Genomic DNA, 127,798 nt, shown 5'->3' with positions numbered 1-127,798 from the left:
ACGGAGAAGTGAAAGTACGACAAAGAATATACCCTTAATATTGGATGATGCACGTCAGCAATAAGAAAAACCCAACGAAATATTTGCGGAAAAACCAAATTGAGTGAGAGTTCTTTGACCGTACGTAGCAATGCCAGATCTATTTCTTGCCTGAATGTTTGAGGTGCTCCGAACTTTTCGATGAAGAGCGTCGTATGTGACTTGGTTCCCTGTCGAAGGGGTGCAGCATTATTCATGAAATCGGTGACATCGTCTTGTAGTTTTTGAAAATGAAAAAGATGTGAATTCTTCGCAGATAGTTGATGATCACCGGTGAGATGTGTGGCCTCCGGTACCATGATAGAGCGGTGTCCAGAATCTTATCAGCGAGTTCGGCGAGGTCTTAGAAAAAAACGGGTTTGGAGGTTACCAGTACCCTCCGAACCTCAGATGGTAGACGATGTAAAAAAGGCTATTGTATGAGGGAAGTGACAAAGGAGGCGTGACTTCCCAAGAGCTGCTTCATGCTACGAGGAAGGTGTGATGGCTTTCGGTCTCCAAGCCCTTCAGATGTGAGTAGTTGTAGCCGATGTTGTCACGATGCTGTAGTTCTTCGTATTACTTCTTGCTTGAGACGCTCATATGGATTTCGATACGGCAGAGAAATTACGACGTCTCTTTCTTCCATTGCCTATACCGATGATAACGATGTGACGACCTCGCAAAGCATCGTCAGCTGTGCAGTGATGTTTATGCGGGCAAGCTCTACTTGCGCGAACAAGAATTCTGGGTCAGCAGGCAAGAATGTGGGCAGTTGTCCGCTGACAGCGGCGAGTTTCCAAGCCAGCTACTCGGTGACCGGTTCTTCATTTCCGGCGTTAGCTTGAGTCACGGCGTAAGTCTTTGTAAGGCCTCAAATACGGGAAATGCAAATGAACGCAACTCACTGGCCGCCGTGTAGCTGCGTCGGTTGTAAAGTTCAGTTTCTTGAGGTCTTGTCCGGGTGACCAAACGAAAAAATATTACGAACCCTTTATTTATTTGCATAATTTAAGACGAACTTATTTGAGAATTCTTGATGAAGCTCTGTCGTGCGCTCCTCCTCTGTTAGTCTCGTCTTCTTCTCCTCCTGGCCCGATCATACACATCTGTAATATCATTGACATCATTGTAACTTTTTAAATTTTTAATTCCCTTTCTTAATGCACTTCCGAAACAGAGAAGCCTGAACAGATTTTGCTTTTAGGTTATGAGCTCTTCATTCTCGGCCCGAAATAAGAGCGCCCTCTGTCACAAAAAGAAGGAAACGCTCTCATTTCTCTTTCCACCCTTCTACCGCAGCCGGAACGCCACAAAGACTACTACAAAAAAAAGCAGCCGAAGCTGAAATATGTTGCAATCGACATTTCTTGTTGCCCTTTTAACTCCAGCTGTGTGTACATGAAAGCAAGCACTCGTGACGTCAAATCTAAAAACAGATAGAATATCGCCACGGCGTCAACAAAAAGGAAAAGAAGCGCTTTCGCTAGCTAGTCGAAATACTTCGACTTCGTTGTACTTTTCCAAATGAGCCAAGTGTATTCAATGCTTGCTTCCCTGCTGCTTGTGCTGACAGCAATGGTGACACAATGTCACTGCGACGACTGCGACCCCACCGAAATCGAAAAGTATTTCGAGGAGCCTCCCGATGCGTGGAAGGTATTTGGTTTTATATTTGTATCATTATCCCTGACGTAAACATCAGCGTAGACCTTTTAAAGTAGCTTCCCCATGGAGAAATTTGCTCGATCCCTGAACTGTCCAGACACAAGCAGCTTTACAATTCTACACAAAAGAGAGCTAATTAGCCTGCCCCAAACGTGACCCGCAGCTCTGCAGGTAAAAAAGGTGGCATATATAATCAAATTTAATTATAATCAGTTCGATATTTTGTTTATGCCTTTTAGAACTGTGCGCATTTGCGAAGGAGCAGTACAGTAAAAATTATCTTGTAATTTTACAGTATATCTAAATATATCCGTTTAATATATATCACTATAGTTTCATTATCTGAAGTTCCTCTTAAAGTGTGTGTTAGGAACTTTCTGTTCTACTGGATCTCTGCGCATATTGACCACCCAGTTGGGCAACAAATATGTGCCAACTAGAAGTATATTTAATACTATATTTTGACGACTCTTACTAAAGTAAAATACGCTTTATTATTTTAGAAAGGTTTCATAAAATATCAGTTCATGGCATATTTTAGTGTCATGGTTTATGCCAAGGGCATTGTCGCAGCCATGAAAAGTATTGCGTTTTTTTATTTTATTTTTATTGACGCTTCGCTCGCTTTAGCAGCTCCAAGAAAGTGAGGGAGGCGCCTCAGTCGGCTGCTAGTCAGCGCGGATGGAGAGCGAAAATGGCAACTTTTCGAAGACCAAACCACCGAACAATTTGGCAAGAGCGCTATTTTAAACCTCGGCAGATCACTCAGAGGTTTGAGCCCAAGATCGTATATAATGCGTACACCCATTGGGCCTCTCAGATTGCCGAACATACCGCATAAGGTGGTGCTACTTGTCAAACTAAACTTAATTGTGCAGTCGGCTTTGCCATAATAGAGCTATTCTTTACTTGGTGCTCACCAAATTATGTCCGCCACAAAAGTAAGTTTCTGAGGATTTGTCATCGTTCACTTTTAATGTCTTGACATGCCGTTTAGACGTTGATATTGTTTTAATGTCTTATAACCGCCTTTATAATTAAAAATATGTTATTTTGGCAACTCAGATGAATTTTTATATTGATCGGGATAATGTATTTGCAGCTACGCACTATGTGCAGATCACACACAGTACTAAGGGTTTCTGAAACGCCTCACCTCATCCTATAACCTTTACTTTCCCACGTTTACAAGCATGGCAAAGACGAGGAGATTGCCGGTGGTTTGGCCATTTGCACAAAAGTGGTGACAATTTGTGGAGTCCGGCCTATGGGCGCTGCCATCTTGTTGCTCATCGGTGTATGGATTGAATGAAAGTGAACCATGCAATGGTTTCCAGACTGGTTTCGTTGTGTGCTTTGCGGCCGACTTTAGCGGGACTACTTTTCCAAGTAGCGCTGCTTCTGGCCGTGAAGAGTGTTTCTTGGATCAGTGCTAGGGATGTCGCGAACCACCCTAGGTTCGATTTCGAAAGGTTTCAATATTTGCGAAGCGAACTGAGGTTCGATTTCGAAAAATTTCGATATTTTCGTACCGACCGAGGTTCGATTTCGAAAAATTCGCAACTTTTGACCACAGCGGAGTTTCGAATTCGAAAATTTCGAAGCTTTCACGGTTTCCAAAATTTCGAATTCGAATATTTCGAATATTTTTTTACTTCAGGTTCGATAAATTCGAAGATCTCGAAATTCTTTGTAAAAAAAATTCGAAAACTTCGAACGCTTCGAATTTTTATAGACATGAAGTTCGAACAATTCGAAGATTTCGAATTTCTTTTTGCATAAAGTTCGAAAAGTTCGAAGGTTTCGATTCTCTTTTAACGCTAAATTAAAAAAAAAAAAAAAAAAAAACTTCGAAGATTTTGAATTTCTTTTTAATCCAAGTTTTCAAAGTTCGAAGTCCGATTTTTAAGTTTTTCCACAGTTTCAGTTTCAAATAACGTTTTCACGACTCACTGGTTTTCACGAAATCAAGTTTAGAAAAGTTAGGGTGTGATATCTAGATTCTGCGAAGTTGGTCAGGCAATTAAATGAGACGACCAGTGTCCCGGACGTGCTAGAATATTTGCCAGTGCAGAATTGTGATTGCCAGCCCCCGGGGGGGGGGGGGGGGTCTTTAACCTGCATCACGCAGTAGTGATTGCACGAACACTCTGTTTTACGAGACTCATCCAGTTCGAAACGGCCAGGGGCGAGCAGGAGGTTGAGGCTCAGAAAAACCTTGAAGCGACCTGGCAAACTACCTCGCCACCCCTTGCACGCTGATAGTAATCCGATCCGGTGAAGTTTATAATTGTCCTGGAGGTTTATTTTCTGGAACGGAGGAATCGCCTCGCAAAAAGCACAAAAGCCGACACAACTCGAGGTCGAGGAGCGTTCTACCATACAAGTGGCGTCGGAAGAGGAAAAACGGGGGGAAAGAGGGTAGCGGGGGGGGGGGGGGGGGGGGGAGGCTTCAGCCTTTTTCTCCCCCTTGCAGGTGTTTCGAACTGTTAAAGAAAACAATACGGGGAAAGAGGGCGTGGTCGAGCTTATTTTAATCTGAAATTATTTATGCATATCTATAGCTACTGTCGCTCTTCACTGCATAAAAGGTTGCGTAGATGGTCATTGTTAGAAACTCGTTGTCAGAAGGCACTGCTCGTCACATGCTTAGTGGTTCGGAAGTTCAAAGCTGTCTTTTCGACCTAAACACCTGTGCCGATAGTAAAAAAAAAACAAAAAAAAACAAGAATAAATGCGGGAATAAAAAGCAGGGAAAAAAAAAAAAAAACTATCAAGAATTCGTCGGAAGTGTTCTATTCTTGCATATTCAGAGGTTCAGAACTTCGAAACAAGTTTCTTTTACCAAAATGTGTACAGGCTAAAAGAAACACGTCCCAGAAACGTGAAGCGAAAAAAAAAAAAAAAGTTTTCTTTTAATGACGTGTTGAACTTGAACACTATTAGAAATCTTCTCCCATGAGTTAATTTTTCCTTAACGTGAAAAAACTATAAATATATTATTTCGTATTCTGCAGATGGCAATGATATGTACTGTCTGTGGTGTTAATTTAAATGCGATACCTCAAACAACTTAGACGAAAATAAATATCAAGTTTAGGTTATAATTGCATGCAGATACATGTTTGGACATTTCTTCGAAACTCACGTTGAATAACAATAATCACATCTTAAGACGGCACTTACCTAGGCTATACATAGATCATTCTTAAAAAAAGTATAACATATCTACCATAAATAGCTCCGGTTGCAGCGTGCTTCAAATCTGGCACAAACGATAATCGTCAAAAGCCCGTCGTCCTTCCTCGCCCCTTCGGGGATTTATTTCTTTAAACCTAAGCATGCCAGAACATTGAAATAAACGACATTGTCTTTCGTAAGGAACGCAGCACCGCGTGTAAAAGTTCGAGAAAAAAAAATTACGAATGTACCCCACTACTTGAAATCAAATGAAACCGTCCGCCGGTCTTTCGAAGTTCGACGAACATCGAACTTTTACTCTAAAAGTTCGAAGTTCGTCGAACTTCTGACTTTTCAGAATCCGAAAGTTCGAAACTTTTCGAATTCTCTTGATAAATAAGTTCGAAAGTTCGAAATTCATCGAATTTTTTGGTCAGTCAAGTTCGAAAGTTCGACAAGCATCGAACCTTGCAGCGCAATAAGTTCGAAAGTTCGAAAAAGATCGAATTTTTTAGCGTAATAAGTTCGACGGTTCGAAAAGCGTCGAACTTCTTAGCTTAACAAGTTCGAAAATTTGACCTCCGTCGAATTTTACGATATAGACAATTCGAAAAATCGAAATCTTTCGAACCTTTCGAACCGCTTGATTCGATCATCGAAACTTCGATTCGAAAAACGTTCGCGGCATCCCTAATCAGTACGCTCTCTGATGCCAACCCCAAATACGCGATTGTCTTTGGTGCCTCAAATTATTTCCCCTTTTTTGTACCAAGTAACAAATTAATTTGCTCGAAACAATATCGTTCGCTTGGGTGATAATACATGTTTCAGTTGCCACCATTTCCGTCATAAATAATAAATATTGACATGGTTAAATTTCTATACTCAAACTACTTAGGTTTTATTGCAATTCATGTCAAAAGTCACTGAAAAAAGAAATAAAGGGACACTGACACCCCTCAAAACATTTTTTGTATCTTTTGCCAGGCGATTCAATATAGTGTCAAAAGACTACCCAATCAATATTTTAGTACAGCGTCACGTATATATTTTTAATAAAATCGAGAAAAAACGAAACTGCTTGAGACCGTAACCTAAACTGAACTGGGGTAGAAGAAGGATTGTAGAGGACGTGGAAGTTGGTCGAGAGTCACGTAAGCCCACCCAACCGCTTTTTTTTTTCTTTCTTTTCTTTTTTAGAAATTTCTCACCTCGCACTTCGCACAAAAAGAACGAAAAAGACAAGCAGTACGTCTTCACGTTTGCTCTTTTTTGAAGCTCTTACCGGTTCGGGTTCGTAAGACGAGCCCCGTCTTCGGCCAGGCGAAGAAGCGAAGACTCGCCGACGTCTTCGTCCGAATCAGCTTGGTGGTCGGGCGTGTCGTACGGAATAAATCCTAATGGTTTTGACCCGTAAACGATTCCTCTTTCGGAGCTAGACGGATTCGCCCGTACAGCGAACAACAATTCTGAAGTAGAGGTCTCACGCCCGTCGACCGCCGCCATCGCTCAGCTCGCTTCGTTCAGCCGTCCAACCGGTACTCCCGCGATCTCCGCGGTACAACGGCATGTTGAAAATTAAGCAGAGAATGGACAGAGTGTTTCCGTTTCTCGGTGCAAGTTTCTTGTTTTTTTTTTTCAATCAATGAATTTGCAGTTTCTAGAGCCCAGCTCTTAGGCACCCGTTTCCGGCTTGAGCGTCGTCGCCGTCGCCATCGGCGTAACTGCGCGTTCCATTATGGGACGTTTCCCATAATGACGTTATATGTGTCGTTACCTGTGACGTCACGGGGGTCGCGAGTGACGTCACGAGGGTCACGATGACGACATGAAAGTCACTCGTGAAGGTCACGACCATGGTCACGACCTTTACGAGGCCTTCACGAGTGACGTCACGAGGGTCACTAGGGTAACGAGTAACGTCACAAGTGACGTCACGATGGGGGAGGAAGGAAGGGAGGGGAGGAGGACGAGAATGAGAGGAGGAGGAAGGAGGAGGAAGATGGAGGAGGGGAGGAGAAGGAGGAGGGGGAGGAGGAGGAGGAGAGGAGGACGGAGGCGGAGGAGGGGCATACCTTCCCCTCCGTACCTTCCCATCCTCCTCCTCAAGAGCTGCGCTCTAATTCGGCATTACAGGGAATTTTAAACGTCTTTCAATTTTTAAAAGTCACAAAAATAAGTATCATACCCCTTTTTTTTAATATTGAGTGTGTGCTTTAGATGACCCACGACTTTGATTATATTTGGTGTGTGTTTCTAAACCACAAAAAAACAGCACGTGACCGCGGAGAAGAGAGTGAGCGCGACTCAAACCGGTCAGTTCTGGGTCGGCGGTTTTCAGGCAGAAAAAAAAAAAAAGTCCCCCAGCTACAATTTTTGGCCTGGGTAGCTGGGCTTTTCATGTGTCACATATAAATAAAAACATTGACGAGTATAAATACCCTGTCAGTATCCCTTTAACCGCATGAAAGACATAATTTGTCATGTTGTGTTTACTCATGTTATTATAATATATTTCGCCCCATTGTCCACACCGGCTGCCTAGTTCACGGTTTAATGTGTGAAGGGTTCACGTGTTATGAAGTGCAAACAGTTAGGAGTCTACACCTTATTTTGTTCAATACTATTTACACCCTTCCCTTACAATTACAGCTGGTGAAAGAGTCCCACGATATATTTTATCTCGTGTATCACTCAAAAAATTATGAATTCGATAGAGATCATTTTTGTTTGTGGGCACTTAGAAATGCGATATACTCGCATGAGAAAAAGGCACAGTACACATTTCATTACTGGAATGATTTAGAAAGGTAAGTTCTTGTGTTCATTAGCAACTTTTTACACAATTTACAGAAAATTTCTCAAAAGCAGTGCGACCGTTTTTAATCCGTTTTTGGCTATATGCGCAGATGAAACCTTCTCCTGCCATAATTTTTTGCTGCATCTTTCTACTTTTTATTATCAAATCTGCGATTAGAATATATACCAAAAAGATCTTCTGGGCTAATTGGGTACCATATCAAGAGCGTAATAGCGCGAAAAACGCGTCATTACTGTCCACTATTTGAGCTGATAAACTGTTAAGATTATGCAGTAATGCATCAAATCAATAAGCGAAATGCATCTGTGGGGTCATTTATAAAATCCCGCTCCCGCGTGGAAAGGTGTGTTGGGCCAGTCTGAAAGACAATATGACCGGTGTGTGAACATCCGACTAAGAGAACACTGCCTCTTGCCCAAGTCATTCAAGGCAGGATATCTTGCTATACAATTCTGTCGACTCTAAACGCGCACCAGTATTCCCCAAATTCTTGCACTGAAAGGGCGTCATATCCAACGTCCGGGAGGACTCTTCTCAAACCTTCATGACCAAAGGGGGACACATACTTATGTATCAGTACGACTTCAGTAGCATCATTGGCTAAGAATATGCGCTATATGAACCGTAGTTCCTAATGCTGAGTAAATATAAAATTTATTTTTCTGTTTTAATATTTTTATTTGGTTTTAGGCTTTCAATTTGTCCACGTTTTTGAAACTCCATATTTACATCCGTTTTGTTTCCTCTCATTTGTGCTTTCCCAAAACGCTTTATTTTTGTAATCTTCATTTTGACGACAGTGATCACGGAACCATCAACCTTTCCTTAACATTGAAACGTCAGTGGCGTGATATCACCTCCCTTTTCACTTCCCTTATTCCTCTTTTCCGTCGTGTTGTTTTCGCTTTTGATAAAATATATATATTCGCACTCTTCCAGAGTAACAGGATCGGTGACTGTGTATGCTCGAAAGAGCGACAAAGCATATGAAAAGGAAAATTATTTTCTTGTGAGCGATCCCGAGGGTAAGAAGGTACCTAATCAGTAGAATAGTGCAAGCAAACTTCAATGCTGAAGCTAGTACTTTGCTCGCTCATAAACCGTAAATACTGATAACCAATCACAATTGCAACACCAACGACAGCCCAATATCTTCAAACAGGACGCTTTAGGAAATACGAAAAGTGGAACCCAGAAGGGAATAAAGAGATCTTTACTTGCCTATACTATAGTGAAACGAAAAAAAACAAAATACATTTCGCTTCGTTTAACTCGCACATGATTTGCTGTATTTTTACTTCTGTTAAGAAAACAGGGGTGATTGTGCAAGAAGTCTTCACTACCACAGTATTACAATATTGCAAACGTATTGTAACTATTTTATAATCATTTTAACTCGGTTATATATTCACAACACATAAAGTATAAGAAATATTATATAAGATTTGTCATGATTGTTGTGAAGTATTGTTGGGGCGCGATGTGGCGAGGATTTGACTTAGTATAGTCGATATTTTTGCGAATCGTTGAGATCTATGCATGGTATACGCACTTGGCTCTCGCACGTGCTAAATACTTAGTTATTAGCAAGCTTTCTGTCACTGACGGAATTTTTTACAAATATATTAATTAATCAAAAGGAATACACTTTTGAGCGTTTTTGTGTCCAGGTACAGTCTGAAATATAAAAAAAAATTATATTATAGCGACTGTTTGTCGCGAGAGACAGTATGGTACAGCAACAAAAGCTTGCCACATTGCAGGAGATGATGCATGAAGGAATATATCAAGCTCTTCGCACCAACATGAAGCCTTGGCATTTTCTTAAAATCTCAAAGCGCTAGTTATTACGAAAAGAGTTCCGATGTATACTGCGCTGGGGGCAAAGTTACACTTGACACATAAAGACGTAAACTACGAGATGATATGAAAGACAGTTTACAACATGACGTACTTGTGAATGCGCAGTTCGCCCTCGTGAGGAACGCTTAGACACGTATATGTTACCTTCTTTCACTCGTCCCACTTTAAGTTGCGAAAGTCGTTGTTACAAGATGATCTCATACTTTTACTTTCCGCGCAAAAGAAAAAAAAATTTAAAAATCCCCATGTTTAAAGCTCGGAGCTTGGCAAGACAAATATATTTTATTTTTTCAATCTGAAATTATATTGAAAATTATTTGAGGACGTGACAATAAATAAGCATTTTAATCAACTCGAGCAAATTCACATCAGTCGTAGAATACCCAGAGTATATTCCCAAATGACTGGGAGTGTATTTCGCGGACAGTCGAAAAAAAAACACAAATATTATTTATGTCAGTATCACTGAACCCCGCCCATGTCCCTTAGAAGGGCATTTTAAATAGATTTAGGACTGTAAATATTCAAGGAGTACTGTAATGACCATTCGTAGATTAATGCCTATGAAAATGCCGTATCGTATGTCTTTTACGATGTAGAAAGAAAAGAATTGAAGATTTTAGTGAGACTGATTTCATATTATATATGGTGGAATGTAATGGAACGTGAACGAGTCCTAAATATTTTAATTGCAGTAGGGTCAACGCCTGCCGCAAAAAAAGAAACACGTCCTGCCAAACAATCAAGTAAGCGCTGTCTTCGAAAGAATAAATTACAGTTTTACATTATGTTTCATTGGATACTTAGGCGGTACAATCTTTTGGGATCAAATCCGTTTCTTTATTGTTTTTAGCGAGGTTATGGCTCTAGCCTAAAAACGCCAAGGTATAGCCAAATGTTACCTTCTTTGGCCAGAGTATGAGTATATTGACCCTAATCCGCCAAACAAGTGCGAAATTTAGGATTCAATGCTGGTAGTTTGGCTGTCATCTGGCATCTTTGGGCCTAATTCACCAAATAAGTGCCAGAGTGAGGCTTCACTTCTGGTAGTTTGGTTTTTGTGTTGAAACTTTGGGCAAAAATTGTCAAACAAGTGCCAAATCTAGGCTGCACTGCTGGTTATTCGGTTTACACGTTCACCTTTGGCTCAATTCTGGCACTTTGTGAATCATGCGGCGAGTCAGACAAAAGCCAAAGAAACGCCAAAGAAAAGTACTCTGGCACTCACGCCTTGGATCAAAACCGTATCTGATTCAATTTAGGACAATAGGATTGCCATACTTGGACTACGTCAGGCGTTTCACTGGTGTGCAACCTGGGTAAAACCTAGGGATTCATTATTTTATGTAGAAAGAACTTTATCAAAATATTCACTAGTTTAAATTTCGCATTTACAACAAAGCTATAGGCGTTAAATATTTCAAGAAAAACACAATAAAAAGAGTAATGTTTATAAATTAATTCTACAGTCCTTGTTTTTTTATAAAACGGTGCTAAAAATAAGCTAAGAATATCTGATATTTTTTGTATAATAAAAAGCTACAAGATTCGTTTAAAAAGGAGCCCTTGCAGGTCCAAGGTATGAACCATGAGCAATCAAATATTCCTCTACAAAATGCTATAGAGATAAATAATTAAAAACCAATGGAAATGAAAACAATCTAATTATTTCATTCAGTAAACACTACTAGCCAAGGCGTGGTAGCGAGGTCATGAATGCGGCGTGAGTGTAACAATTCATCTTTGAAATATTTGTATGTTTGGTGCAATACGGTCAGAGTATTCTATCTGTCGTACTAACATGACATAATAATTGTTAGAGTTACAAAATATTCTGATTCCGCTATTCAGTGACAAATTTACGCTATACCAGGCTGAAACAGTGGAGCCGAGATAGCTCCAGATATTTCGCCTCGAATTGACATCATCATTATCGGCTCAGTTATCGAACGGTTGAGCAATTGCGAGTCGATCCGGCGACCGAGACATATACCTGGAAAAGGTGGTCGCAGCAAAACTATGTATTACTCTAAGGTTTCTTATAATTAGAAACTTTCGGCGCTTTGTTTCCACTTAGTGCCAGTATAAAGATCTCCGAGCAGCCTAAGTTTGCCATTGAATATTGTGGAGCAGAATTTTGGATTCTACTATTTAACACCAGCAGCGATGGGCAACCAATATCTGATGGAAATGTACAAGCTAATACGAAAACATAGGGGCGAATTAGTGAACGTAGGGCGATTCGTTTTCTTATTATGACGTCACATTTTTGCGCTCACGTCTCATAATGGATAGCATTATCAGAAGGAAACGACGCTTTTTATGAAAATCTTTAAAATTATTTTCAGCTGGACAAACGCACGCTATTTAGGAAACATATTCTATGACCCTTGTTAGTTGCTAGTCTGATACACATTATTGCCATTTTTTCAATCAGTTAAAAACTAATTGAATTGCGTTTTTACCTTTATTCACACAGGTGGAAAAAGGGACGGAAAGACTTACCAGTTGCTTTTCACCGACTACAAGTCATGTGCTGTTCTTAAATCTTCATACTTGGGTATTTCATACCACAACACTTGGGACACTAAACAAAATATCATTTAACAAGATTACACAAGTTAATTTAAAGTACATAGACTATGTCGATACACAAAGCTGAGGCTAAATTCTTACAAACTTATGAGTGGTATTTTAATAAGCGTGTACGGTTTAAGAACGACTGTACTTCAGTGCATGAAAAACTTGCATCCTTTTGCACCTTTCTTTTGTGCGTACATATCCGGGTGTATCAAAATTGAATAATCTGAACTACTTATAAGGTGGTCCAAGTAACCAGGCTCGATCTAAAAGGGACGGTAAAAATCGACGCCTGCACGTAGCAATCTAAACTTTTCGTTAAAGGTGTATTTCACAGGTCGTTTTTTTTTTTCATGTAAAATTACAAAGCGTAGTTATCTTTCTGTAGAAAATAAGGCCAAGGAACTTGCCAGGGCCTACGGCGGGCAGCGACGCAGACGACAGGGGTTCAGTGGCGGGTGACTTGTACCACCCTATACATCAACTTGTATTATAATTAGGTTATATTTATGATATTTAAGAGAACTAACCTATGTTTCCCAGGCAATGTACCCAAGGCAGAGCGAACTTCGTTAAGACATTGAATAATCAAGGTCAAAACAAATTTAAAACATCAATCTTGTGTCGATTTTTTTTTAAATAAAGATTTAGCGTGTTTGAAAAACACGCGTCGCGATTAGAAACATCGTTTTGATATCCAATGTAACTGGCACGCAAAACAACTTTGCATGGGGGTTTTAAGAGAGCGCGCGCGGGTTAATGAAGTATTCAAACAAACTAAGCACAGTTCAAAATTTAATCACAGCATGTGTACGTCTCGTACCATGTTATTTTCCAGGTAAAAAAAGACGCACAACAGATAATCAAACATAAAATCGCAGATAATTTTAGATTATTTCAACCATGCCGGATATTTTAAATAATCTCAAAACGTTGGAATAACCTACCACAGCCAGTTTACTTACAAAAGCGTTTTCTTTTCGGCTATGTTCCAGGGGTTCAAGTATGGGTAACGGATACCTACTTGAAAACACACAATGATGTGCCATATGGATGTTCCTTGGCTTATGATTTGATGGCTGACCAAAACAAAACCATCGCGTATGACTGGAGAAAATGTGGTGTTTTTAAGCATACTGAGCTATAGAAAATAAAACGTAAGGTCTTCCTACATGTGTGCGATTGAGTCTTCACTACGTAAAGATTTTTCAATTTAGATTATCTTCAAACAGACACTCTGTTTTAGGGGTGTTTGAGTTCTTATGGGTGTGAACATAAGAAACGCTTTTAATATACTAAACCTTCTTCATTCTTAGCGTACAGACAATTCGCCCCTTTCACGTACTATCGTGTCAAAGGCAGTTTTAACACAGAATATATTGTGTATTTCTTCGCGGTAAACTTGTACAGATGAACGCGCTATGTAATTTAGGCCTCAACAGCGTGAGCATTGTCCCGCGTAGCGTCTGTAAAAGACAGTCATGCGAAAGCTAGTGCATCAGCGGGACAGGAAAGCAAAGTTCACGTCCCTTTGCGATTGCGAACCCGTTTCAGCCCTGCAACTCGCATTTCGCTACTCTGCTTTTCCGAATCACCCACTTATTTTCTTCTTCCTGTCCACCAGCTAACCCTTTCACTATATGTGCAAGCATGCTCGCTAAACACCTTCTAGATAGAGGCCTCACAGAGCACCGTTTCATTGCGCTTGAAAGATAGCTCCTAGAAGTCAGGACCTACGTATGTCCCTCCCACACGTCATCACAAGTGGACCCGCGCAGCACCTCTGCAGCTTGCGCCAGCGTTGCCTTCAGCGCGTCTTGCAGCGTCTCATAACAAGTGCGACGCCAGCACACTGCGTCGCTGAGACGGACGCATCTGCCGCTTTGTGCCGGCTCTCATCGAGCTTCAATGTGCTTGATGCAAGGGGAAACTCGGGGTTCCATTAGCGTTGACGTCATGCGCTGGCCTTGTCTTCAAAGTGGCATTAGTCTAACTACCTACGTCGAGTGAAGACCACGAGTCCGCAGGACATCCATACTTCACACGATGCTTGGCAACCATTCAAGGAGTGTAGATGCTTTACATCCAAGTAGATGACGCATATCACCTCCAACAGGATGGCCGATCGACCCACACACGATGCGACTCCTGCGAAACTCCGCAGATCAAATCATGCACATGATGAGCCGGCTCACCAGTCGCAAACATGGACATAAAGAGGTCGACCTCATACGGATGACACAGGCCCTCACCCTCAACCGCATCACGTACCTCAAGCTGACGAAGAAGGACAAGGGGCAACTAAATATCATCATCAGGAAAGCCAACTAGTTGAAGCTGGGGCTTCCCATATACATGTCGACCAGGCACGAAGCCAGGATTTCGTTTCGGGCCGGGGGGGGGGGGGGGGGGGGGGGGGCGCTCATGTCAAAATGCTGTATGAGGGGGAAGGGAGAAAGGAGGTCCCAGCAAAATGGAAGATTTCGGGGGGGGGGGGGGCGACCTCATGCCCCCCCCCCCCCGGCTACGTGCCTGAAGTTGACTAAGAAACTGCTTAGTCTAGGGGTCCAAAAGACGACATGGAAAATGCAGAACCGCAAACCAAAAAACAGAGGATACGACTCTTGACCACCTCAACAGGCAAACACATGCTGAGAACCCTCGGCTTCGCTATCCCGAGAGAGATGTAGGAAACGACGCAGATTTCGGAGGAAATCCGCGAGAACATCCAGGTTAACCCTATCTCACGGCACATGAGCCCGACACTACATGCCAATAGGAGGGCGGCGAGAGCCAAATTCCTGGCAGAAGAATACAGCGGGAAGAATAACGTCCGATACACAGAGGTACCAACGTACCCCACCGAAACCATAGCGGCGGCATGCGTCGGCGGACCGAGCGGCGGACCCCTGGTCATTGCCTTGCTACGTACGAATCTCCCGGTCGTGGCGGAGGACCTGGACATCGCACTAGCTCTCACAGCCGCCACCCCAGAATCACCGTCGCTCACTATCCTGACGGACTCTCAGGCAGCCCTACGACGCTAACTCGCCGGAAGAACCTCACCTCAAGAGCTCCACGTACTCGGAACTGTTGTACCCAACCACCGAAGGGCTACCCTCGACTAGACGCCCGGTCACGGCAACGTGGAGGAAACTCGGCGTGTGCACGCTGCGGCTCGAGCTGGTATCCTCCGAGCCACCCCTCCTTCCACGGCCAGCGGCCGCCGCTCAACGAGTCGAGTCCTTGTCCCACAAGAAGAAGAGGAGGCACAGCTCCTTGCCACGCCCGTACACCCCACGGACCTTTTAGGCTTTAGCATTCTGCGGGGAATACAGAAGAGGGTACCCACCGCCGCACAAGACGCTGACCCGACAGGAGACCACAGCTTGGCGACAACTCCAGACAAACACATACACACACTTAGCTTTATTGCACAAACTCCTTCCTCAACAATACCCAGCCGAATGTCCCTTTGGTGGAGTTCACCCACTCCTCTACCGCGTTACGTGAGTCTGTTCCTTGAACCCCTCCATGTCCCCTTCCACCCCTCCCTCCGAACCCGAGGCCTGGGAAGTTTCGCAGCGCAGCTCCTCCCCCAACGACCAGCTCGCCCTGATCCGGCGGGCAAGAGCTACACCAGAAAGCACTGGAGCCCAGGGGGGCTATGTTGCACGTTTTGGACTCCCAGGAGACTAGGAAGAAGGATGTGACGTCAAGTATACAGCAAACGCAGATTGGATGTTGACAGAAGAAAACAAAATCAACATCCAATCTGCACCGTCGTCTTTTGGCTGAACGCGCGCGCTCGAGGTATCTGTCGCTCGAGACGCCAAAGCACTGTCGAGGCTAGGAAGCTCGCGCTGGCGGCAGGCCGGCTGCAGCTTCTCTTTTCTGTTTTCTTTTTGTTAGTGACTACAGTGTTCAATACCAGCGTCCAGAGCCGTATATGTGGAGGGTTTGGTCAATGGGAGGCGCGGGCAGAGCCAGGGCGTGCACCAGACTCGGAAAGAGGGCTTGGCATGCTCTCTTGACCAAACAGAAGCCGAAAAGAATCCCCTAGCGGTGGTAGCGAGAAACAGTCTGATCAAAGGTCTATGTTCGTAAATGGTTTTATTAAGCGCGTAAGAGTGGAAGTGTAGTAACTCTTCGTGGTTGAAAATAGGCTGCACGTGTTGTCTTGATAATGATCATGCAGAAAGATGTAAGAAACGAATGCGCCGCTCAACTATGTTTTGCTCGGACAGAGTGTGACTGCTCGGACGGCAGATTCCCGGTCCTCGGCGCTTGGCGTAAGGATTATGTCGATCGTTCCGCTAGTCACACTCCTCCATCATCATTTTGGATGAGCGTGATTGAAACATCACCTGTACCATATTTTCAGTCATCGAGAGTTACTCTAATGCAGTTATCAGGTTTGTTTCTCGCGACCACCACCAGGGTATTATTTCCGGCTTCTGGTCGGTCACATTCAAATTTATGAAGACGTCCTGGAACACACCCAGCCCGCTTTCAGCCAATGGCGCCTCCTCATTTGTCTCCTATACTTCCCAACGAATGGCCAAACTCTCTACATATACGGCTCTGCCAGCGTCGATTGGCGACGTGAGCGATCGAAAGCGGCGCTGTGGTCGGCCCACTGCAATTGGCCGAGTGCTGACTATGACGTCAACAAAGGATTTCTCATCGACGCCAAGAAGAGGAATGTAAGAACTTCAATTTTGCCGGTGTCGGCGGTGTTGCTTTGAAAGCGCTATGATTCGAGGCTTTCACCATGCTCATTACAAACACCATCGAACTTGTTGTTCACAAGGTAATGACGTCACGAAAGGTAACCAAACGTGGGCGCCACCGAAACATCTCGCCGCTAATAGAACCCCAAGGAACCTCGATATTTCATAAGTGTGTCGTGAAAAAGTGTCGTGAAAATTTCCCTGATGATGGCTCCTGCAGAAGGCGGGGCAGGCACGACGACATGAGGCGCGAGGGTTCGATGCGCATGCGCGGTCGTGCGCCTCCCGGGCCTCTCGGAAGCGTCGGCACACTGCATCGTCGTTTGTCATGACATAGCCTCCTATATACTGACAAAGCCTGGCAGATCGCCACGAGAAGTGGCAGCCGAAATGGAAAATGTGGAGCGGCAGACAACGGATGAGATTAGAGCCACGTGACTGGCGCCCCGCTGAGGCAAGACGCCCAAACACGCTTCTCCCGAGCGAACAAGTGTGTTTCGGGTCCTCGCCGCTGCAAAAGCTGTGCGCTGCCGTGCAGGGTCCCGGAGAAATGGCTCTTTGATGCTGTGTGCTACCAGATCCTCGCGCTCCGAATCTGCGACCGGGCACTCTATGGCTCCGTCGTCGAACTGCCAGGCTTTGTCAGTAGAGAGGAGGTTATGGTCATGTCGTCTGGTGTTGGTCGGCCGCTTTAAAGAAGTGCTAGCATTATAATAAGAACACAATTATGCATGCTCAAGTGGCACACATAGTATCCGAAGGTTCGAGAAGCTTTCTGCTGGTCAGACTTCAGTGTAAGATCTACATTTCGCGAGCGATACGAAAAATATGTTCCTCCCAAATCCAACGCTCCGCAAGAGACGATTTAAGGCAACCTCTGCAGTCAAATTTGGCGCATGTGGCTCCTTCACCACCGATAAAGAGTTGGCGGCAAAAGTGAAAGGGAGGCGATACTCGGGATATGTCATTTAATTACCCTATCGCAATCAGCCACCAGGAGGGGCTTCATAGCGTGCAAAGACTATGGATTGTGCGCCCAAGGCGAAGAGCAAGTCGTCTGCTTCTTGCAAAGAGGTTAGGGTAACGTCAGAACGATGCCCAATTCTGATTGGCTTTCATTGGAAGGATAATGGGTAGAGCTAAGTGATAGATGCCTTAAATTCTACCCACTTTTTTCAATCAGCCAGTAAAAAAGCATGGCGTTCTCACATCATCGCAACCCCTATCCAAGAAGTAGGCGAACTTGCGTTCCCATTGCCCAGCAATTTCGCAAGTGTTTCGGAAGCACCTGCTCCCTGGCACTTCAGGCAAGCGGGAGAACACACCCTCCTCATTAACTACACTCATGGGTCATTGCAGCGGCTAGCGTTTTCGCGGTTTCTCGGCTCTTATTTCTCGGCCCAAAATAAGAGCGCCCTCTGTCACAAAAAGAAGGAAACGCTCTCATTTCTCTATTCACCCTTCTACCGCAGCGGGAACGCCGCAAAGACTACAAAAAAAAAAAAGCAACCGAAGCTCAATTAAGTTGAAATTGACATTTCTTGTTGCCGTTAAAATTAACTCCAGCTGTGTGTACTTCAAAGCAAGCACTCGTGACGTCAAATCTACAAACAAATATAATATCGCCGCGGGGTCAACAAAAAGGAAAAGAAGCGCTTTCGCTAGCTCGTCGAAATACTTCTACTTCGTTGTACTTTTCCAAATGAGCCAAGTGTTTTCAATGCTTTCTTCCCTGCTGCTTGCGCTGACAGCAATGGTGACAAAATGTCACTGCGACGACTGCGACCCCACCGAGATCGAAAAGTATTTCGAGGAGCCTCCCGATGCGTGGAAGGTATTTTGCTTTATATTATTATCCTTATCACTGACCTAAACATTAGCGTAGACCTTTTAAGGTCGCTTCCTTATGGAGGTATTTGCTCGGTCCCTGGACTGTCCAGACACAAGGAGCTTCAAAATTCTACACAAAAAAGAGCTAATTAGCCTGTTGAAAACATGACCCGCAGCTCTCCAGGTAAATAAGGTGGCACATATAATCAAATTTAATTATAATCAGTTCGATATTTTGTTTATGCCTTTGGGAACTGTGCGCATTAGCGAGAAAGCAGTACAGTAAAAAATTATCTTGTAATTTTACACTAGATCTAAATATATATGTTTAACATATATCACTATAGTTTCATCATGTGAAGTTCCTCTTAAACTGTATGTTATGCACTTCCCGTTCTACTGGATCTCCGAACATATTCACCCTCCAGTCGGGAAACGAAAATGTGGCAACTAAAAGTAAATTTAACACTATATTTTGACGACTGTCACTAAAGTAAAATATGCTTTACTTATTATTTTAGAAAAGTTTCATAAAATATCAGTTCGCGGCATATGGTCATGGTTTATGCCAAAGGCATTGTCGCAGCCATGACAAGTATTGCGTTTTTATTTTATTTTTATTTTCACTTCGCTCAGTTTAGTAGCTCTGTAGTCATTACAAATGATATATACATTATTATTTACATATTTACATTGAAAGTTAAACACGGGTCAGCCTGAGGGAACGAAGATCCATTGCTGGTTGCTGCAGTTCGACCGGCGTTCTTTCGCGACTGCGATGGTGTCGGGCTGCTCGAGTCTCTAGCCTTGCTCCTGCTTGGCTTGATGCCAGATGCGCGCGCTTGTGCGCGGTACTCTGGCTTGTTCAATATTGGTCGCTATAGGGTGCCTCAATGTCCTTCTGTTTAGGGTGATGCCACCCTTTGTAGTACCCTATGCCGACAGCACGCGCTCACGGGGAAAATACAAAGAAATCAACGATAACAAAATGTCGCCATAATACAGTCAACGCCACAAACGCGTGCAGGGCCACGCTCTTTCACGCGCTTCTCAACAAAAAATAAAAATAAACGTGTGAGACAAAATGGCGAGATGCCACCACCCTAAGCAAAGCGCACATGAAGGCACCCTAGGTCGCTACAGCTCCCAGAGAGTGAACGGGAGGCGCCTCGGTCGGGTACTAGTCAGCGCGGATGGGGAGCGAAAATGGCAACTTTACGAAGACCAAACCACCAAACAATTTGGCACGAGCGCCGTTTTAAAGTTCGGCAGAGCACTCAGAGGTTTGAGCTCAAGATTGTATCTGATGAGTACAACCCCTGGGCGTCTCAGATTGCCGAAAATGCCGCATAAGGTGGTGCTACTCGTCAAACCAAACTAAATTGTGCATGGAGCTCGCTTGCCCCTTTGCATTTAATTGCACTATAATTATAAATTGTGCAGTCGGCTTTGCCATAATAGAGCTATTCTTTACTTAGTGCTCACCAAAATATGTTCGCCACAAAGGTAAGTTTCTGAGGATTTGTCATCGTTCACTTGAAATGTCTTGACATGCCGTTTAGACGTTGATATTGTTTTAATGTCTTGTAACCACCTTGATAATTAAAAATATGTTATTTTGGCAACAAATGAATTTTTATATTGATCGGGATAATGTATTTCTAGCTACGCACTATCTATAGATCACACACAGTACTACGGGTTTCTGAAACGCCTCACCTCATCATATAACCTTTACTTTCCCACGTTTACAAGCATGGCAAAGACGATCAGATCTCCGGTGATTTGGCCATTTGCACAGAAGTGGTGACAATTTGTGGAGTACGGCCTATGGGCGCTGCCATCTTGTTGCTCATCGGTGTATGGATCGAATGAAAGTGAACCATTCATTGGTTTCCAGACTGGTTTCGATGTGTGCTTTGCCGCCGACTTTAGCGGAACTACTTTTCCAAGTAGCGCTGCTTCTGGTCGTGAAGACTGTCTCTTGGACTGGTATGCTCTCTGATGCCAACCCGAAATAAGCAATTGTCTTTGGTGCTTCAAATCATTCCCCTGTTTTTTTGTTTATTTTACTTCTGTGCAAGGGAACGATGATGTTTATGTAACATCATCGTTCCCTCGAGTGATATTATCCATTTTAGTTGCGACCACTTGCTTCATACTTAATAAATAATAAAATTATCAAATTCCTTTACTCAAACTACTTACTTTTTATTGCAATTCATGTTAAAGGTCATCTAAAAAGAAATAAAGGGACACTGACACCCCTCAAAACATTTTTTGTATATTTTGCCAGGCGATACAATATGGTGTCAGAAGTCTACGCAATCAATATTTTAGTACATATTTTATATTTTTAATGAATTAAAGAAAAAACGAAACTGCTTGAAACCGTAACCGAAACTGAACTGGGGTAGAAGGATTGTAGAGAAGGTGGGATTTGGTCGAGAGTCACGTAAGCCCACCCAACCGCATTTTTTTTTCCTTCTTTTTTTTCTCTTTTTTTTTTTTTTTTAGTGTGAAGCAGGCAAAAATTGCTCGCCTCGCACTTCGCAGAAAAAGAACGAAAACGACAAGCAGTGCGTCTTGACGTTTCCTAGTTTCTCAAGCTCTTACCCATTCGGGTTCGTAAGATCGACGAGCCCCGTCTTCGGCCAGGCGAAGGGGCGAAGGCTCGGCGACGTCTTCGTGCGAATCAGCTTGGTGGTCGGGCGTGCCGTACGGATCCTAATAGTTTCGATCTGTAAACGATCTCCCTTCCAATCCTAGGTAGATTCGCCGGTACAACGAACAATTCTGAAGTAGAGGTCTCACGGCCGTCGACCGCCGCCATCGCTCAGCTCGCTTCGTTCAGCCGTCCAACCGCAACTCCCGCGACCACAGCGATACAACGCCATGTTGCAAATTACGCAGAGAATGCACAGTGTGCTTCCGTTTCTCGGTGCAAGTTTCTTTCTTTTTTTTTTTTGTTCAATCAATGAATATGCAGTTTTTAGAGCGCAGCTCTTAGGCGCCCGTTTCCGGCTTGAGCGGCGTCGCCGTCGCCATCGGCGTAACCGCGCGTTCCATTATGGGACCTTTCCCATAATGACGTCACACGTGTCGTTGCGTGTGACGTCACGGGGGTCACACGTGTCGCTACCCGTGACGTAACGGGTGTCACGAGCGACGTCCCGAGGGTCACGAGTGACGTCATGAAGGTCACAAGGATGGTCACGACCTTCACGAGTGACGGCACGAGGGTTTCTAGGGTCACAAGTAACGTCACGACTGGCGTCGCGAGGGTCACAAGTGACGTCATGAAGGTCACTCGTGAAGGTCACATTGATGGTCACAACCTTCACAAGGCCTTCAAGAGTGACGTCACGAGGGTCACTACGAGGTTCACGAGGGTCACGAGTAACGTCACGAGCGACTTCGCGAGGGTCACGAGTGACGTCATGAAGGTCACTCGTGAAGGTCACGACGATGGTCACGACCTTCACGAGGCCTTCACGAGTGACGTCACGACGGTCACGAGTAACGTCACGTGTGACGTTCCGAGGGTCACGAGTGACGTCACGAGGGGGGAGGGAGGCAGAGAGGAGGGGAGGAGAATAAGAGGAGGAAGGAGGAGGGGAGGGGAAGGAGGAGCGGGAGGAGGAGAAGGAGAGGAGAAGGAAAGAGGAGGAGGGGCACACACTCCTCTTCGTATCCTCCCCTCCTCCTCCTCAAGAGCTGCGCTCTAATTCGGCATTACTGGGAATTTTATACGTCTTTCAATTTTTAAGTCACAAAAATAAGCATCATATCTTTTTTTTAATATTGAGTGTGTGCTTTAGATGACCCACGACTTTGATTATATTTTGTGTGTGTTTTAAACCATAGAAAACAGCACGTGACAACGGAGAAGAGAGTGAGCGCGACTCAAACCGGCCAGTTCTCGATCGGCGGTTTTCGGGCAGAAAGAAAACGAGTTTCCAGCTGCAAATTTTGTTCTGGGTAGTTTGGCTTTGCATGTGTCATGTACAAATAAAAACCTTAACGAGCATAAATTCCCTGTCAGTGTCACTTTAAACGCATGAAAGACATAATTTGTCATGTTGTGTTAACTTACGTCATTATAATATATATCGCCCCATTGTCCACACCGGCTGCCTATTTCACGGTTTAATGTGTGAAAGGTTCACGTGTTATGAAGTGCTAACAGTTAGGAGTCTACGTGTTATTTTGTTCAATAATATTTTCACCCTTCTTTTACAATTACAGCTGGAGATAGACGCTCCATGATATATTTTATCTCGTGTATCACTCAAACAAAATTGAATTCGATAAAGATCATTTTTGTTTGGGTGCACTCAGAAATACAATTAACTCTCAAGAGAAAAAAGCACAGTACATATTTTATTACTGGAATGATTCACAAAGGTAAGTGCTTCTGTTTATTAGCAACGTTTTACACAATTTACAGAAAATTTCTCAAGAGCAATGCGAAAGTTTTAATCCGTTTTTAGCTATATGCGCAGATGAACCCTTCTCCTGCTATAATTATTTTGCTGCATCTTTCTAGTTTTTATTATGAAATCTGCGATTAAAATTTGTATCAAAAATATCTGCTGGGCTAATTGGGTACCATATCAAGAGCGTAATAGCGCGACAAACGCGCAATTACTCTCTATTATTTGAGCCGATAAACTGTTAAGATTATGCAGTAATGCATCAAATCAATAAGCGAAATGCATCTGTGCGGTCATTTATAAAATCCCGCTCCCGCGTGGAAAAGTGTGTTGGGCCAGTCTGAAAGACAACATGACCGGTGTGTGAAGATCAGACTAAGAGAACACTGCCTCTTGCCCAAGTCATTCAAGGCAGGATATCTTGCTATACAATTCGGTCGACTTTAAACGCACACCAGTAATCCCTAAATTTTAGTACCGAAAGGGCGTCATATCCAAAGTCAGGGAGAGGTCGTCTGAAACCGTCATGGCCAAAGAGGGACACATAGTTAAGTATCAGTGCGCCCTCGGTAGCATCATTGACTAAGAAAATGTACTATATGAACTGTAGTTTCTAATGCTGAGTAAATATAAAACTTATTTTTCTAGATAACAGAAAGTGTAAAACAGAGAGAGGACGAAACACAGACGAGTGAATTTCTGTTTTAATTTTTTTAGTGTTTTATGCTTGAAACTTTTGTTAAATCGAGTCCAAGTTTTTGAAACTCCAAATTTACATCGTTTCTGTTTCCTCTCCTTTATATTTATTCTCACCGTACTTTTCAAAAGCGCTTTATTTTTGTAATCTTTATTTTGATTCAGTGATCACGAAATTATAGACCCTGCCTTAGCATTGAAATGTCACTGGCGTGATAGCACTTGCCCTGTTCACATCCTTTACTCCTCCTTGTCCGTCGCGTTGTTTGCCTTTTTGATATCATATATATATTCGCACTCTTCCAGAGTAACAGGATTTGTAAATGTGGAAGCTCGAAAGAGCGACAAAGCATATGAAAAGGAAAATTATTTTCTTGTGGGTAAGAATATACATAATTAGTAAACTAATGCAAGCAACCTTCAGTTAGGAAACTAGTGCTTTGCTCACACGTAAACCATAAATATTTATTACCAATCCCAATTCCAACATCGACGACGTCCAGATATCTTCACACAGGACGCTTTAGGGAGTATCAAATGTGGAACTCAGAAAGTAACAAAGAGATCTTTGCTTGCCTATACTATGTTGAAAAAAAAAAACTTTTCACATCGTTCAATTTGCACATGTTTTGCCGCATTTTTACTTCTGTTCAGAAAGCAGGGGTGACAAGGAGTCTTACTCACCACAGTATTACAATATTGCAAGCATATTGGAACTTTTTCATAGGCATTGTAATACGGTTATATATTCACAGCACATAAATTATAAGAAATATATATTACGTGTCATAATTGCTGCGAAGTGTTGTTGGGGGCGCGATGTGCGAGCACTTGACTTATTATAGTCGATATTTTCACAAATCGTGGAGAAATATGCGTGGTATACGCACTTGGCTTCCTCGCTCTAAATACTGAATTATTCCCAAACTTTCTGTGACTGGTGAATTTTTTTACAAACATATATATTAATCGATATAAATAATTTTTTTATCGTTTTTGCATCAGGTGCAGTCTGAAATATATTTTAAAAAAATATTGTATTCTAGAGACTGTTGATCGTGAGAGACAGTATGGTACAGCAACAAGAGCTTGTCACATGACCGGAGACGATGCATGCGGGAATATATCAAGCTGTTCTTACCCAGAAGAAGCCTTGGCATTTTCTTAAAATCGCAATGCGCTACTTATTGCGAAAAGTGTTGGCCCTCATGAGGAATGTTTAGACACGTATTTGTTACCTTCTTTCACCTGTCCCATTTTAAGTTACGAAAGTTGTTGTTACAGGATGAGCTCATACTTTTACTTTCCGCGCAAGAAAAAGTTTAATTTAAAAATCCTTACGTTTAAACTCGGAGCTTGGCAGGACAAATATATTTTTTATCAATCTGAAATGTTATTAAAAATTATTGAAGGACTTGGCAATAAGCATTTTAATTAACTCGAGCAAATTCACATCATTCGAAGAATATCACGAGTATATTCCCAAATGACTGTAAGTGTGTTTCGCGGCCAGTAAAAAAAAAACACAATAATTATTTATGTCAGTATCACTGAACCTTGCCCATGTCCCTTAAAAGGGCATTTCAAATCGATTTAGGAGTGTAAATATTCAATTAGTACTGTAATACTCATTCGTAGATTAATACATATTAAAATGCCATATTTTTATGCATATTACGATGTAGAAACTTGCAACGAATTGAATATTTTTTAAGACATTGATATCATATAATGTATTTATGGAATGTAAACGAGTCCTACACATTTTCATTGCAGATGATTCAACGGAAGCACGTCCTGCTAAACAATCAAGTAAGCCCTGTCTTTGAAAGAATAATTTATAGTGTCATGTTATGCGACATTGGATACCCAGCGGCACAATAGTTTGGGCTCAAATCTCTTCGTTTGAGTTTTGCGAACTTGTGGCTCTAGCCCGAAAACGCTAAGGTAGGTCAAAATTTCACCTCCTGTGGCCAGAGTATGAGTATCTTGACCCTAATGCGCCAAAGCATTGTGCCAAAGTTATGCTTCACTGCTGGTTGTTTGGCTGTCATCTGGCATCTTTGGGCCTAAATCACCAAAAAAGTGCCATGTTGAGGCTTCACTTCGGGTTGATTTGGTTTTTGTGCCGCAACTTTGGGCCAAAATTGTCAAACAAGTGCCAAATCTAGGTTTCACTGTTGGTTATTCAGTTTATACTTGGCATCTTTCGCTGAATTCTGGCACTTTGTGAATTATGCGGCGGGCCAGAGAAAAGCCAAAGGAACGCCAAAGAAAAGTACGCTGGCACTAACACCTTGGAGCAAAACCGTATCTGATCCAAGTCAGGACACTAGGATTGTCAAGCTTGGACCAAGTCAGGCGTTTCACTGGTGTGCAACCTGTGTAAAACGTAGAGATTCATTATTTTATGTAGAAAGAACTCTCTCAAAATATTCAGTAGTTCAAATTTAGCATTTACAACAAAGCTATAGGCATTACATAGTTCATAAAAAACACAATAATAAAGAGTAATGTTTATATTTTCATTCTACAACCTTGTTCACATTCCTCTTTCTTACAAATCGGTACTCAAAATAAGCCAAAAAATCTGATATTTTTTCTATAATAAAAAGCTATAAGATTCGTTTAAAAAGTAGCCCTTGCAGGTCCAAGGTAGGAACCATGAGCAATCAAATATTCCTCTACAAAATGCTATAGAGATAAAATATTTGAAAACAAATGGAAATGAAAACTATCTAATGATTTCATTCATTTAACCTTATTAGCCAAGGTGTGGTAGCGAGGTCATGAATGCGGCGTGAGTGCAATAATTCATCTTTGAAATATTTGTATGTTTGGTGTAATATGGTATTCTATCTGTCGTACTAACATGGCATAATAATTGTTGGATTTACAAAATATTCTGATTCAGCTATTCAGTGGCAAATTTACGCTATACCAGGCTGAATTAGTAGAGCCGAGATAGCTCCAGATATTTCGCCTCGAATTGACAACATCACTATCGGTTCAGTTATTGAACGGTTGAGCAATTGCGAGTCGATCCGGCGACCGAGACATATACCTAGAAAAGGTGGTCGCAGTAAAAGTATGTAGTACTCTAAGGTTTCTTATAATTAGAAACTTTCGGCGCTTTGTTTCCACTTAGTGCCAGTATAAAGATCTCCGGGCAGCCTAAGTTCGCCATTGAATATTGTGGTGCAGAATTTTGGATTCCAGTATTTAACACCACCAGCAATGGGCAACCAATATGAAATGTACCAGCTAATTCGAAAACATAGGGGCAAAGTAGCGAAGGTAGGGTGATTCGTTTTCTGATTATGACGTCACATTTTTGCCTTCACGTCTCATAATGATTAGCATTATCAGAAGGAAACGACGCTTTTTATGAACACTTATTTTAATTATTTTCAGCTATATAAACGCACGCTATTTAGGAAACATATTCTATGACCCTTGTCAGTTGCTCGTCTGATACATATTATTGCCATTTTTTTCAATCAGTTAAAAGCTAATTGAATTGCGTTTTTACCTTTATTCACACAGGTGGAAAAAGGGAAGAAAAGATTTACCAGTTGCTTTTCACCGACTACAAATCATGTGCTGTTCTGAAATCTGCATACTTGGGTATTTCATAATACAACATTTAGAACACTAAACAAAATATCCTTTAACAAGAGTACAAAAGTTTACTTAAAGGACATAGACTCTGTTGATACACCTAGAGGCTAAATTCTTACAAACTTATCAGTGGTATTTTAATAAGCATGTACGGTTTAAGAACTACTGTACTTCAGTGCATAAAAAACTTGCATCATTTTCATCTTCCTTTTGTACGTACGTACATATCAGCGTGTATGAAATATGAATAATCTGAACTACTAATAGGGTGGTCCAAGTCACCAGGCTCCATCTAAAAGGGACCGTAAAAATCGACGCCTGCACGTAGCAATCTAAACTTTTCGTCAAAGGTGTATTTCACAGGTCGGTTTTTTCTTGTAAAATTACAAAGCGCAGTTCGTTTTCTATAAAAAATAAGGCCAAGAAACTTGCGAAGGTCTACGGCGGGCAGCGACGCAGACGACAGGGGTTCAGTGGCGGGGTGTGTTTGGCGTTCGTACTGATAGATGGCGTCAGGAAAAGCGTCCGAAGGTGCAACTACAGTGGCTTAAAGGGGGTAGTGTGGTTATCGCGTAGCCTCCACCATGCATCGGCAACGGCCGCTCCTTAGAAGACGGTATAGGTGGCGCTTCGATCCGCAGCTCCGTTGGGTGCCTCAATCGGCCGGCAGATAGAGGCACCCTAACACGCTTCACAACTAATATAAATATTTCAAAAACAATTATTTGTTTCCAGTGAACTTACAACGACATGATTTGTGTTTGAAGGAGAATAAAACTGTGAAACTAGCAGACGACAGTGTAGTCGACAGCTGCGAATCGGCCGGAGCTGGCCGGAGCCAAGCTGACCAAGCGGCCAAGCCGGAGCCATAGCCGGAACGACGGTGCTGCAAGCGCCAGCGCCCACCCGCGGCCGTCTTCCAATGCTGTGCCGCTTCTCCGGTTTCGTTCGTTACACTACCCCCTTTAAGCCACTGTAGTGCAGCCGACCAGCGAAAGATAGCAGACGACACGCAGACAAAATCCGTTGGCAGCAAAAGCGCCGCCCTTATGCAGACGCGTTTTTTTTTACTTGACGTTTTGCTTCGATTGTCTGCATTTATTTTTTAACCGAAGGTACTATCGGGGAAAAATGAAATGCGAACGGAGGAGCGCGTGGCTCGCGGTACAGGCTGCGCCGCCTGGAAGTGAACCTAGGGGCGAGGGTGCGTGACCTACTTCGATGTGTTCACGCCCCTCGATTGGCGCTCCCCCAGCTTCGGCAGTGCGCCTCTCAGTGCGCTGAAAGCTGTCACCGCTATCTTTGCCTGCTCGGCCGGTGCGGTGAGCTTCTTTGCGCCGCACGCGCTGAGCCAGCAAAGATAGCGGTGATAGCTCTCAGCGCACCAAGAGGCGCACTGCTGAAGCTTGGGGAGCGCAGAGGGAGGGGCGTGAACACGTCGGAGTAGGCCACGCACCCTCGCTCCTAGGCTCACTTCCAGGCGGCGCTGCCTGTACCGCGATCCAAGCGCTCCTCTGTTCGCATTTCATTTTTCCCCGATAGTACATTTCAAAAAGATTATGTTCATTTTAATAAACCACGGTGGTGGCGAGCCGTCGCTATACGGAGGTAGCGCCATCTATCAATACGAACGCCAAACACACCCCGCTACTGGACCCCTGTCGTATGCGTCGCTGCACGCCGTAGACCCTGGCAAGTTTCTTGGCCTTATTTTCTTACAGAAAGAAAACTACACTTCGAAATTTTACAAAAAGAAAAGACCTGTGAAATACACCTTTGACGAAAAGTTTAGATTGCTACGTGCAGGCGTCGATTTTTACGGTCCATTTTACATCGAGCCTGGTGACTTGTACCACCCTATACATCAACTTGTATTATAATTAGGTTATATTTATGATATTTAAGAGAACTAGCCTATGTCTCCCGAGCAATGCACCCAAGGCAGAGCGAACTTCGAAAAGACATTGAATAATCAAGGTCAAAACAAATTTAAAACATCAATGTTGTGTCGATTTTTCTAAATACAAATTTAGCGTGTTTGAAAAACACGCGTCGCGACTAGAAAGGTCGTTTTGATATCCAATGTAACTGGCACGCAAAGCAACTTTGCATGGGGGTTTTAAGATATGCTCGGAGTTGCAAGAAAGTTACGGTTGTCTATACTAAGCTAAGAGCAATTGAGTGCGCGCTCAAAACATAACAAATTATCGGTATCAGTCGTATACGGTCAGTGTTAATATTTCCTAACAAAGTGTATTCCAAAGGATTAAGCCTAGATTTTTCTTTATTCCAAAAACTGTTTTATTGTATCCCAAGTTGTTGAATGTTATACTGAGGCTTCACATTTTCCAAATGTACTCTGCCATTCTAGCGTAGCACTCTGCCATTGTCAAAGGTTCCATGAACGCAGTTCTATAAAAATGAAGGCTTACGTGGTCTATCTTAGGCGGTGACGGAGGTTAGCGAGCTTAAAGTGTACCGAAGCATTGCAAGTCGTAATAAAAGCTAGAGTGACTTCATGTGAACTCCGCTTGTGATGGAAAAAATATTTTGTTACAACATTGTCTCAGCCCTGGTTACTTTCGCCAATTTCGCCGGCCACGACCAATCACCACGATAATTCCTATCAGGGCTAGAAAGTACCGGATGTACTGTAACTTCCGTTGAACAACTACAAGTCGCTGATCAGACAAAGCTGTAGCCGACATAATATTCTCAACACAAAAGCTGGTTAAGTGTGCGATATATTTAGAAGGAATACGCTTGCTTTGGTAAGGGCAGCTTGCAATAAAGAAAGCTAAAACAAAATCGAAGCTTAGGCGTCAGAAATTACAATTTTGACTTGTCAATAATACTCGCGTTTTATTAGAAGCAACTATTCTTCTGGCTTGCCCCAACACAATCCAAAACGGTGGAGTAAACAAAGCGCAAAGTACAACAACAGCCACACCCACAGCCGGCGAACCGCCCCGCGTAAGATGGCCCTATGAAAACGGAAGTGGCCGCACAATTTTGCCGGAGTCTGTAGACTGACACTGACTCTATTTTTTTTCCATTTTTGGGGATATGCTTAGGAAACAAGTATGTAATGGGAAGGATATGGGGCAGGGAAACAGACAGTTGGCACCACCCTAAGCGGAGTTTACATAAAAGTGTCCTAATAAACACATTTCATCGATTGAACTAGGAGAAGATGAAATCATGGTAGGAAACAAGTTGAAAAAAAAATCAGAACACTCTGCTACCGCTAATTTTAATTTCACAAACACGCAGCAGTAGAAGACGAGAGCGCGCGCGGGTTAATGAAGTATTCAAACAAACTAAGCCCAGTTGAAAATTTAATCACAGCATGTGTACGTCTCATACCATGTTATTTTCCTGGTAAAAAAAGGCGCACAACAAATAATCAAGAAAAACATTGCAGATAATTTTAGATTATTTCAACCATGCCGAGTGTTTCAAATAATCTCAAAAAGTTGGAATAACCTACCAATGCCAGTTTACTTACAATAGCGCTTTCCTTTCGGCTATGTTCCAGGAGTTCAAGTATGGGTAACGCATACCTACTTGAAAACTCACAATGATGTGCCATATGGATGTTCCTTGGCTTATGATTTGATAGCCGACCAAAACAAAACCATCGCGTATGACTGGAAAAAATGTGGTGTTTTTAAGCATACCGAGCTATAGAAAATAAAACGTATGGTCTTCCTACATGCGTGCGATTGAGTCTTCACTACGTAGAGATTTTTCAGTTATAGATTATCTTCAAACAGACACCCTATTTTAGGGGTGTTTGAGTTATTACGGGTGTGAACATAAGAAACGCTTTTAATATACTAAGCCTTCTTCATTCTTAGCATACAGACAATTCGCCCCTTTCACGTACTATCGTGTCAAAAGCAGTTTTAACACAGACTATACTGTGTATTTCTTCGCGGTAATCTTGTACAGATGAACGTGCTATGTAATTTAAGCCTCAACTGCGTGAACATTGCCCCGCGTAGCGTCTATCAAAGACACTCATACGAAAGCTAGTGCTTCAGCGAAACAGGAAAGCAAAGTTCACGTCCCTTTGCGATTGCGAACCCCAGTTTCAGCCCTGCAACTCGTATTTCGCTACTCTGCTTTTCCCGAAACACCCGCTTATTTTCTTCTTTTCATATCCTCCAGCTAACCCTTTCACTATTTTTGCAAGCATGCTCGCTAACCACCTTATAGGTATAGGCCTCACAGAGGACCGTTTTATTGCGTTTGAAAGGAAGTCAAGACTTACGTCTGTCCCTCCCACACGTCATCACAAGTGGGCCCACGCGGCACCTCTGCAGCTTGCGTCAGCGATGCCTCCAGCGCGTCTTGCAGCGTCTCACAACAAGTGAGACGCCAGCACACTGCGTCGCCGAGACAGACGCATCTGCCGCTTTGCGGCGACTCTCATCGAGATTCAATATGCTTGACGCATGGGGAAACTCGGGGTTCCACTAACGTTGACGTCATGCGCTGGCCTTGTTTTCGAAGTGGCATTGGTCTGGCTACCTACGTCGAGCGAAGACCGCGAGTCCTCAGGACATCCGTGCTTCACACGATGCTTGGCAACCATTCAAGGAGTGTAGATGCTTTTACATCCAAGTAGATGTAAAAGCATCAAGGAGGTCGACCTCATACGGATGACACATGCCCTCACCCTCAGCCGCATCACGTACCTCAAGCTCACAAAGAAGGACAAGGCGCAAATAAATATTATCATCAGGGAAGCCAACTAGTTGAAGCTGGGGCTTCTCATATACATGTCGACCAGGCACGAAGCCAGGATTTCGTTTCAAGAGGGGGGGGGGGGGGGGTGGGCGCTCATGTCAAAATGCTGTATGAGGGGGAGGGGAGAGAGGAGGTCCCAGCAAAATGGAAGATTTCGGGGGGGGGGCGGCCTCATGCCCCCCACCCCCCTGGCTACGTGCCTGAAGTCGACTAAGAGACTGCTTAGTCTAGGGGTCCAAAAGACGACATGGAAAATGCAGAAGCGCACACCAAAAAACACCGTATACGACTCTTGACCACCTCAACAGGCAAACACATGCTGAGAACCCTCGGCTTCGCTATCCCGAGAGAGATGTAGGAAACGACGCAGATTCCGGAGGAAATCCGCGAGAAGATCCAGGTTAACCCTATCTCTGGCAACATGAACCCGACACTACATGCAGGTAGGCTGGCGGCGAGAGCCCAATTCCTCGCAAAAGAATACCGCGGGAAGAAGTACGCCAGATACAGAGAGGCAGCAACGCACCCCACCGGAACCATAGCGGCGGCATGCGTCGTCAGACCGTGCGGCGGACCTCTGGTCATTGCCTTGCTATGTACGAATCTCCCGGTCGTGGCGGAGGAGCTGGACATCGCACTAGCTCTCACCGCCGCCACCCCAGAATCACCGCCGCTCCTGACAGACTCTCAGGCATGCCTACGACGCTACCTCGCCGGAAGAATCTCACCTCAAGCGCTCCACGTACTCGGAACTGTTGTACTCAACCTCCCAAGGGCTACCCTCGACTAGACGCCCGGTCACGGCAACGTGGAGGAAACTCGGCGTGTGCACGCTGCGGCTCGAGCTGGTATCCTCCGAGCCACCCCTCCTCCACGGCCAACGGCGGCCTTTCAACGAGTCGAGTCCTTGTCTCACAAGAAGAAGAGGAGGCACAGCTCCTTGCCACGCCCGTACACCCCACGGACCTTCTAGGCTTTAGCATTCTACGGGGAATACAGAAGAGAGTACCCACCGCCGCACAAGACGCTGACCCGACAGGAGACCACAGCTTGGCGACAACTTTAGACAAACACATACACACACTTAGCTTTATTGCACAAGCTCCTTCCTCAACAATACCCAGCCGAATGTCCCTTTGGTGGAGTTCACCCATCCCTCTACCGCGTTACGTGAGTCTGTTCCTTGAACCCCTTCCTTTCCCCCTCCACACCTCCCTCCGAACCCGAGGCCTGGGAAGTTTCGCTGCGCAGCTCCTCCCCCAACGACCAGCTCGCCCTGATCCGGAGGGCAAGAGCTGCAACAGAAAGCACTGGAGCCCTGGACTGAGGGCTTCACCACGACCTTTGCACTTTCCTAAAGTAGCTTAATAAAGTTTGTACCACCACCACCGTCGTCTTTCGGCTGAACGCGCGCGCTCGAGGCATCTGTCGCTCGAGACGCCGAAGAGTTGTCGAGGCTAGGAAGCTCGCGCTGGCGGCAGGGCGGCTGCAGCTTGTCTTTTCTGTTTTCTCCTTGTTAGTGACTACAGTTTTCAATAACAACGTCAATTGGCGACTTGAGCGATCGAAAGCGTCGCTGTGGTCGGCCCACTGCAATTGGCCGAGTGCTGACTATGACGTCAGCAAAGGATTTCTCATCGACGCAAATAAGAGGAATGTAGGAACTTCAATTTTGACGGTGTAGGCAGTGTTGCTTTGAGAGCGCTATGATTTGAGGTTTTCACCATGCTCATTACAAACAGCATCGAACTTGTTGTTCACAAAGTAATGACGTCACGAAAGGTAACCAAACGTGGGCGCCACCGAAACATCTCGCCGCTAATAGCACCCCAAGGAACATCGATATTTTATAAGTGTGTCGTGAAAATTTCCCTGATGATGACTCTTGCAGAAGGCAGGACAGGCACGACGACATGAGGCGCGGGGGTTCGATGCGCATGCACGGTCGTGCGTCCCCCGGGCCTCTCGGAAGCGTCGGCGCACGCGCGCGCACACTGCATCGTCGTTTGTCATGACATAGCCTTCTATATACTGGCAAAGCCTGGCAGATCGCCACGAGAAGTGGCAGCCGAAATGGAAAATGTGGAGCGGCAGACAACAGATGAGAGTAGAGCCACATGACTGGCGCCCCGCTGAGGCAAGACGCCCAAACACACTTCTCCCGAGCGAACAAGTGTGTTTTGGGTCCTCGCTGCTGCAAAAGCTGTGCGCTGCCGTCCAGGTTCCCCGAGAAATGGCTCTTTGATACTCTGTGCTACCAGATCCTCGCGCTCCGAATCTGCGACCGGGCACTCTATGGCTCCGTCGTCGAACTGCCAAGCTTTGTCAGCATAGAGGAGGCTATGGTCATGTCGCCTGATGTTGGTCGGCCGCTTTAAAGCAGTGCTGGAGTTATAATAAGAACAGAGTTATGCATGCTCAAGTAGCACACATAATATCGGAGGGTTCGAGAAGCTTTCTGCTGGTCAGATTTCAGTGTATGATCTACATTTTGCGAACGATACGAAAAATATGTTCCTCCCAAATCAAACACTCCGCAAGAGACGATTTTAGGCAACTTGTGCAGTCAAATTTGGCGCATTTGGCTCCTTCACCACCGATAAAGAGTTGGCAGCATAAGTGAAAGGGAGGCAAAACTCGGGATATGTAATTTAATTACTCTACCGCAATCAGCCACCAGGACGGGCTTCAGGGCGTGAGAAGACTATGGAGTGTGTGCCCAATGCGAAGAGCAAGTCGTCTGCTTCTTGCACAGGGGTTACGGTGACGTCAGAACGATGCCGAATTCTGATTGGCTTTCATTGGAAGGATAATGAATGGGTAGAGCTAAATGATCGATGCCTTAAATTCTACCCACTTTTTTTTTCAATCAGCCAGTAAAAGCAAGGCGTTCTGACATCATCGCAACCCCTATGCAAGAAGCAGGGGAACTTGCGTTCGCATTGCCCAGCAATTTTACAAGTGTTTCGGAAGCACCTGCCCTCTGGCACCTTAGGCCAGTGGGAGAACAAACTCTCCACATTAACTACACTCATGGGTCGTTGCAGCGGCTAGCTCTTCAGCGGTTAGATTTGGTACATAACTGTGAAAGAATTATGCTTTGTTTGTTTCGCAAAAAGAGTTTTATAAGCCGATATACATTATGCTAAAAAAAAACGATACAGACTTGACTTATACCCCTCTCAGATGGGCTAGTTTAGTGTCACTATTAGAGAGTGCACTTCAACCCGTAGAAACACACTCCATGTGTGTTGGTGCTACACGGAAAAACTTAGTGTCACTCCAAAATGATGGCAATAACGATGGGTAAGTCATGGGCACGCAACATATTACAGTGCATACGCATTTTTTTATAAATATCTTCGTAGTCTTATCAGAAACACGTTACCACACATTGTTGCGCTAAGTCGCGAGCTTTAATTCAAATTCAAATCCAATTAGATCATTACGATCAGCCATTACAAGCCAGTGAGACACAAAAGAAATTTGAATTCATCTCACGAGAAGTTTGATTAGAAGCAAATAGTTGCTTGGGTGTGTATATATACGTTTGTTTTTCCGAATAAAAATTCAGATGAAAGTAGCGCATCGTTTCGTCTATTCCTTCTGTTGTCCTTGTTTTCTGGCGCTTTTCGAATCTAAGATGTAGCAACTTGCCCAACTCCAGATTCTTCTACAATTTATAGCCCGTCTGACAGGGGTATTAACGATATCAACAATTTACTAAGACGTTTCATCTCCCATGCAGGAGACATCATCAGTCCGTGCTCAAGGTCATCTAAAGTACCTTTATAAAAAATTAATTCTAAAATTGGCAGCGACCTTTGTCATAAAATTCCTAATTTGAACACCCTGGGAGAAACATCCCCTACGGTTCTGTAGAAGGTGTTGCTAGGAGGGGGAAAAGAAGGGGAGAAAAAACGAGTGAAGGGAGGAGAGGGATTGGCAGAGAAAATAAGGGAGAGGGGAAGAGAGGGATGGAGTGATGGAACTGATGTGTCACCTGGCGTATATTTTCCCGCTATATTTAGCGGGCAAACTGAATGGCTGTATAGGTCACGTGTCTTCAATTTCCAAAAGGTGTAAGGTAACGTGACGTCACCGGACGTGGCTTTCCCCGCTAAATTTAGCGGAAAATGCACGGACGGGCGTACGGGCGGACGGATGGATGGTAGGAACAACATTTTGGGATTGGAGATAGCGTTAAAAGGCATTTCGTGTTTTAAAGTCTGCGAATATACCCAATTTTAGATCACGTGCGCCCTGATCACTTTCAGAATAATATATATTACCATAAAAATGCAAATTCAATTTCACACATAATTCAGGAGGAAACTAACGTGACGTGAGTCACGTGACGTAACGGCTTCGCGTGATGGCATGATATCGCGTGATGTTAATTTTCCGAGAAGTATAGCGAAATTTAGACAGAAGACACCGCTGAATTTAACGGCGTAATGCACAGACGGTCAGATGAGTGGACGCGTTCCTGGAAGTAGGAGGTTTTGTTATAAAGCATTCAGTGCTTTAAAAGCAGACGCACCACTAACAGGAAATAAAATTTGTGAACAAAAAGCTAGGGAACAAATTTAACGCAGCAATTAGAAACGCTTATTTATATTCTTTTGGCACGTGCTATCAGCGAGGCAGCGATTTTTTCTTCAGCAGACACAAACGGCAACTAAAGGGCACAGCTCTCAAGGAAAGACTGCGCGATTCTCGAACCCGCAACAACAGACTGAACTCGCTCAATCTAAAAAAAAAAAAAAGCGAGTATTGAACTCAAGCTTAGCGTCATCACTCTAACGAAATCAAAATAAAGCTCTACAAAACGGAAAAAAAGAAGATAAAAAAACTCACGACGTTCAGTTAAAGTCACTTGCTTGTAAAACACAATGTTAGTCTTGATCTCCGATTCTTTGCCTCTAAGAAAAAGCAGGGATGGAGATTTACGTTGTTGTGCGTACCTTTGTACTTGTGTTTTTTCTGGTGGTAGAAGTAGCAGGACAATGTCGGAAAGAACTATTTTCTCAACGTTTAGGGAGATATCCAGACGCCTGGAAGGTGAGTACGATTGATAATCAAATATTTTTGTCGTCTTTATGGTATTTAATAATGTAATAATTTTTCACATCAAGTTTAGTCAAAGCGGAACTGATAAGTGCCTACGAGTTTCCAGAGTTATCTTATTTTATCTGTTGCTTAGAACCAGGAGCAAGTTTCTTATTTATCCGAAAATGCGGTTTAACAAGCCAATGCAATACGCCTCTTGAGGAACAGACGGAACTAATATAAAATTGTCATAAAGATAACTATGATTTGGCAACTAATTGTATTACAAAGAAAACTTTTTTTACGGAATTACATACATTGGAATCCTATGCCAGATATTCAAAAGAGCCTTCGAAGTGAAAGTTCAGGGGCTTCAATTGTGACTACACAGCATGTACACTAACGATTTGAAATTATTTCAGATGGTTCAAGATATCGCGCTGCCATTTGCAAAGGATGTGCTGCTAGGTGGCGAATGCTTGGAGTAAAAATGTCAACCAATGAACTTGCCTCGTTCAAAATAGAAGAAAAAAACTTTTTCGGGCAGCGGTGGCATTCGCAGATGCTGTCATGACCGTGCCAGCCTAGTTTTATGTGCTGCCGACAAACATCAAAGAGTGGAGAGTGCGCTGGACGCCGCCGCCGAGCTTAGCGTACGATCTTTCGAAAGTCCTCACTATGCCGGCGCACGTCTCTCCAATGTACAAATCCGAAAGTGCGATAATTTATTAACGCTTACAAACAAACCGAATAGGAAGACGGGAATGAACGGTCGAGGCGCCGCGTACTTTATAATATTCACGTGCGTCACGCTGCGCCATCTTTCGGCAGCACATACAACTATACTCCGTTTCACGATAACTTGGCGAACTGTCTGGGCTGCTGCCCGCGCGACCCAAAAGAGCGCAAAAGCAAGGCACGTAATAACTCTTCATGGTCGAGCCCACTGGGTTTTTGTTACCGAAACAGGAGCAGAGCCGTCCGTGACAAAGGTAGTTCTGAGCTTCTTTTTATTTTAACGGCAATTTAACTGGGGCGATTCCACATATAACGAAAAGATATGAAGAATAAAGAATAAATAATGGCAAATTTATAGTTTCAATTATATTTGAACCACAAAAGTGACGCCACATCTGTATCCGCTCGATTTGTTTCGCCTTGTAGCGCCGTGGCCGTTGGCAATCGCCGGCGATCGCAGCCATGTAATTGACCGTTTCCGCTCAAAACATCGCAATGCGTTCTAGCATAAGCACCAGTCACAGATTCGCGCCGAAATTGAGCGAATGGTTGTGTCTGAACTATTCCCGAAGTGCTGGCTATTCTGGCGGACGGAAATGCTGCTGCGATGGACGTTCCTCCGAAGGTGCTTGGTTTCGGAGCAGACGACGCTTGGCTCGCAGACGACAGCCGGTTCCTCCGGGCCTCGCGCCTTGCATTTGGCGTGGCGACACAAATGCTGGGTCACGTGCCTCGCTCCGACGCTCTTATTGGGTCGCGGGGCCTTAGCCTCCACAGTTCGCCAAGTTATCGTGAAACGGAGCATGTGCAAACAAGGTCGTGACATCGTCTGCGAATGCCACCGCAAAACAGCAAAAACAATCCAAAACATTTTTTTTTTTTTTTTTTACATAGCAATTTTTTTTAATCTTTTTACTTCAATCTTTTATTTCCGAGCCGAGCCTCTAGCGAATCGCAGTGTGATACATTCAGAAACCGAATTTTTAACACTCTCTAAAATGGGTTCGCAGCGCTCTACTACAGGCTGTAGTGAATAAAGTACGATTTAAAATTTGTGCATCCTGAGGGTAATGTGGAACGTTTCTTGGACATCCTACACTTAAATGCAGTGTTGGCAAACACGAAAAACAAATAACAGAAAAAAAATTTTTAAGTACAATGGTGAAGTCATTATCCCAGTTTATTTCAGATTAACGTATTTTTTCACGTGGACTCATCTAAATGGAAGTGTACAGAGCGGAAAGATATACTCTATTTTTATAATACCTGCATTAAGCCAATAAATAAAAACGTGACGAGCAAGAGGTTAATGTATTTACGACGGTCATTAAACGTGTGCTCTTCTTACAGATTCTCGGAAACTTGACACAGCAATTCTTTTTGGCATATTATTCGCACAGTTCAGAAATAGGATCCCAACTAAGGTGCTTGCGTACTATCAGCCGTACAGTGGACGAGTCGCTGCCGTGGACGACCACTTTAGTTTATGGCTACACTTCAGACAATAGTACCCTGTAAGTAAACATGATACAAATTGTCAAATATGTATTACAGTAAATAGAACTCGAGACCCCTCCTATGCACCCTAGGACGCTAATATTTTTTATAATTGTAGCATCTGAGGTTTTTCTTTGTCGAAATGGCCCAATTTAAAACTATATTTTAAAAAAGCCGTAGTATTGTAGCAAACATTGTATTCAATCATGGCCAAGTTGTTAGGGCCTCCTGGGCACAGATTTTTTGTTTTAGCTTATACTCTTCAGAGTGCCCGGCGAGTTAATTTTTCCAAACACAATGCGGTCAGTTAATCAAGGAAATCTGGTAAACGAGTACAGTAAATGACAAGGTGGTAAATAACCCGATTTGCTCGAAAACGCAACCGCACAAGCAAACTGAGCATCCAAAGCTTAATGCTTCTTATCACTGTGCAGATGGCGTTTATTCAGCCATCCTGTTTTCCGACCTCGTCATTGGTTAGAATTTCTTCGCCGACCACGGTGATAGGCCCGACACCTGTTTTGTTGGGAATTATACAGAGTGGAATTTCTACAGTGGCCACTAATATGGCGTTTAAGGGCTTTCTCAAGAATTGAAATTAGGGAGGCGTCTAAATTTTTAGGGGGGGGGGGGGGTTATTGAGAACAGAGGAGTTGTTGGGAATTAAGGGGGTGCCTTCAGAAAAACAAAGGAATGCACCCCCCCCCCCCCCCCCCCCCCAGGAAGTGTGTAGGGAAATCACGGATGGCGTTGCATACCTCGCCGCAAATAAGCTTGAACTTATTTCCATATTGAATGGATGTAACAAAAAGTGAATGTCTCTAAATACATATTTGGGATGCTATACAGTAAGGGAAACGATGCATGAGAGTGGGTCGTGTAGTGCATAGAAAGCTTGCCTTTTTTGACAAATCTCGTTTATTTTTATTTTCAGACTGAGTGGCATAGTAAAAGTTGACATAAAGAAGACGAATGACTCGCTTGTTTTCGACGATGCTTTTAATACGAGATACCCAGAGAAAGGTAAATAGAGCAATGGGAACCTTTTTCTCTCCACAACTAAAACATAAATAATGAGCGGCAAATGCAAGATAATTTGTGGTTACATTGGGACAAGAAGGGCGGAGAGAGGCTTTTCACCTCTTCCACTACCAGCGTGAGCTTACCTTTGATAACGTTTTGGCATCTCGGGAGTTCCTATCACGACGAAGGACAACGAGAAGGTGCTTTATGTTAGGCATGGAAAGAGACATCAAGTCCTTGCCGTCCCGTCAGCGGTCATACAGGGTGAAACAAGGAGACGCCAGGCTCTTTATATCGACCGGAAAATTCGGTTTCTTAACCTATCGCGCTACGACTTTGTGCAGCGTTGCCCACAGATGGTGCATTTTTTTTTTTGTAAAATTGGCAAAGAGCGAACTTACCTGAGGAAAAAGTAAAGAAAAAAAAAGGCTTAGCTCCTATGGAAACGCAGCGACGCCACCGGTCTGCAAACAACACGGCGCCGTTTCGCACGGGAGACAAGAGATGGCGCAACATACGCCGCCAACGAACGAGCATACGGCGCCGAGAGCAGGCCTTTTAGTAGACGATCTTTTCGACTCAAAAGCGGCGCGTGTTCCGCAGGCGGCGATAGTCGCAGAAACAAAAAAGACAGGCGCGTTAACAGCAAGGAACTACAGTTCCATGTCTGCTAAAGGGCCGGCTCTCGGCGTCGTCTGCTCGTTCGTTGGCGGCAGTTGGCGTCGCGACCGCTTGCGCCATCTCTTGTCTCGCGTGCGAAACGGCGCCGTGTTGTTTGCAGACCGGTGGCGTCGTTGCGTTTCCGTAGGAGCTAAGCCTTTTTCTTTCTTTACTTTTTCCTCAGGTAAGTTCGCTGTTTGCAAATTTTACCAAAAAAGATGCACCATCTGTGGGCAACGCTGCACAAAGTCGTAGCGCGATAGGTTAAGAAACCGAATTTTCCGGTCGATTTAAAGAGCCTGCCGTCTCCTTGTTTCACCCTGTAGTGAAGCCGGGGTGGGGTATAAAAGTAGATACTTGTATGCCCAGAAGCTACGTCTTCGCAGACCATGGAAAAACCGATGCAACTATCAAAAAAACATCACACATCAAAAGCAACATTGCGGGACGTTTTGATTTTTTCTTCAAAGGCAATTTGAGGAATCCATAAAACTGCAATTTATATGCGTGCACCGTCTCAAACGCTATTATAAACATCGAGAATATTACGTCCCTTTATAATGGTAGGGAGGAATTCAAGACATTGCAAAGGTGGTCCATAAACTTCAATGCAAAAAAGTATGTCGGGACTAAGAAAAAAAAACATATACATCACCAAGGCTCCAGTTAAAACTAATTAAAATGGTATTATTGAACTCTGAAGACGCAAAGAGTGTGGCCATTTCTTCCGTTGCTCAACTGAAATATATATATTTATATACATTTTTTTTTTCGGTTAGCTGAGGACAGTTTCGGGAGAATGCAAAGGGAGAATACAGCAGAAAGTTCGGCGTGTATGGTCTAGGGCTCCCCAAGGCACAAGAGAAACCTATCAGTTTCAAAAGAAACATGTATTTTCTTTCAAAATGCAACGTTCCAAAGGCAAACCAGTCAACGTCTGGAGGTGAAATTCAATGATGCATAAAACAACTATTCTCAGGCAGATGAATTACGAATTAACAGTGCTACAAGATTTGAATAAAATATATTACAAATGCGCTACACGCACCACAGGTTACAACAAAGTGAGAGTATTTATTTAGAATTCAGAGACTTCAAAAATTTTATACGTATTTATTTGCCGGAATGTTGATGCATGCCAAACGTGAGTGCGTTCCTTTGGTTGTAAATACCAAAGAAAAAAATGAGACCTAAAAATACATTATAGCCGCCCGTCTGTGCGTTTATGGGGTGAAATCATTACCGCAAAAAGAAGATATTTACAACTGGGGGCCCTTGATATTCAAAGAGGTGGGCGTATTATTTTGCAAAAAAAAACGGCCATCAGAAAAAATTACAGGATATAGCCCGTGGTGAATCAGTGGCGATGGTAGACACTCGAACTAGAGAACTGTCTGGAACTAATTTAAAAATATAGAGGAAAAAAGAAGAGTCTGAAATCAAAGCCCCAGCCTAAGACACATGTTATTATTTTAAAGGGAAGCTACCGAGGTGTTCGAAAAAAATTAGGTAGAAGTGAATTCTAGTGTATTTTTATCCCGTGAACCATTGGCTGCGCAAGTATCGTTAAACACGAGAAAACGCGAAGGACAGTGGTTGTACAGTCACTGTACGTGACGTCTACAACGGATATTCTGACTGCCCAAGGCTAGGGAGGCGGGGCTTCAGCCCTATTTTGAAATTGCTCTTAATGCTCTGCGGCACGCCGCATTGAAACATAATTGGGATATATGTTATTTTAAAGGCCAAATGAGCGCAATACAATTGTTTTTTCTCAAATGCAGAACTGCTCCATCTTCCTTTAAGGCACACTGTGCATAAGGTTAACATAAATATATATTGGGTTAAGTACAGTTATATTATGCTGACACAGAGTAAACAAGCTTGCACCATTTTTGTTTAATAGGTTTTAACTGTGTCAAGTCCTACTTCCAACATGAACGGAGCCCTATCAAAGTTTGGCACACAAAAGAGATTCATTAGTAGTAGACTATCTTCTCAAGCGCCATAAATTTAACCTAGCGCTAGCATGCATATAACTGCATGGATGTACCGGCATTTGTTTATAAATAAATTCAGGTGTTCTTGTTTTATTTGTTTTGCAGTAAAAGAGGGGCATTACATATTTAAACACGACATAAGCGAAATAATTTATACAAATTTTGAAACATGCATAGTTCTCTATTCACAATTACTTGGTAAGTAGAAAACATCTTATTAATATAACGTGGCCTTGAAACTTTGTTCAAATAAGCGCTCTAACAAAATTATTAATTACCTTTGTATTACTGGTGCTTGTTGCAAAAGACCATTCAGCGAATACGCTGTTTATTTTGTATTCGACCTACTGCTGGCAATCCTCCACATATCGAACGGTCTTTTGTCCGTGCGACATGTAACGAACACGGTAGCATTGTAAAACGATAAGAAACAGCGAGAAAAGCGACACGGCCAGAGAAGGTGCACACACACAGAGAGGGCTGACTTTTAACTGTTACTTTCAACTGAAAACAGTTTAAAGTCAGGTCTCTGTTTGTGTGTACACCTCCTCTGTCCGTGTCGTTTTCCGCGCTGTTTTTTACCCTTTTAACAATGCAACACCAACTAGCCCAACTTACCATTGTGAACACGGTAGAGGCTTGCTCCGGTGTCTCTCACCTCAGGAAGTGTTCATGTTAGGTCGAAGTACAGAGATGACGACAGCCACTTCAATGGTTTCTTAAAGGGCCGTAAAATCACATAAATCGACTTTTGAAGTCACAACCAAACAAAAAGTACGATAGCCCATGGCAATTTTTCCTATTAAAAACGTAACCAAACATCCGGTATACGCCCGCTTCTTGCATGATATTGCTATGTGGTCGCGTGTTTAATAAAAAATTCCCCTAATTATATTAGCTTCGGGTTTTTATGATGCTTAGGGCGTACAGATCTGTGTCATAACTGAACAATCTAAAAAAAGAAAAAAACTCCAGAGTTTCTTTAAGAGACAGTTCTAGTCACTATTTCTGTTTTTGTTTTAAATAAGGCGTACAAAAAAAAACACTTTATCTTTGTTGCTACTCTTCCCGAGTAACTGTTCAAAAAGTCTATTCAAAACTTGATTGTTCTGACAATTACCTCATTTTTTGTTCTACTATCTCCAATATCTCTGGGTACCCCCTTTCTTCCAGCATGTTGTTAAAGTGTCGGTTTTTATTATGTTCAGGTTGGAATTGTGAATCTCCTCCTCAATGAGAATAACATCACTTTTATGCAAGTAATCTGTGTAAAGAAAATGTATGTTTCGTGATGTTGCTTCGTTATTTTACATACCGAAAGATAAATTATTGTTTGTCAAAACAATGTTGCACGATGAACAAGAACTTCGAAATATATAAAGTGAACCTATTCTGATATTTCCAAATATTTTGCGAAATAGAACAGTATGCAAGTTATCAAACCTGTACTTTTTATAGGATACCAAGTTTGGGTTGCAGGAAAGAACCCCATCGGGACAAGTGGCCTCCCGTACCTTTGCACGTTCCTCTATGAAACCTGCGCTGGACGAAAAAAACACTGGGCTTACGATTGGACTATATGCCCTCGAATTAAATCTAAGGATCCTAAAACAGTGCCTAATAGAGGGGACAGCACTAAAGCATAAAAAATAAAATAAATGTGGAGCCCTCTTTTGAAGTTTTTTTCACCTCTATGTAACGCTGACTTGAATTTTATAACTAGTACCTTTACAACCAGGGACTCAATCCGGAACCAGAACCGGAACCAAATAAACCAAATGTCCTCGGTAACCTTGACAGTAAAAAAAACCTGTCAATAACCCGATACGTAACCGAAACCGGAAACAATTAATCAGTATCTGATGTATTATTATCGATTCGTGACAAAAAAAGAAATAATTGAGAAATATTTTGAGTAAAGCATCCCATGGCGTAAACTTGGCCATTTCGTTAAAACACCTGAAACTGAATAAAAAAAAAAAAAACTTGAAAAAAAAAGTAGAAGAAATAGGGAAAGAAGTCGGCCAGGCGACGTCTCAAACTCAGCTAATACGTTTATCCAGTAAACCTCTGTGGACACTTTAATAACAAGGTCGTCACCATACAACACAACAAAGACAAAAATCGTTTTTTTTTTCTTTTTCTCTTTGTAGAAACTTTGCAGCCACAAATATACACACTTATGACACGTGTTTACAACCATATTAAAAATAAAACATTTTGGTTCTTCCATTTGGCCTAGAGGCTTCTGTAATATTTCAGAGGTAACTCCAAAGTTAATGGATATCCAAGAAAAAAAAATCCAACGAGTTTTAAGTGACTTTCGAGTCCTAAAAATAAAATCATTACTTTGCTTCTTTTTTTTTTTTTTTAGTCTTACGCAGCCCCAAAAGCAACATAGCACTGCTAGCGCCACTTTCAGCGCCGCCTCTTCTTTGCCCTGAGTAAGATGGCCGCCAACCGGAAAATCTGGTTTCCCCTGATCGCATGAGGAAATGTGGGAAACCGCCACTCCAGAAGTTTTATTTAACCTCCTTGCTATCCCACCAAAACAGCAAATAAACAAAAGGCTAACAATATTCGATCACTGGAAAAAAATTATAAAACACAGTCGACCGAAAGACGTTTAGTTTTGGGCTATGCATGACCTGCAGTACGTCACTCCTAGAATGTTGATATTGATGTTAAAGCCGGTCACGCTACTTTTGCTTCTCTTGGGCAATATGCGAACATCAAGGCTCAAGCAACTAAGCCAAGGAAAATATGTTCCATACTCATAGTCTTTTCCTGCCTCAGCAACAATCCTTGCTTGCTGCTGATGTTTTTTTTTTAACTATCTCTAAGATATTTAATTGTGTCCATACTAAACAGTTATAACTAAAGGGACACTGACAGGGCATCTATGCTCACCGAGGTTGTTTTTAATGGGTTAGCATTAGTACTCGCATGGCGGAAAAGGTGACGGCGTCCGTCTGTGGACAAAACAGTGGAAAGGGAAACGCGCCGCATAGAGAGGAGGAGAGTAGCGAAGGGCAAAGGCGAGAGGGAGACGACGTCACGGGGCGGAAGCCAATCCGCGCGTTATGCTGGAGCGAGTTCAAACTAGCAGATGTGTAAAATGCGTATGCCTTGGTTTGTATTAGAGGGCGGAGTGTGAACCAAGTACTAGCGCTGGTCCAAGTAGGCGGAAAAAGAAGACGGGCTGTGAACGAACGGCTGTGTACGGGCTGCCGAAACCGGTGAACTGCGAAAGCAGCGTCAGCCAGAATCTTTTGTTTCATCAAAAAAAGATACACAACACATAATGTGTCATCAAAAAAACTTCAAGCTTTTTAAAGCACCTTTTTAAAATAGATTTCCATACGAAACCCCCAAAGCCAGAACAAATATTAAAGGAAGATCCATTGGTGGATACTTGGGGAATGCAATAGCATGACCCTTGGCAAACGCCACACACGTTCCCCTATCGGGAAGCACTAACGTTGACCCCGTAATGAACCCAAAAAGAGACAGCAAAAAATACAGGAGGCAGAAGAGGTTGCCAAAAGAGAAAGCAAAAACAGAAAAGTGAAGGGGTCCGCGTGAGCGTTTCCCGAATGGGGGACGTGTGTGACGTTTCCCAGGGATCATACCAACGCATTCCCTAAAAATACACCAATGGTTAATCCTTTATTTGATCATGACTTATAAGAGCCCAAGAAACCATAAAAACAATTTCCGATTCGAAATTTTTCGCCCGAAAATAGCCAGTGAAGAATCGACCGGTACAGACCCGCTCACTCTCTTTTCTATTGTCACGTGGCGTTCAAAACTAAAGCGTACCATTTATGTTCAAAGTCGTGAGTCATCTAAGGAACATATTCAATATTAAAAACGAAAAAAATAGGAACTTTATGTTCGTTGTTTCTAAAAAACTGAAAAAGTAAGTTGATGAAAAAGGCTCGAGGTACACCTAAGCACTTCTTATGAGTTGTGAATGCGAAAGCATGCACGCCGCTCTTCCACTCCCTCTTTCGTCTGCGCGGCGTACTTGCGTCGACGGTCGAGCGCGCGCGCTGTCCTCGACGCGCTGACCTTAGGCGTGGAGCGATGTGAGCCGCTGCCTCGCGGACACGTAGCGCCATGGGGTGGCGGTCGTTGAAACTGACGCGCAGCGGCCAATGGGAGCCTCGTCGACGCACGCCCGCCAATGGGACCGAAGCCGAAATCCATCAGCTTTACTCCGCTCCTTTGGGATCGGGGAAACTAGGTGTCGTTTCGCTAGGCTTTTCGCGTGGTTTCACAGCTGGGCGCTGGCTCCACTTGGAGAAAGGATTTAAGGTGCCGTATGGCGCGACTTCAAAGCTGATGACGTCGGCTCGCTCCGTAAGACAATTAATGCTTTCGCATTAAAAAAAATACAAAATCCTGCACAGATCAAAGGAAGCACATGTTCACGTCATTCCCAATATGGCGACTTACCGCGGGCTGGACGACGCGATGGCGGCGCACGACGTACCAACGTTGCGACGGACGTGGGACTGCTACGTCGGAACTGTCGTTCGTGGTACCGGCCAACCGATCTTCAAGCGTAGAACACCGAGCGGAAGAGATTTACGTGCGAAACAATTGCACGACAAACGGTGCAAGCAACTTCGTCGTCGTCTTCGCTTCACACGCCAAAGAAGTGGAAACGCGGTCGGGTGTAACCATGTGACTTTCGACAACTTTTACCTCCTCCCCATTTCTTCCTCCTCCTCGGTATACATCGCCCACATGTAGCGGAAATGAGCATCCGTGCTCACATTTCGGTTTCGGTTTCGAGCAGTTGGGTTCTTTGGCTTTATTAAAAATATTCGTAACTCTGTAGCAAAATATAGATTGGAACCATATCAAATCTCCTGACTCTATATTAAAGCGCCCCTGAAAAGAAAAAAAAAAGTTTTTTAAAAACAGTCTGGTTGAGACACGCGTGTCGAAAAATGAATTTTACGCGAAAAAAAAAATTTTTTTAGAGCAATATTGATTGCGCCAGACGCAATTTAGTCGGCAGTCACCTCCTTTCCACTTTTCTCTCTCTCGGCATCTCGGGCGCGTGGAGGGGAGGTAGTCCCCGCCTCTTCGTAGTGGATCGGCTTGGCTGCTTTCCTGGCTTGGCTGCGCCCCGCACGAGAGCCATTGCTACTTCCTGGCCGTGTTCCAAAATCGACTCGATCTTACCCCAGGGTGAGGGTTTTGTACTCTTGGCGTTCTAAAACCTACCCGCGTACAGCGTTTTTCAATCTGTGCTGTCACGTGATACGATCCGCCGGAGAAACTCGGATCCATTTGGAGATTTGGAACACAGCCCCTGGCTGGCTGTCTGACGACGACGACATACCGCGTCGTATCATGCACGTACCGTGGTCACCGTGGTCGTACACACAGTACATAGTCGTCGCGGTGGACCCCGACCTGAAGCGTCGGTTGCTTTAACGCTGCCAGCAGCTGGGCCTTCGCCCGTACGAGGACACGCCTCGCCAGCCGGAAGGCGTCCGCTCCGATCGCCGCGAGACAACCGCTCGCGAGGCACCCGCTTCGCCGCGGCGAAGCGGGTGCCTCGACGAGTTCGTTCGAGCCGCACGATCCTTCAAGCCGCCGCGAGGACACGCAGTGGTAACTGATTTTTTTTTTTATTAAACGTTGAGTGCGGTGCCGCGTGCCTCACTAAACTCTTTACGGGAACCACGGGAACCGACATCTAAACAAAAATTGGCACTGGCGCGCGCCAGAAAACAAACAAAAGATGAGGTAAACGGGACACACGAACCGCGCAAAGAAGAGCAGAAAAACAGAAACCTGTCACCCCGCGCCACTTCCTAAGTACTTACTATGACTGACTAACTAACACAAGCAGCAAGCCCTCTTCAGAACGCGAAACGCGAAGACGGCGACCACGACAGAAAACAAAATGGCGAAGCTTTTGTTTGTTGTTTTGTTGAAGTATCCGAACGGAAGTTACGATTTTGTAGAACGTTTGTAAAAAATTGCGACATTCATTCGATGGATTGTTTCTTAAACCTAAAAATATGTAATTCAAAAGGCGATTTCAAGAGATCACGAAGATTTTATAACCAACATCTAAGCTGTCACTCATTCTATTGGCCAATGAGAAGCCGATTTGAATGACCATGGTTACCAATGAGAAGCCGAGCTGAATGACCAGGAATTTGCGCGCAAATTTTCAAATAAATCTCTCGCCGTCAATATTGCTCTAAAAAAAATTTGTTTTCGCGTAAAATTAATTTTTTGACACGCGTGTCCCAACCAGACTGTTTTAAAAAAACTTTTTTTTTTCTTTTCAGGGGCCCTTTAAACCTTCTGGAAAATATTAAAAAAATAAATAGGTGGTGTTAGCGTCATCTTATTTAAACCTTTTTTTATTAGGCCGAATCAAGTTAAGATCATTTTTGAACACATGGTAAAAATTTGTAGGATCAGAAAATGTAACTCCGATTTCTTCCTAGAGCGACAAAAAACTAGACCGGGGAAAAAAATCCTTGTTTATAGTTATTGATCAAATCAGGTTCGATAAACAACATTCACTGAGGTCGGGTGGTAATTGTTTGCTTGCTGCTGGTCTTTCCCGCCGAACACTGGGTGAACCCATCACTGCAATTAAAAGAGAAAGCTCTGCGAATGACAAAGCAGAAAAGTCGTTTCGTACTAGCGATGCCGTTTACTTTGTGTCTCTGAGACTTGATCATCATGTTTTCGTCATGTTTTCGAAAAAACATGACGAAAAGGTTAACGTGTGGAAGATCTTATTTTGTAACAGTCGATTCGGATCCCAAAACTCGCAAAGGTTGTTTCCATGCCATCTGCCATTATTTGTGTTTTTTTCTCTTAACATTGTCCTTGTGCAAAGCAGCTTTACACAAAACGTTATAAACAATTTTTTTTTTTTTTTTTTTACGTACAATTAGATGACGTATATTCCAACTGCTTGGGCGGATCTGCACATTGTCTTCTAATGCCAGAGGGTGAACGACAGAAGAAGTTCGCGAGAAGTGTTTTTTTTTTGTGAGTGTGTGCGTGTGTGTGCGTGTGTGTGTTTTAAGCTTGCCTTTTCAGGATCGTCTTTTGGGCAGCGAAATATATTTCGTTCAACATCAGAAGCTTCTCCACTTCTAAATGCTATAGAGGCAATATTTTGCAAAAAGAAAAAAAAAAAAAGTATATACCATGTTCCTTTTTCTGTGTACCACATTCGTGGTTTTCGGATGCTCATTCAGTAAAACGGAAGACCAAAAATGTTTCCCGAAAGGCGTAGAGCAGCACCTGCGGCATCCACCAAACGCTTGGAAGGTAATGAAATTTTCGTACACGCTTTCGTCAAAAACATTGAGACGAACTAATTGACTCCTTTCTCCTTTGAGGCTTGGTACTTGGTATCTCAGAGTAGAAACGCAAAAATACAAAACATCTGGATTGCACGTATGAAACATTCCGGTCATATCTGGATGTTTCCCTCCACGTACTGAGTCATGTCATTCCTGTATCGGATCAGGCAAGCGAATCTGAATACCCTCAATTTGTATCAGTTTCAAAATGCTGTCGTAAATATATTTATTTCGGCTCACATAAATATTTAGTCTATGCAGTCTTGCTAAGTCAAACGCATATTGTCACCGATGGATCGGCGAGACGGGGACTGGCAAAGAAACTAAACGTTTTATAAGGCGAACTTGTGCCAAAACAAAAGAGTAATAACAGACGTCGAAGGCGAGCGTCGATGACGGCGAGGTGGCAGGATCGAACGCTGGCAGAAGCCTACAGCCGCGCGGAGCACGTTTTATCGAGAGTAGAAATGTCGCGAACATCCGAACTAGAATATTCGGCCCTAGAACATTCTGACCCGGAACTAACGAGAACAACCGAGAAGCTTCTCAAAGAAACTAAAAACACGTTCTAACAAGTTATCAGAATTGATGAGCGGCTCCCAGGCATCGAACTTGAGACACTTCGGTAGCGTTCAAGAGCGTTAACCACTCGGCCATGCTCGCTTTTATTTTACTATTTATTGACTCGGCCACGCTCGCGGCAGTGTAATGTCTCGTGCATGAAGCATACTATCCAATTCAATGCCACAACCGTTTATTGTACTGCAAATTTATGAAGGGTATCATGACCATTCAAAGTTATACATGGTTATACATGGTAAACAATGTCATATTGCCGCGCGCAAGGCTGAGAAAGAAACGCTCGGTCACGGTCCTCCAGAAAGTTCCCGTTTATTCATGTACCGCACGTAACTTCTATCATTTATCCCTGCTTTTGTTTTCTAGAAAGTACGTGTTCATTCTCGCCCCGATCACGCGACGCTCGAACCGCTTTCGCCGAATCTTCGAGATAGCGGCGCACTCTAGATAAGAGGCCGCCCGCGACCTTGTCGGGTCAGTCTCGCCCTAGCGCTCGATTCTGCTGACACGCCGACTTCGACGCCCGCGACGCTCTGCTTTCTTCTGTCTCCTTCTTTATTTTTGGCACAAGTTCGCCACATTAAACGTTTATTTATTCCTGTTTATTTCTTGTTTATTAGTCACCACCCGTGACAATATTACATAAAATACCTTGCGCCGGGGACTCATAAAAACAAACCAGCATGCAAGCACTCCCCAATGCATTGTAATTCCACGTCATGCTCAAGCTTCGTTGGAGGTAGAAAGCAGAAACTCTTCAAATATCGCAACATTCACTTCAATATGCACTTTCCATATTTAAAGAAAATACAATTAGCGCCATAATAAAGCACCATAATAGACATTGACCTTTACTATTAGCTTATGCGCGCGGTTACGAAAAAGAAAACGGGGGGGGGGGGGGGGGGGAGAGGGGTTGAATGAGCAAACATCTACAAACGTGAGTACAAGTTAATTCCTCAGTTCCGGAATTTTCGGGAGACCGGGTATCTAATGTACTGTATACAGTTAGTGGGAAACGCTTATACCCGTAATTCACGAAAATGTGTTTGCTACGAGCGGCCGTAATACAAAACTCGGGAAAAATTAGGAAAGGTACATCTGAGAAATATCGATGCAATGAACTAACCTGGTTCGAAGAAGACATGCACTTGGAAGTCATCATAAGATCATTGCCCTTAGGTCGTTCGGGTCCTAACCATCTAAGGACAAAATTTGTTTCATCTTAGAGATGTACATATTGTCTTCAACAGGATTGCTGATATGCCACAGAAATCAGCAGTAGCTACACAAGTACTAAACGTTGATTTTGTCGTCTTTCTAATGAACCTTGCCCCCTATGTTTGATCACATCTATATAAAATATAATGGAAGTACAGAAGCAAGAACCAACAAAAATAGTTTCATCCATGAATATTTCTATTCGACTATTGCGAATACAATAGATTGGCACGCTAATTATTCTTGTACTGTAAACAATAGCTGAGCGCGTTGCTGCAAAAAACATGCCGACGGCGAGCTTCCTCACAGTAATTTTAACGTGCTTTCCGCAGCATCAAGGTTGCTGCCGATCTTTGTAACCTATGAAGGTGAGCTCGTTCTGAACATGTCCGTGAACAATGCACTCAAATATGGGGGCCAATGAATAAACCCCATATTCGCTGGCAACTTAGAAGACAACTCCGGTCAATATTTTCGAATTTTGAACGACGACTGTTTTCAGCTCAGTCGGTTACCCCGAATTTCAAAGGTACACTTTTCTTTATCGATATTGTGTGTACCTTTCTAAATGTCACAGCTCAAAGTTTGGTTTCGGACCCCTACGGCAAAACCGAAACCATCTGCTAGAGAGGGATGGCAACATTGATTATCAGCTGTACGGCTGCGACGTGACGTCACGGGGGTGCTCCGGTACGCGGCTCCTGTGCGCGGAATGAACCTCAGCACAACCGCGACGTAGCTTCAAGGGGGTGGTGCGGTTCGCGTCGCCCAGTGTTGCTTGACTAGAAGCTAACCCGCTTGCCAACTACTAAAGAGCAGCTGGTCGAATCTTTAAAATCCGTTTTAGTGGAGTACGCGGCGTTCCGCTGCCGTAATATTTCGGCTGTGATCGTATTTTGTACAACAAAAGGTATACCGGTCATTTATGTTGGTTTCGTTTTCGACCGGAGTTGCACTTTAAGAAACCTAAGATGTGGCTTATTTTGTTCGCATTCCGCCTTCTGATCCGTTCCTCAGCATGTTTATCAGCTTATGCCACAATTTCATTGCCTCCGGAGCGATAATATGATGGTTGAACGTCTCCTCGACCTGGTTTCTTTAAGTTGTAAATGACTATACAGGATGTCCCAGGTGAATGGCACCGAACGTTTAAAAAATAACTGGCATCTCCGCGGGTGTGAAACCAGGTATATTTTATTAGCAATCCTCTTAGAAAAGTACACATTTTTTTAGCGCGCCTAGTTACGTTAATAAGTAAGGCTGATCAGCTAACTTTTCAATTATTCGTTTCATTGCCGAGGTGTGAATTGGAAAGCTGTAGAGCGCATTCGGAAACACCGGATTAGGATGAAGACTACATGATACGCTTTGCGCGCTTTTTTTATTGCACTAAAAAGAAAGTCCACGAAGTATTTTTAAAAAAAAAAGGCCATGTGATAACGCGTTCAGGCATCGCGCTTGCAGCGCTCTCAGACGTGCTCTGAAGGAACGAGCGTAATGTAGTTCTAACTGGCCCACAGTCCGAGACCAGGATTCGCGTTGGTGAAGGCCCCAAAGATAAGCGAGCACCATGCTGCCTCAAAGCCCTATCTCGGACAGCGCTCAAGTGATAAGGTGGCCTTCGTTCATTGAGAGCACGTCTGAGAGCGCAGTAAACGCGACGCGCGCGGGTCTTGTCACGTGATCTTCTTCTATATATCACGGGACTAATTAGACTCTCAGACTAATTAAAAGAAGCGCGCAAAGCGTATCATGTAGCAAGTCTGAATTTGCATTCCTCAATGCCCTCCACAAATTTTTAATTCATACCTCGGCTCTTAACGAATAATTAAAAAGTGAGATAATTAATTTGAATTATTAAAATAAACAGATGCACTAAAAATGTGTGCACTTTCATAAGACGCTTTCTAACAACATACACTTGATATCACCCCGCGTACAAAGCTCCGTTATTTTTAAGTTTTGTGCAAGTTATTTGGGACACCCTATACCAGTTACGACTGCCCTGAGCAACTGTTGTGCCTGTTTTCGCTGAAACAGCTGGACGTTTTTAATCCCGCTTTCCAACTTCACCATTCACAGTGCCTATACGCTTTGTATCTTGAGAGAAGTTACATATCTAAGTTCAAATATTCACTCTTGTAAACTTAATAAAATTTATGTTTAATTCAAATTTACATATCGTACTTTTCAGCTCATGAAAAAGTTCAACGGCATATTTTATCTTGTTTATTGTTCTAAAGACACAGATATTAAAAATACGTTGCCTTGCCTCAATGTTCACAAGTCAAGTTTGGATGAAACTAGAAAGATCGGTCGATATGTCTATAAACATGCGAACGCGACGACGACGTGAGTATGTTTTTCAAGAACAAAATTAAGTGTTTAATATTTTTGTGTCTACCCAGCAAGGCAATTTGTGGGTGCGATTCTCGCCTCCAGAATTAAGCTAGTTTTGCGCGTAGTCCTTACTCTGCGACAAGCGATTTTTTCAACATTTCGTTACAAAATAATACATGTCGCAACCACTTCCGCTCTATATTTGTGCTATTAATGAAATTACTAACTACAGTCACTCACAACCATACCTCGGGAAATCTCATTTATGAGTAGGATTTCTCGAAGTATGGTAAACCATATTTTTAAAAAAATATTTTTGTTTTCGTGTTAATGTTTTTTTAAAGAAATACTGAACCGAAATATGAATTATGCAAAAGAAGGCCGCAGAAGAGTTGAACGGGACACTACAAACTCCAAGAATTCACTCATACATCGATATCTCAAGCGGATGGCCGTATTTTTGGAAAAGAAGGGCGCGATCAAGCGAGGACTCTGACGTCATGATTCTCCTGGAACAGTTGAGGATGAGGGGAAACGTTCTCGCTTCGGTTCACCTGCTCGAGGGGACGAAGCGAAAACGAAAGGGAATGAGAATCGCGACGTCACATATGTCGCGTCAGCCTCGTGGGCCGTGGTCAATCGCGCATTTGTTTTCCAAATATACGGCCAGCTGTTAGAGATATCGCTGTACGAGTGGTGTTTTGGGGGTTTTCCTGCAGCGTCTCGCCTATCGCTCCAATTCTGTTTTGTGAGCTCCAAATTTCGCTCGGTGTTCGCTGGAGGGCCTAACCGACAAATTCGCAAAAAGAGTACCCATATGAAATAGGCTTTATCAGGAAAATTTTTACACCACTTTCAAAAATAAATCGCCAATATATCCAATAGCGGCCTTTTTTTTTCTTTCTTCTTGACGGTACAATTTAAGGTACTCAACCACCAAGTACCACTCCTTCCGTACTAAATATAATAAAAAAAAAAACTTGCGTAAAGGTTATATATATTTGTTACCTCGCTTCGTGCTGGAAACAAAATCCTGTTATTGGCTGCGTGTTCCATTTTGTGTTGCTACTTCCCGCAGTACGATGTATAAGCAGGGTGGATAAATTAGAATAAAAAAAATCGCATAATGAGATTTATTTCTATTTAAATCAGATTTATTTCATTTTAATTAAATTATTTTCATTTTAATCACTGTAGTTAGAATATAGTCATCATTTAACACTACCACAAGATATATCTCGCATATCAGATTGATTCATGAATTGGTCGGACCACTGATAACAATGCAAAAGAATTACTGTAACTATAAAGTACAGTTTAATTTACAACTTATTATTGCTGTAATCGCCGCCATACTAGAACAAGACAACTTCATTTTATCAGTTAGGTAAAACGCTTTATTTTATTTTTCTTTCGCGCCCTGACTTGTCGAAATATGGCATTAACTTTCTAGTTGTTTTTTTCTTTCGCGTTATCAGTTTTTTCAAGCAGGATGTTACGTAGCTGACGAACAAAGGGAAGAAAGATTTCAAACTTAAATATCAAATTTTCTCAGACGAGCACTTTTTTCGATTGCGTTCAGCCTTAGATAAGCCTTTCTTGCTTGATGATTCTTTGATTTGAAATACAAAACAAACACAGATAGAAAACATCAATGTGACAGACAAACGGTGAATAAAAATATTTTAAGATTATTCTTGCTGCAAAGCTTTGATTCAAATCGCGATATTAAAACTGGTCGAATTTAAATCACGATTTAAATAATATTTTTTTTATTCTCTAGCCTGAGTATAAAAGATAGCATAAAGCACCTCAATGCTATTTTTAGGTTTGTTGTATCACAGTTATGTCAAATCTATTGTATATCTCGGTAAACATAACCTATATCACATTTTCCAGTACTTATGCGGAGCGCCAGATCGTCTGCTCCCTTTGCAGGGGTTGTGGTGACGTCAGAACGCCGAGCTCTGATTGGTTGTGATTGAAGCATAGTGCCTTGACATCAAAGCAAGTTGCCTTGAGGTCTACCCGCTATCCTTCAATGGGAGCCAATCAGGGCTTGGCGCCTTTATGACATCACCACAACCCCTGCAAAAGAAGCAGACGAATTTGCACACTGCATAGTCACTGGCATGTTAAGATGCACAAGGTGTGACCTATTGTGCTTATGCTTCTCGTTTTGTTATTCGTGCTTCCGCATTCTTATTGGTTAATGCCACAATCTTATTGGCTCGTAACTCACCACACCCTGTATTTCTTGAGCTTTCAGTGACCATAATAAGTGGTGATCAAAGGTCGCTATAAATAAGTCTGCGATTCGTTGTGCCTTGCCTAATTTTGCTGTTAGCTCATGGCGATCACATGTATCTAAGAAGAAAAAAAGACTTCCTCAGAACGTCCTTTTTCTGCGTCGCAAAGGATTTTTACATCCTAACCATTGTGTCCCCAATGGTATCATTATATAATTTGGTAGTATTTCACCAGTTCTTCCTCGCCCTCTATTTTAGACAAATTCATGTATCTCTATAAGGTCCCTGAATAAGCAGGTAAAAATGTTTATTCGTTAAACCCTCCTGCTAATAAATTATTTCAAATGCTTATACAAGTAATTGTAGTTGGTCAAACTTCGCAAGGAGCCGAACGTTTTCTAGTTTGTTTTTAGTACGGCTCTCTAAGTGAAAACGAATAATTTGAAAACACATTTCTCCGCATTAATCTCTGGGTGTTTTTACGCACTTCTAGTAAATAGAAAATGTTAGACCTTCAGAAGTAGAACATTTAACCGCAAATTGAACTTCACTGTTAGTATCAACAATAATAATTCAGTTTTAAGTGTATATATGTAAACATAACCAGTTGAGCAGGCCTGGTTCTGTACGAGGATGCAAAACAATAACTAATATATTACTCGTTCGTGCGCTGCAATCAATAAAAACACAAATATGCGAGAAAAAAAACGTTTTTATGTTGCTTCTTTATATTCTAGATTGACGGGAACTAAGGAGGTGAAAACTGAGAAGAAAGATGATGCCTACAACAACCCAAATATGTTTGTTGTGCAATACCATGAGGGTGGGTGCCTACATATAATAAAAATACGCCACAGGCAGAGTCATGGGTATCATGTGACGGTAATTAACTTTAGGACGTCAAAGGTTTACTGAAGCACATTGATTTTCTGTTTTCTCCTTTTATTCGTAATTGTTTTATAAGGCGTTTTCAGATAAGTTTGGCAGACCATGTCCGGCGATCATTTCCAATTTTTACGAAAAACATAAATTTAGTAGACTCAATGCCCATCACAGCAAAACCGAAATCTGTTCTGCGAAAAAAAAAAGTTTGTCTTTGCAGAACAAAAATAACAAGCACACTCTTAGTGCGAGGCGCTTTCAACGAATTGCGCGAAGTTGGCATTTCGGGCACCTCTCCCAAAAGAAACTGCCATGGCTGCGGGTCTAGGCATATTTACTCACAAACTACGTACAAGGAGGATTGACTGCAAATATATATAATTAAGTATCGACGAAGTTAATTTGCAGAGAAAGATCGCAAACACGGCACATTCCGCAAAAATACTTACATTTTTATATCTTTTCTCCGCATCTATAAATACCAGAACTTTCAAACTTTGCCCGCGTGTTGTCCTGTATCTTGTTAATATTGGCGCTAAATATTATTGTCGTGGGTATGGGAGCAAACGTATGAGAAATACTCAAATGGAGCCATTTTAATAATTAAAAGTCAACTCGAAACTAAATCTTAAAAAAAACACCTTGTATTTTTTTTAACTCTTTCACATTAAGGCCAATGATAGGTACTAACATAATCTGCAAACATATGTTGCACTATTTTTGTGTATTTGAAGTTATAAAGCTAGAAATATGACCCAACTGAGGCTACCGCAGTACCGCGAATGGGGCGTGTACACTATACTCGGCGACAACTTTTCTTGGCAATGCAGTGGAAGGTACGTCCCGCGTCCCCTCTCCCATTTTGGGTGTACGCAGGCTCTCCTCCTCTCCCCGGAAATGGGGGAGGAGGAGAGCCTGCGTACACTCAAAATGGGAGAGGGGACGCGGGTATAGATACCCGTACAACCGTATAGATACTCGGTTGTCGCCGAGTATAGATACCCGTACAAATATGCCATATATGGCCCTGATATATTTTATAAATGGAAATATTTGATAATATAAGGAGTCAAATATGGCATATACCGCCATATATGGGAAAAATACGCCCAGATATTGGCACATAAAGGCCGATTCACACGACGGACTGATCCGCGGACGGATTGGTCACGTGACAACATGTCCGCGGTTCGTCCGTCTCCCAAGCGCATCCACATGAGGGAGACGACGAGCAGACGCCAGCGAGGACGGACCGAACCTGTTCGCCACCCCACAGTGCCGTGAAACTCCAACATCGCAATGTGGCACCGTTGTCCAAGAGAGAAATCGACGCTTGCTACCGCGATAAAGAATCGTACGCCGCTGTTACGTACAGATCGAGACATAACACAGGAAAAGGCTTCGCGCCAAGCGCCACTAACTTTACTAACCCAAAGCATGACAGTGACGCAGGCGTGGTCCTGCTCAAAAGAGCTTCGGCGTAGACGCGACGAAGTTCTGGGCTCGCTGAGGTGCGTTTGGAGATGCCTTCACGCACTCCGCGCTCGTGCACAACACTCAAGCGTACCACATCCACAAGAGAGGTCTTGCTCGGTGAAATCCTGATTGGACGTGCAAGAATTATCGCGGCGTGCTAGGCGAGTTTTGACGGGAGCTTCTTGACACGGACCCGGAGGAGTACCGGAACCTGCTTCCCGTCAGCCGGACAAAGTTTCTGGAGTTTCTTTCACTCGCGGAACCAAGAATCGTGCGACAAAATGAACCAACGAATGCACAAAACACAACGGTGCGCCATTTTCGTTTTGAACCCCAGAAGCAAAAAACCAAGAAAACCATGTACCGTTGCCAGACTAAATGCTTTCCAAGTCAATCTCCCGCCAAACGTCCGCGAGTGAAAAAGGCGCTGGACCTTATCAGTCCGCGCCTCCACGGACGAGGCGCGGATCGCAGGAATAGGTGACGTGCCGGTCACGTGGTACGCGGTCCGCGGACGAAAATCGCGATTCGGTCCGTCGTGTGAATCGACTATAGACATTTTCCATAGGGGCGCCGCCATCTTGAATTGTCGTCACTTCCAGTATGGGCGACGATAAAATAGTAAAACGTTTCAACCTGTAAACAGTAAAAAGATAGAGGAGAGCCAAAACGAGAATGTGTGACGGTTAGGCTTATGTCCTAAATGTCTTCTATTGGCGCGGCGACGGCAAAGTTATGTTTTCGCCCATACTGGAAGTGACGACAATTCAAGATGGCGGCGCCCCTATGGAATAGGTCTATAAGTGGGCGAATACTGCCATCTATGGCCATATAAGTGCGTAAATGCGGCCATACATCGCCATATACGCGTGCAAACACAGCCATATATAGCCAAGTATGCGTGCGAATACGGCCACATACCGCGGTATAAAAGGTCAAATACAGCCATAAATAGCGCATGCACGACATATATGGGTAAAATATATCCCCTGATAATGATATATGGGCCCGTTTCGGTCTTGCAAGCAAAAAGTCATACGTACTCGCGAAGACAACTGTAAATTTATCTATATTGCATTGGTCTCATGTAATTGATAAACTATTGTTAACATCCATAACGTGAAGTTATTCCAGATATTTGGACCAATAAATCCATTGCGCATACTGGAGATTGAAACACAAATAAAATTTGGTTGTATGCTTGACGTGTGAGATGACCAAGTGCATAAGATTAGAAAACGAGTTAATAAAAAATAATGGATTTTAGATCGTAGCTCTTAGGCGCCCGTTTCTGCGTTAAGCGGTGTCGGCGTCGCCGTCGGCGTCGGTGTAACTGCCCCGCTAAATTTAGTGGGAAATTTAATTGGTGTTTATGTCACGTGACGTCAATTTTCCCGCTAAATTTAGCGGAGAAACTTATTTTGTTCATGTTTCCCCGCTCAATTTAGCGGGGAAACTAAGTAGGTGTTGAGGTGATGTGACGTCAGTGAATTTCACCACTAAATTTAGCGGGAAAACTGAATAAGTGTTGAGGTCACGTGGCGTCAATTTTCCAGCTACCGCTTCTCATAAGTGGTGCGTACATTCGACCTCACAAATACCGCGGAACCTTTGCTGTAGTGAAATGCAGTTAATGGGTCACCGGATATAAGTGGCGCCAGAGTGCCGGTGTATTCTGTCGTCGTACGAGATTGTAAGAGGTTCAAAAACACTCGGTCGTAAGGAGTCGCAAGATTGTAAACAGGTCTTTAATCTTAGTGAGGCTAAAATAATTGCTTCCAGTCTGACGCAATTTGTTTTGCTGCGATGCCTGCTCAAGTTATGAACGCACTTGGAGTAGTAAATGAATGCTAGTGCTGCAAGTAAGGAAAGTATCATTAATAGATAGCAAAAACCAAGTTGGTTAACGCTTCCTTTCACAGAAACTTTTTATTCAGTAAGGACTGGAGGATAGCCAAAAGAATAAGTAAGGCCTTCCAGTACAGTGAGCTTCATTTAAGTCTAGAACAAATGTGTAACGCTAATCGCAATAAAATGCAAACCTGTTACTAAAGGGTTGCGAGAAATAACTCTACACCAAAAAGCTTATGCGCAGATATCCTTGTTATGAGAAGCCGAAATTTGCAAAGCGACATTCTGGATGCATTTCTCTTGATTAAATTAGATAAGAACACTAAAGGCAAATCTCATGATACAAGTTGATTGAATACGATCCACGGCAACTTAAACTTTTTTATTGCAGGTGATGACTATAAATGGAACTGCATTGAGCTGCTTTATACAGATTACATGAGTTGTGCTGTTTTAAAATCAGATTTTTTGGGTAAGTGAATTGAAAATAGAAGAACGAATATCTACTGAACGCTAAAATATTCTCGAGCGAATACCGGCCAGCTTAATCATGCGCGACATCTCATGATCACTTCCGGGAAAATTATTAGCAGGGTATAGGGGACCGCACAGAATGTCGCGTGGGATTTTCATTGCCGCCAGAGCAGAGACAAAATACTATGCAGGGTCTATCAGATTGGTTTTCGATTGCATTTGTTTAATTTTTTTTTCTTTGTTAGACTTCAGCTTTTTTTTTTTTTTTTTTTTGATTCCGTAACAATATATTCACGTCCCTTTCTCACACGTTTCAGGTATTCAAATGTGGGTGTCCAAAACTAATTTAAAGAACGACCGAGAAGTTCCTTGGTTATGCTCTCTTGTGTACGACCTGGCAACGGACAAGCCAAGACAGGTTGTGTATGACTGGAAAGAGTGCCCTCAACTTCTCAATGTAGCAAAAAATATTTAAACTTACTATTTTTGTGGGATTTATTTCTTGTGTTTGGTGATTTCATTTTCTATAAATTCTAAATAATTTTATCGCTCTCTCCAATACGCACGAAAAAACGTCTGAGGGTTATATAACGCTTATCTTACGCGAAAGAATGTCAATCGATAATCAAGGCACACGCCTTCTGCATAAAGTGAAGTGTTTGGCTTCTGGTCGGCATAGAAAGAAAATTGTAAAAAATACTTACATTACACTTATTTAATGGACACTCGGTTTTCTTTACATCTTATGGACCATTAAGCAAGCACCAGTATCAAAATTAAATAAATAAAAGGTGCACAAATGATTACACTGTCGTTTATTGCCTTTGTACAGGAAAATATTTCATTATATATTTGTGCAAACAGTGAGCGTCACCTCTTGTGTAAGGCTCTCTTGAAAAAATAAGATACTGACAAGGAACTATCTTGACTGACAAGTTGAGAAGCGTGATCATCTTCGATAAAGCTTCAGCGTCTCGTGAGCATCAAGCGTTCACGTGCAGCCAGAACAAGGTGGAAGACAACTAGCGCAATCTGGAGGCCGCGTTGTCACCTTGGCCGAAAACGATAAACTTCCTTAACTTTTTATACTGATACCTCTTGTTTATTAAGAATCGTTCAACAGGATTATGCTCATTCGCAGGAGAATTCCTAACGCTATCGGTGCGAGAGATTTTGCTCGAATCCTAAGGCAAACTATTGTAACTCTGAACTATGTTGCAGGAATAACACTTGCGTCATTTCTTCCCGGCATTCGATAAATGCTAGTAAATGTTTTGCACCCTCAAATGTTTTCTGATTTTAATAGGGTTGTGTGAATATTCGAAATTTCGAATAGCAGTTGCGAAGAATACACTACTCGATATTCGCTTCGAGAAGAACTGCACTATTCGCGTTTATGGAAGTGTTGATTGCGGCAGGTTAGCCCCGTTGAGTGCGCTTCTTACCAGACACCGGTGCTCTGCGGAGAAGCAATACCCGCGGAAGCGATCTTTGCGTAGGTTGTTTCTCTGCATTACATCGGTGCTCGCTAAAAAGCGCACTCAACGAGGTAACCCGCCGCGATAAACACTTGGAAAAGTAGGAATATTGCGTGCTTGGAAGAAAAGCATACATTCAAAGCGGGATGGCGCACCCGTGCCGACTATAGACCGTTCCATTAGGGTCACAGGCAGAGAGGGTAAAATGAGAAAAAAATGCCCTCCCCCTCTCGCCCGCGTGTCGTCTGGTCCGCCGAGTGGGCAGTACCTAGCACCCGGCTGGCGTACAAACTCTGTTTCAAATCGCGTCATTTTTTGGAATTTCAAGCGCAGATCCGCAGATTTTGGCATGTCAGTTATCGTGTATTACTATGCTAGATAAAAAAAGGCTAACAGAGTCCAATTGCGCTGTTATCTGCGTGCAAATAAAACAAAATATAGAGAAAACACTGTCGGACTGGCCGGTCTCTCCGGCGAAAAGTAAATCCGGTGTCTGTACCTTTTTTACTATACAAAGTTCGTACTGGTGTAGGCCTTTCGCGACCATGAGTGGAAGTCTGAAATAATAAATAAAACGTGCTCTCCTGCCGCAATACACGCAGTAGTTGAGGGTAGTACTGCCGGCTGACTCAACTGCTATTTAAGTAACGGAAAAAAGATATGTCAGTTGATCATTTACCGAAGTAGAACTACAGAGAGCTCTAGGCTGATTTTGGAGTAGCTATAACTATTCTAAGAACGCGAACCACTTCACAACGGCAGCCACGAGCCAGAGTTCGATGTTCCGTACAGCCCGCCGATACAGCCCAAAGATGGAGAATGGCAACCTCCCGTTTCGTCGTCTGCTAGCGGAGTCGGGCCTGTGCCCTCTCTCTCGTTTTACCCCGCCGAACCCGCTGAATTTCCCGGATGTATGGAGAGGGCGCTGCTGTCGAACAAGATGGTGCCGCCCAGAGAGCGCTAAATGGAATGGTCTATATTTGAAAATGAATGGAAACTTTGTGAATCTGTATATCTACACTGTAGTAAAAGTTTCAAAATTAAACTGTTATGCAAGAGTACACTATGTTAGGCAGAGATGCCTTTACAACCTGCGTTCATCATGCGTGACTCCTTCTTTTTTAACTCGAGATTAGAGAAAGAATATTTATATAGCAAGATTTGTCAATTCACTCTATTGGGTATAGTTGGCCATCTTTATAGGATTCATTTTATGTCAAATCCGTCGTTTACTTGTCAACCCAAGACACCAGACCTTCTGGGGTCTAAGTCTATAAATATAGATAGATTAAACTCGGCTTATAAATGAACAAGTGGAACAACCTTCACAGGTTTAGCTGGGTTTTCGTCTAAGCATTATGCAATGGTTGTGAAAGCAACTAAAAAGTGAAAAAAAAAAAAAAAAAAACACAAGAAAAATGACAAGGAAGTAGACAGACAACAGCGCACTGTCTACATCCTTGTCCTTGTGTTGTTGGCTGTTTTTTTTTTGCGCTTTTTTGGGTGATCATGAACCAACTGCCGCAAATTGCTGCCATAGTGGTAGAGAAAGGCGTGGAAAAACTATTCGATATTCGAATCGGAAATATTTGGCCAAAACCACTATTCACTACGAATTCGCTTCGAACTCAAAATGCACGATTCGCAGTAGACTAGATTTTAACTTTGATTCGACATTCTTCTTCAGGCTGAATCGCTGAGCTTCCAGCTTCTTAAGGCTGTCTGAGTGTCTATGCCCCTCTGCGCTAGCATCATACATTAGACGTCAATTCGATTCAAAATAATGTCATTCACATAGGCTGAAATATAATATTATACCTCAAAACTCTCAGCCGGCGGACAAGCACATGTGTTGCGAACTTTCGCGTTCACTTGTATCGAGTTCGAAGTTAGAGACCTGCCAAGTAATAATGCAAAAACATTTAAACGAATACACGAAATCGCGTTTTAATTACAAATATACATAAAAGTAGAAACACAAATGAAGAGATGTTCACCTTCTGGCACTACCATAATTTTTTATTATGGTGCAGCATCCTCTGTTCACGTGACTCCAATTTTTTATGCGCAATAAATTAAGTGAGTTTAGCCATAGCCTCCTGTATACTCACAAAGCCTGGCAGTTCGGCGACGGAGCCATAGAGTGCCCAGTCGCAGATTTGGAGCGCGAGGATCGGGTAGCACAGAGCATCAAAGAGCCCTTTCTCGGGAAACCTGGACGGCAGCGCACAGCTTTTGCAGCGGCGAGGACCCAAAACACACTTGTTTGCTCGGGAGAAGTGTGTTTGGGCGTCTTGCCGCAGCGGGGCGCCAGTCACGTGGCTCCCCTCTCATCCGTTGTCTGCCGCTCCACCTTTTCCATTTCGGCGGCCGCTTCCCATGGCGACCTGCCAGGCTTTGTTAGTATATAGGAGGCTATGGTTTAGCTTGAGCGGATAAATTCCGCATTATTTGTAAGAAAAAAAATACAATACGCGAGCTTCAGGTCCACCCGCTAATTCTTCCAACCGTAGCTCGGCGTTCTGACAACCCCACGCGCTCTCGTTTCCTCCTCTCCCAATTTCTTGGCGCATTACACTTCACTTATTTTTCCGTGCATTCCTAACTTGTTGTATTTATTCCATTCATTGGCGATCTTTTGTGAGGTTCAAATATGTTCACTTGAACACTATGACAACATTGTGCTTTTAAACCCTTATAAATTTTAATGTGTCCCGCTGCTTAAGCTTAAGCTTAAGCTTAAGAACGCATGGTCTGGCGAGTTCTCAGTGTTTTATTATCGCTCCGTAGACAAACTAATTGAGGCATTGGCAGATAAGATCGTCAGAGAACGAACCGCGCGAGCTGTCGGTCACAGGCAGCAGGGCGCGATTTATAATGTCCATGCTTCATGCCTCGTGATTAATTCTTTGGCGGCGTTTCTTTGGCGGCTATGCAGAGAGCAGACGACTTGCTTTCCACATAGGCCTGTTGAACTCGGCCAAAGGGCGCGAGCGCGTCCACATGACGCGACCATGTAATGTTGGTTTCGGCGTCTCCGGGACGCGACCATGAAGGCAGATTTGTATCGTTCGATCATGCACGAGCTAAGTTCGAAGGCTAGCGTCTGTCAGCGTCTGCGTCAGTGACCTTAGATTGCATAATATGTCAAACCAACTCGCCCGAACAAGCACGCTTCCTAAGAGAGAACCCTACGCTTCATACAATGACCTCTTCAAGAGGTCATTGTATGAAGCGTGCGTCCTTACAGAGTACAATGGTGAACTCTTGGGGTATAGAAGCTCTTTTTTGTGGTTGTACTGGAAAGGGTGAAGCGTATCGGTACGCGTTGGCGGTGACCTTGGGAGGTGGTTATAAAAGCCGTGGACGGAATAAAATTTGTTAGCCGAGGTTGAGGCGTTTGTCTTTTCCCTTATTTCTCCGTCTTCTTAAGGCCCGTTCACACTCTTGCAACCGAGTACGACCGAGACGGACCGGGACTTTTTAAAACCTCTCAAAATTTCTTAGGACGACAGAACACGCTGGCATCCTGGCGCCATCTATGCGGTGACCCTGGAAATGCATTTCACGAGAGCGAAGGTTTTGCGGGATTTCCGAAGTCAAAGGTGCGAAATACCTATAATAAATGCTCGTTTATGATGTTGACTAAAGTTTTTCGAGCCAAGAAAGAAAGGATAATGCTCGAGAGAAATATAAAATATGCCGGACCGCCAGGCTTACACTGCTACTCAATAGATGGCGCGAGTGCTTCCTCTCGTTGTAAGTGGTTTGAAGGAACCCGGTTCTAAGAAGTCGCAAGAGTGTGAACGGGACTCTACCCTTTTTCTTTCCATTTTTGAGGCTTGATTTCACCTTATAACCTAGCCAATAAACGTTTGCCGTTATAGCAAGAAACATACACTTTTTTGTTTGTTTGTTTTTGTGAAGAACATAATTGTTGCTAGCAGTGTTTGTTGTTTTACAACTTCAGATGTTATCGCTTATGTTCAAGTTCTTCATAGTTTGTAAAAAAACGACCAATAAACACATGATCTTTTCTGTTTCGCACCTCCTTTCTCAAGTAACATATTGAAGAATCGGGACTATACATGCACGTGATGTATTTCAAAGACTGCTTATGGATTAACATGTTTGAAGAGCCCGTGAGATATATTCTCCCCTGTGGACTACACATACTCGATGAGAAAGTATAGTGGCGTCGAAATTCCTAGATTTCACACCGCGCGACACTTCAGAGCGAACGCAATTTCAGCTCTTTTCGATTTTTATTTTGAACTTTTATTGGCGGCACCAAGTGTAAAGCTTAGGTGAGTGCCTAAAATTGGCACTTCACACCAGAGTAGGAGTTTTCATCACAGTATTTCGGGTCTGAGGGGGAATACAAAATTCGGCGATCGCAGGTTCACATTCAAAGTTCCGTGCTATGTTGTACCATACGGCTAAAGAGCAACAACTGGCTTTGTGATCTTTCCAGCTGTTCGCAGAAAAAGAGCGCGCAGCTTTCCTTTGTATTTTAATATAAACAACCGAGAAGCTGCTCTTAGATGCGACGTTTACGTTCCACAAAGGTCAATCTAAGCCGGAGTTCCTGGTCGGCTGACGTTACTCACGAGTATACCGAGTTCCGAAAACTTGGAGGCTAATATTGTGTACCAATATTCATCGCATGGGAAATACAAATACCGTTTCTATTAATTCTCGCATGTACAGATTAGCTACAACAACGCAGGAACATCTACTTGCTTTAAAAGGGTCAAATACATTGAATATCCATGACGCTTTCTACTTAATTTGTTTTCATTTCAACCTTAACGTGGTATTTTACGCTCTTCGGGATAGCAAAGTATTTATGTATATTGTAATTGGCATTTTGACACTGCTTTCATTTCTAAAGCAAGCTACGCATATTGTATGGCAGTTAATGCCTACGCTCCACCATTTTCTAAACATAACTATCCAAAACTTTCCCCGCTTTTATCTGCCCGCGGAGTACTCTAGGACAGCTAGTCACTGCGACCTGGAGTCAGAGCCGAGCTAACGACGAGCCCGAAAATACACTTGGACCTATAGACCTTCGTAAAAGTCGCCCTCTGCGTTCCGCCATCTTTGCCTGCTGGGCTGTGGAAGGCCTTCTGAGCATGCGCTGTTGCTCTGCTGTGCGGTATATCGGTCGCTGTACATGCGTCCACAGCTCAGTGACTGGGCATGTTTCGCCCTGGTGATAAGCGATGGAAAGATTCTTAGAATGGATGCTTGGGCGAGTTGGGTATTCATATTGTAGGAGAAGCGCTAAGTAGATTCACTCACCCTCAAACTCACACTCACACTCACACCAGAAAAACGGTCATTCACGTCGCGCTGACTTTCAACTCAAATTGTATTTTCGTCTTCTTTCGTTTTTCTTTTACCCGTATTAAAATTGTCATCTCACTTCGCTGTCTTCTGTACAAAACAATTAGCAATGTCTATCGCACATTACCTTCGAGAATCAAGATAAAACAATTCTTTTTCCGTTAGCGTTATGGATCGACTACTAACACAGGTGTCACTTCTTTTTATGATGTGAGCTGCCTCTATTATCTCACGTGTTAACTGATGATGGTTCTTTCCGATTATGGTGCTATTTTTGAAGTCCGCGGCGCACCCACAGTCACGGCAGTGAATGCCCAAAAGTCCTGAGTTTGCTAATCGGGTGTTGTTGTTGTGTTCCCTTAATCTGTCGTTAATACATCTTCCAGTTTGTCCTATGTACTGTTTGCCGCATGATAGGGGAAAGGAATAAATCACTCCTTCTGAGCAAGGTATGTATGGGGTTTTATGCTTTTTAGTGCAGACGGTATTAGTTTTTGTTGTGGCGTTAACTTTTTTACATAGGCCTGATAGTTTGATGGGGGCGGAAAAGACTACGTCGATATTTGCGCGATTCCCAATCTTCTTCAGGTTATGAGAAATGTTATGAATGTAGGGGATGACTACCGGTCTCTGGTTACTGAATCTTTCGCGTGGCTTGCGGGATGTGATTTGACCATTTTTAATCTGTTTAAGGAGACTTTCGGCTACTGAAGTTAATATATGTGAAGGATATCCCGCACTTACTATCCTAGATACTTGTCCTGTGAAGCTTGTTAGGCCTGAATGCGTGCAGGACTTGAAAATAGAGTTTTTGAAGCACTCATTAACTACGCCTCTCTTCTCCAATTTGGAATGCGCCGAATTATAATTGAGGAGCGGTTTTTTCCCTCTTGGCTCATACGACCAACAGACATGACGGGGCTGAAGAGACAATCTTAGGTCCAGAAATCTTAAGGATCCTAGCTCTGGAAGCTCATGCGTAATCTCCAAAGGGTTTAAGCATGTTCTAAACTTGACGAGCACATTGCGGGATGTCAAATCACATCCCGCAAGTCACGCGAAAGATTCAGTAACCAGAGACCGGTAGTCATCCCCTACATTCATAACATTTCTCATAACCTGAAGAATATTGGGAATCGCGCAAATATCGACGTAGTCTTTTCCACCCCCATCAAACTATCAGGCCTATGTAAACAAATTAACGCCACAGCAAAAACTAATACCGTCTGCACTAAAAAGCATAAAACCCCACACATACCTTGCTCAGAAGGAGTGATTTATTCCTTTCTTCTATCATGCGGCAAACAGTACATAGGACAAACTGGAAGATGTATTAACGACAGATTAAGGGAACACAACAACAACACCCGATTAGCAAACCCAGGACTTTTGGGCATTCACTGCCGTGACTGTGGGTGCGCCGCGGACTTCAAAAATAGCACCATAATCGGAAAGAACCATCATCAGTTAACACGTGAGATAATAGAGGCAGCTCACATCATAAAAAGAAGTGACACCTGTGTTAGTAGTCCATCCATAACGCTAACGGAAAAAGAATTGTTTTATCTTGATTCTCGAAGGTAATGTGCGATAGACATTGCTAATTGTTTTGTACAGAAGAGAGCGAAGTGAGATGACAATTTTAATACGGGTAAAGGAAAAACGAAAGAAGACGAAAATACAATTTGAGTTGAAAGTCAGCGCGACGTGAATGACCGTTTTTCTGGTGTGAGTGTGAGTGTGAGTTTGAGGGTGAGTGAATCTACTTAGCGCTTCTCCTACAACAAGATGGAAAGGTCTATACTTTGTTTTACTGAGCAGATCAAACAGCGTCAAAAGTGCATCCTCACGGTTCTCATTGCCTTTTTGCCTTTCCTATAAACTACTAAAGCGATCACACATCCAATGCGCCATGCTCCTACGATCTATGTTTCCGTGAGTGATTGGATTAACCAGTGAGGGAACACCCAGAAACACACCCGCAGGCGATATGAAGGTGAACGCCGGACCGTCGACCGGTCCGTGCTACCAGCGCCATGACGCGGCTGCCGTGGCGGCTCGCTTTCTTGTCGCGCTCTTCGCCGAGATTAAGCACTTGGATCGAGCGCTGTTTTCAGCTCTCCTGCTGCTCACCGCAGAAAGCGCGAGGATTGAGGAAGGAGCCTATCAGACGCTGTCGGTAGACAATGTGATTTAGTAATTTTTTTTGTGATATGTGCTAAACCGGAAAGCGGCGGAACAAATAAAAAAAGTAACTTATCCTTCCCGTTTCTTAAAAAGAACAGTTATTAGCGTTCGCAGTTATTATACTTCGTTTCAGCTTAGGTGCGAGCGCGGCCGATGTTATGAGCCGAAGGGCCAATCCAACAGCAAAAGAGCCACAATGTCATGGCGTGCTTTCTGCAGTTGATAGGACTAGCCGGTATTCGCCGTTTCTCTGTTCGTGCTCCTCTGCCGGCTATTTCCATAAAGCGCAGAGAGCACACCATGACGCTGCGCTTTTTGCGCTGTATGATTAGCCCTTCGGCTCATAACATAGGCCGCGCTCGGACCTAAGCTGGAACGAAGTATAGCGTTCACTCGTCAATGAAAGAAGCGGTTGAATCACTGATAAACCATGCCGAAGAACGTCCACTCTAGTTCACGTGCAATGTGCAAATCACTTGCCGGCAATGACGGCGGCTCGGCGCCCACAAAAAGCGATGCCGAAATCGAAACCAACTTCCACGCTTTCTGCGGGGAGTAGCGTCAGAGCTGAGAACATCGCTCAATCAAAGAGCTTAATCTCGGCGAAGCGAGCGATGAGAAAGCGAGAATCCCGTTTTTCTTTCGCACTTGGGAGGAAGTGCCAAGTTGGGAGTTCGATGTCACGAAAACATGGTCACGGAAGTGACTTTACGCAGGTAACCCCGGAGTGCCGCCCGATTTGCATCGCCGCGCTCCCTGACGGCGCGCCGTGCCTGCTGCCGAGAACCGAGCAGTGCGCACGCACGTCCTTTTCATGCGATAGAATTCTTGACCTCCCCCCCCCCCCCCCCCCCGGATCGCTTGGACATTCTGGCCGCCTAATGCGCAGTAGGTATGCGCAGCAGACCATTTCAGTTCACATTCTCACATTCCTTCACATTCGCACCCTCTTCGAAAGACATGACGACCTTGACGTCGCCCTAGACGTCGTCCTAGAGGCCGTCCTAGACGTCGTCTTTGGTACCGTCCTCTGAGACATCGTCCTCGACGCCATCTTAGACGCCGTCCTTGAGGTTTTCCTTGACGAATCCTATCGCAATTCATAGACAACCAACAATACTGATTTCTGCAGCAATTTCATATCTGCTGGCACGCTCGTTTGCTCGCTTCAACGCGATACGCTCCTGTCTGGTTCAAATGGCGATAGATGCCGCTCCGGCAGCCCTGATTCCACATTATGTGCTGATCACTCTGGACAGCGGCCGACCGTCCGAGCTCGTGTCCTTTACAGCGGGGGCGGTTCAAGCGACTCCTGCAGGCGCGACTTGGCGAAGCGTTAACCCCCTTTCTCATTTCTTGTGCCACCCACACGTAGTTTTACGGAAATTTATGCAGCAGAGTGCAGATATGCACCGACCATTTTTTTTTAGGGTTTTGCGATAAATTGTTTTTTTTCCCTGTTATCGTGGTGGATTTAACTTCCAAACTAAAGTCAAGACACTTAGTCATAGGGTGTTTCCCTGTCCTTGCAGCAAATATATCCTACGTCATGCTTACAGAAACAACGTTACTGAGAACATTGAGAACTCGAGCATCTCGTTTACAGTGACGGCCGTTAATGGGAACCTCCCCGGAGAATTACGTGGTTCTCGTAGACGAAAACTCCCGGTCTTTATGCGTCGAAAAGCAAGAGCATGCGATAAAAAGCAACGAGCGCGCTCTGAACGCCAGTTGCTCGAAAATAAAGCAGCGAGAGCATCCTGGAGGCCAGGCAATCAAAAAATATTTCCAGCATGCCGATCTCACTCCTCTAACAGTGGTTGCAGCCGACACCCCGTTGTGCCGGCGCATGTGCACGACCATCTGTGAAAATGGACTCGCACATCGGCTAGACCCCATAAAGTTTCTACAGCGGGGCCGAAGAACGCGACTTTCGGTTACGACGCGCTCAAGAGGCTCATCGTAGACGAGGTACGGACAAGGTTTGGCAGTAGAAAAAGCAAGAACGGAAACCAAACTGGCGTACAAATCTTCAAAATCGCACTGTAAAAAAAGGGTATCACCTTACACCCTTTTATCCCATATAATGCACCCCAAACATTTATTTTGACGTACAGCGCACTATAGTCGAACAAGCGGCCCCAAATTTTACGAGGGGCTCGATAACGGCGCGATATAACTTACTAAATAGCTAAACTACGTATTGAAGACCAGAGAAAGAAAACACTAAGGTTTTGCAGTAAAGCCAAGAAAACTCCGATTATTCTTTTTGTAGTCAGTAAAACGTACATTAGCTATTTTAATAAGTTGTACCACACGGCTATCAAGCCCCTCGTGAAAGTTAGTAGAGTCAGATCGACGACAGTGCGCTCTACGTCGAACTGACGTTTTGGGCAGTCTTGTATCGTGCAAGGTGTAATAATACACCCTTCTTTTCCGAGAGTGTTAAGACGCGCTGAAACGATAACGACGCTACGACAATACTGAATTACGCGAGGCCCGAGCTGCTATCGCTGTGGTACACCTCACGCGAGAACGTAAATAGGCTCTGATATTTTCTTTTCAAGTTTGCCCTCCGAGTGCATTACGAAAACATAGAAGTACTCGAATATTTTATTTTAATTTCTCCTCTTTGGGCGCTCAACAAATATGGTGTACGATGCAGTACATTGTATACATTTCAATCATCCAAGTTTGCCCTTTAGCGCGGACAATACGCAGCCTTTCTGCAGTTCTTTCTTTTTTTATATCGATATACGAGTTCGCACACACACGAAAAAAAAAAGAGAAACCCAGGCAAGTGCCAACAAGTTATAGTTCAGAACAGCCACGTATTTCCTTTGTGTGGGAGTGATACTCTGACGTCAACTGCACGTGATCATTGAACCATAACGGAGCACTGCGAGGAATCGAAGAAGCGCTTGCCAGATGAGCGGAATATTTGTTCAACTTCTACCGAATGGTTAGTAACATGTGTGAAGTTGTCTCGATGCTTGCCTCTCTGCTGTTTATAGTGACAACACTGGTTACACAAGGTCGCTGCGATGACTGCGACCCCAGCGAGATCGAAAAATATTTCGATGAGGCTCCAGATGCGTGGAAGGTATTCGTTTTCCTATTTGAATTATATCGCTCACGTCAAACTCATATTAGGCATTCAAAATGCTCCTCGGCCCGTCGAACGTTACCCTGTCCCTGACCTGTTGTAGCATGCGCGGCGAAAATTTAATCGGAAACGAGAGCTAATGATCCTGCTCGAAGCGCGATTCGGAGCTCAGCAGAAGAATAAGATACTGTAAATGGCTTGTTTTTCGAAAGTTCAATATTTCGCGACTTAGGTCAAAGCTGAAATTTTGGAATAATTCGCGGGTTCTAAATTTCCCGACGCGGTGAGATCTTAATATAGATTCCAATGTGTTTACATTTTACCGGAGATGTTCCCGGGAACTATTTACCGCGAATTGTAGGCCATTCGCGAAATTCGCGCAAATTAGGTCCTTGCAAAAATTACGTCGTTTACAGTATCACATATTTAAATATTGCAGTGGTGTTTTATGCTAATTTGCACCTTTGTCAAAAAAACAAGCAACTTAAAATTTTCAAAATATGTTCTCTTATGAAACCAAAAGATACACATATATAGTATAATTTGCCCTCAATGTCGGAAATATTATTTTAATGTACTTTAATTGTGCTTCTGCTTGAGCGATGTGTTGCGCGCGTCGAGCTAGCCTGGAAACTATACAGAGTGTCCTCGAGCGCGATCGGGATGTGGAAAAATTAATATAAACAAACCAATCAACGAAGTGCAATTAAGCTTTTGTTACAAAGCGGTATATAGGTGAAGTATTTTTCATACTTAAATATTCTATGTGTAAATTGGTATGATGAAAAAAGAAAAGGGGGAAGCGTAAAAATTATGTTACTCATATACACAGTGAAAAAAACAAAAATGTAAACCAACAGTCTGGTTGAAGCAGATATACTCAGATATGGTACCATACATGCTCGAATCTGCTAGATCTGCTTTCGGGTGTTCATTTCAAAGAAGCTTTCGCGTATTTCTCTCGTGATGTGTCATCTGTGCCTAGCAGTGTCCACCAGTCCGTTTTTTTTTTTTTACCGTTTTCGTCCCAGAAGCCAGGAATGTTTGACTTGTATTTGTTTTAAGAAACCGACACTCATGAAATTTGTGTATGATAAATGTACCACCTAGATGCACGTTTGTGAAAGGTTTAAATGCATCTCGCTCATTGTCACATTTATTAGAATTGCTTTACTTTCGAATAGCACTTGGAAATACCTTGTCGAATGTGCAGAGCGCGACACTTAGCGCGAACACGACTTTCGCGCTTTTTCGCGTTTTACTTCGATAATCGATAACTGGTGGGCATTAACATTTACCACTTAGGTTAGTAACCCAACTGAGCACTCTCTACCGATACCGTAGTTTTTATCACACTCATTCAGGACTGACTTTAGTACTCGAGACTCGAGGACTCGAGACTTAGGACTCGAGAGCGAAGAAGAAAAAAAACAAAAAAAAAACGTTTACCTCGTCGCCATTTTGTATTTTACAAAGAGAGAAGACTTGACTTGGACGCTGGGTACGAATACTGACTACAGCCTCCTGCGTGCTCGGGGGCCCAATCCCGAGACAGCGCAGAAGGTGGAACGCTGGGTGGAACGAGTGCCGAGTATTAATTGCCCGCGCTATAACCAAACTACAAAGAAAGACGTGATGGCCGACGCACCGGCGAGCGGCTTACGGTTCGGAGGACCCGGCTGTCCCCATCGTCGCTGGACTCCGGGCCGGCGTGGCCATCAGAGACAGGATGTTCCAGAAGAGCCAGACGAAAGAAAGACACGTTCGATCCCGGGCGTGGGCTGGTAACGACTGCTCACGAAAACTCGTGAGCCCCAGTTTTATTGAAAGAAAAACCCAGGTGGCGCCAGTAATAAGAAATAAAAGGAAACATGGCGCCATCTTTTAAACAAACAAAATAACACAAGAAGATGGCGACTGGCGCCATCTATCGCTAATCAAGATTACTACATTCTTCCCTCCTTAAAAAATTAAGAAAAACGGAGGGAAGTACTGGAAGACATGCATACTTGTAACAATGATCAAATACTGAATAACAATAATATTTTAAAACTCTGCCACATTATACTTAACTGTCCAAATACTCAGTGGAAAGTTCAACATCAACACGATACTTTTCCCCCTTCGATAAGGAGAACGAAACGTCGCAAAACTGTCTGCACGGACACCAGAGTTCATTTTGGGACTGGCCCAACTAGCACGTTTCGTCGGAAGCCGACCACAAGACGAAATTCAAAGCATATTTTATCAAGAGCATTTATGAGTGATGCAAAAGTTCATGTCCATGACACCCTTGTAGTGTATTGATTAGTTTGTTAGTAGTGTTGTTTTGTGTCTTGCATTTGTCATGGACATGTCTTTTAAGTACCTTGGCCAAGGATTTTTACTATGAAGATATGATGATGCATCAGAACTATAAGCATGAGTCACTTTGGCTGCTGCCTTTGAGGCTGCCCAACAGTGTCAACCATGGGCTGCCAACAAGTAACAAAAACAGTTTCACGTTTCAAAACACTTGTGCACTTAAAAAAAAATATACTCATGAACGACACATGTTTCACCAAAGTTCCAAAATCAAATGTGGTGAGTTTAACTTGTATGTCTATCCACTTTAGTCCGATTCATAGCTACTATCTAGCATAGACATTACATAGTCTTTGAATCTAGCTGGAAGTCGCTTCTTCCGGCGGGGTCGACCACTTGGAGCCTGTGGTTCAGGCGCTGCAGGTGGGACCTGAAGTTCACCTGGGGTCACCTGAAGATCACCTGGGGTCTCGTCTGCGGGGTCTTCGAGTGGGGGCATCGAAGACTGCGTACTTGGGCGAGACCCCAACGGAGTGCTCGTCACGGGCGAGTCGAAGTCGTTTCGTGTCCCTGCCTGCTCCCTAGCCAGGGGAGGAGCTGGAAGCTGTCCAACAGGCCTCTCAGAGGGGCCAGCGACAGAAGAGGACCCGGGCACGGCAGTGCGGCCAGGGTCTGTAGACTGCCCTGGGTCCAAGGATGGACCAGGGCGAGCGGAAGTAGCAGTAACCCCGGGCTCATCAGGGTGGCCAGGATCTGCTGCCTGGCCTGTATCCACGGATGGACCAGGGCCAACAGCAGGAAACGTTGTTGCAGCTGCAAGATCCAGCTCCACAGGGGAACCCAGCGCTGCAGGCGCCGGTGCAGCAGAAAGACCAGGTTCCACAGGTGGGCCAGACGCTGCCAGGCGAGATGCTGTCAGACTCCCCGAACAGCCATGTGTCGGAGGTCCAACCACGATTGGAAAAGGTGCAACCATGCTTGGGTAGAATACCTGAGAAGGCACACGAGTTGTGCCTGCCGACAGGTCGTCGTCATCGTCCCAGTCAGATACTGAAGATTGGTCAGGAGGTGGTTGTGAAGTCTTGGTCAGCTTGGCTGCGTTCCATCTCCTGCCATCTTCCATTCTATATGGTGCAGGTCCTATTTGTGTCTGTATCCTCTGTGGTTCTGTATATTTGCTGTGTAATTTGTCCTGGTGTATAGGCTTGAAAACTCTGACGGCTTGACCAGACTGGAACTGTGGCCGTCTCACAGCCCTGCGTCTATCAGAATAATTTTTCATTTTGTCTTGGTACACCTGTACCCTCTCTGGAAGTTGAGCACGCTGCTCCGAGAAATTGGCAGGGGCTTCTCTCGTCGGCATGTCTTGTACGTCAAGCCTGGATCGGTGAATACGTCCATGCAGTAAAAGAGACGGTGCGAAACCTGTCGCGGGATGCACCGTCCGACGGTAAGCTTCAAGGTGGTCTCGGACAGCGTCCGGAAGAGGGCGACCCTGCACCACAGCCAGCTGGAGGCAGGACTTCAGTACCCGGTTGAATCGCTCAACCTGTCCATTGCTCTGGGGGTGGTACAGTGCCGTTCTCCGGTGCTTGATTCCTTGCTGGCGCAGGAATTCCTGGAATTCTCTTGAAACAAACTGGACACCGTTGTCGGTGACTATCTCGCAGGGGAGACCTTCTCGGGAAACAACGTCCTTCAAGAAGGTTATCACCGTTGTAGATGTAACTGAAGACGTTGCTTGGACCTCGGGCCACTTGGAGTGATAGTCCAGGAGTACTATAAAAAACTTTTGACTTGGTGGAGCACGTTCGACTGGACCCACAATGTTCAGTCCCAGCTTCTCCCAGGGCTGCTCAGGAAACTTGACAGGCTGCAACGGTGCAGGGGCAGTCTTCACGGGCCTGTCGGTAGACTGGCATACTGCGCAGTTCTCCACCTTCATCTTGATCTCCTGGTTCATCAGGGGCCACCAGTAGTGTTCCCTGATGACACTTGTGGTTCTGGAGATTTCCTGATGGACCTCGTGTGCAATATGTATGATGTTGTCCCGAAGCTGCGCAGGGACGACGAGCTTCTCAGCCTTGTATAACATGCCCTGGAAAATGGAGAGCTGCTCTCTCACATGGAAGTAGGGCCGCAGATCCGGGGAGATGTCTTCTGGCCAGGTCGACGTTGTATACCGGATGACAGACGGTAACAAGATGTCATTGGCTGTCGCCTCTTGGAACTCTCCCTTCGACAAGCGGACCGTTACCATGGAGACAACCTCTTCATCAAACTTCATACCTTCTTCAGTGTCTGGCACTGGCAGTCTGGAAAAGGCGTCAGCAACAACGTTGGTGGCGCCTCTCTGGAATTCCATCTTGAAGTTGTAGTTGAGGAGTCTTGATGTCCACCGGGTGATTCTAAGCGGACGAATCCCGGATCCTTTGTTAGAAAGAAGAGTAACCAACGCCTGGTGGTCTGTGCGGATCACAAAGGAACGGCCCCACAGGTAAACGTGCCACTTCTCGCACGCCCAGAGGCACGCCAAGGCTTCCTTTTCTCCAGTGGAGTATCTGCGCTCGGTGTCTGTCAACGAGCGAGACGCAAAAGCTACTGGACGGAGCTGGTTTCCGTACTGCTGTTGCAAGACAGCTCCCAGACCGTACTGAGACGCGTCAGTAGCTACTACAATGGGCAACGTTGGGTTGAACATGGACAAAATTGGAGCTTTTTTCAAGGAAGTCTTAACTTTCTGGAAACTGGCCTCGACTTCTGGAGACCAGTTGAAATGGACTCCTTTTCTCAGGAGACGACGCATGGGTTCCACAAGAGTGGAGCACTGAGGAATGAACTTGCTATAATATTCAACGAGTCCTAAAAACGCCTTTAGTTTGTGAGGATCAGAAGGGGTCTCGAAATTCAGGACGGCATCTACCTTGGATGAGAGGGGTGCTAGTCCTTTCATGGAGAGATGGTGTCCCAAAAATGAGAGCTCTTGGACCTGAAAAACACCTTTACGGTTTAGCTTCATTCCCGCCTGGGAAATACGTGACAAAACTCGACGGAGATTGGCATCATGTTCCTGTAGGGATGACCCATACACAATGACATCGTCGAGGTAAAACTGAACACCTGGACAATCCTTCAGGATTTTGGACATGATTTGTTGAAATGCAGCGGGTGCCGAAGCCAACCCGAAGCAAACCCTCTTGAATCGGAACAACCCCTCATGGGTAATGAAAGCGGTGAGGTCGCGGCTCACCGGGTCGAGGCGAACTTGATGATACGCGGACGCCAAGTCAAGTTTGGAAAAGTAGGAGGAACCTCCCAAGGAGTTTAAGAGCTCATCGATGTGTGGAAGAGGAAATGAGTCAATGACCACGGCCTGGTTTGGTGCCCGAAGGTCGATACACATCCGGATGTTGCCGTCTTGCTTCTTAACGACAACGATGGGCGACACCCATTCTGACGCATCCACACGCTCAATGACTCCCTCTCGCTCTAACTTGAAAATCTCCTCGGAAACCTGGTCTCTGAGGGTCATCGGGAGTCGACGCAGCCTCGCTTGTACAGGGGACACGTTGTGTCTTAACTTTACTTTGTGAGTGTGGTTCCTAACCAGACCCAGTCCAGGACTAAATAGGTGTTCAAAATCTTCAAAGCCTGGCGGCAACTTGGATGTGTCTTTGATATGTACACTTGTGTGGATGTTACCTTGTGTATCACGATGACGTTGTGGAACAGGGGTCGACCTGGAGTCACATTTTTCGACGACCTTTGGAACGGTCTCCTCGCAGTCCGACCTCTCGATGACCTTTGGCATAGTCTCCTCGCAGCAGTCAGAGGACCGTGAGGACAGGCAGGTGGGGAAAGTGGCTGGAGGGAACCGGCTGCCCAGACCATCAGGATGGCGATGCTGGCCCGGCTGGTGCGACGACACCGTGAATGGCCGTCGTTGTTGGCTGCCAGCCGTCCCTAGGCCTCGAGGAGGGGCTCCTCCGTCAGCTGAATGTCGGCCGTGAAGGAGCAGCGGCGATCTCTGTCGCCGGTAGTGTGGCCTGTAGCCTGGACAGGCACCACGTCGTCGGGATTCAGGGTGGCGTCAGGCCACGTCTCCGGCTGGACAGCGCCCACTGCCGCGCCGCCTCGGGACGCTCGGCGCTGGTAGCGCCTGATCCCCTGCGCTCCATGGCCGCGCACCGGGAACGCCGCTTGCCGCTGGTCACGAACGAACGAAGCCGACGGCTGCGCCCGGCTGCGGCAGACCACCGCGAAGTGGCCTGGCTTCCCGCAGAGGAAGCACGAAGCCTGCCGTGCAGGGCACAGCTCACGGGGGTGGCTCCGCCTGCCGCAGAACCAGCACGTCGGCGGCTCGTCGTTGGCTCTCTCGGCCCTCCGAGACGGAGGAGGGTCCCGACTCGTGGGGTGGCTCATGCGCGCCGGGTATCTGGGCACGTGGCCGGAAGACCTCGGTGTCCACGAACTGGGGTCGAGCAGCAACGGGTAAGGGCCATGGTCAGGCCCGGGCGGGAGGCCAGGGTGGCCATCTTGGCCAGGGCTCGAGGAGGATGGTGGCCAGGGACCGCCCTCCTGGGTCTGCGGCGCTCGAACGGCCGCTTGCGCCAGGACTCTCCGTACGTCTGCCGGGCCTCTGCCGGCATCGCCGAGGGTTGAAGTTTCAGGGTTCCCCTGGTGATACTCGCGCGACGCTGCAGCGAGGTGCTCATACTGCCGCGAGAGCTGGAAAGCCCTGTCTAATGTGGGCAACTGCCCATCCACGGAGTCGCGGAGCATACGCTCATGTACTCTCTTCGAAGTCAATCCTCTCAGGAAAACGTCGCAAAGGATCGCGTCGAGTGCGTCCCCGAACGCGCAAAGAGAACCTTGTCGGCGTAACGCCGTGAGAAATTCTGTCACCGATTCACCCGGTTGCTGAACCCTGTCGAACAGCTTCTTACGTTCCAGCATAACAGACCCGGAGAATTCAAAATGTTTCTCGAGAGTAGTGAGAAACGCTGAAAACTCATCGGTTCCTTCGGGAACCGGCATCTCGTCAAGACGAAAAGAATCGACAATTCGTTGTCCCTCGACCCCAAGCATCGTGAAGAGAATCTGCTTCTTACGAGTGGCAGAGACAGTATCTAATCCAGTAGCACCAAGGAATGCTAAAAATGACTTTTTCCATGCTGACCAAGCTTGATACGGCGCCCCAGGGACAGCCAAAAATGCAGGCGGGGGCGTCAGACCCACTACACCCACGGCGGAACTCGTTTGCGACATGAGGGTGTGTCCCCGAAAACACGGGTTGCGGCCTCAAAACTCTAACAGCGTGAGCTGTTGTTTGTTTTCATAACTTAGAGCTTTTGGCCGCACACCCCTACAGCGGTGTGAATCTATGAAACAAGATGTGGGACACCGATACATTGATGTGACTATGACAGCGAACAAGTTGTTTTTACAAGAAGGACTATGTTTAAGACATGCGGAACCAACAATGTGGTTGGAACACGCGAAAACCATGAATTGTAGCACGTTGGCTCAAAAGCTTCAAAAGGAAATGGAAATCGAACGTTAGGGCCCCAACCCAACGTTCGAATACGAGGGACACGGTGACACGTCACCGACGAAGCATACTCAAACAACAAAGTACGGTTACGTTTGCAGAAAAAGCAATGCAACGAACAAAGTTCATAAAAAAAATTAATGCTCACCGGGGCCCCACTCCCGGTAAAGCTGTTCGTGCACAAGAAAAATAGACAGACCTCGGCTACATCGCCGCCGAGCTAACCGCGCGTTCCGACGAGGCCCAAATCGAACGGAACAAAAAAAAATGGAACGCGCCGGTGCTCCAGACCAATGCACCGGGACGCGGAATCGTACCATCGCCCGAGAGCGAAGAAGAAAAAAAACAAAAAAAAAACGTTTACCTCGTCGCCATTTTGTATTTTACAAAGAGAGAAGACTTGACTTGGACGCTGGGTACGAATACTGACTACAGCCTCCTGCGTGCTCGGGGGCCCAATCCCGAGACAGCGCAGAAGGTGGAACGCTGGGTGGAACGAGTGCCGAGTATTAATTGCCCGCGCTATAACCAAACTACAAAGAAAGACGTGATGGCCGACGCACCGGCGAGCGGCTTACGGTTCGGAGGACCCGGCTGTCCCCATCGTCGCTGGACTCCGGGCCGGCGTGGCCATCAGAGACAGGATGTTCCAGAAGAGCCAGACGAAAGAAAGACACGTTCGATCCCGGGCGTGGGCTGGTAACAAGGAGGTTAGAAGTACTAGGAGGGGGCACGTTGCAATATTGGTGAAGCCTAGTCATAAAAAGTTTAAACGATTTTGTGCCCAGCGTGACCGCAGATCTCTCTGGCGATTGGTGCGCGTGACATGTCACGTGTGAGATGGATGGTTGATTGTAGAAGGACTCCTTGCAGGCTTGCGCGCGCTCCGTCCGGTAGGTTTTATCAGATCGAAGGCTAGACTGTGGTGTGACCAATGCTAGCTACGGTCACGTGATGTGGTCACGTTGGCATGGTAAGTGAGGAGAGTAAGGAGGAAAATGAGAAAGAGGCGAGGCGTCAAGGGAGCATGGCTTGTGGAGGCTACGCGGCCGACGTCATGCCCTCTCCTACCCTTCTATTCTCCATGGCTGGTAACGACTGCTCACGAAAACTCGTGAGCCCCAGTTTTATTGAAAGAAAAACCCAGGTGGCGCCAGTAATAAGAAATAAAAGGAAACATGGCGCCATCTTTTAAACAAACAAAATAACACAAGAAGATGGCGACTGGCGCCATCTATCGCTAATCAAGATTACTACACTGACCGAAAAACTGATAAAACTGGCAATGTTTTTCTGGCACTAACAGTGCCGCGGAGTGTACTACCTGAAAATAAATTTTGAATAACATTTTAGTATGGCTATCAGTAAACTAATGAGCCTTACGTATCCTTCTTACGAGCTTCATAATAGAGGTTACTATACCATACTAGTGCGTTGCTTTCTGCCAAGGGCATGACCACAGTAAACTCTACCTTGCGATTTTATTTTATTTGGATTGCTTCAGTGAGATCTAACGATCACGGTGGAGCAGTTCTTAACTTTCTTTTACCTAAAATTGTTTTACAGCGAAGTTTCTTATGGCTGGGGTTCCGTGGACTCTTCGTGTGCAGTGACTAAACACTCTACGCTGGCATCGCCGCGCGCGCCACACGCGCAAGCCTTCCCCGTATAAGATTCCAAGTAAATAACCAAAATAAAGCGTTGACGAACGCGCGTGCAAGATGCCTTTTGTTTTAGGCTTTTGCTTTAGAACAGTTACTGTTGCAGATGTCGGTACGTGCGGCTCGTGAAACACCATTCCCTGCATCCTCCTTGGTGCTTAAGTAATTTAGCGATAGGTCTATTCAGTAGATTAGTTATGAATAGCCACCATTTTCAAGATCAGTAGGCTCTCAAGTAGACAATAAAGGCTTCTCGGAGATTTGCCACTGTGCGACCCGCGTCGGCCATGTCTACGCTCGCACCGCCCTCTCTTTGTCGTCGTCCCAAGCGCTTGCGTGCCTAGTTCCCTTTCCTTCCGCTCTCCCCGGGTGGCGGTCCCGTCGCGCGTGTCTAGTTTCCTCCGGCTCCTCGGGGAGGGTCTGTGTCGTGTGCAAAACCGCTTCGCTGGCCATCCACCTGCACAGGGTAGAATGGATCATGAGTTTTTTTTTTTTAATTTTTTTTTAAGTAACGCAAGTTTTTTTTTTGTTTTTTTTTTTATTTTTTATTGTTCAGTTTTGAGGCCTCGACAAGGCGTTGAGACACTCAAAAAGTTTGAGCGCCTTGTAAGAGTCCATAGGATTTATGTAATTTTTATTATTTGCAATTTACATTAATCTAGATATTGATCGGAGCAATATATCTGCATCTGCACACAAACTATCCGCACATCACCTGCAAGAATAATGAATAGACTTGTGTTTATTTGACAACTTGTATGTACGCAGTGCTCAGACCTTTCCATGTGCGATTTAGAGGAGCCACAATTTTGCTACTAGTGTGCGTATATTGATTGATAGTGAAGCGTTACTAATACTCTAGTTATACGGGCGCTTTGAAGTGTCATTGAGTTCAATCACAGTTATCGGCCCCAAATGTGATTGCACTGAACTGAACTGAGATGGTGCTACACGGCTCTCTAGAGCCCAGTTGAAGCTAAAACGAAACTAGTTTTTGTGCCACATGATCAGTCTAATTGCTAAAGTAATTTATTCTGAGAAACACCTTTTATTCATTATATGTATATCGTACATTATGTTCAATACCTTGTTGCTTTTTAGTGGCGTTAACACAAGTACCAAAGCAGATTCAGGGCTAGGCTGCGCATATTATAGGCTAGGTGGTGCAAGTTACCACCCGCTACGATTGGTGCACCCATTACTATTGTCCATTTATACAGCTGGTCCCTCCGCCATCTTCCCTCGTTCGGTGGCTTGCCGGCTAGGCGGGATCGTTTTAGCGGCAGCTCGGACGTCTAAACCTATTCCTTCACGGATATTTTGCTGCTACGATCCTTTCTAGACGCCTTCCCCCGCATTCCGAAACAGTAAGTGCCTCGCGTACGATGGTCGGCGGCAGCGGCCCCGCGGGCAGGCACCATTTTACCTCTGTTGGGGAAGTTCGTTCAGCTGAACTGAGGGAGGGGAGCTCAGTTTGAACTCAACTGTCATTAGCGGCTCGCCGTGTAATTCCGGCCGATCGCGATTAAGTCAATTAACTGTCGTTGACTCAATGGCAGTTGAGAGTGCCCGTGTAACTAGGGTATTAGACGTTCCCGTGGTTGCCAGACTGGCTTCGTTGTTATGCGTTCTGCTGCCGACTTTACGAGATTTATTTTTTAAGTAAAGTTACTCGCGAACCTGTAGTTTGTTTGTTGGCCTTGTACGTGCTCTGTCATTTCATTATATAGTGATCTTGGTAGCTCAATTTTTTTTTCTATTTGCTTGTATCCAAGCATGGTTTCATTCGTTCGCTAAATCACCTTTCTCTCGAAGGCTATTCAGAGATTAGTTAAGCTAGCCTGTGAAAACCTGCTAGAATAATGAAATCAACAGACTCTTCTGCTGAAAACCCCAATTCTACATTTTAAATACATGTGGGTGGTCATGTTTAATCACGTAGAAGATAATTATTTACCCGCTTATTTTATTTATGTGTTACTATATTGTGTGTTGCATCAATGTTCCCTTTGACTTCACGGCTCTTGCTCTAAAATATGAAAGACTGGCATGTGGTAAGTACCGGCATTCATGTCGATACACCTGGATTTTTTTTTTAACTAATAAACACTTACATGTTCTTTACAATTACAGCTTGTTGAATCATTCCTAGACACATTTTACCTCATGTATCATTCCAAAAATCCTCAATTCGACGAAAGCCATTCCTGTTTGAGAGCAATGAGATATGAAATACATTCCCGAGAAAAAAAGGCAAAGTACATGTTTCATTACTCAGTTCCTGATTCTGGAACGTAAGTTTCATTGTACTGTAATGTGTAGCATTTTATGTAATTTCCAGCTAATTTCTTAATACTTGAGTTTCTTTTCTTCCTTATGCGCCGAAATCAAATTTGATGATGCCCCAGTTATTAGGTTTTATATAGAGGTATTAATCACACTGTGGCTTAAAACATATACCCTGCACTGTTTCAGAGTAAGTAGATCGGTGAGTGTCGAAGCTCGAAAGATGGACAAATCATATGAAAAAGAAAATATGTTCCTCGTGGACGATCCAACAGGTAAAAAGCTGGTCATTAAACTAGATAGAAGCCAACATTAATTATTAAAGTAAAGTTTTGCCTGCAATAAATCTATATATATATATATATATATATATAGGGTGTTTTTTAAAGCTTAACAGATTTGTTTAAAGAAATCCGTGAAAGTTACACTTATGCCGCTTGTGGAGGTCAGTTATACGGCCAGGGGGACATATTATAGAGGGATAATCGTAACGATCAGTCGTCTAATTAATTAAAACTCGTTAATTAACTTTTTAATTAATGAAAATAGACATATGGTTCCAATTAGAAACTTGCTCAGCGTCATCAAAAACCACTACATCAGTCATTTTCAGAGAGACTTTGAGCGCGTGAGAAGCGTAGTAGTGCACTAAAGTTACAACTCGTGGAGAAGGTACAAAGCTAGCGGTTGCAATAAGGCGCCCCGCGCGATTTTTCCCTCTCTTATCTAGCCCCAGCCTTGTACCTGCTCCATGAGTGGTAAGTTTAGTACAATACTACGTTTCTCACGCGCTGAAAGTTTTTCTGAAAATGACTGAATTAGTGGTTTTCGATGACGCTGAGCAAGTTTCTAATTGAAACCATATGTCTATTTTCATTAATTAAAAAGTGAATTAACGAATTTTAATTAATTAGACGACTGATCGTTACGATTAGCCCCCTATAATATGTCCCCCTGGCAGTATAACTCACCTCCACAAGCGGCATAAGTGTAACTTTCACGGATTTTTTTTAACAAATCTGTTAAGCTTAAAAAAAACACCCTGTATATATATATATATATATATATATATATATATATATATATTATTAAAGCCACTGACACATTAAAAATAGACCAGCGTTAAACTACGAGAACAAATCAGGAAGTGTTTGCCCCTATTTCTTTTTAGCCAAATTGCGGTTGTAAATGCGAAGTCAACGTATCCCTTCCCAGCGGTGGACCTTTCTTTAACCTGCCCGGCCTTATCTGCAGGTAGCTCCGCGACACGGCGCTGCTGTCAGTTGTTGAAAATGGCGGTTGTGCTTCACACGTTCACGGCGTACGATCAACGAAGTGTGATTTGTTTTTTATGAAGCAAGAGACGGACGCCCATCGAAATCCGTAGGGAAATGTAGTCCTCGTATGGGGAAAGGTATCTCGCTTTGAGAAATGTGAGGTGGTGGTGGTGTGAGTTTGCACAAGGCCGTGAAGACTTGTATGACAATAAGCGCTTGGAGAGGTCGGGATTGTCGCTGACTGACATTTCCCAGGTGGATCCAAGTGTGAAAGCGGATCGGCGTGTGCACCTCAAGGACATTTCCCAGGGGCTTGGCATTTTGTATGAGAATGTTTACGACATTGTTCAAGGGCCCTTAGGGTACCGGAAGGTTTCATGTCGGTGAGTGCCTAAGCAGTTGGATGACATGATGAGAGGCAAGCGAATGATTGCTTCACTGAATCATCCGCAACGGTATGCCGAAGAGGGTGAAAGTTTCCTGTACCGCACTGTTACTGGCGATGGAATGTGGATACTGCATTTCACGCCGGAATTTAAGCAGCAGAGCATGGTCTTGAAACATCCGGGTTCGCCTGTGACAAAAAAAAAATTGTTAAGTGTCATCTGTTGGGAAAGTGATATTAGCGGCCTTCTGGGATCGCCGTAGACCGCTCCTGTTGTATTTCATGCCACAAGGTGCAACCATCAATGCCGACAGTTATTGTTCCACATTGTCACGTCTGCTCGCTGACATCAGGCGAAAGCGCCGAGGGACTCTCGACGTGGACAACCTGGGTATCCTCCACGACAATGCGAGGCCACATGTGGCATTCAGAACCTCCGACAATCTGTGGTCATTTCACGGGGAAAGTCTGAACCACCCACCACACAGTCCGGACCTCGCCCCTAGAGATTTCAACGTTTTTGGTCCACTTATGAAGTTCCTGGCAGGACAGCGATTCACGTGCAACGCTGAAGCCAAGACAGCAGTCTGACGGTGGTTCCACAGTAGCCGGACGAATTCCACCGCAGGGCATCTCAAATTTAGTGCTGAGATGGAACAAATGTCTGAACCGGTGTGGAAACTATGTTGAAAAATTATGTAAGGTACGTAGAATAGTTCGTATTTGTGTAATGACCTGTATGTACGTTATTTTGGCTAATAAAAAAATAGGGGAAAAAACTTTCTGATTCGCCCTCGTAGAATAGATTCCTGGGTTGCTTTCCAAGACTAGAATTTCAGAAAGAGTCGTAAAAACCAGATAACACTGGTAAATCGCCTGATCTAAATCTTACAAGAAAACTTGACTGACCTGTCATGACATCACGTGACACTGCATCACGTAACGCGTCGTGACGTCACAGTCTCGTGGCATCGTAACGTCAGGTGACACTGACGGCACGTCATGTGAAACCACGGCGTAACAATGCCATTAAGATTTCAAGTGACACTGTGACGAAATATGACGTCCCCTGACACCACGACGTGACACCCAGACGTTGAAGTATAATCTGACTCCTTCACGTATTGGTGTCACACGGCACTGTGAAATCACTTGGCACGACGTCACGGGACACCACGACGTGAACCAAGGCATCGCGCTACGTGGTTTTGTGCTGGACCTGACGGCAAGTAATGTGCTTATAGGGCCACGTGACCCATTGTGGCTCCAGGTCACGTAAAAACGCGAAGCATAGTTGCACCAACTCCTAAATCTGAATAAAGCTTAGAAGTCAAATGGGGCAAAACCAATCGATTCGAACATATGACGCATAATTTGTTAATCTCTTTATGCAAAACGTCAAGGTAAGTTTCCTTTTTTTCTGTTTTAAAGTAGACGCATGATGAAATAACTAGTGTGAAACCAGCAACGAAAAAAAATTCTTAAGAGGTTTTTTTATGGGGAAACTAAAACATTCAGCTTCACTCCCCTCGCACATCCCTGTTTTTATTGTCTTTTTAATGATACAGAAAATACAAAAACAAATTTTATTATTTGAGGAGCACGGTGTCCAAGCACTTGGCTTTATAATCAGAAATTATTCAGAAATTGACAAGAAAGATACGTAGTACGTATGCGGACTTAACTCTATTGAGTGGTTTCAAACCTTTGTGTACCAGAAGTTTGGTATCAAGGTGAAAACAATTAACATATTTTTGTTTCTTTTTCATGCTCGTTATAGAGCAAAACAAAAACTCTCGCGATGTGTTGGCTTCTCAGTAAAGTCGGTATACCACGTACAGAAAGAAGACAGTCTGCCATATGCTGCTGACGACGTATCCAGGAGTGTCAGAAGTGGTCGTTAGCAAGAAGAAGCGTGGTCATTTACTTCACATTTCATTGCTTAATTTGTTGTAAAAAGTTCTACTCCTTACGGGCAACGCTAAAACTTTCATTGGATGATTACCTTATTTAACGTGTCCTGCTTTAAGGCATAGAGACACGTTTGCAAGAGATTTGATAGTTGTAATTTTTAGACAAAAATATAATAACAGCAAAAGTTTACTTTCAAAGGCCGGATATTGTCAAGAAAAATATTTACCCAACATAAAATAATTTTTAAAATTATTTGAAGAGCCACATATGAGTCATTCCTTTAACGAATTAAATAAATTTGCTCCCATACTGCAGAATAAAGACAATATATTCCCAAATAATAGGCAGTGCATTTCGCTACTAAACCAAAAAAAAAAACAATCATTTTGCCGAACTGGCACCGCCCCACACAAATCTGGAGGATTTCTAAGGATTTAGTATTATTAAAATTAATTAGAATATTGAAAAACTTATTAGACTAATGTGAATTCGCAAAGTTGTACGTAACGGTTCTTATGTCTCGGGTGGTGCAAACAAATAAAGGGACATTGAAAGATTTAGGACTTCAGTTAAGTTTCGGATTTAATATATAGGGTGTCCGAAATACCCAGGCTTGGACTAAAATGGGTTGTAAAATTCGTCGCCTGCAGGTAGCAATGTAAACTTTTCGTCAAAGGTGTATTTCCCAAGTCGGTATTATTATGCAAAATTACAAAGCGTAGCTCTTTCTGTAAAATATAGGGCCAAAAAACTTGGCCGGGTCAGCAACGGACGGCGACGCAGACGACAGAGTCGAGTGGCGAGTCCCGTTTGGCGCACGTATTGATAGATGGCGTCTTGAGCAGCGTCGCAAGGTGTAGCCGACCAGCGAAAGTAAGCAGACGACACGCAGACGAAATATGTCGGCGGAGACAGCACCATTGCTGCCGTCACTATGCGACCGCGTTTTCTTTTATTTCTGTTACATCAAGTTTTCCTATTATAGTCCGCGTTTATTTTGAAACCAAAGGTACGTTAAATAAGAATTATCTTCATTTTAAAAACCACGTTCGTCGCGAGCAGTCTCGAAAAAAGGATAGAGATATTTATCAATACGTGCGCCAAACGCGCCCCACCACTCAAATCGGTCGTCTGCGGCGCCATTCACCTTTGACCCTGGCAAGTTCTAATGCGAAAGCATTAACTGTCTCATGAAGCGAACCGACGTCATCAGCTTTGAAACCAAGTGAAACGTTGGCCAAACAGCACCTGAAATCCCCTTTCCCAAGTGAAGCCGATTTCTGATGGATTAGGCTTCCATTGGGTATCGCACATCATAAAGGAACGAGGCTCCCACTGGCTCTCGTGCGGTGTAATTAAAAAAAAAAAAAAAAAAAAGCCACCAGCGAAGCCCTTTTTATGGCGGCGCAGCGCACGCAGCGGCGCACCGCCGGTTAGAGGAGGGAGCCGGGGCGGCAGAGCCGGAGCCCGTCCGGGCAGACTCCAGTGCGGTCGCACGGCCGAGCTCGGCGCGGCTACTTCACGAAGGCGCGCGCCCGGCCGTCTGCCGGCGAAATGTGGCCGGCTACGCCACTACGCCGCAGACGAACTAAAGGAGCGGAAGAACGACATTCATGCTTTCGCATTCACAACTCATAAGAAGTACTTAGGTGTCCTCGGACTTTTTGTGGTCGTGTGTCTTACAGAAAGTGAGCTACGCTTTGTAATTTTACAAGATAGAACCGACCTGTGAAATACCGCTGACGAAAAGTTCAGATTGCAAAGTGCAGGCGCTGATTTGTATGGCCCATTTTAGGTCGAGCTTGGGTATTTCAAACACCTGTATATGTTCAGAAGTCACCGAGTCCGGAATTTGTTTGTTGCAGTCACTTCAACGCCAGCGGCAAATAAAAAAGCACAACCCACCAGAGAATTACGTAAGTACAATTTTCAAACTATTAAAGTTAAACAAGTTATATCTGTGTCACCGGTCAAAGGAACATAATCTTTACATTTATTCACACAGGTGAAAAAAGACAACAACAGACTTATCAATTGCTTTTCACGGATTACGAATACTGCGCAGTTCTAAAATCGGCATTCTTGGGTAACTAATTTGCTGCATTTTGGACAACAAACAAGATAGTCTACGACAAAATTGCTCGTGTTACCTTAAAGGTCGTAGGTTTTGTTGAGAGGCGTAGCAGAGGCTAAACTCTTACAACCTTATGAGTGGTCTTTCAGTAAGCATGTACAGTTTAAGAACGACGGGGCTTACGATGCATTAAAACTTTTGTCACTTTATATAATTCTACTTTTCCTTCATGTCAGATTATACAGATACTAGTCAATGTAATTCTAATATATAAATAATATATATATATATATATATATATATATATATATATATATATATATATATATATATATATATATATATATATATATATATCAGTGTGTCGAACCGAAAAAAATACGGGTTCGGTTACGGTTCAGGTTCAGGTAAATTTATTTTGTTCCGGTTCAGTTCCGGTTCGATTAATTTGATCCGCGAACCGGTTCGGAAATTATAAATGACAAATTGCAACATCAAAATAAATTATAAATAAAACTTCTGAAATCAGCACATACGAAACGGGATACATCGTAGTGTAAGGCTCAGGGATTTCTACCAGGAATGGTTTCTTTATGCGCACTCAAAGGTTACCTCACCGACGTTTACGCATTCGGACTTCATTTAATTGGGTCCGACGCAGTAGCTGTAAAATCCGCGACCTCCTTACAAACCCACTTACAAGTAGAACTCGCTAACTATCCCGCCACCTCGGCGTGTAAGCAATTGAAGGAACAGTGGGGAGAAAATACAGCTTTCTTTATTTGAACTAGCCTTCGCTAACTCAAATTAGACCCTTAAAGAAGTTTTCATTAAACAAGATTCGGAATATGAAAAACACTTCACCGAAGGCAACGCCAGAAGGACGTAATAGGATAAATATTCAAATAGAAGAGTTCGCTGTCTCACAAATATGTTAGCTTCTAAGTGCCTATACGAAACCAGATGCATTATTATCAAACCCCACAGCCTTTTCTTTTCTCATTCCGATGGAAGCAAGCTTCAAGAACTCGCGCGTTCTAGAAACGTGTTATGAAATGAGCACACAGCAGCATTTAGGATTTACGAGATTGTAGGAAAATGAAATCCCGTGACGCGATTTTTTTTTTTTTTTTTTTTTGCACAGCCTTTCAATTTTTTTTTTCCGTGCAAGCCGCGGCCAGCGCAATACTGGTTCCTATGTGAAGATTCATGGATGCAGCGTTTGTCAAGATTCATGGATGCAGCGTTTATATTCCTAAGACTGAGTGGAGAATAAAAATATGTAAGCGAGGTGTGTGTCAGTTGACGGCACTTAAAAAACAAATGGCATTGATAGCACATTCATTGTCAACAGCGCGTGGCCGAACCGTTTTGACATGAGCCGGTAACCGTTATTTTTTTCCGGTTCAATTCCGGTTCGGGTTCATCGCGATAACAATATAACGGTTCGGTTTCGGGTTCAGTTCCGGAAAAAATACTGGTTCGGTTCCGGTTTTCGGTTCGGTTCGGTTCCGGTTCGACACCCTGATATATATATATATATATATATATATATATATATATAACTGAGAAGAAAAAACTCTTAGTGAAAACAGCAACAACGGAGGATTTAATCTTCGACGTTTCGGCCGGAGTCCGGCCTTCGTCAGGAAGAACTTTTACAGATGAACGCGGGCGGTATTTATACAATGCTACGGTCGAGTCCGAATTTCGGCGGGTTGGCGGTTGGAGCTTTCGTGAGAGAGAAGCGTAGGGCAGTTCTTATCCGGGTGAAGATGCTTGACGGTCGGGGCCAAGTTCCAAGGACGGCGGGACGACGGTTGTAGCCGTCATCCCGCCGTCCTTGAAATGATATGTATATATATATGTACATATATATATATATATATATATATATATATATATATATATATATATGTTATTTTGTTTTTTAATCACGCTACATTTATTACCTTTGCCAAATTAATCTATGTTACCTATGTGATGTTCCCAAGGCAGAACAAACCTCGGGTGGACTTTGCATATATAACTTTAAAATAAAACTCGAGCGTCAGGCTTTCAGCATCACAATATAAGCCGGTAGAGCAAACAAAGCACGCAGTACCGCAACGAAGGCACCGGCTACGCCGCCCCGCATCGACTCGTTCTACTGAAACAGAAGCAGTCATACAAAGTTTCCAGAGTTTCCAGACTGGCATAAACTCAATGTTGCTACGTTTTATCAGTTATACTGGGGAAACAAGTGGTAAAGAAGATAGGGAGATGAAATGGACAGTTGGGACCACCTGGAGGCAATGCGCACATAAAAATATTCCAATTTGCATATTTACGTGATTAAACTAGGGGACCAGGCAATTATATAGGGGACAAAGTTAAACAAAATTCAAAACAATTTCCGAGCTCCGATTTCAAGCTTAGAAACTCGCTGCAGGTTCACCATGACAGTGCGTTGGAGTTAGTCAAGTATTCAAACGAACTAAGTACAATTCAAAACTAAACCACAGTACATGTATATCTCAAGCTCTGGAATTTCCTGGCATTTTCGTGGAAAGGAGGACGCACAACAAATAAACAATCACGAAATCGCAGATATATAGTGTCGCATGCGTGAAAAATTTCAAAAAAGTTGGGACTTCAAAAAGACGTTTTCTTTTCGGCTATATTCCAGGGATTCAAGTTTGGGTAACGGAAGGTTACTTGAAAAAACACAACGATGTACCATATGGATGTTCCTTGGCGTATGATTTGATGGCCGACCAAAACAAAACTCTTTCGTACGACTGGAAAAAATGCCATGTTTTTACGCGTACCGAGCTATAGAAAATAAAATATGTGGTATTCCTATATGTCTGTGATATAATCTTCACTAGGTAGTAAATTTTTATTATACATCTTTTTTAATTTGATTTTTTACGCGGAACCTATAACTGGAATACATGAGTTGTGGTGAAACTCCAGATTGTCTGCCGCACAATAAGTTGTAGCACCAATTGTTGGAGTTCCTGTTTAGTCACTGAGAATGGTGAGGACGCTTGGCAACGGTCGGCATGTGGCCTCAGCGGAAACAAAGCGGCCCTCCGTTCTAGCAGCGAATTCGAATGGCTATTGCAGCTTGCTACCAAACGTATGTATCGTGCTTATTTGTGAATAAAATCAATAATAGGAGTCTCAAGTGCCTTGGAGACCTCTGAGAAAGTGCGCGTATGTATTGCAGGTGGCAAATGAATTAAAGTGGAATTTTTAATTTATCAGTACAGGGCACAATCTACATTCAGTATTCTGTAAATTGGTCCTCTGGGTGATCTCGGAGATCCCGAGGAAAAACAAGTTGTTTATTGGTAATGGATAATAAAAACTTTCGCGTATGAAACTGTTACGCGTCTAGCAACGCTCCGTCTCTGGTGACGCCGACGTTATGAGGAGGCCTTGTCTTCCAGGTGATATTGGTTTGACAACCTTCGTCGGAGTTAGGACCGTGAATCCCCACAACATCCGTGAGTCACACGAAGCTAGGCTACCATTCAAGAAGTATCTTGGCGCGCAGCATACAATTGCACATCAAATTAAATGTTTCGTACATTGGCGTTCCAAACCCCGCTCCTGTTCAGTGTCTTTATATTAACTCGGTCCAAGTTGAGTAAGATTTGGAACGCTGCTGAGCGAATGGGCCTTAATGAAGCCGTTGTGCCGGAGTTTTGTCAGATCAGCTACCGGAGGTTAGCGCGGGGCGGAGCTTGAACGCCAGTGTTGCGTGAGTGACCAGCTATGAGCCACGTTCCATCCGTGACGATAAGGGTTCAGCTGGCACTCGTTTTCAGTCACTGGAAGCCAAGGTCGAGAAATCCCCCCCCCCCCCCCCCCCCCCCCGGGGCCGACACTATCTTACTGATTATCTGAATGCCTCTCCCCATCTCCTCTAAATCTCTGGGTGCTCTTCAACTCAAATGTTCCTCTCTTCAAGTCTCCCTCCTTCGACACCTCGGTGTTTCCCATGCAAACTATTGGCCAACGGCGTCTCTTCTTCTTCCTCTCTGTATACCCAAACGTTTCTCATAAATGATACATCGCACTCGCTGTACTTCTGGGATGCCCTCCTCGCAATCTTCAGACTCCCAAATTCGGCGAAAAGCTTCCCTTGCCATTTCAAAGTACAACATACAGACGCAAGAGCGCAGAGCCAGAAACACTCGCACAAGTTCGCGCAAGCATGTGCCATCCGACCAGACAGTTACAGTGACCGAAGATAAGGCAACAAGACTCCAACCCTCAAGAAAAACAAAAGCGTGCCTACATTCGGAATCCGAAGACATCCTCGTACGCAAAGAGAAAGTGAGAGCGACAATGAGACGAGAGAGCGCGAAGACATCAGAAGGCCGAGCCCTGGTTGGAAGGATTAGGGGGTAGACCTAAAGCTAGCTGCCTTCGTCTCCATTGTAGTCGTCGAAGGCGTTCGAATGCGAGAGTTAAACGCCAGACGTCTGCGTTCCGCGTTTTAAAGCGTTCGACGAGTGCCGGAGACAAAGGAAGCTGGCTTTAGGTCTACCCACTAATCGTTCCAACCAGAACTCGGCGTTCTGACGCTCCTCCGTGCTCTCGTCTCATCCTCTCCCTCATTTTCTCGGCGCATTGACAAAGACAAACTTCCCAATAGCCGAAGACGCGGATACATAAACCGGCCGAAGCCCGTGTAGCCAGACCTGTTAAGCTCGTCCCGGACGGCGGGACCCCGAATCAATAGTGACAGATGGACCAGTTGCCGCATGACCTCTTATGACAAAATGCACCGCAAGATTTTGACATAAGGGACCCCGAAAATGACGCCCCCCCCCCCCCCCCAAAAAAAAAAAAAAAAAAAAAATTTGAGTCAAGAGGTCCAACGCGTCAAGAGGTCTAATATTGGATATCTTGACTCGTTGCAAATCTTGGTGCGAAATACGTACAGGCCAGGGGAGTGCAATAAGGACAAACAAACCATAAAAAAATAAAAAAAGCACTTACGCTTTTTCTAATGATGTGAGAATGCGTGAGCATTACCTTTGGCCGAGTTATGTTGCCGCTACGGACAGTTCGTTAGTTCCACGATCAAGAAAACATAGGTTTGAAACCAGGCAGGAGATGGTTTCGTGCTCACGTAACCGGAGAGATCACGTGACGAGAGATTTCTTTTATTTTGTTTTTCGGTTTGGTCTCGTGACCAGAGAGGTCACGCGACCAGATATATCTTTCAATTTTTTTGGTTTGGTCACGTGACCAGTTTATTTTTTTGTGTGTGATGGACAAGTCACGGATTTTGACGAAGGATTTTGCCAACGGCTTTTTCGCTGACTGAGCCAGGTAAGGCATTAAAAAAGCAGACAACAGAGATGCTAACAAAATAAGGAGGAGAAGGGAAATGTCGGAAAGAGAGCAAAAAGTTAAGCTGTGAAGGGGGGATCTCACGAACACGGCTTTGATACATCGTTTCTGGCCGGTGGCGTAATTATTGTTCGCGTGAATCACGCGTGATTTTCTTGGTCCCTGCAACGACAGATACATGCGCACTGGGCTGTGGAGATCGCGTGATGGGCACTGGATCTGTAAACACCGGAAATCATTTTTGTTACAAACTGTCAAGCTTACAGAAACATTGTTTTGTTGGGGACCTGCAGCTCTGCAGGCCTGTGTGCCTTTACTTTTCTACCCGTAATCACAAAGTCGTAAATCTGCATCTACCGTGTTGCTCTCCCCCGCGAATATCAAACACGTCACCGGAAAGGTCTTCACATTCCACGATTCGAGATGCCTTTTTTGTTTAGGTAGTGACTACTTAGACATCCAGGTTCAAACTAATTGCAAAACTACTTTAGACACATCATTCGTTACATACGAAATACATGTCCATAGTTATTTGCTATTTTGACGTCTACCATCACACTAAAGCACTATTCCGGTGTTTGACGTTAAAAAGATTTATTGGAATAATGCATACGTAGCAAAATTAAAAGAAAAAAAGGAAGTCCGTTACGTTGTTTTTATTTAGTCTTTTTTATTATTTTTATTACGGATGATACATTTTTCGTAATATTCTCGAGGATAGGGGTCTGAAAGGTCAAATCACTGTTTTTTTGTTTGTTTTTTAAAGTTGTAGGTTTTCCTTTTTTGTAAAACAAGTTGCGACATGGCAACGATTGACGACGTTTGCTTCAAATGTCTCGGTTCCACGCCCAACCTCTTCTAGGGGTCGGTTGTTGCGGGTACGACGGCATTTCAATGGAGCCTTACACTTGAGATTTTGAATATTGATGTTTGTATAGTTTAAAAATGGATATTGTTTATTAACACGTCGCCATTTAAAGTTACAAATGATGTACTGAACACTGCGCTTACGACATGCGATGTTTGCAGTGAAACGCCGAGCAAGACGTGTCATATACTCACGACACGCTCAATACTTTTTCACTTAGTTTATTATTATATAGACGTTAATTTGGCATAGTCCTACGGCAAAATCTCTCGATATATTGTTTCACTCAAATATTTCAGAAATCTGCGCGAAATAGACGCAGGATTATTGTTAGCGCAGCATTCCCAATTCGATTATGTAAAATGTCTATTTTTAGGACCCCAATTTTCGCAACGAACCAATACAAACTTCAATAAATCTTGAGGAAGTGCTTTGGTAGTAATTACTGACCTTAATGAATTGTTACTATAGGTTTCAGTTGCTGCTAATTTAAAGCAGGAGTATGCAACTGGCGGCCGGCGGGCCCAATACCGCCCGCGACGCAATATTATACGGCCCCCGGCAGCCTTTCTGAAAAGATCCCCCCCTCCCTGCCCCCACACACATATGCATACTCAAACACCATCTTTCTCTCTTCATGACCAATAGCGCAAGAAATATGATCGGTTGCAAACCTGGAGTAATCAACGCATTATCTCTGAAACGGCAGGTCTGGTGGCTAGTTTTATACGTGCATTCGTTTTATTATCCATCGTCAATTTCTATGCACCAAATTGATGCAGTGGGAATCGATAACGAAGGTCGTCGCGCCCCCTACATTTCGTTCGGAATAGCGGATTGCACCATTGTCAATTTGAAACGCTTGTCAAAAGCATGCTTGCTATGGGGAATCTGTCCAAATGACTGGTTGAATATTAGGGAAAATATTTTAGTTCACTCAATATCGAGCAAATTGACGGTAACTCTCAATGGTTCGTAGTTTGTCTGGTTCCTTGAATTTTCGAATTAGAATTGCGTGGTCCTGCAAGAACCGCGGAGTCAGGACCTGGAGTTCAAGAGCCTCGCCAAATTCAAGGTGCGGCACTGGGAATAGCAGTTAACTGTTTGTCATATCTGTTATTGTTATTCTCTAACCAACTCTCCTCCCCTTATAAGGCCCACTCCGTCTCTGCTTTGAGGCGATTTGACCCGCTGGAGCAAAAGATTACCGACCAGGGTAAGTTCTCGCTCTAACCCCCCCCCCCCCCCTTTCCTTCACTTTCCATTCCTCAGCTCGCCTTTCAGAGTTGGCCTCAACAGGACTGTACCATGTCTGTATAAAATAGAATAATTCTGACAAACATTCAAGAAACTTTTATTGTTTTTGTTTAATAACCCAAAAGGTATAAAAACACCTATTCCTTAAACTTGTTTTGCGGCGTTTAAAAACGAGCGCAACTATGTTTGGTTGCTATCCTGAACAGAATTAACGCCCTATATCAATACGTTTATGAATTATTAAAGGAAAACTACAGCGGTTCTGCATATAAGGAAAAACACCAAATAGTCTTCATTTGGAAATCATGGTGCAAGGCGCTAAAAACAACGAACACAAGAGAGAAAACAGACATACAGGCGCCTGTATGTCTGTTTTTATCTCTTGTGTTCGTTGTTTTTTGCGCCTTACACCATGATTTTCAACATTCACCTACTCGCCCAACTCTAGTTCTTCTACAGTCTTCATTTAGCCTTCCGAATAACAAATATAAAAATTATATTTTATACTGATGCGCCAAGTAGCCACAACAGCGCTTTGAAAGTAGCGCTGAAGCACCTCCTTATTTTGTTATGAGATGAGGAAATCGTGACGTGTTATACAGAGATCTCAACATTCCTGCGCCTTCCGCAAGCCTTATCCGAGCAGCCAAGAACGCTGCAAGTGGCGCGCGCACGGCAGTTGAAACCGCTGAACATGACGTCCCACCCTGTGGCATCGTTTTACGTTTTTTTTTTCGCGTTTATTATTGAGTTTTGGTAAAATACTTGGCGATATTCAAATTCACATGTCAAAAATATGCTAGAATTTACCTCTAACTCGCGTTTTTCAAGATCTTCTTCAGCTTCGCTTTAAGTCGGTGGCGTATTTTTCATCAGTGACCGATCAGTCTGGTTCACTGTTTGTCGATTTAGGAATTTTGTTTTTATGTGTGTTTCAGATGTTTGTTCCTTTTGGAAAGTTGAAAACCAGATATTGCCTCGACGTCATGAATCGACTCATTGAGCTCTCAAACAAAACATTCTGTGATCTAAAAGGATCGTGGAGCTATCTAAATTTTTAGCTAAATATACGCTTTGACTCGAAGTTACTTTGAGAAGGCACAAATGAACGCACCATTAATGTAGCATTTGTTATTTCCCGGATCTTAGCATTTTTATTACCCTTCTAAATCTCCTGCCCATATAAAAGTGTCTACCTGTAAAAGCTTTGCACGCGTTTACGCGTGAGAATCGTTTATGATAGGAATTTGGTGATTGCTCAATTTCCGTGTGTCGAATTTCCATACGTGCACGTTCCCTTCCAGATGAGCATTGTACCGGGGTGCTGTCGTGTATCCCTACTTCGTGGTGCACGTTAAAAACCCCAGGCCAGCAGTGAAATTGCACTGGCTAAATATCTAATTTACAGCGGTGGCACCAGACGCTTATCGGGGCTGACTGAATTCCAACTGTCTAAGCGCACAGAGAACACAATTAGATAGAAAGCACCAAATTGTCCAGAGGTCAATTTCATAGCACAAAACTTTTTGTAAATTTTGAATCAAAATACCCTCAATTGTTTTTTTCTAGGCCAGAAGTCAAGTTCAATTTAAGTTTTATGTGGTTATCAATATTTTTTTACCGACGAATAACACGTTTTAATATATATCGCCTCAACTCGTATTTCTTTTGCTCGAACATCTCACGCCATTTGTCTTTCTATGCCTATTGTCCCACTATCATTATATCTGATTTATTTTTGTTAGAGGTTTTTTTTTTAACTGTAAACGTTCGGTTTTGGTGCCTCAAACTCAGTCTCGCAGCGCTTAAATAAATTATGTTAAGTAAAAAGCATCCCAAAATAAAATAATAAAACTGAGCAGCCTTTAGTACAATTAATGAGTTGGTGGACTCAAAAAATAGGGGCAAAATTTATTTTCTAACGAAATTCAATAAACCGTGATAGGGTGCCGGATTAACCCAGTTGCACGTGGTGCAAGTAACACGGGCTTAACAAATAAATCTTAACCTCCAAATAAAATTTAAAAAAAAAATCAAAAAAAATCTGAGAAATGAGAAGATTACGGCTTTTACGGATCTGCTGCAAGATACGTGTGAAATGTACAGGTACAGTACGCGGGAACGTTTTTGCTGTGCGGATTCAGAATTCGATAAAATTAAATACAGCTTCAGTGCAAAGAGTTCCCTCTTATGCACGGTTGTGGCAGGAAGGGCTCTTGGGGTCATTATTCTGCTGGTTATTTACTTCCCATGTCTTTTTTTATATGAAGCTAAAACATCTGCGTCCAATGTACAATGTGCGTCAATAGCGGGTGAACGCAATTCCACGAACAAAACGAAAATAAAAAAAAAATCAGGCGGAACATACGCAGCTGTCGTATTCATTTATGTATTGCTTCTGTTGCAAAAATCGAGAGATGTAGTTTTATACATCTGGTGATATTTTGAGACATGTCTTAAACATGAAGCCGTTGGTGGCAGTTTTTCTGTTGGCATTAACGGTGTGTTCCCAGGATGTCCTGCCTTCGAAGTGCAGACCTACATGGTTCGCGGAACGTCTCGGTAAATATCCCGACGCCTTGGAGGTAATGGAATGATCCCTATGTATATTTAGCAAGGCTAAAAATTCTTGTATAGTCACTGGCACAATGAAAACAGCCGGGAGGAGTCTCAGTTTTCCTTCCTCCTGCGCGGGCTTCCTACCTTCGACAGTGCTTCGGCATCTCGTGAGCCTCGAGCCTCCACGAGCAGCCAAAGCACGGCGGAAGTCATGAAGCGCGTGATGGAGGCCGGGGTTTCATAAAAGGCGCACCGCCGCTACCACCTTGTCAGTGACTATAGTAGCCGACACTATGCTATAATCGCAGCGATAGAAATACTTCAGCTGGCACAACTCTGCGCCATCACCGAAGAGCCGTCGTGGCAAAGGTCGGCTTATGGTTCTCTCTCCTGCCTCCAGGGCGCGCCACCAATGTTATCAAGGTACAGCAAAAACCTGACGCAAAAATTACATTGAAATTCGTATATCTAATTAGCTTTGCGTATTGCTCTGATTTAAGAAAACCGCTTTCTGTGGTCCCGAATAAAAGCCAGAGCATCTAAAATAAACTATTAAGGGCTTACCTGTACAAATGAATCGCAAGAAGAACCCACCGTAATAATTTTAAAAAGCGTGACATTAAAAACGAGAAAAAGTGACAAAACATTGAATAGCTTGTCAGTCTTAAAGTGGTGTCCGATCACACCTTGTTTTGAATTACCGAAATCATGATGTCAAGGGTCATGATTTGCAGTACCCATACGCTTACAAACTCGGATTGCTGAAAACGCCTATTAAACTTTTTTTTAGAAAACTATCTAATCTGATACTTTACTGAGACCCTAGTATTTTTGTAATGCTTCTAGGTACTCGTTCTGAAATTCTTGCGTGGTGATTGTCTGCAAGGTTACGAGGCATAAAAAGGGCATGATTTTTAACTACAATCTCCGTTTACAGTTGAAACTACAACCGGTGAATAACGTCTAAACGCAGGTCGTTGTTTAACATCGTTGAACAAGCCAAACGACATGCTCATGCTTTTTAATCGGTTGCGTTTACGAAATATAAAGGCCTGTGTCCCTCGCCATTCGCTGCATACACTACGTAAATTATTGTAGCGGCTTAATATGTTCTAATTTGATTATGGACGTCATATTTTAACTTAAAAACGTAACCATATGTTCACTACATACTCAACGAGAACGTAGACGTGCATTTTTGTTTAGAGAATTCTTACACACTCAAGTGCTTTTTAAGGTCTTGACAATTTTCGTAGGTCCTCACAGCCAAGGCCCCTCTGTATTCCCTGGTTTTTCAATCTGAAACACCGAAGCCTGGTCTAGAGATGCAATGCTTACGTACAACAAATATTACGGTTGACCGGAGGTCTTGGTTGGCTTCAGTCGCCTACGAGTACAATGAGCTCGAAGAGCAAGAATCAATAAGGTGAGACCAAAACTACATCAGAGATAAAATGCATAGTTTATATTTTGAATTTAACAAAATTTAATAGAATAAACTTTAGAAAGGTTATTTTATAAATAACCTTTTAGAATTACCCGTGAGTTCTTCATGTCAACATGTACTTTACGATTATAACTCTCGCTAATCTAATCCAAGTTGGATTTTTCCTCTGTTCTCCGGAACCATATTGGTGTTATGAGTAAAGAAATATTAGTAAATGTTCAGAAACGATTCATCCGAATTTTTTACGATTGTTATATGATTGTTGCGTCCGCGATATCTAGTTTTCCTGTATAACAGTGGCGTTGCCAGGAAAGTTTTTTCAACTTGGGGGGGAATAGGGGGTAGGGTGTTTGGGGGTTATCAGACACCCCCAAAATTATTGCTGAACGTGCCGACCCGGCGCATTAAGCCACGCTTGATTTGCCTTTTCTCGCGATACGCATCGTCGGGGAAAGCAGCATTGCCCCAGCAACAGCTGGTCAAGCGGGAAGTGATCATCAAAACGGAACGTCTACGGGAACCTCGATGATGGTGGAGTTTTCTTCTCGTGGATAGCACGGCAGACCCCATAGGCCACGCGCTTACCTGCGCTTTTTCATATCGTCCGTGACTGCACATCATATTTTCAGAAAGAAGATTATATAGACCACTTTTTATGTGAGTGTGATTTTGTGCAGTAAATACGTCATATATTTTACTCGTGCATTATTCCTGAACACATATCTGCTCGTTTGAAGTGTTTGGTTTTTATTTTACCCTGAGTGTAATACACTCTAAAAGCAATCTATTAATTATTAGCACACAATTCGTTAATATATCTGCCGATGTTTCACAGCCCTCTTAAACTGTGTAAACATGCCGGCCGACCTGTGTTCAAAGTAAATAAATGGAAGTCTGAATAATAGCATACATTCAGTCCAGAGAGGTCTGGGGTATCGAATAAATGACTCATTACAATTTTGTGCTTCTTGAAGCGTTGAGAGCTTTAGTAACTCTTCTGTTTGAACACACTGCGACACAGTTAACGCCTGCCCATACATTATTCTATATTTAAGAAACTTACCCCTGTGTTATTGGCAACAAAATAAATGTGAGTAGAAGCCAAGAAAAAGAAGCTACGGGTTGCAGCACTTAGCACTTCAAATTCTATTTCCTCCCGACTAGACCTTTCAGCTATAGTCCTTGGTCACATCTTTATTTTAGGCGCTGAGTATTAAGGTGCACAATTAAGGCTGTTTCGCAGATATTCAATTTGTTTTATGCGTCTCAACCAAGGTGATGGTGTATATTTGACTCTATAAAACTTTCAGCCTTTCCACTCTGGTGAAGAAGGAAGACCAGCGAAGCTGTACTATGGTGGGAATGAAGTAATGACCGGGTGCAAGTCGGCAAGCCAGAGTGCAAAGGCTGGAAAGGTTGCCGCGATCTATGAGCGACGGCGGCAAGCAAACAACCGGCAAACACAACACTCTGGACAGCTACCGCCATCTATGAATGACGGCGGCAACCAGTGTTGTGTCGACATTTCTTTTCGGACGGACACGACCTTGGGGAAACTAGCCCTTAAAAGCTCCACTGTAAAACACTCAAATGTTGTAGTCGCAAGCGGAACTCTAGACGGTCATATACAGGTGTTTCATAATCGCATATATGCTTCAATTTCAACCACCTTGTAAAGTCTACAAAGCCGCATGGTTCTTTGGTATTGCGTGAACGTTGCACTCTAAGACATCTGGAACGTATACGTTCCCGAAAAACACTTGGGGGAACCAATTGAGCAGTCAACGGAAGGACCTCGACAAACGGCGAGGATGAAAATGCGTTAAGACCTAAACAATAAGGTATTGTTCTACCGAGGCGAGCATGGTAAAACGTCATGGCCGCTGCCAGACGTTTCACCATGCGAATCCCGAAGACGAAAGCCTTAATATAATCAGCCATGTCTTGCGCTTTTTAAACCGTCAATGACCGTCAATGACTTCGCTCTCATGACATAGACCATCTCGAAAAACGTCAAATCGTCTTCACTGGTCTTGGTAAGCTGGTAGGCTTTCCCATTTATGACCGTAGTCAACGACAGCTATAAAAACGCAGGACGTGGCGATTCACAATCATTTTATTGTTCCTCCGCAGTCACTAGTGATGCGGCATTAGCCAATAAGAACGAATCACGAAGCTAAAAGCACTCACATATAATTAAACCACGTCCCGTGTTTCTTGACTTGGTGACTTTAGTGGCTGGCTAGACATTTGAGTATTGTTTGACTTGCGAAGAATATATTAGGTCGGGAGCCTTGTGAAGTGTTATCTGAAGTTCGAAACTTCGCTAAAAATAATGTTTCAAAACCATCGAAATCACACGTAGTCAAGGGCTAATAAAAGCTTGCCTTTGAGTAATTTTTTTATCTTTCAGAGTACACGGGACCGTTGTCGCCTCCACACTTCATAAGTGGAATTCATATATCTCTGATAACACCATCGAATTTTATTCCGGTAAGTGTATTCCCATGATGCCTGAATTTTTCATGCAAATTTAAACCAGCATGTCATCTAAATAGATCGTTAACCTAATTTTTCTGTTATCTTGCATCTCAAAGTTTTATCGGGAAACACAGATTTTGATCATTGGATCGTGTCATTGCTGAAAACAAATATGAAGGCAGCGCACTACAATACTGTTCTAGTAAAGTTCCAAGAGACGTCCATAGTGCGACAATGTTACTCCTACCAAGCAATAGCGGGTGGTATTTTCAAACCCCCTGCGGGGCAACTAACCATTCTCAACACGTGCCGCAAATTTCGGCTTTCAGTGGACGACCATAGTTGGTCGCTTTTGGACGACCAACTATGGTCGTCCAAAGGCGATTTCTCTTGCCGCAATGCATTGTTTCAAGCTGCGTAAATTTGCATAGCACACTTGCACCCAGTTAATCGTAACCAATTAAACTGTTTTCCAAGCGAAACTACATTAAAATCGGGAAAACCGTGAATACTCTCGTCGCCAGTTTATTGCTAATAATTCAAGATACTGCAAACGACTTGTTTTTCGCGGGCTCAATATTTCGCTATTTAGGTCAAAGCTGAAGTTGTCAAATAATTCGCGGGTTCTAATTTTCGCGACTCGGTGGGATCTCAATATAGAGTTCAACGTGTTTACATTTTACCGGAATTACTCGCGGAAACCATTTTGCGTGAATCGTAGGCGATTCGCGAAATTCTCGAAAATTAGGTTTTCGCAAAGATGAAGTCGTTTACAGTATATAACATATTTTTGTACAAAAGTGAATGGCCTATAGTTTAATGTTTTCTCGGTTTCTACTAGGAGAACTAAAAGTCGGACCACCATTAGCAACTTTAGAGGTTATATACAACGATAATCACTGTGTCCTCGCACGGTCACTTATGTTCGGTAAGCATTGCTTGTGTAATATGTTAGATGATTCTGTAACTTTCTATGTAGCCTAATGTGTTACTTGAAAACCAAAGTTCTTAAAAGGAGTGCGGGTACTGACACCTGGTACTGCACTGCAGAGGCTGCGCGTGTTAACTTAGGTTTGGTGACACAACCCTTTTGTTCGCACATATTGACTAACCCTCTAGAGAAATAGTTGAGGTGTATAAAATGAAACAAAATAGGGGAGTATCACGTGTCAGCCAACCGTCCATAAACTTGCTGGACAGTGAGCCTTATTGGTTCTATAGGATAGGAAGCGTCTGAGGTCGAGTGTTTGTTTTGTATTCTCGTTAAAGATTGAAAATGTCGATTACACACTCCGTGTGACGTGACCGGCGCGCCGCCGCGCGGCCGTTACCGAAGGTAGGCTGTGAGCACCCCAGAGAAACAAAACCACGCCGCGTACCTCGGCACAGATTGAAGCCGTTGCACTGCGGTTGCGCTGCTTTGACAGTATGAACCGCTGCGTCGTTAAGTGCTCTAATAGTTATGCGCCATGTCTCATGGGGACAAGATTTATTAGTTCTTTTTTTTTCAACTCAACATTGATTGTGGGGCAGCGACAACGATGAACCCGCGTCGTACAAATTTGGTCTTCCGATCGTATCTGCCGCTGTTTCCGCATAGGCTGACAAATTGTACACTGCCGCTTTGCGCGCTGTTTGTTTTTTTGCCAGTAACACCAAAATATATTAGCGCCGATAGGATTAACCGAAATACCATCCCATACTCGCGGTTATGCAGTGCCCCTTTCGTTCGAGGGATGCCCTCGAAAGACGTTTCGTCCCCACCGTACGTGTCGATGAACTTTCCGGACCAGTATGGCATGCAGTCTTTACTTCCTGAAGAAAAATTCGGACGGCACGCAAAGTAAGAAATGTGAATCTAAGAAAAAGTACGATGAAACTCGGAAAAACTGGACAATCGACCTTTGAGTATGGCAGTTTCAGTCTGCTTTCCTTTTTGACCAACCTCCTCTCTGGCTTCGAAATTGCCTTTCTTCACATATGGCGTTGCAAGCAGGCAGTAGGCGAGTTCAAAACAAAATGACGAAATTGCTTTTGATCAAATGAGTGTAATATAAGTGGTACAACTCAATTAAAACAGAAAAAAAACATAATTTAAACAATCAAATAAATGTCTTTCTTCTTTAGTCAAATCAAATATAAAACACACCACCCCTCTTCCCACATGCCCTGGCCATAAATTTGCGAAAGCCGCTTCTAGTTCATTTATGTTTCTTCAAGTGGCGTATTCACCTCTAACTTTTAAGCCTCGCGCAAACTCCCGCCAAAGCGGAGTGTGTGCCGGGTGAAAAAAAGCAGTCACTTCAAAGATAAATAATACGATAAGATAATGAATGCCTTGCGGTTGGAACATATCATTTTTCGTTGACATTTCATGGCCATACTGCGATCTAAGGAAGAACATCTGAAATTCTAGACGATTTCGCAGAAGTCGTGCGATATAAAAGGGAACATTCAGATATAACTGTGTTTTGAGCGATTACGGGGCATAAAACGCATGCTATTATTAGTGGTTGCTTCGTACAGGGCGTATCTAAGGAAGGGTCGTCAGCTTATGTATTTCAGGCACATTATTTTTTAGGCGTTGATTTATACAAACGTTCCGCCTGGTGCAATGTTGTCGCCTGTTCTTACAGGACTTATCGCAAATATTACCCACCCACATAATGTCCCCCTGACCGTATAACTCACCTACACAATCCGTATTAGTGCATCTTTTACGGTATTTTCGTAATAAACCTGTTCCAATTAAAAAAAAAAAATTACCCGGTATATTTCTGTGTGTGTGTAACGGGGAAAAGCAGTACAGATGCTGCCGAGAAATATATGGGTACGAAGAATGGTGCACCGACACACCAGTTGAATGATGGCATATAATATTATATGTATATAAATGTTTATAATATATTTAATATAGTTTCAATGGTTTACTTGTTCACCTACTTCGTGGTTTAGTTTATTCCTGTTTTTATTATCGAATTGACTTTTTTTATATTTTCCATCCTTAAACTGCAGCGTCTGTGCACCCTCTTTCGTATCTACATATATACGTTATTATTATTATTCTTAATATAACTTTACCTAAAAAAGTCATTTGTTTTTCTCAAGTTCTTTTAAACACGAAACATATTTTCTTCAATCCGCCCAATTACTGAAATTAGAGTAAAAGAAAATTTACCTGTAAATATAATTATATCGTCAAGAGCAGTTTTACTCAAAATATTTTCTTGATATAAACCTCGTCGTTCTAAAACAAAATGAGCTTGATTTGTTTAGTTAGTGATAAAACTTTATTTTCTGTAATACCTGAGCGAAACAAAATAAGAATAACGCCGATGTTTATATAAAAACCCCGAAGAAAGTGCTCCTTCCTGCCAAATTGTTTTCTATCGGTTTCGTGAACACGGTTGCCATTTCTTGAGGCCGGTTCCGAACAAATTATTAAAGAACTCTCAGGTGCACCAAAAGTGAGAATAAAAAAAAAGGGAATTCAAGGACGTAAAATTATGTTTTTTGCACTTCACTATGGTCCGCAAATTGTTTATCGACAGTGAGGGGGGATCGTTGGCCGAGTCGGCTAGCGCACACCAGCTCGGAGCACGTGGGGCGAAAGCTCGTCCTGCAGAAACCCAGGATCCTGGGCTCAATCCCCACCCTTGCCCGTTTCAATCTGGATGAGCATCGTACCGGCGTGCGGTCGTGTATCACTACTGCGTGGTGCACGTTAAAGACCCCAGGCTAGCGGTTGTACCGCACTGGCTAAATAGCTCATCTACAGCTGGGAGACTCGTCGCCCGTTGAGGCAGACCAAGTTCTAGGCTGTATAAACACATACAGAACCCAATTATCGACAGTGACTTTTAACTTCCGCTTTTAAAGTGCGCAAGGCGGTGGCATTATATAAAAAAACCAGCAAGCTCGTCGTGTAAGACAAAACGCATATACTGCCCGATGTAAGGTTGGTTAACCTCACATGTATAATTAGATCGGTTTGTGCCTGTCTCCCTCATTGACTTTCTTTGTTGGTCTGCATGTGTGTGCGCGCACGCATACAAGTTTTTGTTTGTTTCCTTAGCATTCTAATATCCCTGCATAAGATTCCACGTGAACTGACGAAAGGAGTGGAAGATAGAAACGAACCTCATCCTCTCCGATTAGCGTAGTAGAACACAGCATTTTTCTCGTGTTCAGACTGTTATACATTTTGGTTCATTATTTTTAGAGCGCAACTCTTAGGCGCCCATTTCCGGATTAAACGACGTCGCCGTCGCAGTAGGCGTAACCGCGCGGTGCATTATGGGACGCGTGACGTCACTGGTGACGTCACTGATGACGTCATCAGTGACGATGACGATGACGTCATCAGTGAAGATGACGATGACAAAAAGTCATCGTGATGACGTCATCATCATCGTCATCACCATCGTCACGTGACCTCAGGGGGATCACGTGACGCCACAGGGGTCACGTGACTCCCGTGAAGTCACGTGACCCTTGTGAGGCGGCGACGACGCCACTCGGAGGGTGGAGTAGCAGGCAGGATGAGGAAGTAAGGAGGGCTATACCCTCCCTTCAGTACCCTTCCCTCATCCTCCTCAAGAGCTGCGCTCTAATTCGGTGTTACAGAGAGTTGTAAGCGGCTTTCAATATATTTATTAAAAACAAAATAAATGTATATGGACAGTATCAAATTACAGAAAACAATAATAAACACTTATCTGTAATATTAGCGTTTCGGGAAATGAGTTTTGTGAGAAAGGTGCTCTTGTGGAAAATCATCATAGTGAAATTGGTGAGGCTCAATTTAACGATTTAAAGTATTTCGATCTTAATTTCCACCCTGACTTTATTGGATTCGTGGTAGTCTAATTTCAACATATCAGCGCCTCGTCGATTTTTTGGAAAAATGCAGTAGTTGCACATCCTAGAAGCCGGAAAGTATTCTCGTCGGAAGCCAGCTTGCATAGTGATTGATCGTCGGAAGGCAGCCTGCAATGTGTTTGATAGATGTTTCATTTATTTTCTGGGATATATAAGAAGCGGAGAACAACTAGATGACCTATTTAGGGTCTGCCCAGCCCTTATGCAACGTCACCCCTAAAGGAAAACTGGAGTGCTTCTAACTTTAAAAAAAGAAAATCAAAAACACTTAGATCGTCTTGATTTGGCCTCCAGAATCACGAATACCGAGATTATTTTTCAGTTTGGTGCACGGAGGCTGCAGAAATTATTTTTCAAAGAACCGCTGCAGCCCCTTATTCCCAGGACGTGACGTCATATTTAGAGTTTTCGGAATCTCCGCTCTCGCGTATCTTCAACGCCTGTCAAAGCTATGCACGCGCACTCTCGCTATTTTCAGAAAAGGTCAGAAAGAGACGTCACGACTGGCGTCAGTGCGGGGGAATGAACCTGGCAAGCTTGCAATTGCACGCGCTGTCCACACGAGCGACACGCTCTTGGCAGCCGAAAGATCCTAGTATGACGTCACGACTGGCCGTAGATGTTTCGTGGTTTCTCGAGTTTAGTTACAATTTCGGGCAAAACAAACGTGATATTCAGATTCAAGGAATAGGGATACGTCATAATTCACCTCTTACTCGTTTGTTTCCAAGAAAGTGTTTCAGCTTGCCTTTAATATGTGGGCTCGAGGAACCAAAGGTCCGTCCGTGCACGCTTCCGCCGCCACAGCTTCGCACGTAAAGGGACACAGCAGGCTGTTCAACGCGTCTCACCGACGAACGCCAGCTCCTCCGCTAGTGGCGCCACGCTAGGTTTTCAAAGCGTCCTCTATAATTCCCGCACGACGCGTGTATCAACGAAGAAGTAATGTCCTTTATGTCTTTCTAGCAAACATTAATTCAGTTGATAGTCAGCACTGGGTCCTGCTAGTTCCTGCTCTTCGTTCGTTGTCTTTTCGCGCTGTTTTCCATTCTGCTACCGTATCGACTGGCCCAATCTTTCATCATTTTAATTGTTTATGTTGCACGCCAACAGCGAAAAACAGAATTTTATGTTCTCTATTATTCTACTGCATACAATGACGCCTTAACTTGGGTCAATTTATAGACTCTAATTGCTGTACTACCAGATGTTGTGGAAACTCTCATAGAGTATGTCTGTTTACAGGATCAGTGCCCAGCATCTCTGATTTGATTTCTTATATATAACATTTTCATTATGCGAACAAATTCAAATTGCAGCTTAAATTGTTACCCTCAAAAAATATAACCCAATATAACGAAGGAACGCGTGTTTGTGGATACAAACGAGCAAATTAAATACACTTCGTTTGCCTGTACTTTCCGAAAACTTCTGAACCGCGATTTAACACACCAGACTTAGTTATTCTTATTAATCGTTTCGTGTTCTAAATTTACACAAACGATACAACTTAAAAATAACGACTGCACTTTTCACATCGTAACTTTGCATTTTTAAGACCTTTGGACTCCTCATGGTCGGATAGTGGCACCTTTGGCCTTTTTTTAGCAAAATATAATCCCCCAGTGAAGTTGCCTGAAGTATCAAAACGCCTTAGGTTATTTTCATAGTTTAATAAAAGCAATCATTTGCATGTATTAGCATCATTCAACATTAAGCGTCGCCATGAGAACAAAATAAGTCAAGTGCCTTTCACATGCTGACAATACGCGAGCTATTTGTAGTTTGGACCGTTAGATAACCAATGCTAGTCAAAATTATTGGATGCCTTGTATACGCAGCAAAATATCAGTATATAGGGGGAATTCACTAGACGCCATAGTTGTTTTCAGGGTATGCAACACATCTTTATAACTACCATTTGTTGTCCGCAAATAACACATCGATCGTGTGCAAAATTATGGGCGTTAGACGCGAATTCCACCCAATTAATGTTGCGGATGATTGGCAGTCGCTACATAGACCGATCTCACCAAGCGTTCGGCGCATGCATGACGCCGCCGTAACTTTAGTTCGCAGGAGGCAGGCAGCAATGCGCAAGACGGCTCGTGCCGCCTCATGCTTCACACGCGCAGAGCTCCAGCGAGGTTGTCGCACGTGCTGAAAGACTAAAGCTCCCTCGATGCATTGCGGCAGCGGTAGCGTGGTCAAACTGGCTGGTGAGATCGGTCTATTGAAGCAGTTCTGAGATAGCGCTGGAAACAACGACCTGAAAGCGTTTCGTCCAGTGAATACCCCCTATAATTAAAGAGGCGATTGTGACTACCGTTCAGAACACTGTGAAAACAAGTAGGCCTATCCAAACTTTTGTTTTCGGTGTGAACTACATGGTCATATTTTTCTAGCTACAAGGTTCATCAAATGGTCACTCTTCATCTTCAAAACGTTTATGTTTTAAGAGTATGACAGTAAGCAAGTGCTGAGAGATACTTGACTGCTAACTCTTTTCGCAAATCGTAAAGAAAAACTAAAACGTATGTGCTGCTGTGTTTCTTGCCTGAATGCATAATAAATTTCGATTAAAAATATCTGCTAAAGCAATCGTCACCTATATTGCATCTCAGCTAATGTCACAATTTTTGTGAGTGCTTTGAATATTTGTGTTAAGATTTCATTATAGTTAATATTATGAGTTGTTTTTGATAGCTCATAGGATATATTCCGGCAAAACGCCAAAGTTAAGAAGAAAAACCAAACGAGCTCCGGGGGATGTAATAGCTTGCCTTTGTTTTTTGCAGGATTTCAAGTCTGGGTTGCAACAAGCTATCTCACAACGACAAATGAAGTTCCATACGCCTGCACACTATTGTACGAAATTTGTTCAGGAAAACCAAAACATTTTGTGTACAATATCACGATCTGTCAAAATGATCTAGCAGAAGGAGGCAAATAAACTATTTTAGAGAATAGGAAGAAATTTAATTATAATTTGTTTTCTTACCTTCGCAAAAAGATTTTTGAATGGATGAAAGGCTACCAGAATATAGAAAACGAAAAAATTATATTCACGTTATAAACTTTCCTCGCTATAAAGACAAAAAAAACACAAGGGCCGCCATTTTGTGTTTGATTTCTTGTTTTTTGTATAAACTAAAAATGTATAACAAAACCCGAATAATCTTTTCTTATCGAGTGGCTAGAAACCTAACACAGGTTTTCAGTCTTCATTCTGAGCAGGATCAGAATCAAATTAAGGCAGAACTCGTCAACCTATCCTGAGTGAGCTTTCTCATCCTTATCGAATTTTCACTCCTTGGTGAGGCACCTTCATTGCGTAGTGTTGCATAATTCTCCTGTATTTACGTTTAGCCTACAGGTCTCTTCGGCAGAACAAATTTACCTGGAGCGACGAAGTGCTGAACACAGCATGACATAAAACTGGCCTTACTTCAACCTAACATTCTGAATACCATTAAGATGCATGTTTAACCGCTGAGACATTAATAAAATCTCTATCATTTATCCAATTCACGTCATCATTTCCCTCTTCCTTATGGCATTCTTTGCTTGGACATTTGATCTGACTTTGAGCATTTTACTTTTACTCCTATGCATGTTTTTTTTTGTATATTTAGTTTGCTTCTTGCATCTGGTCGTGCCACCCCGCAGTTTATATGCTGTTGTAATCAAAAGAAGAGCACAGACTTGACACAAAAGAAAAAAACCATTTCATTAGCCGTTTCGCCTCCCATGTGGGAGGCATCTTCAGTAGTTACAGAACAAATGCAAGGTTCAACCTCAAATCAACGCTATTTATCAGGAATGTCTGTATAAGCTTCGTGGAGAGGGCCGCGGTTTTTGTTACACACGGATGTGACCCTGCGGACAAACGATTCTAGAAGTTTCTGGGGTGCCCATCTATCCTCTCTCGCCAAGGTCGTAGCGGCCCAAAGTCAAAAGAATGCCCCATGGTAAATAGCGTTGGCTTGAGGTTGAACCTTGCATTTGCTTTGTAACTACTGAAGATGGAAGGCGAAACGTCTCATGATTTTTTTTTTTCTGTTGTGTCAAGTCGGTGCTTTTATTTTAATTATGACGTCTCCCGGCTTTTGGAGTACTTTTGCATATGCTCTGGTGGACACGTGAAATAAAGTTTTGTATGCCCTTTAAGGTTTTTGGTGAAGCATAATGACTGACTCCGAAGTCTACCGAAGAGTATCAATGTAGATAAAACTGTTTATTTTCGGGTGATCAGTGGTCGATTCATTGTACAGTCAATATGATTCCAAGCAGCACACCTCCTCGGCCTAGGCCTGGGCCAAATTGGAGCGATCTAGAGCCAACTTAGCTCAAGCTTAGCCCAAGATTGCGCCAAACTGTCTCAGGTATGAGCCGGTGAAGTGTGCTGCTAGGGATACTACTCGAGCCAACAAAGTGTATTTAGGCGCAGTAAATGAAATTTTTTTCATTTATTTTTCGCTGGTAAATAATAATATCAGTGAGAACTCTGATTGGTGCACTCTGACCAATATTGACCAAAGCAAGAAAGCCGCAATGTAGACACCAACCCAATTTAACCAGCCGTTTCCAGACAACTTCTGAAAATCTTTGTCCTGTTCTTCAGTCGAAACCAAATAAATGCTATTGCAGCTAATATAACACTTGTGCAGCACATTACAAACTGAATGATTGGCTTATCCTCTTGAAACTAATATTGCGCAGAAAATATTGGTACGTTATCAGCGATTGTATTTCTAATAAAAACGAGTTTCTTTTGTTAAAATACAGAACCTTCCAATTTTTCGCACTGCGGTGCCTAGTTACCATCACCTTCTGATATCGTGCGTTCCTTTGTGTTAATGTAGTTACGATAACGTTGGTCCAGAAGGTATCTATTTTAAGTAAGATCAAAGTTGTGTATTGGTTTTGAATGCATTTACATGCATTATAATTTATGTACTGAACTGAAGTATACACCTACTTTGTTGGAGAAACTACATTTATTTCGGATCAAAATTTTTACATGTTGTGAAGTTGTACACAAAGTACTTTTCTGTCGCTCCACACATCTCATAGAGGAATGTACAGAGGTAAGGCACTTCCTGGTTGTTTTTTAGATATGCTGTTCTGGCCCACACTTGCGACCCTAAAAATCACATGGTAGTCATATGTCAGCAGGACAAACTTAGGCAAGATCACGCGCAAAGACTAGAATTGCGAATCAATGTAGCCATGCAGGCAAGTTGATTCGTGGTTACAAACTGGTAGTAGCGCGCAAAAAATGCACAATGGAAGGAAAGGACAGGTAGGCGCTTGTCTTGTTTATTCCTCTCTTGTCCTGCTTAGTCCTCTCTGTGTATTTTTTGCGCGCTGCTACCGGTTTCAGAATAACAGACACTGCGCATATGTTCCTTTACCAAGAGCGGGAGATCTTAGGTTGATATTAGAGGTACCTTAATCAGGGTGAAGCACCCAACATTCTTGGCAACAAAATTTCTTGATATCTTTTTTATTTCGTTTTTTGATCGATGGAAAAAAGAGTGTAATTGGTCACTTCCCGTCTACGGGAGATTTGGTCAACTACCAGCTTCAGGGCCCTTGAATATATACTTAATATTAAATAACGATTTAGAATATTTAGGAACGAGAATACAAAGCCTCTTTTTCCTACCGAAACGTCGAATTATATTGTATCTCTTTCTGGAGAAATGACAGTTGCATGAGAAGCTTACGTAATTATTATGGCCAAGGGTTTCATTTAATGCGGTATAAAATGGGTTTACAGGCTCGTTAATGTTTCTAAAAGGTTTGAACGGAATATCCATTAACTTTTAGTCATCACGAGGCTTACCATGATATAGAATAAAAACAAAACGACTTAACAATCTCTCTGTACAATGATTAAGAGCCTATACAGAGCATACAAAAGAACCATAGAGCCTTTTCACCCACGCAAACTATTCCTGCTAAGCCAAGTCACCACCACCAATGGTTGTCTACCGGATTTTGAAAATATTTCTTCGCATTAGCCCAGTAATTCTGTAATGTAAAAACATCTGGAGCAGGTGGCGCTCAATTAGTTGAACGGCGTTTTAGTGAACGCCGACTTTTCATTAAAAAAAAACACTTTAGCGAATGGTCGGCCACCGTAAAGCGGCGCTTACGGTTGGGCCAGGTGGATGAACAATTTTGTAATGAGCCGCCACAACCTATGCCGTCAAGCGGCGTGAACGCAGGGGGGCGGGTGGGCTAACAAGTTCCCTAGTCCTTCGCTTAGATGACCGCTCTTCTCTAAGATGTTATTCGCTTATGTGATATGGACCCATTTAAAGGACTTCACCATATGAAAATGTAGGAAGAGATTGTAAATTTCGGGGAAAAAGTTCGATGAGAAGCGCTGCGACTTTTAGAAGAAGCCTAATTTCTCAAAGAAGAGCAGGTAAGTGTCTTTTATCTACACGGCAGGACCAAGCGGGACCATCGGAGCAGGACAACACCGCCTGCTGCAATTGTTCAGTGCTCAGCCGCTGACAAATCCTAGAAGGCGGCGATGTCCCGCTCCTATGGTCCCGCTTGGTCCTGCCCTGTAGATTAGGACCCCAGAAGTGTTTTCGAAATTATTTCTAAAATTATTTGTTATTGCAGTAAAAAAATTAAGTTTTATTTCAGAGAGAAGTTCATTCGATATAAATTCAGGCTCATCGGACAGCATTGCTCCAGCTCTTTGAACAAAGTTTTACCATACAAGAATTCCCAAACTCTACAAAAACATCTGTTCTTTTTTTTTTATCACATTTTATTTAGCGGAAACAAAAATTGGATCTGTTATAATATTTTGCGGTTGTTTTTAATCCCGACGACGTTGAAAATATATTTATTTAGATTGAACAAACAAGAAAAGAAGCTATTCTAAAAAAAAATTCTTCCTTACCTAACATTGGAGATCTGATAAACACACAATATTCATCATTGTGAATTATTTCGCTCTCAAGTGCTGACCACGGAGTTCCACCTTGACCTAAGCATCGGAGCATTATATTGTCTTAAAATTCGAGAGAATATTCAGGAGTCTGCTTTCTAATCTGCATATAAAATTGTGATCTGATAATCAATTTAATCATCTTGACACATTGCTGACATTTTCAATTATCACCTCTTTTTAAAGAGGAGCATTCCACTCTTGTTATGTTCGACTCTTGCTTTCCGCGTTGTGCTCTGAATATTTTTTGTGCACTTCCGTAACAGGCCCATAGGTTTTAATAGGCACCATAAATAAGTAAATAAAATAAAGTAATTAGTAAATGTCAATTCTCAAGCTTGTCTTATTAAAAGTTTTCGTGTATATGGCCACTTCACGTGTTTAACTGCTTATACATCGCGAGACAATCTCACCGCGAACAATTGATGACAATACATTTAGTGTGCAAAGCTGAGCTAGCAGACGTTTACTGCAGTAATATTTAATATTAACACCAGACTAGAACACGGAAACCCCCGTTCTCGGGTGAATAGCATCATGACAAAATAAATAGTCTTGTTTTTCCTGACTATTAAAAGGCAAAATGAAAACTGTTAAAAGAGGTGGAGTGCGCGTATTTGAGACAAAACAGTGGCAAAATTAGACACTGGGCAATATTTATTTATTTATTAATTAAACATGCCCTCAGGGCCCGAAGGCGTTATAGAGAGGGAAAGCGGGTACAAGAAGATGGGAGGAAAAGCTGTAAGAAATTGGCTATAGTAATAATGCAATAAATAAACTATCGAGCAGGTCGTGAATCATTCGAAAAAATTAAAGGCGTTTACAATTCTCTGTAATGCCGAATTAGACCGTAGCTCTTGAGTAGGAGCAGGGGAGGGTACGGAGGGGAGAGTATGCCCTTCCTCCCCCTTCGTACCCTGCCCTCCTCTTCTCCTGCTCCCCTCCTATTTAACGGGAAGTTTTAGTTAAATTTGACGGGGATAATGAATTGGTGTTGAAATCACGTGACGTCAATTTCCCCGCTAAATTTAGCGGGGAAACGTTTTGTATAAATTTAGCGGAAAGATTTTATCCGCTGAAGTTCACGTGACGTCACATTCATTCAAGTGACGTCACACGTGACGTCATGTGTGACATCACGAGGACAAAATTCATCGCTAAATTTGGCAAGAAATTTTCCCGCTAAGTTTAGCGGAAACTTTTCGCGAGAGCATTGTCGCAGTTGGCGTCTATGTGTGAGGAATGGTGAGGAGAGCGAGATAAGTGTCTCTGCCGTAAAGCGGGGGTTTGCGATTGTACATGAGGATATTTGCCGGGGAGAAGCAGTAGCAGCTACCGCTATACAAAAAAAATAGATTTCGATCCCGGACACATTTCACTGTAGTGGGGTCTGGTAAGATGTTCGGCAAATAGACATACTTTTAAGTATCTCCTCATCTGTAGTTTTTTTCGGGCTATACAAAGTAAGCTTTTTTATGCGCAAAGTGCCCGTATTTTTTCATGACTAGTATTCATGTTCATTAAAATGTGAAATGTTAAAATAAGGGGTAGTATATCTACCTGATCCGTCCAAGTAGACAACAAACGTATCATCTGAAATAAATGTATTAGTGTGCTTTTTCGTCGATATGTAAATGTGGCCTTTTGTTCTGAAATTATAAAATGCGGCGTCAGGTTAACTACGATTGTTACAAAACTTTAAACTCGGCCTTTTCTATTCAGGATTGCCAATTTATAAAATTTAATTATGTGTTTTTTTATAATTTATAAGTTACTTTTTTTAATGATTTTTATTTAAATGAACAATCAGCAATTCTGAATAAAACTATACAGTATCAAAAACTTTATCGCAATGAAATATAAAAACTTTTTTTCCTGTTTACGGTGGCTTGTACTTACATATATTTTGAGTGCATATTATAATATGCGTATGTAGCTTTTGAGAGCCATGAGGCCCGGTCGACTGCAAAATTTAATATTTCCAGACATGGCGTTTGCTGAGTGAATCCGCGGTTATGAGAATGAAACACGAGAGAGTATTTGGGTGACTTCTCACTAATAAGCTGCAAAGAAATGTCAAATGTTTGATTTGTATAACAATATTACCGCAGAACAATTCACTTTAATAGTTTTAGATAACCCTATTCGGCCAGAAAGCAAGGCATGCAAGGGGGACACTCCAAATATAAAGTGCGAAGCCACTCACAAGGAGTTCCGACATAATAAGAGCGCTTATGTAAAGACCGCATTTTTGTCAAGTTTATATGACACACACAGAAAATCCTGAAACCAACCAAAACACCTCAGGTGACAAACACATTCCCAACATTTAAGTTACTGATATAAAACAGCTGGTGTGCTTACATTCTCACTTGTATCTGATACCTGCTTTATTGAGTTCACCTAATATTAATCACTTCGTTTCATTCACGTTTTGGTTTAGTACGTAATCTGAGAGAGTAATACTAAGTTAAAGCCACCCATTTTATTTTATATATTTTATTTTTCTTTATTTTTACTGCCAGCGGTAAGGCCAGGGCAGGGGTGGTACAAATAGCAAACATAAACAAAATGTCGTAATTACATACACACAAAAAAACATGAATAAAAAGGTATTAATTACATGCATACACAAACTCTAGTTCCTTTGCGAATGACATGAGATCTTCAGAATCGACAACACGTGCGGGTAGCTTGTTCCATTCATCTATACACCGAACAAAAAAGGAGTACTTAAAACGATCTGTTGAGCACCAATATGGTTGAATATAACGATTATGTTTTGTTCTATGCTGCAAAGGTTCGGGAGTTACGTATTTCGAAACATTTATTCTGCAACATCCACTCAAAATTTGAAAAAAAAAAAAAAAAAAAAGTTTCATTCTGCTCATAGCCAACCTTGTTTGAACACTGCATAGGTTTGCTCGGGACCTGAGTGCGGAGACAGAGTCAGTTGATTTGTAACTATTGAATATAAATCGCACTGCTTTGTTTTGTAGTCTTTCCAGAATATGAACATTTCTAGTGGTAAATGTCTCCCATACAGGGCACGCATAGTTAATGGTTGGTAAAATCAGTCATTTAAACGCCATTAATTTTACTTCTTGACTCGCATGATCTAGCTTTCTTCTGATCATCCACTGTTTTTGAAATCCTTTTTGAAATACATGATCGATATGGGAGTTCCAGTTAGATCGGAGCTAAACAACACTCCCAGATATTTATACTCAGTAACTTTATTAAAAAAAGGCCGTTTATGTAATAGTTAAATTCCAGAATTTGTTTTTTACGCGTTACATTCGTATAGACAGTTTTCTTAATATTCAGTTCCATCTTCCACAGAGTACACCATTTATCTATTTCGCTCAGATGCCTATTTAGGTTCTCTTGATCATTAACGGAGGTACTACAATATACTATGGTGTCATCTGCAAAGTGCTTTAAACTTATGGCAGGATCGAATCCGTCACTCATGTCACCAATATACAATATAAAAAAGAGCGGTCCAAGCACAGAACCTTGCGGAACACCAGATAACAATACCAATGAGTTGGTCCTTTCGCCCTGAAGATAAACAAAGTGTTTTCTGTCCGATAAGTATGCCTCAAACCAATCTACAATTTGGCTGTTCTTTAGAATGAGACTAAGTTTATGTAATAACTTCGGTTGCGATACGCGATCGAAGGCTTTCGCGAAGTTTAAAACCACGACATCAATTTGTCCCCCCTTATCTACATTTCTGCAAGGTGATGAAAAACTTCAATCAGCTGCGTAGTTGTAGAACAACCCTGCCTAAAGTCGTACTGATTAGTGCCCAGGATGTTGTTGCTTTCTATAAAATCTATCAAATGTTTTGCTATTATATGTTCGAAAGTTTTGTAGCACGTAATAGTGAGGGATATTGGTCGATAATTGCTCAGGGTGGTTCTTGCGCCTTGTTTGTGAATAGGAATTACTTTCCCGCACTTCCAGTCTCGTGGAATCATTTCTCTGCTATGTGCAAGTTTAAAAATTATCACTAAATAATGGGAACACCATTCGACATATCTTTGCAGAAACGAATTTGAAATGTCGTCTGGTCCCGGAGACTTTTTTGTATAAATTTTTAACAGCAAAGTAAAAATACCTTCCTGATTCACGTATATGTTTGGAATGGGAGGTATGCTGCCAGAAACGTGAAAAGCAGGAAGGGAACCATTGTCTCTTGTGAAAACTGACTGAAAGTATTCGTTGAATAATGAAGCCATCTGATCTTTCTCCGTTATAACAGAACCGTTTTCAACTATGCTGGTTACCGCATCTCTCGGAGGAGATAAATGCCTCCAAAAAATTTCAGGGGAAGTCTTCATAAAGTTTAGAAGGGAATTATTCATATAAAAAAAATATAGCACTGCGAACTTCGCATTTAAAGTACCTGGAAATGTTCCGCACCTCCTCTGGCCTTTCGGAAGTTTCATGCTTTTTAAGCCGCCGCCGTTTCCTTCTTAACCCATTAATAATAAGAAACAAACTTAATAAGGCGAGCGAGTCAGCTGGAAATGTATTATAAACGTTGGAAATACAGCAGCGCGAACAAATGTTCAAGCAGGATTTAAAAAGTTTATAAAGAAACAAAACAAAATACATGTTTTCGCAAGTTTCTAGTTTTGCTATGGTCAGACCAAAAGGGACCTTTAAGACTGAGGCCAACTCTAAAAGGCTCTTATTGAGCAGGTGTTGAAGTTGGATTGTAATGTAGGTTCGGTTAGGATACCAAAAGATGTGAACGTAATAAGTCAATATAATGTTCTGAAGGCTTGGTCTCCACTCAGCCTCACATCAAGAGACGAATTCCACGGCGGTCACCCTAAATTATTTTAAAGATGCGGCGTTTCATTTCCATTTATTTAAACATGACCGAAGAAACACACCAACTTGTAACTTTACCGCAAAGATTCACTCACCATGCTCAGTGTCATGACTCACAAGAGTAAACATCTTTGCAACGAACATGCTTCTGTATAGTACAGGCTTGTGTTCATTTTGTAAGTTATATTTGTTGATGCCGTTATATTTTCATTATTTCAGACGTACACCGTCTGAGCCTACTTGCAGCTCCTATCTATATTTTCGGAGAAAAAACACGCTACATTTATCGCGCCATATTGTCCAGCCGACACCGCGACATTCGCCACTGCTGTTTTGGCGCTCATTCTTGAGCATAAACTGTAAATAAATGTTTAATCGGCGAACTTGTGCCAAAAACAACAGAAAGAATGAGCGCCAAAACAGAAGCAGCGAATGCCGAGGCGTCGGCGTGACAGCTGGCTGCAGCGAGACGACCAGAGAGTGAAGTGTCGTCGGGAGGGTCTGATGTGAATCGGCAAGGTCGATCTCGGGGCTCGGTATCTCGACTATTCACCAGAATGTTCGGGAGTGAGCTAGGGCGAGACTGACTTGGCAAAATCATGTTGGCCCCTTTGTCTTTTACACTCGGGGTAAGAGTAAGCTCGGATCTTCTAGAAGTACGGTGAAGCGTTCCTTCTCGGTCATGCACACGGCAACTCGTTTAATACAACCAAACCCTACCAAAACTCTTGCTGTTGTAAAAATATGGACTAAATTCAAAGGCCCTTGAAACTGCTTTACACTTTCACGCGCACCAATATTCAAATTTTTAATTTAAGCTATATGTAAAGAACAAAATGATTAGAATATGCTGTGCATATGACGTCACACAAGACGCAGACTTACCATTAAATTTATGATATATTTTTGACTTTATACAAATTAATTTATTGGTAAAGTTATCTTTATTAGAGGAAAGTTGGAATTTAGCATATAAACATAAGAAATGGTGAAGTGAAGTTACGCTTTGCTTATTCCTTGCTATATCTATTGATCCTGCTGTAGTCATTGACATCTTAAGAAAAGCAGGGAGTGGCTTATGTTCTCGTTTCTGCTTCAGGATTTGATCTAGGGCGTCCTTCTCGGCTAATGCCGCAATCTGATTGGTTCTGGAGCGATAATGATATGCACGGGACTGGCCAAGCTCGGCCTTTCTGAAGTTGTCAGCGACCTCGGTGTCAATATGTTTTCTGGGTAAAATATTGCATATTATATATAATCAGTTATCGCCATAAGCAAAGTAGGAATTTACCTCTAAAGCGTCCGGATACTTTCCAAGTCGTTCAGCGAACGTTATTTTCGGGCATCTTGATGCGAGCGTAGAACAAGAAACGCCTACGCAGAAAAGAAAAATAATAAAAACTACAGTCTTCATGCATTCGTGAGCCATAGCACATTTAGAGTGCTTCCGAGAAAAGTGACAGAAATCCAGCTGCGGAAAAGCGCAAAGTACGGTGCCGATAGTTCGAGTGCGACTGACTCTAAGGGCAGTGGCGATTCGAGCCCAGTTGTGACTCGAGAAAAACAGCTGCCGCCCATTACTCATCTTACAGTTACGTCAGCAAATCGGTACCACTGGGCACACGTGTCCTAACCAAGAACGCAGTGTTGGAGGTAACGCGTTACTAGTAACGACGTTACTGGTAACGCGTTACATTTTTCGCTAACGCAGTAACGTACTCGTTAGTATTCTGAATGACTAACGAGTAAAGTATTTCCGTTACTTTTTTACGGTATCGGCTGTAAAATTTCGTTACTCGTTACTTTTGACCAAAACTGGTGAAATCCTGCACGAGCTTATCTCAAAATCCTGCACCAGCTTATCGCTGCACGGAACAGGCATCCGTCCCAGTAAAGTTAAAACAAAAAACAAAAAAACTCACTTCTCGAAGGCGAAACAAACCTTCGGCTACCAGCTAATTCCGTTCATCCTCCTTTTTCTTTTTATTTTCATCGTGTCACCACCCACAAGGCTTGAACGAACGACTGCGTTACAGCCTCCTCCCCTCCCTCCTCTCCCTCCCCTTGCTTTGTGCAGCAGAAGTGGACAGCGTGGGGGGGGGGGGGGGGGGGGGAGCCGTGGAGAGACATCCGTTTACAACAGTGGACAACTAGTGGCGAAGCGATTTGCTCATTTCTCTAGTTCAAAAAAAAAAAAAAAAGAAACACCCTTTGTGGAATATTTTTACCCTCGCTGTCCCCCTGCTGCCTGAAAGTTCCTGACCCACTTTTGTACACAGAAGAATCTTTCGCTTGATTAGTCTTTACTTCCCTAAGGTCATGATAAAAAAAAATATTAAAAAAAGTTTTAAACCTGGAAAGAAAACTTCCAAACACGAAACCTTTTCTTTTTTTTCACAGAAAAACTGAGAGCTACTGCTGGTAAGAGGCAGCAAGTGATTATAGCCAGTGCGCTGGTAACCGGTGTCCTGTTCCAGATAGTGAAGTAAATCAGTCTCTGGTAATAGTATGAACCGGACTGTTACTAAAACCGGCGTACAGATGAGGGGTGTTGGTTGGCTGGTTGTGTTCCAGCAGTCCCCGTTCGCATGCTGTAGTTTATAAAAGCCGATTGACTAACATCTCCGACTCATTCTGCGCGTGAGATGGGCATGAATAACGAAAGTCCGTCGCCATGGCCAGCAGGTCTGAATGAAATGTATTAACTAAAGGAGACAGAATCAGGTAATCAACAGTTTCAATGCCTAATCTGCATGCCGAAAATTAAGCTGCTTCGCGCATCAAAGCACTATGAAACTACTCTGTAAATTTTTATCTTTATCCAAGCTTGTTAAGGAGGCTTATCATACATCTCTTCCAAACATATGTACTCGAACAGAAAAGTAACGTAAAAGTAACTTTCGTTACTTTTGACAAGTAACGGTAACGGTATATCGTTACGTTTGTAAAAAAGGAACGTAGCTCGATAACGCGTTACTTTTTACCAAACTAACGAGTAACGCTATTTCGTTACTTTTTTTCGGTAACGGGCACAACACTGCAAGAATGCGACAAACATTTTTTTTTTGCCTCTTGAAGATGTTATGGCAGTCTTGCACATTACAGTGAATAACACGAAGTGACTCCGCTTTCAGAAAAAAAAAAGACAAATATCGGAAAGGTCAAGCGTGTCTAACATGGCGAAAAGTAACAGCTAAGTTCCGTTTATCCTAGCCGTGCCTGTTGTCGTATACTGTATATGTTAGAGGACTTCAAGGTCGCGTTGGGCGATGACACATGGCCGGTGAGTACCGAATTCTTAACTATCGGCGATTACCACCCTACACGTGATCATTTAAGACGATGAAGCAAAGGGTCAGCGGTTGGACATACGCTATTCACGACCAGTGAGTAAGGGTCAAATGCATGTTTTCGAAAATGTCAATCTCAAATAACCAGCACCGAGAGTAAGTTAGTTTATTTCCCATCAACACTGATGGCGGAGGTCGAGAAAAAAAGCTGTAAAGCACGGCTTGACAAGGTCCTCGACCTCCTACATTTGGTAATTCGTCTCGAACGGTATTTGCGCTGCATCTGCAAGCCAATAAAATCCGTGCGCAACCGCAGACCTTTCAAATATTTCGTGTATCGCCGAAAGCAGCTGCTCCTCTTCCAGCACATGGAAAGGTCATAAGCGTTATTTCGCAGCAGACCCCAAGATAGTCGGTTCTCTCAGGTGGATTGATGGATGTTAACGGCTGGATTCTTTAGAATGGGCAGTAGCTTGCGCCACCTAGACTAAACACTTCTTTTTTTTATTTTTGCCTTGACCTTGTGAGACAATTTTCTTCCCTTATGAATTTTGGTAACTATCACCAGGTAATGTGATCTATTGTCATGATGACCTTTGAGGGATCGGGCGCAAACAAACAAAAAGTACTTTCTCTCGACACTCAAAACTGAAAAATAAAAAAATAAAAAGTTATTTTTAGCAAGCAACATTCAAGTCGATCTGGACGGCGTAAGCCCAGAACCACCCTTTCGCTTGTCGACATGAAACTTACGTTGAGGAGGATGACTCCAGATCTCGAACTGTAATGTGTATTCCAGGAGAATACCGTAAGGTGCTGCGGACATAAATACAGGCGTGCGAGTGAGCTTGGTAAAGTTAACCGAATCGGGGCCAGTTAGCGTGATCAGAAAACAAATTTACGATACTAGACAACAAGGATAATGGCGCCAATGCAGAAAGTTAAATTAGAACCAGTCGTCAGCGCGCAGTAACTGTTCAGTTTCATTATACACGTTTTTTTATATTCCTCATTCAAATCCCCAGCCTCTGTACATGCAGTGCGATGCAGCACCATACTTCAGGTCATTCTTTGTCACTCTAATTATTGTCACCCGTCTTCCCACGATGACTTAAGATTTCGCACTCAAACAACGCCTGATTTTGCCACTAACACCGCTGTAAAAATTGTGGTAAAAAAATTTGAAACTCAGCCACCTCGTATATTCGGGCACCTCACAATGAACTTCCTTTTCCGTCCCCCACTTTCGCGTTAAGAGGGCCGTGCTACAATACTGAGTTCGTAGGTTTCCAACAGTGCAGATGCATACTGGCCCAAGTGACTCAGGTGGACTTGCACGGAACACCACTGGCCCAAGACACTATTTATTTCAGCCTCTCTTTCGCAGAATAGGACGACGTGGAAATGATGAGCACGGGGTTTGGCGCAGTCACTGGATTAGCCTATGGTGACGATCGTCAAATGCTGCCCATGGATTCGACACGAGCACTGCGTAGGAACGTGACTTGCGCTAGCGGCAATCAATGCCTTGAGAAAAATTCGGCTAGTGGCACGTGTCCAATCGCTCCAGTGATGGGACTAGCGAAACTCCAGCAATGTCTGGAGTTCAGCTCGGGTGCCGTATGCTTCGCCAATCCCAGCGCGTAGCTATAATTAACATTGGCAGCCTGAGCGGCGTATTCACTGGACGCCATATTTGAGGGCGCTGTTTAGAGCTCATGCTCAAAACGAGCTCACACTAACAGCTAGGCTACTGAGACCAACAATCTTGACGGTATATGGAAGGCACGTTGCAAAATAACTCTAGAAGCTCGCGTCAGCCTCGTTCACACTAGCAAAATACGCACTCGCCGCCGACTGGATTCGCTCGCCGAAAAAAGATCAGGCCGTACACATTGGTTTCCACCTGCGGAGTGCGCGGCGCGAGCGCCTCGCAGTTTCCCGAACAGACGAGAGTTGACGAGAGCTCCCAAACCTCCTCCTTGCCCGCGCGCGTCTCGTCGCCATCGTCGCCAGCTCGTCAACGGGGATCTGACGTCAGCAAGCGCCACTTCCCCCGTGCGTTCTGATTGGCTTGCGGCGAGAGAAAGCTTTTTTCCGGCGTTCAAAATTGGTCCCAGAGCGATCTTACTCTCCGCCAGAAATTCTGCCTGCTTTCGTCGCCGGGCGTCAGAATTCTCGCGGATCCGGCCGCCGGTTCGCAAGTGTGAACGAGGCATCAAGGCCGCCAGTAAAAACTCCCTATGCTCGACAACGAACAGCCGCTGACGGTTGTCAGCGGGTGTTCGACGCTGGGGGCGTAAACTCCGATAGGTGATCACTGATTACTACAAAGCATAAAACTCAAGCGTAACCGCTTTTTTTTTTAGTCGCCGTGTGAAAGTCGCAATTTTTATTTGTCCTTTAAGATGTGAAATCATGCTGCCCCAAATACAAAAAAAAAAGGAATGCATTTTATTTATCAAGTCTACAAAAACTTGGAGGACTCTTAAGCTTCGCCTTTAGGATTGGAGCGCGATAGCGAAACAAAGAGGCTCGAGGTACACCTAAGCACTTCTTATGAGTTGTGAATGCGAAAGCATGAACGTCGTTCTTGGGCGCGTCCTCGCGAAGTAGCCGCGCTGCGCTGACATCGGCCGTGCCGACGCTCT

At 43.4% G+C, this 127,798-nt stretch overlaps 7 protein-coding genes across 7 annotated transcripts; 6 read left to right on the top strand and 1 right to left on the bottom strand.

Moving 5' to 3' along the window:
• The first annotated feature begins 1,539 nt into the window (after positions 1-1,539).
• On the top strand, positions 1,540-13,277 carry LOC115319464. Its single transcript, XM_040216570.1, has 6 exons — positions 1,540-1,677; positions 7,519-7,676; positions 8,627-8,712; positions 10,246-10,296; positions 12,030-12,110; positions 13,126-13,277. The coding sequence occupies exons 1-6, from the start codon at positions 1,546-1,548 to the stop codon at positions 13,275-13,277; spliced, it is 660 nt and encodes a 219-aa protein (XP_040072504.1). The 5' UTR covers positions 1,540-1,545.
• Positions 13,278-18,565: 5,288 nt separating this feature from the next.
• On the top strand, positions 18,566-31,136 carry LOC115319466. Its single transcript, XM_040216569.1, has 6 exons — positions 18,566-18,697; positions 22,952-23,100; positions 24,132-24,205; positions 25,602-25,637; positions 27,372-27,452; positions 30,985-31,136. The coding sequence occupies exons 1-6, from the start codon at positions 18,566-18,568 to the stop codon at positions 31,134-31,136; spliced, it is 624 nt and encodes a 207-aa protein (XP_040072503.1).
• A 6,006-nt stretch (positions 31,137-37,142) lies between these two features.
• On the top strand, positions 37,143-44,817 carry LOC115319451. The gene is made up of 5 exons (XM_040216584.1): positions 37,143-37,265; positions 39,342-39,505; positions 40,423-40,511; positions 43,277-43,369; positions 44,630-44,817. The coding sequence occupies exons 1-5, from the start codon at positions 37,143-37,145 to the stop codon at positions 44,815-44,817; spliced, it is 657 nt and encodes a 218-aa protein (XP_040072518.1).
• Positions 44,818-50,374: 5,557 nt separating this feature from the next.
• LOC115319452 lies at positions 50,375-62,323 on the top strand. Its single transcript, XM_040216583.1, has 6 exons — positions 50,375-50,497; positions 54,527-54,684; positions 57,659-57,744; positions 61,522-61,602; positions 61,922-62,073; positions 62,186-62,323. The coding sequence occupies exons 1-6, from the start codon at positions 50,375-50,377 to the stop codon at positions 62,321-62,323; spliced, it is 738 nt and encodes a 245-aa protein (XP_040072517.1).
• An 11,237-nt stretch (positions 62,324-73,560) lies between these two features.
• On the top strand, positions 73,561-93,999 carry LOC120844665. Its single transcript, XM_040216568.1, has 6 exons — positions 73,561-73,724; positions 85,377-85,537; positions 85,719-85,804; positions 90,971-91,021; positions 91,111-91,191; positions 93,848-93,999. The coding sequence occupies exons 1-6, from the start codon at positions 73,581-73,583 to the stop codon at positions 93,997-93,999; spliced, it is 675 nt and encodes a 224-aa protein (XP_040072502.1). The 5' UTR covers positions 73,561-73,580.
• A 7,049-nt stretch (positions 94,000-101,048) lies between these two features.
• LOC115319467 lies at positions 101,049-113,551 on the top strand. The gene is made up of 5 exons (XM_029979472.3): positions 101,049-101,244; positions 102,475-102,644; positions 105,079-105,158; positions 105,988-106,074; positions 112,826-113,551. Exons 1-5 carry the CDS (start codon positions 101,122-101,124, stop codon positions 112,978-112,980), a joined length of 615 nt encoding a protein of 204 aa, XP_029835332.2. The 5' UTR covers positions 101,049-101,121; the 3' UTR covers positions 112,981-113,551.
• A 1,457-nt stretch (positions 113,552-115,008) lies between these two features.
• LOC121047715 lies at positions 115,009-123,363 on the bottom strand. Its single transcript, XM_040503181.1, has 5 exons — positions 123,149-123,363; positions 118,909-119,072; positions 118,570-118,658; positions 116,959-117,045; positions 115,009-115,173 (listed from the first exon to the last, which is right to left on the bottom strand). The coding sequence occupies exons 1-5, from the start codon at positions 123,284-123,286 to the stop codon at positions 115,028-115,030; spliced, it is 624 nt and encodes a 207-aa protein (XP_040359115.1). The 5' UTR covers positions 123,287-123,363; the 3' UTR covers positions 115,009-115,027.
• Between the last annotated feature and the right edge of the window lie 4,435 nt (positions 123,364-127,798).

The sequence above is a fragment of the Ixodes scapularis genome, unplaced genomic scaffold (genome assembly GCF_016920785.2).
Source record: "Ixodes scapularis isolate PalLabHiFi unplaced genomic scaffold, ASM1692078v2 PGA_scaffold11__112_contigs__length_91849675, whole genome shotgun sequence".
NCBI lineage: Eukaryota > Metazoa > Arthropoda > Arachnida > Ixodida > Ixodidae > Ixodes > Ixodes scapularis.
Note: the sequence above shows the minus strand (reverse complement) of the source record. Positions and strands in the feature narration are given on the sequence as shown.

What these genes read in the sequence shown, in the direction of transcription:
- LOC115319464 (XM_040216570.1), top strand. Translation starts at nt 1,546, where the DNA reads ATGAGCCAAGTGTATTCAATGCTTGCTTCCCTGCTGCTTGTGCTGACA. An exon ending in TACTGGAATGATTTAGAAAG is followed by an intron (nt 7,677 to 8,626) that starts GTAAGTTCTTGT and finishes GCACTCTTCCAG; the next exon opens with AGTAACAGGATCGGTGACTG. An exon ending in ACGTCCTGCCAAACAATCAA is followed by an intron (nt 10,297 to 12,029) that starts GTAAGCGCTGTC and finishes TTATTCACACAG; the next exon opens with GTGGAAAAAGGGACGGAAAG.
- LOC115319466 (XM_040216569.1), top strand. Translation starts at nt 18,566, where the DNA reads ATGAGCCAAGTGTTTTCAATGCTTTCTTCCCTGCTGCTTGCGCTGACA. An exon ending in TACTGGAATGATTCACAAAG is followed by an intron (nt 23,101 to 24,131) that starts GTAAGTGCTTCT and finishes GCACTCTTCCAG; the next exon opens with AGTAACAGGATTTGTAAATG. An exon ending in TCTGAAATCTGCATACTTGG is followed by an intron (nt 27,453 to 30,984) that starts GTATTTCATAAT and finishes GCTATGTTCCAG; the next exon opens with GAGTTCAAGTATGGGTAACG.
- LOC115319451 (XM_040216584.1), top strand. Translation starts at nt 37,143, where the DNA reads ATGGAGATTTACGTTGTTGTGCGTACCTTTGTACTTGTGTTTTTTCTG. An exon ending in ACTTCAGACAATAGTACCCT is followed by an intron (nt 39,506 to 40,422) that starts GTAAGTAAACAT and finishes TTTTATTTTCAG; the next exon opens with ACTGAGTGGCATAGTAAAAG. An exon ending in TCTCTATTCACAATTACTTG is followed by an intron (nt 43,370 to 44,629) that starts GTAAGTAGAAAA and finishes TACTTTTTATAG; the next exon opens with GATACCAAGTTTGGGTTGCA.
- LOC115319452 (XM_040216583.1), top strand. Translation starts at nt 50,375, where the DNA reads ATGTTCCTTTTTCTGTGTACCACATTCGTGGTTTTCGGATGCTCATTC. An exon ending in CATGCGAACGCGACGACGAC is followed by an intron (nt 54,685 to 57,658) that starts GTGAGTATGTTT and finishes TTTATATTCTAG; the next exon opens with ATTGACGGGAACTAAGGAGG. An exon ending in TGTTGTGCAATACCATGAGG is followed by an intron (nt 57,745 to 61,521) that starts GTGGGTGCCTAC and finishes TTTTTATTGCAG; the next exon opens with GTGATGACTATAAATGGAAC.
- LOC120844665 (XM_040216568.1), top strand. Translation starts at nt 73,581, where the DNA reads ATGGTTAGTAACATGTGTGAAGTTGTCTCGATGCTTGCCTCTCTGCTG. An exon ending in AGGCTCCAGATGCGTGGAAG is followed by an intron (nt 73,725 to 85,376) that starts GTATTCGTTTTC and finishes TTACAATTACAG; the next exon opens with CTTGTTGAATCATTCCTAGA. An exon ending in CCTCGTGGACGATCCAACAG is followed by an intron (nt 85,805 to 90,970) that starts GTAAAAAGCTGG and finishes TGTTTGTTGCAG; the next exon opens with TCACTTCAACGCCAGCGGCA.
- LOC115319467 (XM_029979472.3), top strand. Translation starts at nt 101,122, where the DNA reads ATGAAGCCGTTGGTGGCAGTTTTTCTGTTGGCATTAACGGTGTGTTCC. An exon ending in GAAGAGCAAGAATCAATAAG is followed by an intron (nt 102,645 to 105,078) that starts GTGAGACCAAAA and finishes TTTATCTTTCAG; the next exon opens with AGTACACGGGACCGTTGTCG. An exon ending in CACCATCGAATTTTATTCCG is followed by an intron (nt 105,159 to 105,987) that starts GTAAGTGTATTC and finishes GGTTTCTACTAG; the next exon opens with GAGAACTAAAAGTCGGACCA.
- LOC121047715 (XM_040503181.1), bottom strand. Translation starts at nt 123,286, where the DNA reads ATGGCTCACGAATGCATGAAGACTGTAGTTTTTATTATTTTTCTTTTC. An exon ending in AGTATCCGGACGCTTTAGAG is followed by an intron (nt 119,073 to 123,148) that starts GTAAATTCCTAC and finishes ATTTCTTTGCAG; the next exon opens with CTTATTAGTGAGAAGTCACC. An exon ending in TATCAGATCTCCAATGTTAG is followed by an intron (nt 115,174 to 116,958) that starts GTAAGGAAGAAT and finishes TGTGATTTTTAG; the next exon opens with GGTCGCAAGTGTGGGCCAGA.